Source organism: Manis javanica, chromosome 10 (assembly GCF_040802235.1).
Source record: "Manis javanica isolate MJ-LG chromosome 10, MJ_LKY, whole genome shotgun sequence".
NCBI lineage: Eukaryota > Metazoa > Chordata > Mammalia > Pholidota > Manidae > Manis > Manis javanica.
Genome location: NC_133165.1, coordinates 64,859,562 through 65,003,740, shown reverse-complemented (window position 1 = coordinate 65,003,740; position 144,179 = coordinate 64,859,562). Strand labels below are relative to the sequence as shown.

The following is a 144,179-nucleotide window of genomic DNA, read 5'->3' as shown; positions in this document are numbered from 1 at the left end:
CTGTGCATCCATTTTATCAACTAGAAGATGAGAGAAATGAATAGTAAATACCTATCAAGTTGTGAGGGTTAAATTATTTAATATAGGTAAAACATAGAATTATATTTGACACAGAGTGTCAGAGGATGACAACAATGGTGATGATGGGTTACTTTTTAGGTGATATGGAAAGTCTTTTCCTATATCTATGTTGAAAAAAAAAACCTCGTATTTTCTTCTAGGATTTTTATAGAAATTGCTTTTACTATTAATTACAGAGCAAAGAGTCTACTTTTTTCCTCACTGGTTAGCCAGATTTTTCCAACACCATTTAATGATCAATACTCCCTTTATAATATGCTATCACTTTCTTCTTCTGGATTTTTCTCTTCTGCTCAGCCTATTCTGATACCAAGACCCCTCCTTCATATTCCTTTTCAGAAAAGTTACAGCTGTGTTTGCCTGAATCGAGAGCATGTGTTGGATTTGCCCCAAGAGACACATGGTCAGGGTGAGAGACCTTGAAAATGGGAATTGGTTTCCTACAATGCAGATGGGAAATATAGATCCCACAGACTTTCGAATTTGACTGTTACTGTGCCTGTTGGTACTCACATGCTGCTGAGGCCTACTTGGGGTTACAGCCTGGGGATTCCTTCAGGAATGTTTGAACTCTAATATTGTTCAATTTACGAAGAAAAATGAATACTCCCAAATGCCATCTGATCCTTCTCCTTTCTGTTGCAGCAGCCAAATGACCTCAAAATCACTAGAAAAGAAGCAAGGGGGAAGGGATATCCACCTGACCCAGCCCAGGCCGTGGGAGGAGATCCAAGCAGTTGCAGTTGAGAGGAAGCTGTGGTACTTCAAAGAGGCTTCACAGAGGTGGAACCAGAGCAGCTTTGAAGATATTTCACTCAAAGCTGAGGGAAAGCCAGAGTTCTCAGAATTGCCTATAGGGCCCAACACAACCTTCATCTTCTCTGTACCCCATCAGCTCTTATTCACCCTGTTCCTAACAGCCTCTTTGCTGTTCCTCACACATGCTCCCATCTCAGGGCATTTTCATATGTTGATTCCCCTAGAATGTTCTCCTAGTACTCAAATTGTTTCCAAGTCAGTTGAAGGACTTTGCTCACATGTCAACTTATAGGCAAGGCCATTCCTGACCATTCTACTTAAGGCTGTGCCAGCCCTCCTTACCCCTCCCTAGCTTCACATGTCTCTGGAACATGGATCACTGCCTGACAAGCTATTTTACATACTTTTTGTTTAGTGTGTCTCTTGTCACCCTGAAGTATGAACTACTTATGAGTTTGTACTCTATTTTGCACTGATATTTCTCAACACCTGGAACAGAGCCTGGCATACATAGGACTCTACAGTTGTTTGTAGATGAGCAAATGAGTGTAGCAGACATTGTCATTTGTATTCTGCTTTGGGATGTTTCTAGGCCTGTGAACAATAAAATATTTCCTCAGAACAGAGCTGCCTGATCGACTCTGGATTTTTAAGCCAGCCTCTGCAAACCAGGTATTTCTAAAGTAAGGGGAAAACCTGCATCCCCTGAAAGTGAGAGCAGGCATTGTCTTGCAGTGACTTCCCTCATTAGATGTCCTAACTTTATACCTAAAGCTGCCACAAAGCCAGGCTAATGAAATGCAAGCTAAAACCAGAGTAAGATACCACCGTACACCCACCAGGATGGCTAAAATGAAAACATGGAAAGTCGTGAGTGTGGTGAGGATGGAGAGGATGAAATCCTCATATAGGTTGAAAAATCGGCAGCATATAGCAAAAGCACATCCCACGGCCCAGCGTTTCTACACCTATGTGGAACCAACAGGAATGCCAAAACACAGGTAATACAGTGTTTATAGTCTGTTTGTAATGGCCAAATCTGAAGCAAGAACTGAAGCAAAACAGTAAAATGGATTTTTCATAAATATGGTATGTTCACAGGGTAGAATACTCCACAGTACATGAAAGTCATAATCTACAACCCCAAGCATGATATGGATAAGCTGCACAAACATAATGCTGAGCAAAAGTCAGACACAAAGAGTATATAGTGTGTAGTTCTATCTATATAAGATTATAACGAGGTAACATGAATGCTACAACACTGAAAAAGGACAGGGAGCAGATGTAGAGAGAAGAAGGCTGGTAGAAAGCCTCAGGCAGTTGGTGTCTGAGATCACTCGTGGCTTCATGGCAAACACTGACTGCTGTCAGGGGCAGGAAGGTGAAGATTTCTCAGCCAGCCTCAGAGGGTGTCAGCAGCCATAGGACTGTGCAGGTCAAATTTCTAACCAGATATCCAGGGAAGGAGAATGACCTTTGCTTATAAACTGAATCTGGAAACCTTATTATAGAAAGCAGTAGGGAAAAAAAGACACAGAAAGATAAGAAAGATAGATAGGGCAGGTCTTAAGATATTTCTAAGGAGCAAGCTGCAGCAGGAGCTCTTGGCTGACATGCCAGAGGCAGAACCCCTTATTTCCTTCAATTAACAAAACTAAACAGGAAATGAAGGACAAGAACATACAGGAACTACAAGGCCCCACGAGGGTGCCGGAGCCCATGTGGAGGGGGACTCCTCCCACACCAGACCTGCAGGTTTTGGTGTTTACAGTGTGGAAGGCTCCGGCAAGGTTTTAAGGGTCCTGCTTCCAGCATTGGGGTATAGGGGTGGAAGGCAGTACCTAAAGAAAGAGAAAGAGCAGCCACCCCCGTATGCGGAGGAGGGGGGTGAAGCTGCTGGGAGGATAGAAAACGAGGCTGGGGAACCCAGTGGGAACCAGGCGGCCGCAGCTTCCCCAGACTCTTCAGCAGAGGGAGGCAGGAGGCTGGAAAGAGGTTCCTAAAGAAAGAGAAAGACCATCCCATAATATGCTATTGCTCTGGAAAGGAAGGAAACAGACAAAAGTCTATAGTTGAGAGAGAACCCCTCTTTAGTTCTCCAAGGACTGGGGCCACTTGAAGAAGGTTGGAAACAGTGAATCGGCCAAGGATTTGCATTGTTTCCAGTCTTCCGGGAGCAGGCTCTTGCTCTGAAATGCCACCTGAGAGCTGGCACCTGTGCCACCATCCTGGCTTTGGGTTCTGCAGCCTCTCTGTGGAAGCCCCCCCATCAATCCTTTGTGTAAGAGTCAGGGAAGAAGTGGGAGTGAGCAGTGGGAGTTTAAGAAGAGAGCACAGCAAACTCAGGAGACTTGCAGGCAGTGGCTGGATGCATCAGGCCAGCTCTAGCATGCTCGCTGTACGTGTCCAGATGTGTAGGCAGCATATGGGGTGGTTAGTATGGCGATCCTTATGTAAGAACTGTGGGCAGAAAGCTGCACTAACACAAAGAGAAAATATTCAAGCGCTGGCTTGTACCTTTTTCTCTCTTGAGAGTGTCCCAAACAGGTCCTTCAGAGGATGGAAAGTGTTGGTTTTGTCTCTGAGGAGATGCAGATGAGACTCAAGAGGACTAGCCAAGCCAGCAGTCTAGTGTGTGCCCTCCGTGAGTGTGATGTGCACTGTTCATGGGCTGAGAGCAACCTAGAATAGAGATGCAAACCCTGACCAGTTAGGAAAAGTCCAGATGAATCACACTTTCTGAGGCTAATAATTTAAGAGATCATAGTTATAATCTCTGAGCCTCACAGCATTGTGAAGGATAAAAAGAGATAGAACTTAGATTCAGATGGACTATTTGCCTTCTGAATAGACACTGAAGGAGACCCTAACCCATTCAAAATGCCCAGCATTGCTTTCCAGAAACAGTGACTTTCAATTCGTTTTTTAGAAGACAACAGCATCAGATCCAGATGCTAAACAAGGACAAGAAGACAATTTTGCTGCCTGGTGGGCAATGTCACCTGTTGGCAATGTTCATAGGGACCCTGGGGGCTCCTGCTTCTATCCAGTAGTTGATGGAAAGGATGCTTGTTGATATGAAATGTCTGAAGGTCCTAATTTCCTTGGATAAAATTGTATTTTACAAAATTTTGGAGGCACATGAATTCTGATTCTCAAAGTTCAGAACAGCCTGGAAAAATCAGGGTTGACCTTGTTGTTTTTCAAATACAGATTCCATTAGATACATAGCAGCATAATAGGATAAGGGCAGATCCTGAATAGGTATTTCCTAGCATCTGTTGGCCATTTCCCACAAATCTTAGAGAATCAAAGGCTTAGTGGATATTACAGGAGATTTGAGGATAACCATACTATTAGAGATATAAGGCCAGAAGAGGTATTCTTTGACAAAATAGAAGGAAGGGTCCTTCTTTTTTTTTTTTTGACCACTTTGGAAACTGGTAAATAAAGACCTGTAAGCAGAGCCCAAGGCCTTAGTGTCTTGTTTCAGCCAGCTTTTTGCACTAAGACTAGCTGATTGCACTTGGTTTAAATCCTTTAGTTTGAACACAACACACTAACTCCTGTATGGGGTGCTTGAGAGCTGTGCTATGTCAGGGGGATGCCAGGAACATATCTCAGGCTTCTGCCAGCAGAGTTTAGCTATGCGAGATCCAATATCCTATTTGCAGATCAGAACTTTTGGGCCTAAGCTAGGCAGTGAGATACAGTTCTAGGAGGGGTACATGTGAAATACCCGGGTGATCACAAAACCCTCTCACCCGTGGGCTTCTTGGTGCCAAAACAGATATGACAGTAGGAGCAGGGGGTAGTCTAGATTGATTCTATTTTCAGGAGTGATGTCTCTCTTGGAGCTTCTCCCACAGGATGCCACCTCTCTTAAGGGAATCAGAGTCATATAAGATTCCCAGGGTCTAGAGAAAATCTGTAGCTTTTATGCCAGAAAGCACAGCTTTCCAAGATGGAGCCGATAGTGGTTCTCACCTTTGTGGCTCTGGTAAATTTAACTCCTCCAGCAGATAGAGACCAAAGGAAGCTCAGAATAGGGGATGGTCAAGGTAAGAAACCCAGGATCTCCTGTTGGACCAGACTAGAGTTTTCTAAGTGGATCTGAATTTTTCATTGAGATTGGCACAAATCAGAACTAAACAGTGCCTTATGAAAATGCACAAGGCACTCTTCCCCAAGCTATTGTTGTATGGATGTGAGAGCCTTATAAAGCTTTGGATGGAATATATGAATGTCAGAGAGCTTTATACTGTCTGGAACTCTATAATTAGAGGGCAGTATGCTGGTAGACTGTCCACTTACAAGTCCCACCCCAACAGTTTTGGTGGTACTTAAAATAATAAATTAAAAAATTCAGTTCTTAAAACCAAAATCTTAAAAATTTATGTGGTCCATACCTATTAGCATTATTCCCAGATCTCTTCCTTTTTTTTCTCCCGGGAGTCACTGAGGGGTCTCCACTGTTTTTCAGGTAAACGTTACAGCCATTTATTTCTTGATATCTAGTTTCATGCTCTCCACCCTTGAGCACTTATCTTCCATCCCCATCAACTTTCGCTTTACAGATCCCTTCATCTGATCAGTGAGTTTCTTGTCAAATGTCTTTCAAAAACTCCTAGGATGAAGTCCTAAGGTTGGTGTTTTCCAAAACTCTGGAAATGATTCCAATGTGGACCCACAGTTGAGAAGACCCGTGCTGAACCATGGCGAGCCGTGAGCCCTTGCTGAGCATCTATTTATAGCCAGGTCGGCCCACGCAATCGTGGCGCAGGAGTAGCACAAGGACGCGCCAGTTGAGTCATTCACCCTTTCTCACTCACTGCTTCTGGCCTCCTTTGCTGCCTCCCACTCTCTTTGAGGCAGAGCTCCTGTCACGAAAGTGACTTCTGAGCGCACAGATGCTCTCTGCTTCCTTTAAGAACTCCTCTGCAAATTTCTTGGGAGTTAGCACTCCAATCACTATCATTCATTCAGAAAATGTAAATCACCTTTTTTGCTTTGACTTAATCATTTCCCATTCTCCCAAGGTTATTCAGAAATTCAGAGCTCCATGACAATAAGTGAGCCAGTGCGTGGGCCTGTGGACACACGTCACTGTACCATTAAAGGCAAACACATGCCTTGAAAGGTAAGTGACAATGGCAACACCAGGAAAAAGCAGCGTTTGTCCCATTTTGAAAAAATAAAGAGGCCTGTCTCTTGGAAGTGCATTTTGATTTCTCTAGATTTCAAGCAGTGTTAAAATACACATCAGTTCTAACCTTTTTTGCATTAATCTTCTTTTCAGAAATTGCACATTTGTTTTCAAAGCATTTGTTTGGAACATTCTGTTGCCTCGTGGAAACCATGACAATTATGCCCAGGACATGAAGTACACCTGTACATAGAGCCCCTGCAAGTTTAATGTCTGCTAACCCATTGGTAAGTACCCAGAAAGTGTACAGGAGCTAGGATAGAAAGCCATTGAGCCAGGAAATGTTCACTTCCTAAGAATTGTCATCTTTGTGGTTATTCAGTGCCCTCAGCAGCCATCTCAGCAGAGGTTAAGTCATTTTTTTCATTGTAGTATAGTTGACTTACAGTATTAATTTCAGGTATGCAACAATTATTTCAGTGATTCAATAATTGTATACATTATGAAATGCTCAACATGATAAATGTAGTTACATCTGTCACTACATTATTGACTATATTGTCTAGGCTACACTTCTCATTCCTGTGACTCATTTATTTCATAACCGGAAGCTTGTACCTCTTTACTCCCTTCACCTATTTCACCCATCCCTCCACCCCACCGTGGCAACCACCAGTTTGTTGTGTATTCATAAGTCTGCTGTCTGGGTTTTTGGTTTGTTGGTTCATTTGTTTTAGTTTTCTAGATTCCACATGTAAGGAATATCATGTGGCATTTGTCTTAATCTATCTTATTTCACTTAGTGTAATACTCTTTAGGTCCACCTGTGTTGTTGAAAATAGCAAGATTTCATTCCTTTTTTGGCTGAGTAATGTTGTATATGTATACCACATCTTCTTTATCCATTCATGTGTCAGTAGACACTTAGGTTGCATCCATATCTTAGCTATCGTAAATAATGCTGCAATGAACATAGGATGCATATATCTTTTCAAATTAGTGTTTTGGATTTTTTTTGGATAAATACCCAGAAGAGGAATTACTGAGTTGTATGGTATTACTCTTCAATTTTGAGGAACCTCCGTACTGTTTTCCATAGTGACTGCACCATTTCACATTACCAGTAACAGTGCATGAAGGTTTCCTTTTCTCCATAGTCTCACCAGAACTTACTATTTCTTATCTTTTTGATACTAGCCATTGTGACTGATGTGAAGTGATATCTCATTGTGATTTTGATTTGCGTTTCCCTGATCAATGTTGATAAGCATCTCTTCATGTGCCTGTGGGCCATTTGTAGGTCATCTTTGGAAAAATATCTATTTTTAAATCAGATTTTGTTTCGATGTTGAGTTGTATGAGTTCTTTATGTATTTTGGATATCAATCCCATGTCAGATATATCATTTACAAATATATTCTCCCATTCAGTAGGTTGCCTTTTTCATTTTGCTGATGGTTTCCTTTGCTGTGCAGAAGCTTTTTAGTTTGTTGTAGTCCACTTGTTTTTTTTCTCTTGTTTCCCTTGTCTGTGGAGACAAAACCTGAAGAAAAAAATTATTATTGTCAATGTTCAAGAGTTTACTGCTTATGTTTTCTTTTAGTTTCAGTTCTTACATTTATATTTTTAATCCATTGGAAGTTTATTTTTTGAATGATATAAGACAGTAGTCTAGTTTCATTCTTTTGCATGTAGCTGTCCAGTTTTCCCAGCACCATTTATTGAAGAGATTATCCTTTCCCCATTGTATATTCTTGGCTCTTTGTCACAGATTAATTGACCACATGAAAATGGGTTTATTTCTACACTCTATTCTGTTTCATTGATCTATGTGTCTATTTTTAAATCACTTATTCATTCATTTATTCAGTAAACATTTCATTGGATGTCTACTGTGTACCAGGTATTGTGCTTTGAGTTGGGGCTAGACAACTAGATCAATGAATAAAACATACCCTCAGCCCCCAAAATCTATGATCTAAAGTCAATCATATAAACAGATAATGGGCTTTGCAAATCCATTTCCTCTCCCTGATGTGCTTTTCTCCCACCTCTTTGCCTGGCTAAATGCTTTTCAATCCTTTAGATCCTGAGTAGGATATATTTACTCTAGAAACCCAACCTCCTGACACTTCATATTGGGGTTAGGAGTTCTTTCTACGTACTACCATAGCACCCAGGGCTTACTGCTATCTTAGGACTTTGCACTTTGTATTACAGCTACTTGTTTACACATCTGTGCCCCTTCACTAGGTAATGAGCTAGTTAGGGACAAGAGCCATGTCCCATCCATCTTTGTATCTTCAATGACTAGCACATGACAGGAACTCAATAGATAATTGTTGAGTGAATAAGTGAATGAGTGATTGAGGTATTCACAGGGTACTATGAGAACACAGAGGAAATACACCAAATGAAACTTCCTGAAAGAGGTGGCTGCTAAGTGCAGTCCTATGTGAGAAGTCTACATCATCCAGACTTGGGCTCATTGGAGGGTAGAAGCAGAAGGGCAGTATGCTCTATGCTAGAAAACCTCCATCACAATGGTGTTTAGATAGAGTGCAAAATGCGAGGTAGGATATGAGGAGAGGACAAGTTGGGGAAGCTAGAGTAAGGTCTTGGGGGGATGGAAGGTTCTGACCAAACCAGTCTCAAACTCCATTTACCCCTTTGCTCCCATCTAAATGGACAGACACACAGATATGAGGAGTCCTGGGAGCTGATCTTCAGGGTTTACACACTTGTTCCCAGCATGTGCAACAGCCCCTAAGAATACGAACCATGCTGAAAACCCTTCTCTGACGTAAGAACCATTTCCTACCTTCCATGAGATTCAGTGCATAGGAGGAGGGGAGCTCCAGAGGGGAGCTGCCAGGTCACCTGATTGGTATTTGTGAAAACTTTCTGTCCCTTACTGCAAGTTATGGGTAAAACACCTTGTCAAATGTGATGGACCCAGGTTTCCTCTGCCCAGCCTCCTCCTAAAACCCAGCTCTTCTTGTTCAACCTGGGCAGTCCTGGGAAAAACATATGGCCCAGTTTTTCCTTACTCCATGTGGCCTTAATATTAATTTTGGTGACTTAATCATTTACATTCAATGGGTCCAATATCCCATTTAAGGTTAATCCAAGCTTTCAGGAAACCTTCTGTTTTAAGATCAGCTGATAGGATTCAGTCATTAATTAATTCAACAATGATTTGAGTACTTTTTCTGTGTCAGACACTGTGCTGGAGTCTGTAAACTCAAAGATGAATGAGAGACATGGTCCCTACCCTTAAACTGCTCACAGTTGAGTGGAAGAAGCTCTAGGACATGGAAATCACCTCTGTGGGGCAGTGTTTGAGGCCACTGTTGACTTGCCTAAGCCCGGGCTCCTTGAGATGTGGTCACCTGGGAATTGCTTAGAAATGCACAGTATCGGGCCTCTCTTCAAGATGTACTGAGCCAGAGCTCAGGAGCCCAGCAATCTGGGTTTTTACAGGCCCTGCAAAAGATGATGAAATTTATTTTCATTTGGGAATTTCTGATCTGAGCTCTACACTGAATCACTCCCAGCATGTGTGGAAGACCTACCAGCCATCCTCAGTCTTCCTTTCACAATTCCCCTTCTCAGGGAGCTACTTGGAGTTACAGGAAACACCAACCCAGGGAGATACTGTCCAAAATGAAGTAAAATGCTCTTTTGTCACTAATGGCAATAGCAGACATTTCTCCCTAGAATCGCAGAGATGGATGGCTTCATGAGGATCAGGGTGGTGGGGAATAGTATCTGGCCAGAGCTATTTCAGTGTCAACATATAAGGAAGCAAAGAAGGTAATGTTATCCTTGTCTCCGTTCTGCCCCTTGCTGCTTCAGTGGAGAGAGAGAGAAAAAATTATCAGCTGGACTGTTCAGAAAGGAAGCAGGGACCCAGGCATTACTTCAGGGCATGGGAATGGAAATGGGATAAGCTGAAACCATAAACAACTTGAATGCTTAGGAAAATAAAGGCAGGGGGAGCCAGTTCACCATTTGGGCATGTGAGTTCTGCAACTCTGTGGTGGTTATCAACAAACACAAGCAGGTTGCTTTCTTTCTGGAGTTCTAGTAAAATGGATCCTGCTACTAGCAAATGGTTCAGAGCTCTTGGCCACAGTTTTTTGGCTTATCGCCAGGTGTCATTAGTGACCTATTTTCACTGCAGTGAGATCAGCCATGTCTGCAGGCCCCTAAATCAGCGATTTCTCCTCCCCTCACTAGCTCCAGGCTGGCAAAGCTGACACCAGTGTCACAAAGTGCTACCCGTGCCCCCTCTCTGGAGGTGGGGAGAGCACCATTTTGTTCTAAAGATGTTGGCTTTGACCCGAGGCTGTCCTGAGAGCCCAGCTGTCAAGTCTCCTCCAAATAAGCTGCTGAACTTGGAATTATCTTGGCCTAATAATTAATCAGGACCAAAAATAGCCCCAAACTGCTTGGGCTTTGCTTAAATCCTACCCAGGTGGGAAAGGTAGTTTTTAAATACTCTAATTGCAACACTGTTTGGTAAGGCTTTGCATCAAAATATGAAAATAATTACCCAACATGCCAATTTGAGAGATAATTCACAGTTAATCTGGCTCTCTCAAAACAATTAATGCAAACTTTTGAATTGCTCATTGATTTAAAATGACCAAATCTTGGTAGATATTAAAAGCAGGCAGAAATTGTATTTAGAATCTTCTAAGAAAACCCTCAAACTCGAATTCACAGCAAGAAAAAAACATTGGTTTAAAGAGCTGCACAAGCAAGCCTGTTGCCAGGCAGACTAGACAATGAGCTGCCTTCCACAAGAGGGCGTCTGCCCAGCACGCAGCCCTGCGTTTCCCGGGAACCTGGCCGCTCACTGCTTTGCCCTCCACACAGCGTGCTCTTAGGGGCAAACGCTTCGCGTCCTGAGGAATGCTGCTTCTGTGATAGCCTTCTGGCTGAGATCAGCAGGAAAATGTTATCTCTGCGATATCACAGAAGCATCTTCAGATCGAGGGACATCAAGCAACATATTAAAAATAAAAGGGAAGCAGCAAACACATCTCAACTGACTTCTCTCCATAGCAATCTTTGTTGTGCTGATGCTCTAATGGTAAGAATATAGTACAATGAAGTGAGAGCATGTTTGATCGCAGTGATCTGTGTCTGGCCCAAAGTTAGAAGCAGGTATGGCACCAGCCAACGAGGCCATTGGCAGGGCCAGGTATCCCCTGGGAGGCCCTTCACCCTCACTGCCACTTCCCCCTTCCTGGGAGCACAACGCCACGTCCCACTCAGGCACCCTCCAGGCTCCACACCCAGGGCCGCTTCCTCAGGCGCTAGACCCACAGCCTCCATTCCTACACCCCCTGCCCCAGCTCAAGACTTACCGTACTTCCTCAGCGACAGTCAGGGAGGACTTGCAGTGAACGAAAGAATAGATTTGCTCCATCTAGACAGAAGTGAAAAATTAGAACAGGGAGTGAGAATTAGTGCAAGATGCTTTGAGAAAAGACCTCTACTCCCACCCCAACACATAAACCCACACATCTTAATTGAGAGGCCAAGACTCCACCATGTCCCAGAAGCATAAATTAGAGGAGTCATTTATCCTCTCTGAGTTCAGCCTTCCCATCTATAAAAAACTTGGTCATAAAAATATCAATTCTACTCCACAGGTTCTTCTGGGGCTAAAATAAGATAATGTGTATGAAACCCTTGTGAATTATAAGGAACTATATAAACATAGTGAGCACCCATCCCTGGAGCTGCTCAAGCATTAATAGATTGGCAGGGTAGACAAAAAGAAAGAAAAGTTGAATTAGGTTTTATTAATATTATTCATATTTCAGCTAACAGAATCACTAATTTTCCTCTTGAAAAGAATCTGTGATTCTATGAATCTGTCTCCTGTCATAGGTTACCTAATATTATGGATGGAATGTTTGTGTCCCACCAAAATTCATATGTTGAAACCCTACTGCACAATGTGATGTTAGAAGGTGAGGCCTCTGGAAGGTAAGTAGCTGAGGTCGTGGGGACAGAGCCTCATGAATGGGGTTGGCGCCCTTAGAAGAGCCACAAGAGAGCTTACTGCTCCCTGCCACATGAGGAGGCAGTGACAGCCGGCAGTCTGCACCTCACAGAAGGCTCACCAGAGCCCAGCCGTGCCGGCACACCGACCTCAGACTCTGGCCACCAGGACTGCAAGGAATAAATTTCTGCTGTTTATAAGCCACCGAGACTATTGTAATTGTTAGAGCAGCCCAGCTGGACTAAGACACCCTAGTTGGCCTTGACCCAGACAAATGTTCCTAAAGATAAACACTGAGAAATTCCTTGCAAAAATTTTGCTGTGAGAAATGGTCTTTTTTTTTTTAAACTTGTGAAAAACTGGAAACTCTAAATATCCCACATGGAGTGGTTTAATCAAACCTCTCTACATAATAAATTATGCATCCATTATAATGATATAGAAGAACATGTGATGATATTAAAAAGTCTATAATAAGGAACTAAGAGAAAAAAATTAATTCTCAAACATGTACAGACTTTTAAAATGTGTGCACACATGCACACATACAATGTATGTAGAGTGCATACTGAAGAGTCCAGAAAATCAGCAAGATGTTAACAGTCTAAGGAGGTTGGATTTCTGGATTAACTTCATATTTTTTACTTTTATTTTCTATTCGACAAGGAACATATATTATTTGGGTAATATGAAAAAAAAACCAGGGTTGGTTATATATAAAATAAACAATTCCAAGCTCTGGAATTGAGAGACCAGTGGGGGAGTTTTGAGGCCAAGGATGCTTTGAGGACACTGTCAGCACAACTATGGAAGAAAAGCATGGGCCCAGAACTCTGCCCCACTGAGGCCCTTATCTAAGATGACTCAGGTCCTTGTCTGACATTGCTGTTCACCCAGCTCTATGGTGCTTGCTTATCGGATAAGGCCTCAGTCAGAGATGGAGAGGGTGTTTGCCTCTGATGTCTGTGTGGAGGAAGAAATAACACCAAAACCGTATAAATTCGCAGTCTCAATCCAATGGGTGCCCTAGCAAAGTAACAATTCTGTTAAAGGAAGAGGGTCCCTAGAACAGAACAGAGCATTTGATGTGGGCTGGGTAAGAATCACACAGTGAGATCTGTGGTCATGGGCACAGAAATATACACAGTTCATCTTGAAAAATCTCACCCCCTCCCTAGAAGTATCTAATAGACTTTATGAATGCATTTTTTCTACTCAGTATAGTCAGCCAATGTGTAATAAGTAAGTGCTGAAGGTCACACTTACTGGACTTGGAAATGATGCACATCTCCTCATTTGAATGGTTGATTTAATATTGTTATTTCTACCTGTATCATTGGGTTAGAGCTCAAGTCTAATGAAGCCTCAGGAGCTGGTTTTATTCCCATATATGGTTGTTATCTTAAGACAGAATTTTCTCCACTGCCACAAAACTCTTCTTCTTAAGCCCTTAATCTAGATACGTCACAAGGTGGCTATATAACACAAGGACATCATAACTCCTGGGAAGTTATGGGAGCAAACGCTTTGTGTCCTGAGGAATGCTGCTTCTGTGACAACCTTCTGACTGAGATCAGCAGGCAAACGTTATCTCTGCAACATCACGGAAGCATCTTCAAATTGAGGGACATCAAGCAACATATTAAAAATAAAAGGGAAACAACAAACAAATCGTTCTCCCACTGAGACAGTAGGCCTCCATTCCTATAAAAAGGAAACCATTGGCCATTTGTTTCAGGGGTAGCCAGAGGAGGCCAGGAGTGAAGCTTCATTTGGCAAAAACGATGCAGAACAGAGATTTGCCAGACAGAGCCAGAAGAAAGAGGACAGGCAATGGGCATACCCAGAAGATGACACCAGCAGGAAAGGAGAAATTTTTCTGCCCTTCCTTAGAATAGTACTGTTGTCAGGCAGCTGTGTCTGTGGAGGTCGCTCACTCTGCTCTAGGTGAAACCTCGACCTGGATGGTGGAAGGTTCTTGACTCTGAGAAAAAATTCTCAAACAGGTCTGATGAGTGTAGGCAAGGAAGGAATTCATTAAAGCAAGAGTAGTAGTGCATGGCTGCAACTATGCAGGCCGTACAGAGCCAGAAAGAGCAGAGGGAGGAAAGGAAAGCTGATTAAACTCCTCCTCGGCACAGGGCAGATCCCTTCCCAATTCCTGAAGCCACGGTCACCTGGCATCCGTGTCCGCTGGAATCTGCCCAGCATGAGAACTAAACCCCTACCTACCACCCCAGGATATGGAGGAGCCATAGAGCACTGGATGGAGTAAGTTTATATTTTGAGAATTTCCCAAAACAAAGATTTTGGGGGAGGCTACTAAAAAGCATGATCTTACAGCTGCCGTCCTGTCCAAGTCACCCAGGTGACAGAAACCTGAAGCCCAAATCAGAGACCTCAGTAGCCCTTCTCTACTTTTCTGAAGTAGGACAGCAAGTGAAGACTTCTGCTTAAATTCTAGAAAATGGAATGAAATAGCAAAGTTACAAAGATGCTTACCACCGGAAGAGCACAGAGACCAAACACAGTAAGTTGAGCAGTGAGAAGTCTTTGTTTAAGGCAAAGTACACACTTGAAGAAAGGGGAGTGCAGGCAACCTTAGAGAGGAGGTGTGTTTAAGGGCTTAGGATTCTGTCTTTTAAGGTTTTCAAGAATGGGGTAATGGGCTAGAAGGGCATAGGCTTGACGTGGTGTCTCATGATGTGTATCTCCAGTAAGAGACATTATGTCACTATCCACAGTCAGTCCTCTAGATATCCTGTAAGATAAACTTAATACAAGAAATGTGTTGATCCTGTTCTTCTCCAAGATAGTGGTTACCCTCAAGCAATGGGGATATATCATTTAGAACTGCTTACCCTGCCTTAACATAGGGTTGATTATTGGTTGATTACCATCAAATATGTTAGGAATCTTACCTCCTAACTCCCTGGTTTTTAAAATGGAATCTTAGCCTTAAGATGGAGTCCCTCCTGTTCTTACTATACTATTTATGTCTTGGCATTTTTATCATAGGCAGGAAAAATTAATCATGATGCTTGCCCCGTGTGCCTGCCCCACCTCAGTAGTATTCCTCTTTCTCTCCTCTGTGTTCCCCATACCTCTTGTTTTATTCTATCAAAGTAATTGTCACCCCGTGTCATTCTGGCCTGTTTTTCTACATCCCTTTGTAAACTTCAAGCTTCATGTGGGCTGGAGCCATTGTGTCCTTGTCCATAATGGTGAATAGGCTGCTGTCCCCAAGCCTGACATGCTGTAGGCTCCTAGTACATGCTTAATAAATGTGTCATCAGTATGAGAAAATGAATGATGTATGCAAAGATTTACCATGAAGAGGAAATGAGCAGTATATCCTAATGAAGATGGGCATAGCACACAACTTGGGGAAGATCAAAGTCAACCCCTTGGATGGACTCAGGGGCAGGTTTTAAACAAGGAGACAGGAAGGCCTGTGGCATTACTTGTCAAAGAGACAAAAGAGCCTCTTGAGTTGAGTTGGCCTAGAAATCTTGTATATTTGCAGCATTCACCTTGTTTGATGTGAGTCGCAGAGTATTTTCTTCTGTTCCTTATACTGTATAATGGGGAAAAATGATTGCTGTGTGTTTCAAATACTCCCAGGGCTGATGGGCATGTAAATGGCGAAAAGAATGGAGAGGGGCCCTGTAAGGCCCTGGGATAATTTACATAAAAATGCCCTCATGGGGTGTTCTATTGCCGGTCAACAGCTCTTAACATCTAGTAAATAATTTTCCTATCTGAAGCCTGCTTCTCTTTCTTATGTATCACCGGTTTGTAAAGAGAGTTTTCCCATTCTCCATTCTTGAGAAAGCCCATCAGGGCAAAACAAACCCATATACACCGGTATCCCTCCTTAAATGGACATTACATCAGGCCCATTGTAAATTCCCAGATTGAGGTCCATGTCCGAAGATAAATGGCCAAGATTTCTCCTAGTAGTAGTAGTAGTTAAGAGGAATAATTTAGGCTTCCATAAGCATTGTAAGCATAGATCTCAGCACAGGTTTCAGAGGCTTAGCCAGAAATAGGGGTGATGGAGGAAAGGCAGGGCCTTGAGACCAGCTATATAATCTGTGTTATTGTCTTTGAGGGAGAGAGGGGGACAATCAGCAGGCAAGTCCATTGTCCCCCTTTTGCATGTTCTTAAATCTGTGGGCACCCACTAGTGACATGGTGTAGAGAGAAGAAAACTGGCCTGGGAATCTGGACACTCAGCTGTTCTCAATTTCAGCAAAACAATTGGTTTCTGAGCAAGTGAGACGGGAGCTTTTCAGACCTGTCCTTGATGTTCCCCTAAAGTGGAATGTGCTGCCCCCACCCACCTGCAGCAGAGTCTTGTCCTCAGGTTTCAGCTGAAATGCATCTCCTCAGAGACCTCCCCATATATCCCCATCCTCTATCATGTCACTCCTTCTATTTTGCTAAGTATATGAAGCCATCTTTGTACTTGTTTTACTGTGTCCTTTCCATACAAAAGCTGCATAAAAGCAGGGACTCTGTCTCTTGTGTTCACTGCTTTAGTATGAGCACTTAGAACAGCATCTGGCACATATTGGCCCTCAACCACTGTGTACCAAACTTACGAAGGAATGAGTGAGTACCTGAATATGAGGTTAAAGATGGCAGTGGGAAAAATGCTTTCTGTTACTAATAGTGTAGGTCTCTTCCCTTGAAGAGGAAGTGTGTATTTCCTAAAGGCAGGGGAACAGGGGACAAAGTGGGTATTTCCATCACAGGAAAAGCCCTTTATTCCCAGCATTTCCTCCCCAGTGTGCATTTCTGCCTGTGGATAGACACACCAGAAGGCAGCAATGAGGCTGTAGGGGGAGGGTAGGCAATGCAGAATTAGTAAACTAAGTTATCACTGGGATTTAAAGCCAGTGTTTACATACAGCTCCCAGAAGGCAGAAGATGGCTTTGTCTTATCATTTGGGTGCAGTGAGAAATGTAATGAAAGTAACCGAGAAGAACAACTGCTATCCATGGGAAAGTGCTCAGGGAGAGGACACCAGCAAGCATGGACAGCTTGCATCTGGCTGTTTTCCATCTCTCCCTGCAGCTCAGGATTCCAAGCAGCAATGGACCCTCATTCACAGTGCACATCCCCCGGGTGTGTCCCCCCAGCGGCGGTAGGTGTCTGCCTCTGTCTGGCAGCAGCCAGCCCCAGCCTGGTTCTCTCTGGTACCTTTGTCCAGCAGAATGACTGAGGGTGTCGACCGTAGCTGTTGAACAGTATGAAGCTAAGGCCTTATTTACATAATGACCTTCATTTATATAGGATGCAATGTTCTAACGAGGCAGGAAAGACATGCCAGGGACAATAACCCTCCCAGACTTTTGTTTAGCACATTATGCAGTTAACAAAGCTTTCACATGAATCATCTCATTTTATTTTATCCCTCATCACTGTACTTTGTGTAAAAAAAGAGCAGGTGTTTTCCTTCATCATTTTATAGAGGTTATAAGAGTTAGTTTATAAAGTTATAAGAAGTCAGTGACTTGCTCCAGGTAAGACAGCTGAGAACACCCAGGTCTCCTCATCTCCAAAGGCAGTATTAAAACGCACATTTCTAGGGAAAGAACCCAGGAACGCAGCCTCTTTTGTTACAACCAGATTGTCTCTCTGTAAAGCTTAATGCAGATACAAGAGGAACCTATTTTATAATTTTGTTGAGTTTGATCAGGATCAGTGACTAGCCAGGCTCAGCACAGTCCCTGGCACCTGGCGATTATTGAATGGTGGAAGGAAAGAAGAAAAGAAGGAAGTTCTGTTTTAGGGGGTGAGATTGGCTACACAGTGCACCCAAATGCTCCTTAGGAGAATGATGTTATAGCCGAGACCCCCTGCGGTTGATCATCTGAACATATGAACATGGAATTTTGGAACTGACGGGCCTTGGCGATCACATAAGCTGTGCAGTTCTGTGTGCCAAGTTGTTTATGCCCCACTGCAGCCAGGTGTCTGCCCCCATCATCAGCTGATCTGAATTCACATTCCCATGCACGAACATTTAAAGCAAATAACTTCCTGGACTAAATGTACACATAAAAGTGTGTTTAAATGAATCAGACTTCTTTTGGAAGTTAAAAGGGGTGGGATGGGAACAGCTGACATGCTATGGGACCAGTGGCAAAGCAGACCATCTCTCTGATCTTCTGAGAATTTCCAAGTTGAAACACCATGGGGAGGTGATTCCTTCCCTTGGGATACAGGCTGCATCTGACCCTTACAGGTGTTAGTTTTGAATCTCTATCTCCCTCTCCTTCTCTTCCTCTTTCCCTCCCTTCCCCATCCCTCTCCCCCCACTCTTTCTCTCCTTTCCTCCTTCTGTCCCTCCTTTCCTCCCTCCCTTTCTGCCTGTAAATGACTTACTCAAAAATAAAATTGTGGCTGAGGAGATAGGAGAGGCTGGAAGGTTTCCCAGCCTGCATTTCAAAAGAGACATCTTATCATTTTAACATTAGGAGTTCACCATTAGGTCTATGGAATAGCCTTCTTCCTTTTATTTTGCCTTCCATTACATATTAATTCCTTCATTCATTTGTTAGGTGCAACTGTGAATATGAAATTGCCCTTGCTGTCAAGGAGCTCTAGCCAAGTAAGAAGGAGCAGGCACAGGGCAAAAGTGCAGGAATGAGGCTAAAGGGTGGAAAGATAAAACGCAAAGGGCCTCGTGTACTGGTCTAAGGAGTTTGCCCTCAGTCCTTGGATCATTATTTCCTGAACTTGGATATGAAAAACTATGGATCAACTGAAAGAAAGAATTTATTAAATGTTCTTGATATTGACAACAACTTTTTATTGCTACATTACTTAAATATATACCAACATAACCCAGATATAACTTCCCAATGTTTACAGCCATTATAAACAATAAAACCAAAACAAATTTACAAAGTAAAATCCAGTCTAATGTAATTTAATGAAATTCACTTAATGCAATGGATGTTCTTCTTCAGCTGAAACCAAATGTTTTCTGGCATGTGAACATGACACTTGCTAAAAGCATGTGCACTATTTTAAATTCAGCACGCCTATGACCATGTGCTAAGTAATGACTCAACTTTCCCACTCCTTTCTAGTCAGACTAGCATGGAACTGCCGTCAAAAGAAACTATGTGATGTCATATGGCCACCACACCCCTAATGTGTCAAGTTCATCTCTGTTCCTTTCTCCATAGCTTGGGACAATAAAATAGGGCTACTTGGCCCCAGGTTACAAGTGGTCATCAAATGACCTTGAAGATGCATATACTCAAATTATAAACTGTCCTTGAAGTTAAAAGTGGGTTTTTTAAAAATGCCTGAGAGGTCCCATCATCCCCGAGTGCACTGCTGAAGACCATAGCCTGAAGTTTAAGCAAGTATTACATAAGTCCTTGGGGCCCACTTCTGACAGCTTTTGAGCAAGGAAGTGACAGGATCAGATTTCCATCTTAAAGCAATTACCCGGGGGCAGCAATGATGGTACATTAGGGGTGAGAGAAAACTGGGGGTAAGGAGGTCACTTGGGAGACAACTCTGATAATTTAGGTGAATGATGATGAACGACCTAACAGAGAAGGGTGAGTGGTGAGGTACAGGAGAATGAGCCAGAATACCTGCGAAAGGCAGAACCTGCAGAACTCATAGGCTGATCAGACATGACAGGGGAAGGAGAAGAGGGGTTTCCAGCCCAGGGGATGCTCTTAAGCCTGGATGGGAACAGAAGGAAGGTGAGGTTAGTTTCACAAATGGCCACTTTGGGGAGGCTGTGAAACTGGGAGAAGACAGACAAATATACTGGGTTAGAAATGAGGAGAAAAAGCTTCTAGGTGAGGCTGGGAAGCAAGCATGGCCAAGTGCTCACTGGTCTGCAAACTACGATTTGGTGTCCACACACATCTCAGCATGAGCTCTGCCACTCCCAAATACAATGTTTCTCCAGCCTCCTGTTTGCTACCCAAAGTTCCACCTCAGATGATCATAGCTGCAATAGTCCAACTTAATACTCTGCTACTTTTTAAAGTACACGATCTGAAGAGAGACACTCTGTGATTGATGACCCAGATGGAATGATGTGGTGGACAGTGGAATCCGCAGTCACTCAGACCATGGCTTCAGTTTTGCTCTGCCACTTACTAGGTATAAAATGTCATCACGTCACTTTTCCTCTCTGTCTTACTTTTCGTAAGCTGGAGTTATAGAACCTTCTATCAGAAGCTGGTTAGCACTAAATAAAATAATGCACTGTGGTATCTAACACAATGCCTGCAGCATCTTGGTTAATAAATCATTCCCATTCTCATAATACAATGGACAAAACTAGATTTCCTGGGTTTAAACCATGCTCTACCACATTCTAATGATATAAGTAAACTAACCTCACTGTAACATGGAGGAATAATGATTCTAGTGCGAGGATTTATTGAAGTAACTCACTGAGTCATGCACACCAAACTCTGAGTACCACATGTCTTGCACAAAGGGTGCACTAACATTGGCTCCTATTGTCATAGTTACTCCTTCCTCTCTTCTGATGGTTAAGTTTGAGATTCCTTCTTGCTTGTCACTTTGATGAGAGAGGAGGGAGAAACTCTGTGGCACTGGGCACCTAAGCCAGGGGGTGTAAACCTCCACCGGCAGAGCTTTCTATAGGCAACTTGACAGCCTCATAGGCATTTGTTGCCTATTTCTCAATTTTGGTCCAAGATGAGCCAGGGTCTGTCATGCCCTGGGGAGGGAGACATAGAGTGGCTGCAGCGCAAAGCCCTGTGATGAAATGGAAAGCCTGCCCTCGGATGTTTGGCCAGGAAGGCAGCCATGTGGATATAGGTGCTGTGAGTTCTTAATGAGCTATGACAACGCTTATTGTTCTCAATGAACTTTATTTTTCACTTATCAGTGGTATGTGGCATTCACTTAAATGCTGCAGTTATGCTGGATTTTGCCCCAGATGGGAAGAGAGGCAAAGAAAAAAAAAAACCTTCAAACCAACATGTATTTCCTAAGGGCTAAGTGCAGCGAAGTTAAAGCAGGAGAAGCTGATCTGGAGGAGCACTGGCCAGTGAGCAAATTTTCCTGGTCTGTCCGGCATTATCATGACAAGTTCCTGCCCTGAATCAACCAAGGCCATGAGCAAACTGGTTCTTTTAAAAATTTCATGAAAGAAACCGCTGTGCATTTTTCTCTCTGGACTCTCTCACTTGGAATACAAATAGGACCTGGCTCATCCAAGCTTTTGCTCACAGCTACTTTAGGCCTGAGCACAGAGCCATGTTCCTGGTGATTTGCTGCCTCCATCAGGATCAGGGAAGAATAGTTTAAAATACATTTCAATTGAATCCTGAGAGGATCAAGTGGCTTCTGGGTCAAAATGGAGCAGAGGGGTCTATTAGAGATAGATACATGATTTATTTGGCTACAAATTTTAATCAAACTTTTCCCCAAGTAAAAGAAGAAAGAAAAAGTTGCAGAGGACTAATGTAGAAAGTGCTCCCTATTTGGGGGCAGGGCAGATATCTGCCACCTGTATGTGTGAGGCAGGGCAAGTCTCTTACCCCCCGAGCTCAAAGGCCTCTGCTATCAAGTCATGACAGCACTACCAACCTACAGACTGCTTACGAAACCCGTCATTATCTGTCCCCTACTCCTGCCTCAGTTCTAGTCACCTCCTGCTGGCATAGTCCTCTCAGGTCCTGTCAGGCCTCTCAGGGCTCCCTCTTGCCTCTGGCCCTTACTCAAGTTAAGACTCATCTGCCTGACACAGTCCCCTGACTCCATCCCCATTTCCAGGCTGAAGTGACTCATCCTACAGACCTCCCTGTAGAAGCCACTTCCTCCAGGAAGTCTTCTTTGACATTCACCTCCCGCAGTTAAAGCCCAGGTTGTGTGCCCTCCTGTGAATCCAGAGCACCTGTGCATGTCCTGTCAAAGCACTTACGCCACTGCCCTGGTGACTTGCCTGGCCATCCCCCTGGACTGTGAACTCCGTGTAAGCAGAGATCATGTCTTCTAGTGGCACAGTATCTTCAGGGCTTAGTACAAGGCTGCATACTTATGAAGCAACCATTATATCCTTGTAAAGTAAATGAAGACGGCTAAATGTCATTCTGTTGCTATTTGTATGGCCCTCAGATGAAAGCTCCTGGATGAGAAGTCAGGCGCATTAGAGCATTCCCCAGGATATTTTCCCAAGTTGCTGTGCCTGACACTTGCAGCTACCCTCACAACCAGGACATGCCCTTTAGCCTGGCCTCCACCTTTCCCTTGAAGCAGAGATTGCTTGCTTTTCTTCTGAACACCATCTGCTGCCCACCTATGACACTCCAGACCGGATGCCAAATAAAGTCTCATGTCTGACCTCCTGCCCTCCTTGACCTACAGGTCTCTCACCCCATTTCTGCCAAGTCCCATTTGATGGGTTATTCAAGATTCACTCTGACTTGCTCTCTTTGAAGCCACATGACCAAGTGACAGCCTTACTGGTCTTCAGTGAAGAAAGATCTAATCCAAGTAGCTCCCTTTCCTCTTCCTCTCCTCACACAGGTCAGATTTTCTAAGAACATATTGGAAATGGAGATTTATTTCATATCATTTCTTCTTAAAATGTACTTCCGAGCACCCTGTTCTCCTTCCCACTCTACCAAGGGCCCCCCCCTCCTCCACAGTCACCATCAGGACCTTTCAGACAACCCCTATCAGTGGGTGTTTCTCTCCTCTCGTGGGCTCAGACAAGGTTGACATGGTGCTGACCACACTTAAATCAACTGACAGATCTTTCATTCTCCATGAGTCAGCATAGAGGAGTAGCAGTCTTGTCTGAACAGCTAGGGTAATTCAAGGAACCAGCAACACATTTTCCCTTATAAAGCTTAAATCTGTACACTGTTCATGATTCTTCCTGTAGCCTAAGAAGAAATATCCAAAGATACAGGCTTTTCTCACGGGGATTCCATCATAAGCACAAGCCTATTCCCAGAGAGCCTCTTGCTTCTCCAAATGCCTTGTTCTTCCCATTCAGCAGAGCAAAGACATCAAGCTTTGCAAATCTAACTTACTACCTGAAGCCCTGGTCTTGACCCAGAAGCCATCACCATCCCAATGGTGCACTTGCCTGAGTCTGACACATTCAGTCTAAGGGAACTCAGAGGTGCTCCGTCAGGAAGTTAGTTATTGAGGCGGGAAGTGGAGTCTGGCTCCTGGAGTAGAAGGGTGCTGTGGTTACAAGCAGATGACCAGGGCTTGACTATGGCTCAGATATTTCCAGCTGTGTGACCTTGGTCATGTTCTTAACTTCTCTGCCCCTCAGCCTCCTATGTGTGATGCAGTGATAATAATAGTGAGGCTTTAAAGAGTTAAAACATTAAACAGAGCTTAACAAACAAGTGCTCGTTAAGTTTTGGTACAACTATAGATAGTTTCCCACCAATGTAGACATGCCTAGTACTTTTTCTGTTTATCTAACAAGTAATTATTGAAGCAGACATATACACAGTCACAGACATTGTCTGTGGACAAATGCGCATTCCCAGAGGGTAGAGTCTGGAAATATTTTTCTGAATGACTCATGAGGAAGCCTCAAAGTGTAGTCAACACAGAAAACTCACTCCTGAACTTTAAACCTACAGATTCCTCCTGGGTGCAAATAGAAGTTTTCCCGCTGTCTGCATTTTGGCTGATGTGAAAAATTTTTGCTAGCTAACACCTCCCTCCTCAATCCTGCAAGGACCTGCTGGATACCGAAACTCACCAAAAGGTGGCCAGACTGGTCTTTCACTTCCAAACTATATAAAAAGAGAGTGATCCATACTGCTGGAAGTCTGGAGTGCCTAGAAGGAAACATCTTGATCTGGGTGCTTCAGACTTGGAATTCCCAAAGGGAGCTTGTTGAAGGAAATGTCTAAGAACAGAGATCACCTGGCTCTTCTTGTTTCGCCAGTGGGAGCCGGACACATGTCCTTGAAGGCTTGAGGACATAACAGGCATATCCCAGAGATACAGCAGGTTCCAGACCACTGCAATAAAGTAAATATCACAATAGAGTGAGTCAAATGAACTTTTTTTTGGTTCCCAGTGCAGAAAAAGTTATGTTTGCGCTATAGTCTGTTAAGTATGCAATAGTATTATGTCAAAAGAGACAATATAAATACCTTAATTAAAAAATACTTTATTGCTAAAAAACACTAATCATCATCTCAGATTTGGGCAAGTCATAATCTTTCTGCTGGTGGAGGGTCTTGCCTAGATACTGATGTGGCACTTTCTTTAAACAAGACAATTTCTTAAAGTAAGCCACATCGACAGACTCTTCCTTTCATGAACACGTTCTCTGCAGCATGCGATGCTGTTTGAGACCATTTCACCCACATAGAACTTTCAAAATTGAAGGCAATCCTTTCAAACCCTGCTGCTCCTTTATCAAGTTAGTTTATGTAGCATTCTAAACTTTTGTTGTCATTTCAACAACTGTCATAGCATCATTACTAAGAGTCGATTCCATCTCAAGAAAGCACTTTCTTTGTTCATCCATAAGAAGCAGCTCCTCATCCATTTAAATTTTATTGTGAGTTGGCAGCAGTTCAGTTCAGTCCCATCTTCAGGCTCTACTTCTGATGCTAGTTCTCTTGCTATTTCCACCACATCTGCCTTACTTCCTCCACTGAAGTCCTGAACCCCTCAAAGTCATCCATGAGAATTGGAATCAGCTTCTTTCAAACTCCTATCAATGTGAATATTTTGACCTCTTCCCATGAATTTCAAATGTTCTTAATGGCATCTAGAATGGTGAGTCCCTTCCAGAAGGTTTTCAATTTACTATACATGGCAGCTATACCCTTATGAAATATATTTCTTAATAAGACTTGAAAGTCAAAATTACTCCTTGATCCATGGGCTACAGAATGGGTGTTGAGTTAACAGTAATGAAAATAACATCAGTCTCATTGTATACCTCCACCAGAGCTCTTGGGTGACCAGGTGCATTGTCAATGAGCAGTAATAGTTTGAAAGGAATCTTTCTTTCTCAGGAGTTGCTCTCAACAGTGGACTTAAGATATTCAGTAAACCATGTTGTAAACTGATATGCTGTCATCCAGGCTTTGTTCCATTCATAGAGCACAGGCAGAGTAGACTTAACATAATTAAGGGTGCTAGGATTTCCAGAATGGCCAATGAATATTGGCTTCAGCTTAAAGTCACCAGCTGCATTAAGTGCTAATGAGAACCAGCCTGTCCTTTGAAGCTTTGAAGCCAGGCATTGACTTCTCCTCTCTAGCTATGAAAGTACTATGTGACATCTTCTTCTATTTATAAGGAAGGCTTATATTTTCATCTACATTGAAAATCTGTTGCTTGGTGTAGCCTTCTTCATAATTATCTTAGCTAGATCTCCTAGGTAACTTGCTGCAGCTTCTCTATCAGCACTTCCTGCTTCACCTTGCACTTACATGTTTTGGGTATGGCTTCTTTCCCTAAACCTCATGAAGCAACCTCTGTGAGCTTCCAACTTTCTTCTAAAGCTTCCTCACATCACTCAGCCTTCATAGAATTGAAGAGAGTTAGAGCCTTGTGCAGGAGCAGGCTTCAGCTTACAGAGATGTTGTGCCTGATTTGCAGACCGCTCAAGCTTTCTTCAGATCAGCAATAAGGCTGCTTCACTTTCTTATCATTCATGTGTTCACTGGAGTAGTACTTTTAACTTCCTTCAAGAATTTTCCCTTTGTATCACAACTTAGCTATTTTGTGCAAGAGGCCTAGCTTTTGACTTAGCTTTTGACATGCCCTCCTACCTAAGCTCAGTCATTTCTAGGTTTTGATTTAAAGTGAGAGATATGTAACTCTTCCTCACTTGAACACTTAGAGGCCATTGTAGGGTTATTAATTGGCCTAATTTCAACATATATATATATATACACACACACACACACATATATGTTGTGTATATATATGTGTGTGTGTGTGTGCATATATATATATATATATATAGTCATGTCTTAGGGAGGTCGGGGAGAGGGGGAAAGATGGCCAGTCAGTAGAACAATCAGAACACACACAACATTTATCAATTAAGTTTACTGTCTTATGTGGGTGTGGTTTGTGGAACCCCAAAACAATTACAAGAATAACATCACAGATCACAACAAATGTAATAATAATGAGAAAATTTGCAATATCAGGAAAATTGCCAAAATGAGACACAGAAACATAAAGTAAGCAAATGCTTTTGGATCAATGGCACTAATAGACCTGCTCAGTGTGGGATTGCTACAAACTTTCAATTTGTAAAAAAGACCTATCTGTGAAGTGCAATAAAATGAAACAGAAATAAAACAAGTTATGCCCACAATTGAACGTGGACCACAGGCTGCCTCTTGCACAGACCATATCTGAAGTCAAGAGCTTGCCTGAGCTGCCCAAAAGGATGGGCAGAGACAGAGGCAGACGTTCTTGGCATAGTAGAGTGTGAATGTATGAGTCCTCATGGGCCCAGTGGACTTCATGCAGTGCATATTGAAACATCTTGAAAGGACCCCACTCTAGAAGGTTGCCTGTCAGAGTACAGGGATCCCAGCAGTAAGAGGCTGGAGGTACAATCACTGGGACAGTAGCTGGGGTAGAAGGAAGAAAGTGGGTCACAAGAGCTCGGCTGAAGAGTGTACCACCTAAATCAGGAACCAGCACAGTGCAAAAGCCCCAGTGCAGATGACCCAGAAATGCTCATCATGAAAAAGTATAACAAAGCACCCCACACCTTGGCAGTGCCTGCCAAGAGGGACTCCGAAGAGCACCAACTACACAAAAAACTTGTGTGCTCCTCTTCCTCTTTTGCCCCCAATCCCAACCCTGGAGAAACCGAAGGTCTCAATCCTGGGGGAGGAAGGGGACAACAGGAACTCAGAAGAAGAGTGAGCGATGAGACCCTAAGATCAGACCCTCCTTCCCCATCTCCCCTGACGAGAGTCAGGTCTATGCTGTGGAAACGGGAAATGTAAAATTGGATCTGAGATCAGAGTTTTGTTTTCTACTCTGCTGGGTCTTTTAATACTTAAGAAGACAAAAATATCAGAGTAAGACTTGTCTGTTTTTTTCCCTCTGAAGATAACCAGACTACCCAAGGGGACAGGGGAAGGAGATGGAGCAGCATTTGTTTTCAAGGTGGTCATGGTGGGGGAAATTCAGCAGGTCCCTGTGTAGAGCTGTTGGGCTCAATATAGTCACAATACATTGGTTACAAAGTGCATATATGCCAAAGCGGAATCTCATCAGCCCTGCCCCCTACCATCAAACGGTGCTGAGCTTCTGCCCCCATGTGCCTGGCGTAAACCAACCTGATCCTCAGCAGGAAGGTCTTTGTCCTTAAGATTGTTTTAAGGGACTACGATCATTCCTCTCTTTTACCCCCTTTTTCCTCCAGCCTGGTGGGCATAGGAGAGCTTGCTCGTCAGTCACTCCTTGGGTCCAGAGGACCATCCCAAAGATTGAGATCACTGCTCTTAGTGACATCATTAAATTCAAAGGTCCTCTGTCTGCCTCAGTTTCTCTCTAGGGAGAAAGAAGTGGCTTTTTCATTCTGCTGGTCACAATGACATTGGGTATTTAAGGTTGAGTAGAGAAGGAGAGGTACAATGTAGCTGGGGAGAAAGTAATCAGGGGACCTTTCCCAAGAAATAAAAACTTTCTCATAAAAAAGCAAATTTAGAGATTCAAATGACTCCAAAGAGAACTCAGGATTGGAATGCAATGGTCTTCCCTTTCTCAAAACGATCAAAACAATCAACAACAAAAAACATTACCATGTCAGTAAATTCCAAGAACTCAGCAAGGCCCCCGGAGATCCCCTTTTCCTCCCTCTTTCATCATCGACTCTCCGCTCTTGCTTCCAGGACAAGCTGGAGCCATTTCTCATCCTTTACCCCACCTGGTGGTTTGCACTGCCATTTTTTGAAAGCCTTCCCCTGGGTCAGCCAGTCTTCCTCTCACAAAGCCTTATGGGAAGCAAATACAAATTCCAGGTGGAAACCAGAAGAGCTGAGGGGAAGGGCTGAAAACTTATGGTCTGGTAGAAATTCGGAATCTCCTTGAAGTAAGTGGAAGATGCACAGCTGGAATAGCAATAGCTAAATAAAAGTGCTGCTGACCGAGATTAACCAGGCTAAAAATACCATGGCACATGTGGTTTTCATTCCAGCAACAAAGCAGCTAAAGCATGACAAGCAGCCCACCCTCCACGATTACCCCCATTTACATGGTATTATGTTCTGTGTGGAGCTGGACTCATGGGTTTAAAAAGAACTAAGGTTCCCCAGCAAGAGGTGAAATGAAGATTTAGGCACTCGGCCAAAGGCCTGAGACTACCCAGAAATGATGTGAGCTCACTGTCCCACCGCCCCACTCTGCTCAGCACTCCAGACACACGTCATTTATTCCACTCATCTGGGGCTTCTCCCACTTGGCTCTTATCACAAGTAATTGTGTTTAAAATCAGGTCAGAGACTGTTTCTTGATCAAAGCCAAATCCCACATAGCGTCATCCTGCGGTCTTCTGCCTTGACAGAGCCCACTGGCAGCAGTTCCCCAAAGCTGGGTACAGTGTGGGGGACAGGAGCACAGGGTTTGGCACCCCAGAGCTGAGTTTCAAGCCCACATTGTCTCTTTAACAGTGTTTAACCTTGGGCAAATTTTTCACCTCTCCAAGTCTCAGTTTGATGATCCATAATAAGGGTATTGGTATATAAAGGGGTTACTGCTCTTATATTCATTACCAGCCAAGGACTCTACTTTGTGTTGTTATGTGCACTGTTTTATTCAATATCCACAATAATCTGATAAGGACACTACCGATGTTATCCCCATTTTCAGATGAGGATACTGAATGTCAAAGAAGTTCAGTAACTTGCCAAAGTTACCCAATAAGTAAGTGGCAGAACTGGGATTTGAACCCAGGCCTGACTTGTGTCAAGGCCTGTGTTCTCACCTATAGAGTTCAAAGTCCAACACCTAACATGACTGCAGTGGGCAAGTAGCAAAGTGGCAAAATGCAAGGGCTCTGTGTTCTACCACTTTCACACTGGCTCTTCTCAGGACTTCGGTTTCCTTGTCCATAAAATGGGGATAATATGATCTGCCTCTCGGTATGGCTGTAAGGATTAGATGACAGTATGTGGATAGCTGTGGGCTATTCCCAGCACATAGTAGTGACTTCGCTGTGTTTACTATTTTTATTATGATAAGACAGCTGTCCTACAGATCATGACAGGAGCTGAAATAAGAGAAAGAGCATGGAGGCCACCAAATGATTGCTTGGTGACACTTAGAAAACCCTCATGGGAAGCTTGCAGAGATGATTAGGAACAATTACAAGATGCTGAATTCCTCCTTATGCAGAAGGAGGGATTTTGGAGACATTAAAATGTAACCATATTGATATGACTCTAGCTGGTAGAACTGGAAGACATCTAGTTAAGAAATATAATGCTAAGCAGATATAACCTTAGGTATGGCCCACGGCTGAGGGCCAGAGAGTCAGGTCAGAGAAGCCCACCAGTGGCCTGGGCAAGGGCTATGCATCCCTGGAGGTGCCCCTCCTGTGTGATGGTATCTCTGTGTGAAGTGATATGGTGATTCTGAGACTGACATGCTAGTTGTGTAGTGATGAAGCTGACATACCTTGTCATTAACTCAATAAAACCCTTTTCAGATATGCCCATGTATACCTACGGAAGGCCTCCAGACAGTAGGCCTTTATAGAAAAACCTGACCTGGGAACCTATTAGCAAACTTTGCAAACAAGAACAAAAATTATTTCTGAGATGTGATGTGAAGCAGAATTAAATGATCAGGTAGAAAATGCAAACAACTTTTGAATAATTCCTGTTGACATTAAAGCTATGGAGATTGACCAACTCTCATTGCCCATGGAGGAGCCAAAGGAAGAGCTTTCCAGTCCTGAGATATAACAGGGGGACCAAGGATAAACCTTTATGATGCAGAGCCAGAAACAACTTCGCTTTGGACTGTGTTGCTGCATTTTGTTTCCACATGTGAATTTCTGGCTGTAACAAAAATGATAAGCAGGCATGCAAGCATCTCACCTCTTTCAAATTCCTTACTTTATTGAATGTATTAGATGTTACCTCAGGTTTATTATTTAAGTTTTAATATCTATCACTAGCTAATAATGTCTTGGAAATAACGGCTTATTTAAAAAAACAAAACAAAACACTTAAAGAAGGGGATGATGAGGCTAGTTTATTGGAAAAGAGCTCTTCCTTCAGAGCCATGAAGAAATGACCAAAGAAAACACAGAAGGCATGAATGTAAAATCTGGCCATATTGAGTCTTACATCTCCTTACTCAGTGATTTTTTTAAATAGAGACTTATTTTGGCAATACTATAAAAGTAATACTGATATGCTAGTTACCAGAATCTGGATATGACATAGGCTTTAATATAGCAAGGAAATAACACAATTTTATTTTAATAGCTGCTGATGAAATTTCTCTTAAGAAGGAAGTGTCTTTTGCTTAGCAAACTGCATTGCAAGAGCCATCTGGTTATGAAAAAGTAGGCTCCAAGTGATTGTTCAGAAGGAAGAGCAGTAAGTCAAAGGAAAGTATGTTTCTCAATAATAATACAAGAAAAAATTAAGTTTCCAAATGCAGACAGTAGGGACAGGATAGGTTGGCAGAAGAAATAGGCAAAGACTGAAGGCAGGAGGGAGAGGGCCCAGGGATAGGGAAGCTGGAGGCCCAGGAGAAGAGAGCACAAGAGAAATTCCCCCACTGGGGGAAAGAACTGGGTATATCTCAATTTAGAAAGCAATGGCGACATCCTATATTTAGTTTAAAAGAATTTGTTCTGCTCTACAGCAATGTAATCCCTATTTTCTCAAACCCATTGTAAAAATAGGCTACACACAAATGCTTTCTATAAGTGGCATCAAAGGAAAAAGCAACCGTGTTTGAATTTAAGAGAAGAAAAACCAGGAGGCCAGACAGAAGTGAGATTTGGAATTTAGCAGAAGCAGAAAGCCTGGAAGAGGAACCCCACCCCACCCCATCCTGCCCTTGTCCCTGAGAAATTCCACAGAGAAGGGATGGAAAGGTATGTTGGGTTTCCCTTTATTTGTGTGTGATGGGGTTTCAAGTGACTTTTATTTGAATACTAATGGTTGGGATGATCCATAACGCTGGCAGAATTGAGAAACACCCAGAGAGAAAACATCTGCTTATGTTAAGAAAGCATCATCTCCCCTGATGCAGACATCTCCCTTATTAGAAAGAGATTAGGTGGCATCACTTACTTGCCTGCAGCTGGTGCCATTACCAGAATATTCTAATAATCATTAGGAAAGCAGCTGGTGAAATTCACATACAGCCTTCACAGCTAGAAAAATAGTTTCATCTCAAATGTGATTACTCAGTTTACAGCTGCCAGAGCACGATTTCACTTTATGTACCAAGAAGATTTTCCTAGGAGCTTTAGGGGTGGCAATGGAAAGAGGAAGCCATCTACAGGCCTGGAAGTCTGTGTGGTTTTGACAAAGACATGATGTTCAGGGTGGAACTGGTTCCTCCTCATGTCTGCCTTTCTACTATGTAAGTAATGCCTTTGAAGTCAGCGAATTTAAAAAGATTTGAGAACACCGTTGGGAGTACCTGGCTGCAGAGCTTAGTTTGCTGAGGGAGCATATTTGCTGCCAGGATTGCTGCATGTGTAATGGCAAAATGGTTACAGAACGTTCTGATGCTAACTGTCAGATTGTCCCCCACAGTCTCCATAGACAGCTGTAAGGAACTGCTTTTCAGTGTGTACCTCGCTGCTTTCCTCCCCAGTCCCTCCAGGAGTTTTTGTCCTTGAAACCTGCTTTTACTTCCTGCTCTTTCCTGAGCTGCTCTTCAGAAGTCCATGTGAACAGTTAAGTGTGAATTGAGTGACCTTTCCTAAGGCCCCTTCCTGCCTGGCCTGCTGTCACCTCTGTGAGTTTGCAGGTGAGACGCTGAGGAGGGGCTGAGCCCACCAGCAGGTGAAATGCTGGAGGACTGGGGGCTGTGAGGGCCCGTTTTTTGTTTACTATTGACCAATTCTCTCTTTTAGCCAGACTTGAGTCAGGCTCCTCTGAGTCTTTGCTGTGCTGTGTCAAATTGAGCAAAAATCCTCCACCCTTGGTATCTGATCAAATTCCTCATGCCCCACCTTCAGTGTCTGATCACACTAGGCACCTTTGGTAAGAATCCTGTCACCTCAGTTTAGGCGAACTCCCCCAGCCTTGATGTTTCCTCTCAGTAATTTTCTATCCACTGACCCCCACCCTGCTCCTTGGCTATAAATTCCTACTTTTCCTTGTCAGATTTGCAATGGAGCTCAATCTCTTTCCCCTCTTTCAGAACCCCCTTATGGTAACTTCTCTGGAATAAAGTCTTCCTTTTGGTCTTTAACAAGTTTCTGAATAACTTTTCAAGCCATTCCAAGAGGCTGATTCCACAGCAAACTTGGAAAAGCTGTTTTCACTCTCCTCAACCTCTCATGTGTCCCTCTACCTTCTCCATCTTCGTTGTCAGCCCCTTATGTCAGGCCCTGTGGCCTCTCCTCTGACCGTGTGACCACTCTCCTCTGGCCTTCTAATGGTTTCACTGCTTCTCCCAGCCCACTCCCCACACACACACACACACACACACACACACACACACACACAATGATCCTTCCTCCACACAGATGTCACCATAACCTTCTAAACACAGTTCCAGCCCTATTCCTTGATGTCAGTCCTTCAGCATCTCTCTATATGCTCCAAATACAATCTTATGTCTATTGCTGCAAACATTTTTTACTGTCCCCTTCCTCCAAAAGCCCACTGCTGTTCCACACTCCTGGGCCCAGTGCTTCCCAGCCAGGATCATCTTTTCTTCTCCCTCTGCCTTCCTAAATTTACTAAGTCAGTATAAGCATTGTTCCCTCCAGGAAGCCTTCCGTAACCCTGCCCAGGGAGAAGTGGCTGTCCCTCCTGTGCTTGTAACAATCCTGCACACAACTGGATAAGAGGCTTGGAGAAGTGGGACTCTCATACACCCATCTTATAAATTAGGACTGAATGTGATAACCTCAAGGGGTATGTTCTCAGAAAAACCAAACTGGAAATATCAGAAGAGGGAGAGATTTGGGGGGATGTGGCTTCTCAGTGTCCTCTGTAAGTCATGGGAGACCCACTCAGATTGGTGGTCTTGGTGTTTGCCTATCCAGGGTGAAGTCCCACAACGTTTTGGTGAGTCTCAAGGGGGACCCTACCAAGCCTCATATAATCTTGATCATATCACCCCCCAAATCTCACATAATTAAATGTGTGACTGGAAAAACAGCCTGTAACAAGCCATGCCTTCTGCATTAGCACCCTGGATCTCACACACACCAGCACCATCTTGCCACCCTCTCTGCAGGTCTGTTGAGCATACCTGTCATGTTGCAGCTGAGGAACGGTGATCACTGTGTAGGTATGTGGTGTCATTTTTAGCTCCATTGTCACCGGAGCTAGGAGGACCTGAAAACAGCAGGCTGGCTGGGGCCTATGGCATTGTGCCCATGGAATCATGGTTTATCTAATATGTAATATACATCTTAATCTATTACAGCATTTAGTGGCCTGAGGGTTTCATTACTTACATTTCTTATCAATTAAGCTTGAGAGCAGAGGCCACGTCTCCTTCAACTTTGTATCTCAAGAAACCCTGCTTGATGAGCGTCCATAAACTTTGGTAAGGGGATGAAGGCGCTGAACTATGAATTCCATGAGGCCAGGTCCATGGGATTGCATCTTCCGAGCACGTAACATAGTCCCAAAATGTAATAGGCCAGATGTTCCCAATTAGGAGTCTCCAAAGATAAAATTGTATATGTATGTGTGTATATATATATATATATATATACACACACACAGAGACACATACACACACGTTTCACATATGTTTATGATAGATTTGCAATATATATATACAATAGGACAAAATTCCTAACAGAAACTAATATCACACTGTAGGTTGCTGTTCACAGGAGGAATTTTATCAGTTAGGTGTAGAAATGCTGGTTTAGGCAAATGACAAGCTGTTTGGATTGATTGCTTTTTATGTATTAATTTATTCTGTATAGTAAAAACAAATCCATCATTATTTAGCATGATGTTTTGGTAAGCAAAATCTTTCACACAGAAAAATAATAAAAAGTATCTTGGAGCTGCATAGTTTGAGAGCCAGTGCTCAATTTTGAAGAACTACATATCATTAATACTTACTTTTATCAAAAACTGTGGTCAGAACAACTATCCCCTTAGTTGTACAGACATGGCCTATGCAGGTGGATGGGAAGAATCAGAAGTCTGAGTAACTGACCCCACTACTCCATGTGGATTTGGGGTTGGCAGCAAACCAGGAGCAAAGAGAAATCTTGATTCATCCCTCGCTGATAGCAGGAGACCATTGACTAGCCCTCATGAGGTCCTCCCTGGAATATACCCATATGGATGGTAAGTGAGTCCTGTTTCTTCACTTCCTGTTTGTTTGACCAGAAACTTTTACATACGCTGCTGTATTAGTCAGGCACTTCCAGTTTCAAGTGACAAACATACAACTCAAATTAGTTTGAACCAAGTGGGAATGTTTGATTCTCTTAGCTGGAAAGTCGAGGAGCAGATTTTGAGTTCAGCGTGACCAGGACGTAGATCAGGTCAGTAAGGCGCACCTGCTCCATCCCTGCCTTCATTCAGGCTCTGCTCCCTCCTCCTCATGCAAGTCTTCTCCACTTGAGGGAGCAGATTATCTTGGCAGCGCCAGACTTACCTGGTGCCTTAGCTCTTGCACTCCTCAGGAGGGGTGCCCTCTCCCCACCCGCCCCACATCAGCACCCCTGAAATGACTGTGAGTGGTCCTGCTTAAGGTAGACAGCCTACCGCCAGACACATCGCTATACTGGGAAGAGTCAGGTATGACTGTCCAGTTACACTCAGATGCCAATCCTTGCAGAGTCACCGTGTGAGTGATGGACCATCAGACCACCAGGCATGGGAGGGGAGTTTCCCAACCGAAAGGTGCCGAGCAGACAGAAGGGCTGCTCACACGCTAAAAGTGAAATATGTGCAGCATGTCTCTTCAATCAGTCTGTCTACCACCTCCCCACATATGACCTAACCATATGTATTTTCCTGAAAGCTCTGAAAATGTTTCTCCTAGGTCTAGCTACAAACCAAAGACAGAAACTATTTGTGGTTGGAGGAAACATGAGATTCCAGGCACTGTAATGAGATAAAAGGCTTTGAATGTTCAACTTCTAACAAGTGACTCACTCAACCTTGACACCTCAGTTTCAGCAAAAGGTACATGTTCTTTAAAACAGATTTACCTCTTCAGCTGAGGTGGAGATACTAAGACAGGAAAATTTAAGAGCTGGAAAAAGCCAAATAACAGTTTTCATCGGGAGAATAAAATAGCGTCAGCTCTCTGGATTGGATACCGCCCAAGAAAAGCCATTACCCAGCAGTGACATGAGAAAGATCTGCTCTGATTTCTCATGGCAGAGCAGTTAGCAGTGTCAACAAAACATGCCCATTCCCATGGGTTGTCAAAAAGGCCATTAGAAGCACAACTCTGAAAAAGCAAACCCACTCCCATTACAAATGTCAGCAGGCTTCTGATAGAAAGTGGAGACATCTGCAGCTTCGAAGAATAAAGGGAATGCTGGAAGGAGGCAAAGAAGAGAGGAAAGAAGGGAGAAAAAGAAGGGAAGGAGGAAGAACTGAAGGAAGGAAAGAAGGGAAAAAGAAAAAGGTGGCCCTTTAGCCTGTTTCAGATTTATGTGAAAAGTGAAATGTTTAAGAACACAAGCTTTGACCAGATACAGGAAGACAAACACTGCTGTGATCCCACTTATATGTAGAATATAAAATAGACTCCTAGTACAGAAGGGTTACTCACACACAAGAGTGAGATCTGTGTGGAGTGTCTCCTCAGCAACTAGTTCCAAATCGAAGAGTGTACAATGGTGGTTGCCGGTGGCTGTGGGAAAGGGAAATGCAGAGGTGTAGGTCAAAGTGTTCACAGTTGTAGTTTTGCAGGATAATAAATTCTGGAGGTCTGCCCAGCTTAATGCCCATAGCCAAAGACACTGTACTGTACACTTCAAATTTGCTAAGAAGGTAAATCTTATGTTAAGTGTTCTTACCACAATAATACCAATAACGGTAGTAACATTGGAGGCCAGAGCAAAGTTTGGTAGATAATGGATATGTTTATGGTAGGGATGGTTTAATGTGTGCATATTTATCCTCAAATGCAGCAAGTTGTATGCATTAAATATGTGCAGTGTTTTCATGTATCAACTGTACCTCAGTAAAGTGGTTTAAATAAAAATACAGACTGCCTTAGGGAATGATAGCCAAGGGGCACGGGATTTCTTTTTGGGGTCATGAAAATGTTCTGTGATTATAGTGATGGTTGCACAACTCTAAATATAATAAAAGTCATTGAATTGTATACTTCAAATGGGTGAATTATATGGTATGTGGATTATATCTTAATTAAGCTCCTAGAAAAAAGATTTAGGTTTAAAAAAAAAAAAGAATTTAGCCTTTGGATGAGACCAAGTTCAGCCCTGCCACGCCATAGTTACCTGAACCTGGGTACTGAACCTCCCTAAGTCTCCAGTTCTTCCTCTGAGAAACAAGGAGGAAAAGAATAGTGCAGTTAATGCTCACAAGAAGCTATGCGCGTGTTGTGTTGAGCCAGGTGCCAGTGCAGGGCATGCAGCAAGTGCTCAGTAAATGGGATCAGGGGTCATTCTAGGCTGATGGAAACAGTGTGTCCTGGTGCTGCATAGAAAGCATTTCCAGCACAAATGGGGCATTTAACTTCATTGGCTTAAAAGTATCTAGACAGAAATCTGAATAGGCTTTGCCTCTTCATTTCATAGATAGAACAGCAAACTGTGAATAAAAGTACACTCTTGTTTGACAAACAGAAAATAGGAAACAGCATCTCAAGAAACTTCTTCAGCATTATTGAGTTAAAATTTTTGCAGAACACTAGAGGTCTCTCTTGGCACTGAATCTGCAGTCCTCTTGATGCAGAATTCAGAGTGACAACTTTCTGCCTCAGCCCCACTGGATATCTCTTCAATAAAATTCTAAGACAGTCGGTACCCTGCAATCAATTGGTGCCTAGAAATCATTACAAAGACAGGGCACAGTTTCCATAAGCCAACAATTTGCCTGAGTGCAATAAATGGTAGAAGCCACCTTCTGTAGCCACACATACAATCTCAGTGGAAGACATATTTAGTTTTTCAGAACCACTGTCTGCTATGAAGAGGCAAAGGTGACAGTGATGGTATTTTCATTCATTAGGATTGGAAGCCATAGGGAAAATGCTCTCTAAGAAATTAAAAATCCAGTAGCTCTCTCAGAGTTAAATGGCAAAATCAATGGAGGTGTTAGAGCGAGGCAGTTACCTTCACAAGATAAAGCAGCTCACAGGACAGAGCAAGACTTGGCTCTGTGTTGGAAGGAATTGATGCATCCAAAGGAAAACAATGTTTCTTGGGGCAGCTGGTCATCTAAAGAGAGTTGGAGAGGTGAAAGAGGCATGGGTGTGTAGCAAAGCAGACAAAGAGGTTCCCTGGCCCTGGTCTGTGGCAGACAAATCCCCCGTGAGGGGCTGGGTGCTCTCACTGATGAAACCTGAAGTCCCTTGTTAGAAGTGGCATACAACTAAATGTGATTTATTCCCAGAGGAATTAATGTTTAAACAAAAGAGTATTAACAAGAAGCCTACATGTCAGAACATGTATCAGAGAGTTAGTCACTCCAGCTGGGAGGAGGAGGGAGATTGAGAAAGAGTGGGCTATGCATCACTTCAGAAAAATGCTGAAGTTTTGAACCAGCCAGTAAAATTAAGACAAATGTAAAGAAAGCCTAATATAGATATAACTGGCTTAGGCAATGTCCAGGAAAGAATGTGAACCCTGTAGTACTCGGCCAATGAGGAACCAGAGGAGGGACTCACGTGCTAGGAAATAAATTGCTTGTAACAGCCCTGAATGTGCCTGCTCACCAGACACCCGATGTTGCAAGACCTCCATTAAAGCCTCGCTCCACTGTTTCCATGTCCACTCTACTAAGTTTGGACCAGTGAGCCTATTTCTCACATCCCTGAGCAGTCACATGATCAGATCCCATCCTCAACAACAAGGCTTCTGAATTTCATTCGAGTCCCTGTGTCCATCTGCCAACAGGGAGAGGAGATGCTGCTCAAGCCACACAGAGGAGTGGTCTAGTCCCTGTAACAGGTCCATTTCCCATTCTGAGCTTAATGTCTCACATTCTGGAATGTTCTTGGAATCTCTTTCAAATTTGGTGTGTGAGTTGGCTTCCCCAAGACTCATGAACTCTTGGGCACTGGCTAGATTGCGGTTCCCACCCTGTGAGGCTAAGGGTCATATCCTAGGGTGAGGTATAATCACCAAAGCAGTTCTGTCTGTGAGCCATTTCCATGCTGGAAGCTAGCTTCTGGAAATACCCCCTGCAACGACCTGGCTTCCATACCTTGGCTTTCCATTTATATAGAACCCTGAAATCTTGTTTTGCTGTCAAAGTTTCATTGTTTTTCAGCATGAATAAGCCTTCTTCATTGCTGAGAGAAGGCTTTCCAGGACAGTGGTGACAGGGGGGCTTTTCCAGAAAAAAATGCTTGACGATTGTAAAATGTTTGCATTCTTTGGGACTTCTTTCTTATTAACAGAGGATAACAACTCTAATAAACTCTTGGCTAACACCAATAGTCAGAAGGCTATGACCAGGCTGACGATAGACACATACTCATTCATCAGCAAATACTGAGTAAGCCGGATGCTCAGCAAATACTGAGCCCAAAGCAGGGATATGGCAGTGAATTAGATCAAAACTCCTGACCCCGGGAGCTACTGGTTTTGGTTGCATACACATACCTAATAAACAAACAGCTCAAGTACAGAATGTGTCCCCTCATGATGAGTGAGGTGGGGAAAACAGCACAAGGAAGGTGCACAGAATCGCAGGGCATGGGAATAATCAGGGTAAGCGGCCCTGAGAAGGTGGCAGTGGGGTTAGAGCTTGAAGGAGGTGAGGGAGCCAGCACCTCCCTTGTGGGTACCTGGGAGAAGACTGTCCCAGCCTGTACAGAAGCCAGTGAAAGCACAGCTGGGGAGCCCAGCGGGGCTGGTGTGGAGTGAGCGAGAGGGAGAAGGGAAGGTGATGTCACAGACAGAAGGCGGAAGGCTGGAAGGCAAGGAGGGGGAATTTGGTCAAGCCAGGTATTTTGAAAATGCAAACATAACCCTAAAGAAAGATATGCTAATGTTTCCCTCACTTCACAGTCAGGCCTGGTTTTGTCTCCCCTCCACACACACGTGCATTAACAAAGTGTGTTGTGGCTTCTTTTTAGTGGAACAGTTAATATTATGAACAGCCCTGAGGGAAGGCTGTGTGTGCCCTGGGGTGACAGTCTCCTCTCTGGCTTCTCCCCTCTAAGCTCCTGGCTTCACATCCCTGTGTGGCTCTTCCCACACTGCCATAAAATTACTTGTGTCCTTGCCTGCCTGCCACCCAGTTATGAGTGCCCTAGGGTCCGAGCTTCACTCACTTCAGTAACTCCTTCAGTATAACACACAAAGTAGGGCTCAGTAATGACCCTCTCACTTACACGGGACTCCATTTGTAACTGGTTGTTTAACACTGGGCAATAGCTGCTCTCTTCTTTAGCAGTCCTCAGTATATCAAAACTTAAAAGAAAATCTTTAATCCACAACTACTCTTGAGAATAAAAGTGTAAATAACACAATGAATCACTTCCACAATCTACACACACATTATTTTAACGTGGTAATAATGTGTAATGGGGGTAACAGACTTCGGATCAATGAATTCACTGAAATGTTGCAAATTGAAGTAGGAACACAGAAGTAATCTGATTATATTTCATAATAGCCGATTATACTTCCAGACATTAGCTGATTCTCTCGATTAACTACAGACATAAGCACAGACAACAGAATAAATTGCATGCCAGCTTGGTGAGGGCACAGCGGCATCATGAATGTAGACCTGAGGCTCCCTGGGGTCAGACAGACCCCAGCTCCACTTCCAGCTCTGTTAGTTACTAGCAGGGTAACCTTGGGCAGGTTACTTATCCTCTCTGGTCCTCAGTTTCCTCAAAATTGCACCATCCTCACTGGGTTCTTAATTGTCATGATGTAATCAACGGAAAGCATCCAGCCTAATTCCTAATAGAGCTTCCACCTGATGTTATTTACTGTAATGGACAGAATAAGCCAGCATTACCTATTTTATCATGTCTCTCACTTTCACTTCACTGCCTTCATTTTCATAATTGCAACTCTTTTTTAAAAAATCTTTGTTATGGAGCACTACAGACTAAAGCCTACACTAACAGTTAAGTGAACAGGTCCATAATGCCTTATTTGCAACTCTAAAATACAGAAAGGCGTAAAAAGTTGGCAGTTTTTTCACAACTTTGGAAGTAAAATCTCAGCTGACCTAAATCATGTGGCATTTAACTCTCACCAGGACTCTTGAGAAAATCTAGTCTTTACTTATCGCATTTGACTGTGACTATTCAGTCTTGCTGCAGAAATATTAATGTTGCTTATGAGGTATGGTCCCAGATTCTTTTGGGGTGTTGCACAGTACCATGGTGCATGGTCTGTATTGCTTTCCTAAACTCCAAAAACGTCTGAATTCTGGAATACGTCTGGGCACTGGGGTAACAGATAAGGCCCTGTGCACCTGCAGACCATCATGCTCATGGGCAGACACTGTGTCCTGCTTATGGGTTAGGATTGACAAACGTCCTCATTTATGCTCACTGGCTTTGATGGCCCAGATTCCCATTTACAGGAAAGTCAGAAGTCTGACTTCTGAGCAGCCAACTTCCTCCAAACACGAGGTGGGGAAGAATGCTTTTCTGAAGGAAGGAGGTTTCTTTTAGACATGTCTAATCAGAACTATTATTGTCTTGACAGTGGCTGTTGTTTTCCCAGGAAGCATTGGACACGATAATGGAACCTGATTCTCACCAGCTACAGGAACCACACCTAGTTTTCCAGTCATGATCCTTGACAACCCGCATCACAACAGGAGTTAAAAAGGCATGGTTGTGTCTCACATTTAACAAGTGTAAAAGCTCACAAGCTCACCTGGCATTTATAACCAGTATTTACCCATTTGTCTGAATGGGTAATGGTTCACCTCAGTGGCATCATAACTGACTGTGGTTATGTTTCATGGGAAGGCAGAATAGTTAGTTCTCTTAGGGGAACTAAGAGCTGTGAATGAGGAGACTGCCCCCTTGGGAGGTCTAAAACTTCAAGGTCATGGCCCAGGGTATGCCTGAGGCAGAGAGGCTGAGGGTGGGGGTGGGAGAGTGTGTGAGTGACTGGCAGCTTCCACAGACACTGTGGTTTTTAGATGTTTTCATTGAAATGCTTTCAGGCAAGGGCCTCATCCCAGGTAGCCACAATTCCCACCATCTCCTAGTATTTCTTATTATCTTAGGTCTGAGCTAATTGGAGAATTTTAAACACCTACGCCCTTTACCCTGGGCCAATATTTTCTTTTGGGTGGTGGGGGTGGGTAATATGTGCTATAAAGGAATTTATTGGGACAGTTAGAAAGATCTGAATAATATCTGCAGAGTAAATAACACTATTATAATAAGGTTAATTTGCTGATTTTGATCACTGCACTGTGATTTTTTTTTTTTTAAGAAATGTACACTAAAGTATATGAGGGTAAAAAGATAAAGGTAAAACTCCAGACCTACAAAAAAGGAATCCCCAGAAGTAAGGTCCAAGATAGGCATTTTTAGGAAATGGTCCAGGGAGTCACAGGCACACTGAAATTTGAGACCTAACTACCTCTATGTCCCTGCTACTTGAAGTGTATTCTGTTCGCCAGAGCTCTGGCCTCACCTGGGAGGTGATTAGAAATGCAGATCTCTGGCCCCGCATAGACTGACTACATCCATACCTGCACTTTTAATATTATCTCCAAGGGGTTCTTTTGCACCTTAGTTTGAGAGGCTCTGCTCTGGATCACCCATGAACAGATGCAGGTGTAAAGGTGCATGAGACTTACTTACCAAAGAAAGAAAAAGGCTTTTCTTTGCTGTTCTCCCTGGTTGCCTACAAAGGCCAGGAAGAAGGGAGGATGAAAAGAAGGGTGGCCTCAGCACACAAAGCTATCATTTATAATTACTGCTACTCGCCATTCAGCTTGAATGCAAACTTCCTGCTCACACACAAATGGTACTGAAGTCCATCAGGGCAGGACTCCAGTTCCCCCTTCCAGATCCATTGCCTGGGTGGGACACATTGCCCCCAGACAGACACACCAGATGCTGCCCTAGATCAACACTTAGAGCTGCCACAGCAGTTTGTACCACAGAGCTGGACCCACAAGCTTAGACAGATAGACGGTGCCATTCCTGCTTTCAAAGACTGAGCATTTCAGTAAAAGCATCTTAAGAAGTGTAACTAGATTGTCCTCTCTTACACACACACACACACACACACACACACAGAGTCTCTTCTTACCTCAAAATGTGGGTAGCAAAACTGAACTTGCAGTACTGAGGATGAGGCATCTGTAGTCGCCGTGAAGCATCCTTTCCCAAAGAGCATCCCCAAGACACTAGCCTAGTAGATGCTCCTGGCAAAAGGGACTCCATAACTAAGTAAGTGTTGGAAATGCTCTATTTTCTGCTTCCCTTCTTGGAAACTGAAGATGCACTTTAGCATATTAAATGCTCTGAGAAGTCCTATGTCAAAGGGGAAAAAAAAGTTTGTCTAGCACATTTTCTCAAATATATCCTTAAGGACCCCTTTTTTATCCAGTACTTTTAATATTTTCTAAAACTAATGTTTTAAGGAAAAAACTGAGGAAACAGTGTAGTGGAGAATTTATACACAAAGAAAGAACTCAACTAGTTTCTTAAATGGACAGTGAAAAGAAGAAAGAATGGCAGTTGTAAAGCACATCTAAAAACACTGACAGGGCCTCTGGAGGACTTGGGAAATGGACTTCAGCTCCCTGCCAGGAAACCACTTTGGGACAGAGACTCCTTTAGTACCAAACTAAAAAGAAGCAATATTCCTGTGTGCGTTAGAGTGGGGCATCAGGATGATTAGGAAGCTACCAGAAGAGTCATCTTTGATCCTCCCCATTCCTTCAACCCCATATCCATTCTACCTCAAAATCCTACTTCACTCCCTCAATTTCCCACTTCTTACATACCCTCTGGCCCCACCCTGGCCCAAGTGACCTGGACTACTGTAATGGTCTGTTAATGAGTCTCCCTATTTTCACTATTACCCTGCTAATGTATTGTCTACACTGCTTAAAACCTTCTAAGAGCTGCCCACTGCCAGGAAGGAAGCAGGAAGATAACACAGGCCTGGCCTGGCCATTCCCAGCTAGCTCATCTTGATTGATCTCCCAGGCATGCTCATGCTCCAGCTATGCTGGTCATCTGTGATCTCCCTACCTGGAATTCTCCTTCCCATCTCAGTTTTTCCTATTCATCTTTCAGATCACTGCAAAAAAATTTATTTCCTCCAGAAGACTTCCTTGATTTGACAGTCCAAGTCAGGGCTGCTCAAAGTGCCAGCCACAGCCCAGGACCAGTCCACAAGTTGTCCACAGTGAGGTAAGTGCAGGAATTGAGAAATAAGCATTTAGAAATTTTCATAGTATTTTAATATTGCCATGACTGCCACACATATGATCAGTTAACTAATCTTGTTGAACAATATAAAGACCAGTCCAGGCATTATCAAACTCATGTGGTTAGTCACACGTGGCACCAGTTGTATACCAGTATCAGTACGCAGTAGACTGGAGAGAACAACCAGTCCTTGAGCACAGAGTTTGAGAAGCTCTGGTCTAGGTCACATTGCCAGGTGACACACTCACAGTGCCAGACCCCTCCTTCCTCTCAAAGCATTTATCACAGCTGGTCATTTGTGCATATTTTTGTGCTTTTTTTTTTTGGTCTGTCTCCTATACAGGCTCCTAGTTTTATAAGAATGGGTGGCAGGCTGGTGTGGCTCAGTGTTGTACCCCCTGGCCCAGCACAGTAGCTGGCACATAGCTGTGCCCAGTACATAAATAAGGGGAGAGAGTAAGCCTTGTTGGTTTTAACTGTGTCAGCTCAATGCCATTCTTTATACCAGCTGAGTCACCTGTGGCTTCTATATGAGGATGGGATAGTGGCAGGGGGAGGTATTGAGAGGAAGATAAGAGAATGATTATTCTGTTTCATGAACTCAACCAGAGCCTTTTGGATTGCATTCCAATGGCATAATGGATGTAACTGATAAGAGGACAGTGTTGTCTTAAAGAGTATAAAGGAACATTTTTGTCTTTGGTGACTCAGATCTATAACCTTCTACTGTCACACATCATGGGTGTTTTGTTTGATATTTGTATTTCAGTCTAATTAAATCACATCAGAAAATAGCATTGCCCGTACAGGAACAGAGCTGGGCACAGGCCAGCGGTCCGCGCCGTAGCTCCTCACACAGCTCTCCCCTCCATGCCTTTGTTCTCAGCTGCTGTGCTGATAAAATGGAGAGAAAGAGAGACTGTGCTGGTCTGACTCTGATGGCTCAACTTCTGGCAGCTGCTGGACCTCACAGCATAATTTCCTCCCTGGTGGGTTATCAGAATCAAACACCCCTAACTAATCAGGATTTCCAAGAATGCAGCTATCTAGTCTAATTTAAGAGGCTTATTCCCAAAGAGCTCTGAATAGGATATTTGGATTCTTGGCCCCTCAGTTGTTAGCTCAAACAGGCATCAGAGGCAGCTGGAATCTTGAACTTTTTCCAGGAAAGAGAAGAAATTTTAATGTAAAAGAGCCATGGATGGCATCAGACAGTTTTAGCCCCAAAACTAAGAAAGGTACCTAATCTCCCTGGGCTTTTCCTTCCTCATATGTTAAAAAAAGGATCTGACCAGATGACCTCTCCATTTCCTCCAGCTCTCAAATTCTCTGACTATAGTCTCTGAGGCTTCTTCTAGATCTAAAACTCTGAGACTGAATAATTCATTTTCCTCTAGGCCACAAGCTTCAAGAACTCTAAGGAGGTCTGTATCTGTTCTCTTGCCTCAACTTGGTATTGAAAAAGGTGGCAAAGGTTGTATTTAGATAAAGTACTTCCAATTTGCTACTTGTTGACCTTTAAACTTTTTCTGCCAAGTCTGTAATACAACTCATGCCTCATACCATGGAACATGGAACAAATCTGTTTACAAAAATCCCATGACTCAAAAAAAAGGAAGAAAAAATCAAAACCATGACTTGGAGGTCTAACTCTAGCTCCATAAATGGAAAGTAGATATATTTATATTATTCCCCAAAACAGCATGCCTGGGGAAAAAGTTTCAGGATCAAATGCATTTCCGGAATATTGTACTTGATACCCTCTCATTGATGCACCTTGTACAAGGGCATATTAGATCTTGCCAAGCCCTGCACTTAAGAAAGCCTACTGAACTTTGCCTGCCTTCGTATTTCTCAACATTCAAATTGAGAAATGAAGTCTTTTTATTTCTCTGAAACATTTATTGCCATTTACTAAAGTAGGGCTCCACCAAACCCATCTGGGAAATGCTGCCCTAGTCATCTTCCACTTGGGAGGGGCAGGGAGTTCCTTAAAAAGGCAAATTCTCCAGTCCCACCCAGACTTACTGAATAAGAATCTGTGGAGGTGGGATCCAGAAATATTAGTTTTTATAAGCCCTTCAGGCAGTGTCATACTGGAGCTGGTACATACCAACTTCTGAGAACAGAGCATAAAGATTCCAGGAATTTTAGGAATTTGTGAGCCAAATGAGTCCATGCTGGTGGACTGAAATTTGCCACAGTGAAAGTATTTACACCAGGAAAATTGGCAAATGCTACCATTGAGGGCTTTTTTGTTCTCTTCCAGATTGTTAGTAATTAGACCATTTATATGCAAATCACTGCCTCCAGGCAATCATTAGGTACAGTAGAAACTGAGAAACACTGATAATGTGTGTGATATTAACACAATGCATTATATTATGTGTCAAAACTATATTAAAATTTTAATCACTAGTATTACCTTGTTTTTAGACATTCCAAGAAAATGGTATGCACAAGAAAATCTTGCGTTTTCTCCTTAAAATTAAGTTGGAGTCATCTAGGAATAGAAATAATCGAGTAAGCAGAATCTCATTACAAAGAAGAAATTTTTTGCTATTACAGACTTTGTTAATTGAGACGTGAAGGCCTTGCCAACAGATATAGCCTTTGTGATGATCAACTCTTTCAGTGATCTGGAAACAAATATAAAGAGGTATAAAAATATTCTCAGAGGGAGCCAAGATGGCGGCGTGAGTAGAGCAGTGGAAATCTCCTCCCAAAAACACATAGAGCTATGAAAATATAACAAAGAAAAATCTTCCTAAAATAGAGACCACAGGACACAGGACAACATCCAGACCACATCCACACCTGCAAGAACCCAGCGCCTTGTGAAGGGGGTAAGATACAAGCCCCGGCCCGGCGGGACCCGAGCGCCCCTCCCCCCGGCTCCCGGCAGGTGGAGAGAAACCGGAGCAGTTTTTTTTTTTTGGCGAGCGCTTTTTGGAAGCCTTAGAGGGACGGGCCCCCGTTGCTGGGGAGGCAGGGTGGTGGGACCGGTGAGGAGGTGCCTGGGAACAGCGCCGGAGGACAAAGAATATCCCGCGTTTCTCCCTGCGAGACCTGGGGGCGGGTGCCTGAGACCGGTGCCTGAGGACGGAGGAGGTCGCGCGTTTTTCCCCTTTTTTTTTTTTTTCTCTTTATGGCAAGCGCTTTTTGGAAGCCTTGAAGGGACGGGGACCCCAGTGCTAGGGAGGCACGGTGGCGGGACTGGTGAGCGGGTGGCTGGGACCGGCGCCTGAGGACAAAGAATATCCCCCGTTTTTCCCTGCGGGACCGGTGGGCGGGTGCCTGAGACCGGCACTTGAGGACAGAGGAAATCGCGCGTTTTTCCCCTTTTTTTTTTCTCTTTTCTGCGAGTGCTTTTTGGAAGCCTAAAAGGGACAGGGACCCCGGTGCTAGGGAGGCAGGGCGGCGGGACTGGTGAGCGGGTGCCTGGGACCGGCACCTGAGGACAAAGAATATCCCGCATTTTTCCCTGTGGGACCGGTGGGTGGGTGCCTGAGACCGGCACTTGAGGACGGAAGAAATCGCGCGTTTTTCCCCTTTTTTTTCTCTCTTTTTGCCAAGTGCTTTTTGGAAGCCTTGAAGGGACAGGGACCCCGGTGCTAGGGAGGCAGGGCGGCAGGACTGGTGAGCGGGTGCGTGGGACCAGTGCCTGAGGACAAAGAATATTGAGCGTTCCTTCCCTGCGGGACCGGTGGGTGGGTGCTTTTTGGAAGCCTTGAAAGGACAGGGACCCTGGTGCTAGGGAGACAGGGCAGCAGGACCAGTGCGCGGGTGCCTGGGACCGGCACCTGAGGAAAAAAAAAAAAAAAATCGCGTGTTTTTTATTTTTTTTTTCCTTTCTGTTCCCTCTCTCATTGTTGCTGTTGTTGTTTTGGTTTGGAGAGTGCTTTTTGGAAATCTTAAAGGGGCAGGACAGGTCACTTAGACCAGAAGCAGGGAATCTGGGGATCTCTGGGCACTCTAACCCCCTGGGCAGCAGGGAGCACAGAGGCCCCTTACGGAGATAAATAGTCTCCTGGCTGCTCCCCCTCTAACGGGGCTCCACCATTTTGGAGGAACAGCCCCAGCCAGGCCAAGCCCACAGCAACAGTGGAGATAAACCCCAAAGCAACTGGGCAGGAAGCAGAAGCCCTGTCTGCGCACAGCTGCCCAGCACAAGCCACTAGAGGTCGCTATTCTCCCAGGAAAAGGCTACAAACCAACAAGAAGGGAAGCTCTTCCAGCGGTCACTTGTACCAGCTCTGCAGACTATCTCTATCACCATGAAAAGGCAAAACTACAGGCAGACAAAGATCACAGAGACAACACCTGAGAAGGAGACAGACCTAACTAGTCCTCCTGAAAAAGAATTCAAAATAAAAATCATGAACATGCTGACAGAGATGCAGAAAAAAATGCAAGAGCAATGGGATGAGATGCAGAGAAAAATGCAAGAGCAGTGGGATGAGATGCAGAGAAAAATGCAAGAGCAGTGGGATGAAGTCCGGAAGGAGATCACAGATGTCAGGAAAGAGATCACAGAAGTGAAACAATCCCTGGAAGGATTTATAAGCAGAATGGATAAGATGCAAGAGGCCATTGAAGGAATAGAAGCCAGAGAACAGGAACGTATAGAAGCTGACATAGAGAGAGATAAAAGGATCTCCAGGAATGAAACAACACTAAGAGAAATATGTGACCAATACAAAAGGAAAAACATTCGTATTATAGGGATACCAGAAGAGGAAGAAAGAGGAAAAGGGATAGAAAGGGTCTTTGAAGAAATAATTGCTGAAAACTTCCCCAAACTGGGGGAGGAAATAATCGAACAGACCATGGAATTATACAGAACCCCCAACAGAAAGGATCCAAGGAGGACAACACCAAGACACATAATAATTAAAATGGCAAGGATCAAGGACAAGGAAAGAGTTTTAAAGGCAGCTAGAGAGAAAAAGGTCACCTATAAAGGAAAACCAATCAGGCTAACATCAGACTTCTCAACAGAAACCCTACAGGCCAGAAGAGAATGGCATGATATACTTAATGCAATGAAACAGAAGGGCCTTGAACCAAGGATACTGTATCCAGCACGACTATCATTCAAATATGATGGTGGGATCAAACAATTCCCAGACAAGCAAAAGCTGAGGGAATTTGCTTCCCACAAACCACCTCTACAGGGCATCCTACAGGGACTGCTCTAGATGGGAGCACCCCTAAAAAGAGCACAGAACAAAACACACAACATATGAAGAAGGGAGGAGGAGGAATAAGAAGGGAGAGAAGAAAAGACTCTCCAGACAGTGTATATAACAGCTCAATAAGCGAGCTAAGTTAGGCAGTAAGATACTAAAGAAGCTAACCTTGAACCTTTGGTAACCACGAATCTAAAGCCTGCAATGGCAATAAGTACATATCTTTCAATAGTCACCCTAAATGTAAATGGACTTAATGCACCAATCAAAAGACATAGAGTAATAGAATGGATAAAAAAGCAAGACCCATCTATATGCTGCTTACAAGAAACTCACCTTAAACCCAAAGATAAGCATAGACTAAAAGTCAAGGGATGGAAAAACATATTTCAGGCAAACAACAGTGAGAAGAAAGCAGGGGTTGCAGTACTAATATCAGACAAAATAGACTTCAAAACAAAGAAAGTAACAAGAGATAAAGAAGGCCACTACATAATGATAAAGGGCTTAGTCCAACAAGAGGATATAACCATTCTAAATATATATGCACCCAATACAGGAGCACCAGCATATGTGAAGCAAATACTAACAGAACTAAAGAGGGAAATAGACTGCAATGCATTCATTGTAGGAGACTTCAACACACCACTCACCCCAAAGGATAGATCCACCGGGCAGAAAATAAGTAAAGACACACAGGCACTGAACAACACACTAGAACAGATGGACCTAATAGACATCTATAGAACTTTACATCCAAAAGCAACAGGATATACATTCTTCTCAAGTGCACATGGAACATTCTCTAGAATAGACCACATACTAGCTCACAAAAAGAGCCTCAGTAAATTCCACAATATTGAAATTCTACCAACCAATTTTTCAGACCACAAAGGTATGAAAGTAGAAATAAATTCTACAAAGAAAACAAAAAGGCTCACAAACACATGGAGGCTTAACAACATGCTACTAAATAATCAATGGATCAATGAACAAATCAAAATAGAGATCAAGGAATATATAGAAACAAATGACAACAACAACACTAAGCCCCAACTTCTGTGGGATGCAGCGAAAGCAGTCTTAAGAGGAAAGTATATAGCAATCCAGGCACACTTGAAGAAGGAAGAACAATCCCAAATGAATAGTCTAACATCACAATTATTAAAACTGGAAAAAGAAGAACAAATGAGGCCTAAAGTCAGCAGAAGGAGGGACATAATAAAGATCAGAGAAGAAATAAACAAAATTGAGAAGAATAAAACAATAGCAAAAATCAACGAAACCAAGAGCTGGTTCTTTGAGAAAATAAACAAAATAGATAAGCCTCTAGCCCAACTTATTAAGAGAAAAAGAGAGTCAACACAAATCAACATAATCAGAAATGAGAATGGAAAAATCACGACAGACTCCACAGAAATACAAAGAATTATTAAAGACTACTATGAAAACCTATATGCCAACAAGCTGGAAAACCTAGAAGAAATGGACAACTTCCTAGAAAAATACAACCTCCCAAGACTGACCAAGGAAGAAACACAAAAGTTAAACAAACCAATTACAAGCAAAGAAATTGAAACAGTAATCAAAAAACTACCCAAGAACAAAACCCCGGGGCCGGACGGATTTACCTCGGAATTTTATCAGACACACAGAGAAGACATAATACCCATTCTCCTTAAAGTGTTCCACAAAATAGAAGAAGAGGGAATACTCCCAAACTCATTCTATGAAGCCAACATCACCCTAATACCAAAACCAGGCAAAGACCCCACCAAAAAAGAAAATTACAGACCAATATCCCTGATGAACGTAGATGCAAAAATACTCAATAAAATATTAGCAAACAGAATTCAACAGTATATCAAAAGGATCATACACCATGACCAAGTGGGGTTCATCCCAGGGATGCAAGGATGGTACAACATTCGAAAATCCATCAACATCATCCACCACATCAACAAAAAGAAAGACAAAAACCACATGATCATCTCCATAGATGCTGAAAAAGCATTTGACAAAATTCAACATCCATTCATGATAAAAACTCTCAGCAAAATGGGAATAGAGGGCAAGTACCTCAACATAATAAAGGCCATATATGATAAACCCACAGCCAGCATTATACTGAACAGCGAGAAGCTGAAAGCATTTCCACTGAGATCGGGAACCAGACAGGGATGCCCACTCTCCCCACTGTTATTTAACATAGTACTGGAGGTCCTAGCCACGGCAATCAGACAAAACAAAGAAATACAAGGAATCCAGATTGGTAAAGAAGAAGTTAAACTGTCACTATTTGCAGATGATATGATACTGTACATAAAAAACCCTAAAGACTCCACTCCAAAACTACTAGAACTGATATCGGAATACAGCAAAGTTGCAGGATACAAAATCAACACACAGAAATCTGTAGCTTTCCTATACACTAACAACGAATCAATAGAAAGAGAAATCAGGAAAACAATTCCATTCACCATTGCATCAAAAAGAATAAAATACCTAGGAATAAACCTAACCAAGGAAGTGAAAGACTTATACTCTGAAAACTACAAGTCACTCTTAAGAGAAATTAAAGGGGACACTAACAAATGGAAACTCATCCCCTGCTCATGGCTAGGAAGAATTAATATCGTCAAAATGGCCATCCTGCCAAAAGCAATATACAAATTTGATGCAATCCCTCTCAAATTACCAGCAACATTCTTCAATGAATTGGAACAAATAATTCAAAAATTCATATGGAAACACCAAAGACCCCGAATAGCCAAAGCAATCCTGAAAAAGAAGAATAAAGTAGGGGGGATCTCACTCCCCAACTTCAAGCTCTACTACAAAGCCATAGTAATCAAGACAATTTGGTACTGGCACAAGAACAGAGCCACAGACCAGTGGAACAGATTAGAGACCCCAGAAATTAACCCAAACATATATGGTCAATTAATATTTGATAAAGGAGCCATGGACATACAATGGCAAAATGACAGTCTCTTCAACAGATGGTGCTGGCAAAACTGGACAGCTACATGTAGGAGAATGAAACTGGACCATTGTCTAACCCCATATACAAAGGTAAACTCAAAATGGATCAAAGACCTGAATGTAAGTCACGAAACCATTAAACTCTTGGAAAAAAACATAGGCAAAAACCTCTTAGACATAAACATGAGTGATCTCTTCTTGAACATATCTCCCCGGGCAAGGAAAACAACAGCAAAAATGAGCAAGTGGGACTACATTAAGCTGAAAAGCTTCTGTACAGCGAAAGACACCATCAATAGAACAAAAAGGAACCCTACAGTATGGGAGAATATATTTGAAAATGACAGATCTGATAAAGGCTTGACGTCCAGAATATATAAAGAGCTCACACGCCTCAACAAACAAAAAACAAATAACCCAATTAAAAAATGGGCAGAGGAACTGAACAGACAGTTCTCCAAAAAAGAAATACAGATGGCCAAGAGACACATGAAAAGATGCTCCACATCGCTAATTATCAGAGAAATGCAAATTAAAACTACAATGAGGTATCACCTCACACCAGTAAGGATAGCTGCCATCCAAAAGACAAACAACAACAAATGTTGGCGAGGCTGTGGAGAAAGGGGAACCCTCCTACACTGCTGGTGGGAATGTAAATTAGTTCAACCATTGTGGAAAGCAGTATGGAGGTGCATCAAAATGCTCAAAACAGACCTACCATTTGACCCAGGAATTCCACTCCTAGGAATTTACCCTAAGAACGCAGCAATCAAGTTTGAGAAAGACAGATGCACTCCTATGTTTATCGCAGCACTATTTACAATAGCCAAGAATTGGAAGCAACCTAAATGTCCATCTGTAGATGAATGGATAAAGAAGATGTGGTACATATACACAATGGAATACTACTCAGCCATAAGAAGTGGAAAAATCCAACCATTTGCAGCAACATGGATGGAGCTGGAGAGTATTATGCTCAGTGAAATAAGCCAAGTGGAGAAAGAGAAATACCAAATGATTTCACTCATCTGAGGAGTATAGGAACAAAGGAAAAACTGAAGGAACAAAACAGCAGCAGAATTACAGAACCCAAAAATGGACTAACAGGTACCAAAGGGAAAGGAACTGGGGAGGATGGGTGGGCAGGGAGGGATAAGGGGGGGGAAGAAGAAGGGGGGTATTAAGATTAGCATGCATGGGGGGGAGGGAGAAAGGGGAGGGTGGGCTGCACAACACAGAGAGGACAAGTAGTGACTCTACAACATTTTGCTAAGCTGATGGACAGTAACCGTAATGTGGTTGTTAGGGGGGACCTGATATAGGGGAGAGCATAGTAAACATAGTATTCTTCAGGTAAGTGTAGATTAAAAATTTAAAAAAAAAAAAAAAAGAAAGAAAGAAAGAAAAGGGGGATTACTCCTTAACAGGATAAAACTATTGGTAAATCAAAGATCAACGCATGCTTTAAATATCCTTAATGTTGATCACTTAAAGGGTGTCAGATGATCAGCTATGGAGGTACTCTTTTCTGATAATATTCCTTTCTCTTAATTAAAAAAAAAAAAAAAAAGCAGTTACTGTGTGCTGACCTCCAATGAGTTCTGCACAGTGGTATAGAGGGCATGTCAAAGTGTGGGCAAAGGGTCTGTTTGTTTCTACGCAGAAGATCAAGGCCTAGCTTGGATACCCAGAAAATGAACTAAGATACGATATGAGGAGGAGCTTCCGGCATCAGCACTCTCTGGAGGACTCGTGCCGGGGGATGATCATCAAAAAGCCTCCACAGGGATCCGGACGATGCTGCGGTTGTGGCTGCATCCAGCCCACCATCTCCTGGACTTGCCATGAGAAGGAGGAGGGAGATGTCTAGGCTGGCATGTGCATACAGTGAGACAACGAATTTGACTGGATCTGTACTGTTGGAACTCAACCAGGAGTTGGGAGGGGTGCAAGTTGTAGCACCCCAAAATCTCATGACTATAGACTATCTATGGTTAAAAGAACATATGGGATGTGAACAGATCCCAGAAATGGGCTGCTTTAATTTGTCTGATGGTTCAAGTACAGTTGGAAAATATCCATCATATCATAGATAAATTTTCACAAATGCCTAGGGTGCCTAAATGGTTTTCTTGGCTTCACTGGAGATGGCTGGTAATTATAGATTTGCTTTGTTTATGTCACCGTATTCCTATTATGTCAATATGTGTGTGCAAATTAGTTAGTAGTTTAAAACCTATACATACTTAAGGTACTATACAAGAAGATATGTCAAAGAAATAATCAATCCTCCCAAGTTTCCTTCATATGCTACATCTATAGCTTTTCTTCTTCCTTCCTAATTACAAACTTTAAATAGAATTCGTGCCTCATATCGAATTTACCGAGTATCATAATTCCTCCAGGTGGTAAAGATACCTCGAGACAAGTGCTGGGCATAGAAGCCACAGGGCATAAATCTGCAAAGAAGTAAAAAGCTAACCTTTGCAAACAATATGGCTTCTCTCTCACTTACCAACTTTACATTTCCCTGTATGGCCCCGGAAGATGACTGGTTAGCCAGAGACGGGTAAGATTCCTCAAGGGAGGAACAACCTAAGACAGGCACAGTCGCAGGGGGGCCATCAGGTGAGAATTTGGGGATCAACAGAGGTGAGGCTCAGAACCTCACCCCCCCTGCTTTGAGAGAAATCTTCTGCATCCGTGGATGTTTTGCTGCCCTTGTCTAGCCTGGATTAATACTTAGTCCATAGGCACACACCTGATCATCTGATCATCTACATTTGCCTTCTTACAGCACTAAACTATGTTTTCTACCTTTATCTTGCATCTACCTACCACTTCAGCATTTTATTAAAAATAAAAATAATAATAATAATAGGAGAAATGTGGGATCAACATATAAATCAAGTACAAAAATCAAATGAATATTCATATTTGACCTGATGGTTTATAGGTCATATTGCATGATCAAAACCGAAAGTTTCTGTGATGACTGCCCTTGTACTGTTCACCATGTAAGAATTTATTCACTCTGTAAGAATTCGTTCACCATGTAAGAACTTGTTCGTTATGCTTCAGAAGATTGGAGACTGACGAGAATTAGGCTTGAGATGGATTAATGATTGTACATTGAGCATTGACCCCCCTATACTGAATTTTATTGTTGTTAACAACCATTTGATCAATAAATATGAGAGATGCCCTCTCAAAAAAAAAAAAAAAAAAAAAAAAAAATATTCTCAGACTATTGAATGTCCTGTTTTCTTCTCAGTTTTATAAAGCCCTCTTTACCACCACATTTCAGACTGAAAAACACACTGAACCCCTATTGAGATTCTCGCCGAGTTCCTTTCTCCCTCGGGTGCCATTGTGGGGGTTGACATGGTACATTATTTCTTTTATAAGTGAGACTCTACAGACAGATCCAATTATGCTCTGATTTCATGTTTGATAGCAAACCCAGAGCCCAGGGTGATCTTCTCTTCATGTCTCTGGTTCAAGCAAAGTGCAAAATCCAGTGACAGAGTCAGACAGTAGATTGTGAGACTGAAAAGTTTTGCATTGCCACTTAACATGTGTCCTTCTCTTCCCTCTAAAGGTGGCCAATCCCTAGGTGACTGCTGAACTAATTATAGTCTTGCTTGCACAGCTTATCTAGCATAAACACACTCTGCTGAGTGTCATATTCCAGGTCACTGGGACCCAGACCTACCACCAGGAAGTATTTAATCATTATGAATCCAGCAGTTCATTTTGACAGCCAAACACGACACTGCCTGTCTCTCCTGTAAAGTGACAAGTGGCATGTGCTTGCAGACAGAAACTCTCTCCCCTCTCATGCACACCTAAGACTTCCTGACAGCCTTGAAATACACCTGAGGCAAAATGGCAACTAGGAAGGACATAGGAGGGGATCGCATGTTGACTGAACACCTACCACTTTCTAAACTCTGCCCAGGCACTTGGTGTATAATCTTAAGCAATCTTTATAGCAAACCTAAGAGATTATTTGCCATGTTCATTCTTTTCCTGTCCTTTTAAACTAAGAGTCAAAACTTAAATGCCTTTGGGGCCAGACTGGTAAATAAGGTAAAGAAGTGAAATGAGCCAGGTGAAACAGTAAGAACACAACTAAAACTGGTGAGGAGACCAAAGGGAACAGCAGAGACTGTAACAAAATCTGATTTTCATGGCAATGCTTTACATTTAATATAGCCAAGTGATTCAGTTAAAAAACAAAGCAAACAAAACTCTCTGTGCAAAACATAAAACATCTAGGGGCTGGATCTGGCCTCTGGGCCACCATTTTGCATCATCTGCTGGAGCCACAGTCCACCCAGTTACCTCCTGCTTCTCAGAGACCTAGAAGAACAGCTGCAGGATGGGTTGGTTCTAGGCAACACACCCAACCACTCCCAGTTATGGGCAGTGCTGTAGTTTTGCATTTTCATGTATTTCTGGTTCTGAGCCTTAGGAGCAGTGCTCTGGCCTAGGGACCCTTCTACTGAGGTGCCTTTCCTTCTTCCTTTTTACCTTCTTGAGCAAAGTGTTCTCACTCAGTTCTTAGCTCAGCTCACTCTCTGGCACCATCCTGATCCCACAATCATGTGGAAACTCCCTAAGCCATCCCTGGCCTTAAAGATTCCACCTAATAACAGGTTGTGTGCTACTAATTTCATTATCATATCCCATTTCTCCAGCTATCCATAACAGATATTTGATTATAGAAGATAACTGGGGATTCCTTTGTCCTTCAGTACATGTCATGATCAATTTATGTCCTCCTTCCAAGTAATGTGCACACATCTGCTCATTTGCATTTATTTCTCCAACAGGGGCATGTTTCTAAGGGACCTTCTGCCTTCTCAAGGGTTCTGTCATCTGGGAGAAAAGTGAGGCCTGACACCACCAGAAAGCCTGTTTATGGCCTGCAATTCAGAGCAAATGCCTAATTACAGGGGGTGCTGATCAGTTCATTAGTGGCTCTGGGACCGCTGCCTGCTGAACGCTGTCCAAACCAGCAGTTCCTCTTCCTCTCTGCAGAACGGGGCCTAGGGAGCATTTGCAGCTATAGCAAATAGCTTGAGTGCAAAGCTCTATTCATTCTTGTTTCAGACCAGCAAAGCCAATAATATGAGAATCTATCTGACTTTTGTTAAAGATAGAGAATAAGGTTTTGTTTTCCATTTTCTAAGCTAAAAATGTTCCTAAAAGAAACTGTCCTCTTCTACTGATCTTAGTAACTGTGCTGTGGATGTTACAATATAAAGTCATCTAACTCACATTTCATCCCCTTTCCAAAATGTGTAACTCTTCAAAGGAGCTCTCATCTTAGCCTATTAGCTGCTACCAGAAAGAATGGACCTGTGTCTTTCTCCTAATTTGTACAGTTCTTAGTGTGGTGTAAAGCATGTCATATTGACTTGGATAATTTTTCTCCTTTTAAAATTCCATCATATGTACCCAAAGATAGTGATGGGAAGAAAAAGAGGTTGATGAGTATATGAATCTTGGTTGGTGGCCAATTCCAATAATCATTTATTTTTGAGAATTTTATGTTTGTGCAATACCAGTTATTCGTCTAAAGTTAGTAGTAAAGTTACTTAAGATCTACACCTCCTCCTTTTCTTTCTTTTTTCAGCAGTCATTGTCATAAAGATACTCTCAGTCAAGGTTGTACTTTGGTCCTCCAAAGGCTGGATTATGTGTAAGATTGCCAGAGTGCTATTTTCAGATTTGGGTCATGAAGAATTTTTAATGAAAGAAAAATTAGGGAAGTATTCAGCCTTTCACACTATTCACTCAACATTTCTTTTCTCATTTTCACTCAGCAAATACTTATGCAGAGCCACCATGTTCGAGAAAATATCATAAGCAGTGGGATATAACAGTGAAACAGACAAGGCCAAGAACATTATCAGAGGGTGATAAAAGTCACAAAGGGGTGAAAAGTAGGATGATGTAAGAGTGACTCCTTAGTAAATTTAGATTGGGTGGTCTAGAAAAGACCTCTCTGAGAAGGTGAATTAAAGTTGACTGGGATAATGAGAAACTGTCATGCAAAGATGAAGGAAGCTCAACAAACAAAAAGCAAATATCCAATTAAAAAATGGGCAGAGGAGCTGAACAGACACTTCTCCAAAGAAGAAATTCAGATGGCCAATAGATACATGAAAAGATGCTCCACATTGATAGTCATCAGATAAATGAAAATTAAAACCACAATGAGATATCACCTCACCTCACACCAGTAAGGATCGCCACCATCCAAAAACCAAACAACAAAAAATCTTGGTGAGGTTGTAGAGAAAGGGGAACCCTCCTACGCTGCTGGTGGGAATGTAAATTAGTTCAACCATTGTGGAAAACAGTATGGAGGTTCCTCAAAAAACTAAAAATAGAAATACCATTTGACCCAGGAATTTCACTCCTAGGAATTTACCCTAAGAATGCAGCAGCCCAGTTTGAAAAAGACATATGCACCCCTATGTTTATCGCAGCACTATTTACAATAGCCAAGAATTGGAAGCAACCTAAGTATCCATCAGTAGATGAATGGATAAAGAAGATGTGGTACATATACACAATGGAATATTATTCAGCCGTAAGAAGAAAACAAATCCCACAATTTGCAACAACATGGACGGAGCTAGAGGGTATTATGCTCAGTGAAATAAGCCAGGCTGAGAAAGACAAGTATCAAATGATTCCACTCATCTGTGAAGTATAAAAACAAAGAAAAAAGCTGAAGGAGCAAAACAGCAGCAGACTCACAGAACCCAAGAATGAACTAACAGTTACCAAAGGCAAAGGGACTGGGGAGGATGTGTGGGAAGAGAGGGATAAGGGGGAAAAGGGAGCATTACTATTAGCAGGCATAATGTAGCAGTGGGGGGGCACAGGGAGGGCTGTACAAGACAGAGAAGACAAGTAGTGATTTCATAACATCTTACTATGCTGATGGACAGTGACTGTAATGGGGGGGTACTGTAATGGGGGACTTGGTGATGGGGGAAGTCTAGTAAACATGTTCCTCATGTAATTGTAGACTAATGATAACAAAATAAAAAAAATAAAAAGATCAAGGAAGAACAAACACATTCCAGACAGAATGCTCATGCAAAAGATTTAGAGTAGGAATGAATTTCAGGAAGCAGAAAGAAATTTAGTGGGGCTGAGGCCTGTGGATAATATGTTGCTGCTATGAAATGGAACCAGAGAAGGAGGTAAGGGTCATGTGATGAGGACTTCCCAAGAAGGGAGAAAGACTTTGTATTTTTTTTAAGTTTTACAGCACATCGAACAGGAGGCTGAGGGTATTTAAATCCAAAGACTAACATAGCCATGATCTGCTCCACATTTTTTTTCTATATCTTATTTATTTATTTTTTATTTTTTGTATTACTATTATATTTTATTGAAACACAGTTGTAGTATAATGTTATATTGGTTTCAAGTATATACCATAGTGATTCAACTGTTAAGTACATTATTAAATGATCATCCCAAACTAGTGTAGTTACTATCTGTCAACACAGAAAGTTATAACAGAACTATTGACTATATTCTGCATGCGGTACTTTCCCCCCCATGACTAATTTGTGTTTTGACTGAGATTTTGTGCCCCGTTATCCCCTTTACCTGTTTCACCTACCTGCCCTCACTCCTCCCCCATGGTAGCCACCAGTCCCTTCTCAGTGTCTGTGTATCTCTTTCTGTTTGGTTTATTTGTTTTGTTTTGCTTTCTTAGATTCCATATATAAGTGAAATCATATGGTATTTGTCCTTCTCTTCCTGGCTTATTTCACTTAGCATAATAACCTCTCTGTCTATCCATGTTGCCAAAAGAAAGATTTCATTTTTTATGTCTGAATAATACTCCACTGTATATATGCACAACATCTTCTTTAACCATTCATCTATATTTTTTTTAATTTTGGTATCATTAATATACAATTACATTAGCAACATTGTGGATTTAGACTGAACAACATTCTTCTACCTTTTCATGGCAATGGGAGTGGTCGCCGGCAAGTGGCATGTGTGTCAGCTGGGAGAAAAAAGTCACTTCATGTTTTCTGGCCACCTTGCCTGTCTCTGCTTTCTTTGCCAGTTAACCACACACAGGGAGCAATCTCTGGGTTAATCCCCTGAGCTACTGTGGTGGGGTGGCCTACAGGATGGCCTAGGGTGCTGGCTGTGGTTGCAGGCAAGTGGTGCTGTTCTGCCACGAGAACAAAGTCCCTTCATGCCTTCCAGACTCTGCGCCCGTGTTCACTGTGACAGTCAACTGTGCGCAGGGAGCAGCCTCCATCTGGGCTGGTTAGCCGTGTGCAGCGAGAAGCCTCTGTGTTAAGCATTGTGGTTGCTGTAGGTGAGGCTGTTCCCTGGCTTTTCTGCAGCAATGGCGGGTCAGCCAGTTTGCTATCAAGTGCCAGCAGAGTGGAAGTAACAGCAAGCAGCTTATCACAGTGAGGGGTTGCCAACCAAGGGATTAGGGTACCTGAAGTTCCTTAAAATTCCCAGCCTGCTGTACTGAGTGTGCTGGGACGATTTTGTCCACCTGTTAAATCCTTTTCCTTTTAAGACTTTTAAAGTGCCTGTTTTTCTTTTGTCCCAGGGCAGCTGGTTGTGGGAACCTGTTTGCAGTCGTAGTCTTGGATTTTGCTTTTCCACTTCTCTAATATCCAGAGCACCATGCAATGCGTGTCTCTGCAGATTACTAGGGCTGGTTATTCAGCAGCCTGTGCTTCCACTCCCTCCCCACTCATGCTTTTCCTCCTGCTGATGAGCTGGGGAAGGGGAGAGCTCAGGTTCCTCTGGGTCACATTGCATGGTGCTCTGCACCTTACCCTTTTCCATGAGATGTTCGGTTCTCTCAGATGTAGCCTGGCTGGTGTACTGTATCTTCTGGTCACTCATTTAGGAATAGTTGTATTTGCTATATTTTCAAAATATGTATGGTTTTGGGAGGAGATTTCCACCATCTTTTCCTCTCCTATCCCATTCACCTATTGATGGACACTTTGGTTGTTTCTATATCTTGGCTATTGTAAATAGTGCTGACCCACATATTTATACTGTGTTCTGGCTGGCTGCTAGTGAGAAGAATTGATTGTAAGAAGACAAGAATGGAAAATCAACATGGAAACTGCTACAATCTTCCAGGCAAGAGATTGTGGTGTCTTGAATTAGGGTGGTAGCAATGATGAAGGAAGTGGCAGAATTCAGAATAGACTTTGAAGTAGACTTGGTAGTCCTTGCTGGGGTATTAATACAGGAGTAAGGGAAATAAAGAAAACAAAAATAATGCCAGATTTTTGTCTTAAGCAAAATGTGGTGGTGCCACTAACTGAAATGGAGCCTAAGGAATAAAAGCAGAGTGGAGAGGTCAGCAAAGAATAAAAAATAAAAGTTGTTCTCATCATGTTAGAATTAAGATACCATTTGGACACTCAATTAAGATGTCAGATAGGCAAATAGATTTGGGGAAGTCCATGCTGGGAATAACATTTTGGGGTTATCAATATAGAAATGGTATTTGATGCCAGGAGGATAGATGAAGTCACTGAGAGAGAAGGACAGAAAGAAAAATGAAGAAGAAATCCAAGGTCCAAAGCCCTGGGAGAGTCCATTGTTTATGAGAAGAAGGAAGATTCATCAAAGGAGCCAACAGAGAAGCAGCTGCAAAGAGAAAAACTCAAGTGTGGTGCACCCAAAATCCAGCAGAAGAAAGCAATCTCTGCAGAAGGAGTAGCCAACTGCACCTAAAGCTGTGCAGATGCCAAATAAGGGAAAGGAAGAGGCGTGACCACCGCAGTCAGCACAGAGAGTGCTGGTGAACAATTCAAGGACAGTCTCAATGGAGAGGTGGGGACAGAAGGTCAGTGCAATGGGGATGAAGTTCAGCACTACAGAAAAGCCACTGAGGACATTTCACCAAGGCACAGAGCAGAGTAATAGAAAAGTAGCAGCTACAGGGTAATTGTTTTTCCCCACAAATATTTATCATCCAAGTGCTAAATGCAAGTCACTGTGCTAAGTACTGGTGGGCAAAAGAAAAATAAATACTGTATAATGTATGCTTTAAAAAGTCTCAATGTATGGTAGAGCATTGGAACAGTAAAGACACCTATATTTGTTATCTATTGCCATAATAATGCTACATAACAAACCACCCCCAAACTCAAACACAATAAGTATTTATTATTGTCTGTAAGCTACCTGGAAGGTTCTGCCACTCTGAGTCTGGCTCAGCTAGTCTGGGCTGGGCTTGCTCACATGTCTGTGCTCAGGGTCCTTCTAGCGCCGGGAACTTCAAGAGCTCAGGAGTTGGGAATCCATGAAGCCAGCCCTGTCACCAGATTGGAAGAAGACCGACATATAAAGAGGATATGAAGTGAATATGAATAATGTATGTATGATAGAACTCCACTGATTACAGTTCCAGAATAATTATTGAAGAGGCTTAATAATACCATTGACTGATGGACAGTGACTGTAATGGGGTCTGTGGTGGGGACTTGATAATGGGGAGAGTCTAGTAACCATAATGTTGCTCATGTAATTGTACATTAATGATACCAAAATAAAAATTGTTTTAAATAATAATAATACCATTGAACAAATACAAATATCCCTGAAGTCTTCCATGTCGGACTTCCTAGTTCTGTAAACCCAAAACTTCCCTTTATGTTGATTATGGTCTGAACTGGGTCTGTCATTTGCAACCCAAAGAGTGATACCAAGGCATCCAAGTTGGAATTTTTAAAAAAATTCTTTAAATTCTTTTTTAAAATATATAATCCATTGATGATTTAATCAAAGTTTATTTTTAAAGGGGCATTTCAGGAAGTTTGGTTCTCCTGGACTGGTTGAGAGAGATAAGAATTGGCTGAAAAGAAGTTCAGCTGGTAAGAATTTCACAATTTAGTTCCTGGGGATAAAAAGGAGAAAGAATCTCAGTTCCCTGTCCCCTAGCTGATATTCAATTGCTTTACACTAATGCAGCCACCCCAGTTTTTTAATGCCAGCATCCATTCTGATGTGACATCCACATTTTCTGATTATTGAGTATCTTGATTATCTCCCCTGAACATCCCTATGCTGCAATGTATTTCCAATAAACTGAAATTACTCCAAAATAGTTCAGAATTCTATTCTCTGTCTGCCTGTGATGTGCGACCTCAATTATTTCCACCTTAGATATCAAGATGCAACAGAAATAAATTTGCCTGCAGCCTGGATGAACTGGCTCCACACGAGAGGAACTGACTTCACGTGCTCTTCTCCTGTAACCAAGTCATGCTGAAATAATCAGAACAGAACTGACTAGAATGCAAATCATAATAGCATCCAGACTACCAGAGACACTGACAGAAAACTGACCTCTGGCCACAAGATGCCAGAAGCAGACAGGCAGGGAAGGAGCCAGGGAGTAACTGAGATATGATTAAGTGTAGTGATTATGTTGACAATGCACAATGTACCACTGAGTCAACTCATATTAGCAACAAAATCCAAGAGGTCAGGGCCTGTGGCATACAAAAGCCAAAGAGATGGCTGCTTCCCACCCTAAAGTACCACCCATACCCCTGGCTACTGCTCAAAATTCCATCACATAAACTCAGTTCTTTTGTCTAAAGAAATAACCAAGCAAATGGACAGTGATCGAAGCTTTATTTATAATGTCACTCATTCAAAAACAACCTCTATACCCAATTATGACGTGCCCATATAATGGGACATTGTGATTCCATTAAGCCAAGTACCCCTGACTACAAAAGAGTCTGGAGACAGTAGTAGTTTTAGTTGAGAATATTGCTGTCTTGAACAAAACTGGAGTTGTTGTTAACAGAAAGAAGTGGGAACGGATACTAATAAGCAACTTACAACCATCTACTATACAACTTAAATATCCTGAAATATGGGCTTGTTCGAGTAATGAATGGGACAGCCACAGGGTAGAATACTCTACAGCTGTCTATAGCCCTCAGGAAGGATGAAGTTGGAAAGTCTGTGGTAAATGAGCTATACATTTTCAATGGAAAAAAGCTGAAGAAATGTAAATAGTATGATCATGTGTGGCATGTTCCCATTCATGTGCATGCAAAATTTACAGAATGATAAATAAGAAAACATTATCAGTTATTTCTGGAAGACGAGACTGAGAAGGAGTGTGACATTTACTTTTCACTTAAATATATAGTATTTCTTTTGTAATTGGAATCAGATATGGTGGTATGAAAATACTCAGGAGTCCTAGTCTGGTAATTTGCTTCCAGGTAGGTCCAAATGTAACAACATTCTGGATGAATTTGCCTCCATGCTGTCCTCTGAGAACCTCAGCAAGACATCTGTTAACCATGATTCAGCAAATAAGGCTTAAAAGAAAGATGTGTACCCCCCACCTACCCCAGGACTCTATCTCTGAAGTAAGCCCCCCCCAGAGGTCTTAGAGGGCAATATATGAGCAACTCTGCAGCATAGTCCAGAACACCCTCCAAAGCCCAGCCTGCAACTATCCAGCAAGACTGAAGTTACTGCTTGGATGGCCCCAGTCTCTGAAGACAAGAACTGGACAATGGTTGGTCAGAATTTCTGGGATCTTTTAAAAGAAAGTGTTTTTGTCTAGGTGAATTTGAATAATGCATTTATGATAGGACTCCACTGATTACAGTTCTGGAATTAGAAATGTATAAAGGTCTAGAAAAATTCACATGGAAGCTGAGAAAGAATAAACAGAATAAATACAAGGTGGAACATTCCTTATATGTTTCAGTTGTGGATGGAAATTTTTATTTGGTTGTGAATAAAAAGTTTCTGATCTTCAGGTCAAAAAATAAGGAGAAGGAAGAATTCAAATTATGAGTGTCTTTCCCTAAGAAAACCTTTGAACAAGATTTCTTTGCAATCCAGAAGCAGGGTATGTGGTAGACCAGTGGTCCCCAAATCTGCTTGATTACCAGAATCAATAGAAAAAAATTTTAAATGCAGATTTCAGACTTAATGATCCAGACTCTCAAGCAAGAACCAGGTAATCTATTTTTAAAGCACTAAACCAGTTTCTGGTGACTGGGCAGGTTTAGAAGCCATTATAGAGGATGGTATCTTATTGTACCTTCTAGAGCTAAGATTGAACTTTTTGTTCTCTGCAGCTGTTCAGTAGTTACAGGTTTCTCTCTTGCTACACTGAACTTATAATAATCTGTTTTTTTTTTTAACAATCCTAATGTCATACATTTTGGTGTATATTAGCCCAGCTTATAACTACTCTTCCTTCTCCAAGAATTTCCCAATCAATAGGGAAGGCACCCAGCAGACCTTTTATACAATACTGGCCTCAGTTTAGTGAAATGGGAATGTTCCCAGCTGAGCAAGTGGGGGTAAAATTGTAATATTTCCAGAATATCTCGCCTGGCTTTAGTACGTCTGCATATCAACAGACACTCAAGGGTGAAGAGAAGTATGGCTATAGGGCATTTGCATCATTCCTCAGGAGTGGAGAGAAGTTCATCTCCTTATCAATGGGTAATTAACTAGGCAACCAAGGGCATGTCTGAACCTGAGAGGTTAAGGACTTTCTGTATTCCCAACAGGTTTCCAGATATGCAAGGTCTGGCTTGCTTGCTGGCTTGCTTCTTCTGGAGCAGGGGAGAGAGATGACACCAGACTGAAGTTTGTAGATGAAGGGGAGGGCCGGTTTTGCTTCTGCTGGAGCAGGAAAGAGAGAAGGCCCCAGACTGCAGTTTGTAAGCATTAAACAGATTTTAAACTTTATTTCTCCCTGTGACTGATTTCGGTTTTTAGAAGTATTTTGCCCTGGAATTTCCTCTCCCCGGATGTACAGCAACTCAGAAGCCTGGCCCCCAGAAATATAGAATTGGGAGCACAAAACAAGGTTAGACCCTCAGTGTGGCTAGACCTTGTGAACTTGGAAATTGTTGGCTCTCATCTTCCTCTGGACTGAGTAGCAGAAAAATCTGTTGCCCAAGAAAGAATGCAGCTATGCAGACAGAAGCAGATCAAGACATCAGAGGGCGCTTTCTGTATCCCCAACAGGTTTCCAGATACGCATGGCAACCTTCCCAAGGCCCACCTATTTCTAGCCTTTGGTTTCTATAAGCCACTCCTTTTCCTTATACTTATTTTTGTTATTTTTAAGCTAGCTCAAGATGTAAGGTACAGCAAGTGATCAACCTCATGTGTCTCATTACCCTCGGTAATGACATATAATTGAGACAAGAGGTTCAGCTGACCCCAGTGGTGACCACAGTCATTCTTTTTCTAATTGCCTCAGTTCAGGGGACATGTGACAGATTCCTTTATATTTTAAGATTTATATATGTGTCTGTTAATACTGATTTCATTGAAAAATTTTTCTTTTTTAATTTATAGGGAAAAGAATGCCCAAATATGGTTGGGAACAAAATCATTTTCTAAGATTATCTATAGCCTTCTTCTGGGAGAAAAATTATGATTCCTGAATAAAAATGCTTAAGCAAGTTTCTGAAAAGCTTTAAGGAGCTTAAGATCTCTTATGGGAACTTGCTACCCTCCCTCTCGGCTCTCTGTTAGGAATCAAATGGTACTAAACCAGACGTTGTTTTTGTTATATCCAGTTGAACAAAGATTATCTGGCCATTCCCTTTTCCTATTCTTACCAAAAGTAAATCTTTGAATTGACCTGCAAGATCTCTTCACTTGCAGAAAGTATGTAATACATTTGACACCAGTTCACAACAAAATTGCCTTAAAATCTTAAAAATCATTTTGTTGGGTCTTTATAAAGGCTGTTTCTTGGGGTTGTTGGTGAAGTTTACACTAGCCAGTTGACCATGACTTTGCTCTATACCTGTTCTTTGTTGCTTTGTTCAAACACATCAGATTCAGTTGATGGATTAGATGTACCTGCTGTCCCTTCAGAGCTCTTCAAGATCCTGCCACTAGAGTATTTGGAATGCTTCACACTATGCTTCAAAATCTCACCTGTCTACACATCTCAGGCCTGTGCTTTGCTCATCTAGAGTGTGGTCTGGCATCTGTTATAACTTATTTGTTCCTCCCAGAAAATCCTTTCAGGTGTTTTGGGGTTTTTTTTCTTCCTTTCTGGCATTACTTAGATCCCGATTGCTGCGCATATCCAAAACAACATCACTGTCCTTTTCTTTTGTGCGTTTTCATTCACTACTTCAAATCTGTGTCACTATCCACCATGTGCAAAGTATCCTTTCCACTTCCTGTCCTCCAGAAGCTAATGGAATAGGTAAGAGAAAAACAAAGCTCAGTAATGCAACAAATCTGGATGGTCTAATGTTTCTGAATTCTGTTGTACTTACACATACCAGATGACACTGAAGAACATTTTAAAAAAATATATGAATATACTGAAATATTTCAAAGAAGTATGCAACAAACATTATATTGTACAACCCAAAACAACTGTAATAGGGGTCCTCTTCTCATAGTCTCACTCTTCATAGCATCTGCTGCCTTCTGGGCCCTTTACCTCCTGTCCCAAGTGCAGCCAGGGTTGACTTTTGCCAAATCTCTCTCCACCCCCTTACCTTAGTCTTGAAGGTTGAAAGGTGTCTAGAAGTGTGCAAGCCCATTTCTATTTCCAAGGATTAGCCAAGTCTCATGGACCCATGGTTGGAAATCAACTCAGAGCTGACATGTCAATCATTTAGACGACATCCTGCCTGACTACTGCACACATGAAAGATGGGAATTTACCCAGGCTTCCTTGCTGACATACTGCAGACTGGCCAGAGCCTCTCTACCTGCACATATCTGCAGATATGCTGGTCCATCTGCTGGGAGAAGAGGCCAGAGCTTTCCTGGGCCAGAGACAGTGGGACTGCATGGGGCACGGAGAGCTGGCGCTGGTACCCTTGCTGTGGAGCCAGCCCACCTGTGCAGAAAAGAGTTAATATGGCAGGTCTGAGACTGCCACCCTCAGAAAGGCCTGGCAGGGTTGTCCCCTGATGACACATGGGAACTTGGATGTCAGGGCAAATCCCACCATTCCCAGAATTGAAAACGCTCAGTGTGCTAAACTGTTTATATGCTGAATATCTGCTTTTTTGCTGGGAGTTTGGAATTCTAGTGTATGCTAGGGAAAGTGTGCCTACATGACCAATCTCCAAAACCCTGACATTGTGTATCTCATGAGCGTCCCTGGCCACAGCTCACTGCTGTAGAAATAAGGCACATTCTATGCAGTTCTACCAGGAAAGAACCTCTGGGAATTTGTGCCTGGTCCCCACAGACTTCACCCTTTGTGCCATATCTCTTCACCAGTTTTGTTTTTGAATCCTTGTGCTGTAATAAACCATAGGCATGAGGACTGCCAGCTATACCTTGAGTTCTGTGAGTCCTCCTAACAGGTCTCTGAAACTGGGCATGTTCTTGGGACTCCTGACCCATGCATGACCTTTCCTGCTTATACAGTCTCATCTCACCCACTCCTGCCCTTGTTCATTCTGCTGCTTTCCACCCCTCAAATAATCCAGCTTCTTTCCTGCTTCCAGCCTTTGCACATACTACCCCAATCTGCCCCGAGTCTTCCTCTCTGCTTCTCCTTATGGCTCACCCTTCAGGTCTCAGCTGATACACACACCCCTCAGGCGTCCCTGACACCACCACTGGGTTATCACCTCTCGCATCACCTGTCTATTTACTGTCTACCAAGCTTTAGCCTGTAATTGTCTTGTTTATTTACTTCAACACAATTAGACTGCAGTTCCCTAGGGTATGGTACCTATTTATCTTATTTACACAATATTCCTAACACTTAAGTCAGAAAGAAATCCAATCTGTATCTGTTGATAGAGTACATGAACACATCCTTGCATTTAGATCAAAATATCTAAGCAAGAAGAGGGGATTCTTAGAAATCCATTCCAGCATCTTCCATCCTCTTGAAAGTTCATTTTAAGTACAACAGAATTCCTTTCTGAAAAAAGAAAAGGAAAAGCTGTTGTTCTTTGGATGTATGTGTCCTTTCAGTGCTAATTTTATCAATTCTCCTGAGACTGCAAAGGTTTTAGTGCCTGTTCAAACAGCTGGCTGTAATTGACCAGAACTCCTGTTTCACTGTGAGACCCGGGAATTAGTCACGATCCTGCTCACACTGGTGAGAACTCCGGTCCGGCAAGGTAGGGCTCCTGCAGCCTCTCTCAGATTGCTTACTGCCTAATCACCTCCTCCTCTGCATTTATTGATAAGAGTTGTAAAACAAATGCATAATGCTAGCAGTAATTTTTTTTTCAGTTTATGTTTTAAAACATTGCTCTACAATAAAAAAATATGTTGCCAAAATATGAAACAAACTACAAATATCCTCTCTAATGACTGCCTTTCTTCTAGAAGGTCTTAGATCATTTATCTGATCCCTATATTCCAGGAAACTCATTCTTAACTTCTGTCTAATGAGAAAAACAGAGGTCAAAGGCAAGGGCTCCCTCTAAAATGCACTGCCATGTGAGGAATCCTTCATGATCCAAGTTCAAAGCCAGAAGACTTTGATGAAGTACTGAAGCTCAACTGGCTACCTAGGACAAGATTTTATTTTGCAAAGATAAGAGGTGTGCCATAGGGATAGAAAGAAGCCTGAGCTTGCCTGGTACTTGGCTATAAGGGACAAGAAGAAATCTGCCAGACCAACTATATTATTTTGTCTTTGGCATGCATGTCTTTGAACTTGATGACAGCTATGCTAACCTTTCAGGTTGCATCTCTTACCACTTCCCAACATATACCTTAAGCTCTCACTGTACTGAAATCTCCAGTTATTCATATATGCCATACCATTGTACATCTCTGCTTCTTTGTGTGCAGACTTTCCTCTGTACACATTTCCCCTTCCTTTCTGCCTAGAGGAAAACTATTCTTTCTCCAAAAATCTGATCAGTTACCATTTCCTTGGTGAAACCTTTCTAAATCCCTCAGACAGCTAATGGGTCTCTCCTACTTGTTTCTACTGCCCTCTGGGGAAACCTTAGTTATTAGCACTGAGGATATTATATTTTAATCATTTGTGTGTCTTTCTGCTCTGCAGCCAGGCCATGAGTTCTCTGGGGCAGCCAACTTCATCCATCTTTGCATCTGTACAGCTTGATAGCTTCCTAAGTGCTGATTGACTGGCTAAAGAATCAGAATTGAGTCTCTGTTTGACTCCAAGCACTAACCTCTGGACTTTTAACACAAGGAAAGTTGGATATGATACATTGTAACATGTGGGAGATTATTCCCTTTACAGCATTCTAAAAGGTTACTAAAACTTTAAGGAATTTTATATACCAAAGGAAGTATCAACTCTGTCCTATCTTCCTTTAAATACAGATAGCCTGTAAATCACAATTTCGTTCCCTGCAAGGGGATTAGAACTTATACTCTATAAATTTTGTTTATGGTTTATAGAGTATAGAACCTCTAGCATCCAACCTCCACCCCATTTCATCTAGGCTGTGTGTTCTTTACACACCAAGGGGATGTTAATGCCCAAGTTTAATGGAAGATTGGCTCTAGAAAAATTAACTAATGAAGCCCAAGACTTCATTAGTTAGGAAGAGAATTATGGTGTGTGTACCTGCTTATCTGCATGAAGATTTACCATGTCACCTGAAGAGACATGCTGCTGTGTGACAGGAATTTATTTACAGTGCAAGCCTGACCTTTCTCCATGCTGAGGGAGATTGCATTACTAGGTGGCTTGGGATTTATTGTCCCTGTTTAGCAGCAGTGACATTTCCTGAGTATTGACTACAGAGGCCCTTCTGCCCTTCTAAGCTCAAGCCCAGAAAATCCTGACACTGATGTTCCTCCTTTACATAGGGGCAGATTTCTTGGGGCAAAGTATTACTAGGTTTAAAGGGCAAGGTTTATCGGAAGAGAGGTAGAGCCCAGGGGGCAGCATGGTAACAAAAACACACAGGCTGCCTTGCCACTTCCCATAGAAATCAAGACACATATTTCCAGTAGGCTTGGGGCCCCGGGAGCCCTGTAGTGTGAAACGGCAGGTGGCAGATACAAATGATGCCAGAAACCACAGGGAAGACATAAGGGTCCCTCATCTGCTCTCCCACCTCCTTTGGCCTCCCTCTGCTCCATATCTAAGTCACAGCACCACAGTTTTCCAAACCAGAGAAGTGATTCTCAAACTGGCTTCTGCTCTAATTTCAGACCTTTATACACTCACTGAATAAACTGCCATGCCTCTAATGTGTTCCCTAGGCATATTTTAAATTTCCTTTTGCTAAGTCTTCATTTTAATTTTTTCTCTACCCTCATCATTTCTATAAACTTTTAAAAAATATATTGTTTTAAAACACCTTCACGGAAATTTAACATTTAAAAAATCAGACTATGAAAACACTATATTGGAAATTGTGATTAACAAAACCAACTGTTTCCAATTAAATTAGTGAAATTGATTCAAGATAGGGACATCTTCAACTGAGAGAACTGTTTATATGCACCACATTCAATCTGCATCACTTTAAGGGTAGCCTGTTTGGCTTCATTAGATTCACAGAAATAAATATCATATGCAGCAATTAGCCAAGAGAATGTTAATTTAACCACCAAATTGCCTTCTCTCATCTACAGTGTGCACCATTAATGACAGTCATATATAAAATTCCAAGACTCCAATGGAAAAGAATATGTGTTGCTCTAAAGGCATTTCTTTTTTAAATTATACACATTTTTAATACATTTTGCAAGTTATTTCTATTACTTCAAAGTGTGGAATGAAAAGACTGGAAGGAGACCTAGTTATCATCTTGGGTAGAAGTTTTTCCAACTCTTTTTTTAAGCAAAGAAATTTTTTCCCCAAAAAAGAAGCCCAACAAATAAGAGCAGTGTTTCTCAGAGGTCTTGGAGACCCATTTCTTTGGGCCTCCTCCCCTCCTTGCTCTTGACTTTGGGGTATCCGTTGTAGGATGTGGAAGTACTGAATCTTTACTCAAGACAGCCTCAAAGCCAGTAATCAGGAAAACCCTCTCATTTTATAGTCAAGAAAGCTGAATCCAGGAGAGTTTAAATTACTTTTTGATAACTGACACAGTCAACTAGTTGCTAAACTGCAACTAGAACCCAGGTGTCCAACACAACAAACTGACCCTGGTCAGTGTCCACGTCTCTCCTGGAGCAGGCTGCTGGAAGCCAGCCTTCTAAATCTGGGTGAAAGGTTATAATCCACTGCCACATTTATTGCCCAAAATATTTTTTTTGCCCAATAAATTTTTATTATATAATTTGTTATAGCAGTTAATGAATGTCTATCAAACCACAACCATGGGATTTCTTCTGTTAAAAACAAAACTTCTGATTATTCACTATCGCCAGGATATGTAAACAACCTAAGTGTCCAACAGACAAATGGAGAAAGCACATATCACATACACACACACATACACACACAGTGGAATATTACTTAGCCACGAAAAATAAGGAAATCCTGCCATTTGTAAGAACATGAATGACACTTAAGGACATTTATGCTGAGAGAAATAAGCAAGCAGAGGAAAACAAACACTTCATAGTATCACTTATATGTGGAATCTAAAAATAAATGTCAAACTCATAGAAACATAGTTCAAAAGTGGCCAGGGGCTAGGAGGTGGGGGAACAGGGAGAGGCTGATATAAAGAAAGAAAGTTTCAGCAATAAGATGAATAAGGTGAGGATCTAATGCAAAAACATGGTTATTATGGTATAAAAAAACATGGCACTGTATTATATAAGTGAAATTTGGTAAGGGTAGAACTTAAATGTTCTCACCATATAAAAAATAAATAAATATGGGAGGTGATATATGTGTTCATTAACTAGTTGGGGGGAATTCTTTCACCATGCATACATGTATCAATTCACCACAATATACATTTTAAACATCTTCCCATCTTATATGTCAGTTATACCTCCCTGAAGGTGAAATTTAAAAATTAAAAGAAATCAACAGAATTGATATTCCACATAACCTATCGCTGTGGAGCTCCAATCAAGGAAACAGTCTAGTTGTCAAATTTGTGTTATAAACAACTAATAGTGATTTTATATTTTTTTCAATGCTGCATAATTTAGACATATGAATATGTAGTATTTCCTGAAAATAAGAATGTGAATCTATGAGTCTTGCTCCTAAGCCCTGTATACCTCTCTCTGTAACAGTTGCCTACTCAGAATATCATTGATGTAATGTCACAGATGAAATAGGATAGCAATGATGGAAGGAAGCAAGCATGGCCCAAAACTGACATGGTCTGTACAGGCAGTCAGAGCTCAGAGTGGCTGCTGGCTGTAGGTGCACCTGGTTTGTTTTCTACAGTAACTTTATTTTTCTCTCCATTTACATCAACCCTGAATTTAAGATAACCATTTCCTGTTACTATTCATTTTACTTTGTCCTCAGAAAAAGAAAAGGAGGTAAGGTATTTCCCATACAGTATTCAGTGACTCCGACTGATTAAATGCAGAAAGGGCCAAGTGATGGATTAGTCATTCATCCCATTATCCCATGTGCATAAACCAAAGTCATAAACATTTAGTAAGTTTTCTGTCATTTATTTTAATGCTTTTCAAATGAGCTAAGGAGAAAAAATTTACGATGTGTTTCTACAGCATTCTGTTTATGAAGGTTCTCTTCATCAATAACTAATTTATTTCTATAATGGGATACCAGTTTACAAAGGATGCTTCACATAATAAATGTGAGGAAGTAAGGTACAAGTCCGCAATTGCCAAATAATATAGGCAAGAATATAAGCAGTTACAGAAAAAAATTGTATGTACTGCATCTGCAAAGAGGAATATAAGGAGGAGAAAAGTGCTAGGTATTTAGGGGAAACAAAGATTTTTAAAAATCACATAGGGCAAATACCATATGACCTCACTTCCATGTGGAATCTCAAAAAGTCAAAAAAAAAAGAGCCCACAGATAAAGAGACTAGATTGGTGGTTGCCAGATGTGGGGGGCAAAATGGGTGAAGGGAGTGAAAAGGTTCAAACTTTCAGTTATAAAATAAATAAGTCATGGGATGAAATGTACATCATGGCAACTGTAATTAGTAATACTGTATTGTATATTAGAAAATTTCTAAGAAAGGACATCTTAAAGGTATTCAAAATAAAAATAATCCTATAGCTACATTTGGTGATGAATGTTAACTAGACTGATTGTGGTCATTTCACAATCTATACAAATATCCAATCATTATGTTATAACCTGAAACTAATATAATGTGATATGTCAATTATGCCTCAATAAAAAAAATGAATAAATTTAATTTAAATTTTTTTAAAAATCACATAGGTTCAAAATTGTACTGTAAAGCAAAAAGCTCCAAAGTTCAGTTTACCACCCACTCGTTAAAAACCCAAATTCCAGTCCAAAGAATTTAGCATCAGCCCCAGGAAGATTACTGTAATAAGATTTAAAGGGTTACTAACATATGACTATTACATAAAAATAAATGACTCTATGGCACACTTGCTTGAAGGTTTACTGTAGTAAACCTATTAAATCAAACATTTATTTATTTATGCTTAATACTTATTATTTATACTCCCAATACAAGTGAATTTTCAGTTATCGCCAGCAATTTGCTGAAATTGGTAAATTGACCTGGCATTCAGTCACTAACAATACTTTAATAGAAATAAAATTGTAAGTAAATTTAAATAGTCCACCTGTTTTCCATATTTTATTGCTTCAGCTTTGTCCCAGCTAAGCTTCACTGGATCTCATGTTACACAGCCCGGTTTCTATTCATAAGGTGGCTGGAACTGATGGACAGTTTTCTTCTTGGTCACAAACAGCGATCTTACAACTGGCCACACAATTCCTTAGCTGTGACCACCGAATTCAGGTTTATTTCAGTCATTATGTGGCCAATGCATAATGACCGAAGGAAAAAATGTAGAAATGGAAAATACTTGACATGTGTTGGGGAACATTAAACATATATATTAGTGCAATTCACAGTATTTCTTTATGTTGCAAGGCCCACCCACCACCGGCACTGTAGAAGATCCTAGGAATGTCCACAAGAGAAGGTGCTCCTTTATCAGCCTTTTCGAAAGTGAATAAACTGAAAATGGCTCACAAAAAAGATATTAATAACCTCAATCCCCAGGCTTAATACTCAAAGGCCCTCTTTGGTGTGCCCTCCTTTAAAACAATGCAGTTCAAGTCTTCAAGTATGCCTTGATGCCTGTTATGTGTGCTAAACATCGCAGGAAGAAGACTAGGTGGTATGGGGTATAGTCTTCAAACTAAAAAAACTCAGAATTCTGTTGAAGAGATGAGATGCATACATGAGCTGCTTCAGCAGGCAGTGATGTGTTGAATAGACACAGCAAGGTCCACAGGCCATGGTGGAGCTGGTCAGTACTAAGAAATCTCAAGGAGATTGGATAGTCTGAGAAGGCCTTCTGAGGAAAGAGGGTTTGGCTGGCCCTTGAAGAAGGGAGCCATCGGGAAAGGTAGAAAAAAATAGGAGAGCACGTTCCAGGCTGGGGAACCAGTAACAGCAAATTTACAGAGAGGGTAGCACCCAGATCTCATGAAGGAGAAAACAGGGAACTTTTCTAGAAGGCAGAGCACCTGTCAAGGTGTTGATGTGAGGGTAGAAAGTAAGCAGATAGTAAAGGGTCTTCACTGCCACAGTGATGAGTCTGAGCTTCATTTAGTAGGACAGCCATTAAAATAAAAATATTAAATTATGTTAATTGTCCCATTTATGATTGAAAAATAGACATGGGTTTGTATCTACATATAAAAATGCTCAAAACAAACTAGAATGATACCCAAAAAACTATTATCAGTAATACTGTCTCCAGAATAGGAGGGAGAGTTGGAAAAGATAAAGAGGAACTTTAGCATTTTATTGTAGACAGTTCTGTGTTTCATGGGGCTTTTTGTACAGCAGTTTGTATTACTGTATCACCTGCACACTTTTTTATTGAAGTATAATTGACATAATGTTATAATAGTTTCAGAAGCACAACACAGTGGCCACGATAAGTGTGCCTGCCTTCTGTCACCACACAAAGTTGCTGCAATATTTTTGACCATATTCCTCATGCTGTATCTTTCATCCCTGTGACTTGTTTATTTTATAACTAGAGCCCCTTCACCTGTTTCACAAATCTTCCCAGCCACCCTTCCCTCTGGCAACCACCAGCTTTATGAGTCTCTTTCTGGGCTTTTGTTGATTTGTTTTATTTTTTTAGGCTCCACATATAAGTGAGATCACATGATATATGTCTTTCTCTGACTTATTTCACTTAGCATAATGTCATAATTAGTGCTTTCATTTTCTTTGGAAAAATATTGAGAGGTGAAATTGCTGAATCATATGGTATATGTTTTTAATTTTTTGAAGAACCTCCATACTTCTTTCCGTAGTGGCTGCACCAGTTTACATTTCCACCCATAGTGTACAGGGTTCCCTTTTCCCCACATCCTTGCCAACACGTGTTATGTCTTCTCTTTTTGATACTTGCCATTCTGACCCATGTGAGATGATATCTCACTGTGGTTTTGATTTTCGTTTCCCTGATGATTAGTGGTGCTGAGCATCTTTTCACCTGTTGGCCATCTGCATGTGTTCTTCAGAAAAATGTCCTTACAAGTGATCTATCCTGGAGAACATTCCATGTGTTTGAAAAGAATGTGCATTATGCTGATTTTAGATGGATATTCTATAGATAATCTGTTAAATCCATATAGCCTAATGTGTCATTCAAAGTCCCTGTTTCCTTATTGATTTTCTGTCTGGCTGATCTACCCATTGATGCAAGTGGGGTGTTAAAGACCCCTACTGTTATTGTATTAATGCCAATTTCTCTCTTTATATCTATATACATTTGCTTTATATATTTAGGTGCTCCTATGTTGGGTTCATATTTATAACGGTTATATCCTCTTGTATTGATCCCTTTATCGTTATGTAATGTTCTTTTTTGTCTCGTTTTATTCTTCATTTTGAAGTCTATTTTGTCTGATATCCCCAACTTTTTTTTTACTTCCATTTGCATGGAATATCTTTTCCCATCCCTTCATTTTCAGTCTATATGTGTCTTTAGGTCTGAAGTAAGTTTTGCAGAAAGCCTACAGGTGGGTCTTGTTTTCAGGCATTCAGTCACCCTGTCTTTTGACTGGAGCATTAGACCATTTACATCTCGAGTAATTATTGCTAGGTATGAACTTACTGCCATTTTGTTAATTGGTTTCTGGTTGTTTCCTAGTTCTCTGCTCCTTTCTTCTCTTGCTCCCTTCCCTGTGATTTGATGGCTCCCTTCAGTGTTGCGCTTGGATCCCTTTCTCTCTACTTTCTGTGTGTGTACCAGAGGGTTTTGGTTTGTGGTTACCATGAGGTTCGCATTATACCAATTGACTTTTATTAAAGACTTCAATGCTTTTCTTTTCCTTTCCCTGTTTCTTTTTCGCCGTCTAGCCAACGGGTCTCTTGCTATCTGGTGCCCGCGGCGGCCGCGCTGGTCGAGCTGGCTGGGGGGCCGCAGCAGCCTGGGGGGGGGGGGGGGAACCTGAGCCGCGAGCCCCGAGCTGCCTGCCATTCGCGCGCTGTCTCCCATTCGCGCGCTGTCTCCCGGCAACTTGGGAGCGCGCGCCGCCAGCGCACAATGCACGCCCGCCTTTAGCCCCGGCGCGCCAGCGAAGACAGGCATTCTGGAGGAGAGAGCCGCGGAAGCCGCTCGCCCGCCGGACAGAGCTCGCTGTCGCTTCAAATGGGAGGAGTTCTGAGCAAGCTCCGCCCCCCGCAGCCCGCCCCCGATCCGGAAGCCAGGAGCCGGCGCCCACCCCCCCGCGCCCTTCCTTCCTCGGAAGCCCCGCCCTCCCCGCAAGCCCTGCCCCGCCGGCTCCCTCGGCCCGCCGCAATGGCATTCCCCTTCAGTCCCCACCCCACTCGTTTCCTCGGGTCCACTGGGAGGCCTCATCGCCGGTAAGACACGCTGACCCTCCCCAGACCGAGGTGGACTTGACTTTGAAAGTTTTTTTTTCTTAAGTCCTAAGTGGGTTCTGTTCCCTTTTCACCTCTTCAAACACCTTGGTGCACGTCCACCGTGTCCTGCCTCCCTTTGGCCTTTGCTATGAGATGTGCTGACAGAACTGTTCCCTTCTTTCAGTTCTTTCTTTGGGTCATTTTTCTATTCCTTTTATTTTTACTTTTTAATTTTTTTTTGGTATCGTTAGTGTACAGTTACATGAGCAACATTGTGGTTACTAGACTCCTCCCATTATCAAGTCCCCCCTCATACCCCATTACAGTCACTGTCCATCAGCATAGTGAGATGCTATAGAGTCACTACTTGTCTTCTCTGTGTGCTATACTGCCCTCCCCGTGCACACGCCCCTACACCATGATGTGTGCTGATCCTAATACCCCTTATTCCCCTTCTCCCTCCCTTCCCACCCACCATCCCGTCCCTTTCCCTTTGGTATCTGTTAGTCCATTCTTGGGTTCTGTGAGTCTGCTGCTGTTTTGTGCCTTCAGTTTTTTCTTTGTTCTTATGCTCCACAAATGAGTGAAATCATTTGATATTTGTCTTTCTCCGCCTGGTTTATTTCACTGAGCATAATACCCTCTAGCCCCCATCCACGTTGTTGCGAATCCTTCTTTCAGTTCTTAAAGCTCTGAACTTTAATACAGTATGGGTTTAGCAGAACACTTGGTAAATCACTTAAAATATCCGGCTTCAGGTAAGAATACCTTCTGTCTGTAAAGTATAGTACTCCAATAGATTTTGTTACTTTTCTATCTTTGGACCAATAAATTGTATCAGCCAAGCTCAAAGAGGTGTACCCAGGAAACCTCCTGGATGGATATAACTTGGCTGATAAAGATGATTAGATTAAAAAGACTTGTCTTTTCATTTAGTCCCAGTTGAGTGATAACAACAAAATTCAAACCTTCAGTGACAACACTAGATCCTTGATAAGTACATTTATTTGAAAAGGTGAACATTCAGGTTTTTAAAATGTTTGACTTTGGGTGTATATTTCTGATGACTTAGCATAAGAGATTGAAGGATTCTTGTAAAATTTGTCCCTGCACGTCCTTACACACACTTTTCTTCCACTGTAGTTTTACTTGTGTGGACAGTTTTTCAATTTCCCCCTCAGAGTTGTTGAATCCTTTGCAGGGACATCTGTTAAGTACCTGCCACTTTCTGCCCTTAGGTGGAATGGGGAAAGTTGCCATAAAAATGCTGTGTTTTGTGTTGCTTAGAGGCTTAAGCTCTCTGGAAAATAACTGAACCCACATGGTTCTTAAGGAATTTAAATTTTCTGTCATTCTTAAGCTGCTTTGATTCCATGATGTGTCTCCCATTCTCCACAGGGTCTGTGGGACTTCACCACACCACTTTGGCATAACACGTCCAAGACGATACCCAATCCAGCAGGGTGGGTATTCCCATGTGCTTCCCACGCTGTGCCGGAATGGCAGTCACAGGAAGCGTGTGCTGTCTCGTGGTATTTCCAGAGTGGTGTGCAGGCCTTCAACAGTGAGGATCGCTCCTCCCGGGAGCAACCTGGCTCATTTTCCAATGTAAGCATTGCTGGAGGAAAACACTCTCAGTGTGTCCACTTTATTCTCCTGCAGTTGTTCATCTGACAGAACAACTGTAACTCAAAGGAAAGGAAGAAGCTCCTTATGTGAGGGAGAAATCTCAAGTTCTAGTTATTGAGCAGTTTTTTATTTTTTGGGTTTTTCCCAAGACTAGCTTTAACAGCTAAGGGCAATTTGTGTGAGTGTATAAAGTACCCTTTTGCTTGTTGGATAGCTTCTGATTTCCAGTGCCTGAAGTTCATGCTATGTAGCATGATAATCAGAATATCTTAATGCTAGAATCCTGTTTTCTGTTACAGAGCAGTGCAGACCCATAATGCCCCAGACCTGTGGTCAAAGGAGGCTGTTCTGCTTGCCCTCGACCGTTAGAAGAGGAAGAAAAGGACAGTGGAGGAGGAGGAAGACCAAACATCTGCTGCTGGTCAGGAGGAGAAAAGAAGGTAACATGCCCTGCAGAGTACTCAACGTGCCTCCCACACGTCTCCTGGGATTTTTTGAAGGAGAGATCACTCCCCAAAAGAATCAGAGGCCACCTCCTGGGTGTGAATGGCAGGTCCCCTTCTTCGGCTTTCATGGAAGAGCTTGGTAACAAGAGCTTTAATGCTATATCTTTCATTAGGCACAGGTTACATACATTTTGTAATATACCTTTTCCATAAGTACTAGAGAAAAACCGACAGTTACTGGTCACATCAGCTTCCTACTTCTGATATAAATGTGTTAAATTTTATTTTGAGAGAATGCTGAAAGTCTTCCCTTTGTGGTGGTCAGTTATTTGGGTGACCATCAGCTTAGGTGTCATGTTTGTGCTGAAGGAAATATTTAGCAAAGAACAGTGAAGACTGGAGTATGGTAGCTTTATGAGTAATGAGAGTAAAACCAGTTTCATTATTTGGTTTTTGAAAATATAATGAAAAATAGAGGAAGCAGTCTGTTTCCTCGATGGAAAGAGAGGAAGTTGAAGGTGCTGAGTAAGCTGCAGAACTGCTTGTTGCTTTCCAAGGAGTCAGTTAAGGATTTTCTTGTAATTCAACAAATTCCAAGACCCACCATGTTCCAGAGCCTACTCCAGGGACTGTGGATAGAGCACTGAGCAGGACAAAGGTCTCCTGGGACTTGGGTAATCAATGAAACAGGGAATTATAGATTGTAAGTATACAAAGATTTTTAAAAAGCAGTGCTATAAAAGGGTCATGAGAAAGGGGGAGCTCTGTATATAAGGTGGTCAAGGAAACATTCTCTGAGGAGACAGTGGGCCCTACATTTGAGAAATAGAACCATTGTCCTCATCAGTTACACCAGGTTAGCCATAACCTGCAGGTTCACAGCTGGCCATCTTTGATACTGTAGATGGCAACATTAGGTAAGGAAATACTAATAAATGCAAATGTGTTCATTGGAAGATTGATTGGAAGTAACGTTGGAAGATCAGGTAATGAATACAGGGATATGCTTTACAAGTGAGCAGTCTGAGCTCATGTCAGCCAACTAAGCAGGAGTGGCAGAGGGAGATGGTGTGTTGGAGGCCAGAGAGAAAATAACTATTCTTATGGTCAAAACAGGTTTCTCATGTTCTCCAAGTTGGTAATTTGTCTAGACCCCAGTGAGCCTATAACTGAAGGCTCTGTGTTGTCTTTCCCATAATTGGAATAAGCAGTGATTATGTGCACCATGCACAAGCCCTTATCTGTGACCCTTGAAGTTCTTCTCTTACAGACTGAACTAAGTGAGAGCACTGGGGGATGTGTGTAGGTGGGTCGCCAAAGGGGTTGTTTGTCTTTAGTTTACAGATGATAGGATATTAAATTTGTGATTACAGTGCTTTGGTGAGAAGTTAGCAAATAATCAGTACACCTGAATAGTTCAAAAGGTCTTGATGCATTTTTATACTTTTCTTATTAGATTAGGACAGTCCTAGAATAAATTGACCTTCCTGAATCTTTGAGATCTGAGGCAACCTTTTCTTGTCTACATGAACCTATTTTCTGTAGAACGAGTATAAGATCCCAGGAATATGAGAGTATGCTTTAAAGGAGAAGTCGTATCATCTAACTGAGGGTTTGCGATTTGTCACAGGTGCCATGACAGCAGTGGGAGTGGCCATTCAGCTTTTAAGCCCGAGGTGGCCAACGGAGTCCCTGCTGCTTTTGTGCCTGTGTAAGTGAGAATCCATCTGGGTGAGGTTTCCTGTTTGGGAAAGGGTCATTATCAGACTTATTGACCTGTAAGTTTTCCTCTTTGAAATCAGAGAGGAACATTTTGAGTAACTTGCCACAATAACTATTTTGTCTAATTCCTTTTACTGTTTTTCTTTAATATGCATAAAATATGCTAAGGCTAAGAGGGTTTGTAGATACACTGAATAACCAAGTATGTAACAAAAAGATCACAAGGTTTGTGCAATGGGCAGAATGCAGCAGTATGAAATTTAAGAAAAATGTGAGATTTCTGCCTTTGAGCTTAATTATATTTGAGGAAGAATTGACTGGGAGAGAAAGAGGCTGGAAATGTGTGTGAAAAGGCTTGGGGTAACTTAGATTTTTAAATTGAGTCAGCACAATGACATGGCTGCCAAAAAAGCTTAACATGCTCCTCCTCTGGGCTGATAGCAGAACAAAGACCAGGAGGAGGCAGGTCAGCGGTGGTCCTGAATGCCTTAGTCCTGCTGTCTGTGGAGGGCTGCTGGTTGGCTGTGCTGCCCTGCAAGAGGAGGCAGACACAGACCGAAATTCACTGCGAGAGAGTGAAGCAACTCAAGATGTCACGGGGTGGTGGTGGGTGAGGGGGTTCTAAAGGTACATAAGCACTAGCCCAGAGGAGAAAAACCTCAGGGGTGTATGGAAATGAGGGAGGGAAGGATAATGGCCTGCAAAAACCTGAAGGACTATCACATGAGAGGAGGACAATTGGCTTGGCTTGGCTCCAGATGGGATCCATAGGTGAAGTAAGTGAAAAAGAAAGTATGCTTGCATCTAGTGCAGGGATAAACTGCTCTGTGGTTGACATTCATCAGCCAGGAGACAGTGAGCTGTCTGTGCTGTCACAAAGGTTGGATGACTATTTCACAGGAAAGATGTTTAGGGAATTTCTGTTTCAGTTTGAACTTAGAAAAAGTGGTTGGTTCCTCCTAAACTTTTTTTAACACCTTTATTGAGTTCTAATTGACATAAATAAACTGTGTCTCTTTGAAGTGTACCATTTGATCAATTTTGACATGTATCCTTATCAGAATTATTGTCCTATAAATTTTTCTCCTTGAAATCAGAGAGGAACATTTTGAGTAACTTGCCACAAAAACTATTTTGTCTAAATTTCACACCCACGAAACCATCACCACAGTCAAGATAATGAACATCACCATCACTGCCAGAAGTTTCCCCATGCCCCTTGGTGAAGCCTTGAAATCTCCCTCTAATCCTGTCCACGTTGCCAGGCATCCACTGGTCCCCATTCTGTCACTATAGATTTGTGTGCGTTTCCTAGAGTATATATAAGTAGAATCATACTTTTAATTTTTTAAATACTGAGCTTTCCCTTTCTGACTTTGTGAGACATGTTTAGCTGAATTAACAGTAAAATTAACAACATTATCCTTTTCCATTGCATTAGAATGATTTTGTGACTGTGGATGAAGCCTTAAAACAATGTTGGTGCCTTTCAGTAGCACATCTATGTTTTCCCCTTTTATTTCCCTGTTAGGCCTGGACCTCTGAAGAGAGGCCTCAGTTCCCAGAGCTCAGATGGCGAGCTGTGTAAGAGACCCTGCACCTCTGCTGTGAGCTGCTCGAAGGGCACGTGTGCATGTGGTATCCGTATGTCCAGCCGCAATGCCATTACCAGTTCCTATACTTCTACTGGAGGCATCTCTCAGGTACATGCACCTGGTGGTGTGGCAGAAGTGGGTTCTTTGCATTTATTAGTTGATTATGCAGTGTTTACTAGCCACCTGTCAGATGCTGAGATCACCTCTAAGTTAACAGCAGGTACCAACCCTTGAATGATCGCTATGGACCAGTGGAACAAACTAGAAAGCCCAGAATGCCTGTGTGGAAACCTGATACAAGACAGAGCCATTATTAAAGATAAATAGACAGAAGATGAATAATTCAAAAAATGGTACTAATTTGATTAAAAGGTAGATTGAGTCTGAATTGCATTGGGTCGTAAATTCATCCTCTAGGCACTGGGAATTTAATGAAAATTTTAAAAATAAGTGGTTATAATTATTTTTAGAAAGGATGTAGTGTAGACTGGAAAATAGATCTAGTTTTGCTGCCAGAATGACTTGGGTTCAAATCTTGGCTTTGGCACTTAGTAGCTATAGACTCTTGGGCAGGTAAAGGACTTAAACTCTGTTTTTCTCATTTCTAAAGGATTGTTGTAAAGATTGAAGGTAATGTTTGAAAAGCACTCATTACAGTGCTTGTCAGTAAGCAGGCACCCAATATATAGGACCTGGAAAAAAAGTAACACATGCGTGAAGGAGGTGTTTGAGAGGAGAAAGAATTTGACATGAGTTTTCATCCATACAGAAGGCTCTTAGAGTAATATAAATGACACATTAATGATAAATGACAAATATAGGAGATGAAGGCCCCCGCCAAGCAGTTATGACAATGCAGAGCATAATAGTACCAAGCTTTACCTGGATCTATTCTGCACTAGACCCTCTTCTGAGCACTGTACACACATTTCCTCAATCAGTGATCACAACAGACCTGACATACATAGTCTTTGCCCCTTCTTACAATTTTATATCAAATGTTATACATACACAAAAGGGAGGAAAAATATCGTAATGAACCTCCATGTGGCTCCAGCAGTTAACAGTGTTTTGTCAGTCCTGATCCATCAACACCCCCACCCCAGATTGGTTTTCCTCTTGTGTTTTAAAGTACAAACACGTTGTTTCACCTGTAGGTACTTCAGTATATTTTTAAAACTTTTTGAACATTAATAACCACAGTGCCTCTATTCCTCTGAATAATAATGACTTAATGTTAGTTATTATTGCTCCAATTTGCCCTTCTTACCCTCCCTGTCTTATTACAGTTACTTTGAATCAGGGACCAAAAATCAACCCATTGCGTTTGATTCACATGTCTCTTAGACTCTTTTTTTTTGAGCATTAAAGGTATTTAATTAATAATTGTAACAAAAAGTCTGAAGGTAAGGTTGTATACTTATGGAAATAATGATTTTTACCTACTTCAGAAGATAGTTGTGAGGCAGTACATATAAAGTGTTCATGCATCAACACTATCCATAGTAAGCATTCAAGAAGTGCCACCAAAATAAGTACCAAAATTTACATTTCAGGGGACTTAATTCACACTCAGAGCTTCAGACTTAGCATTATACAAGGTTGTACCTGATGGCCTAACAAGCAGGCAGGGTAAAAATAATCAACTTTTTAACAGGTCTGGGTGGAGCGTGGATGCTCGGGGCGCCGCCTGGTGAGCTCCCCGCAGTGGCAGAACACCTCCATGGTCCTGGGGTGCGCCAGACACAGCCCCGGGGTGCGCGGGCCCCGCCAGGATGCTGGCTATCCCGGGTGTCGGGCCCTGGCTTCCAGCGCCATGGCCCACCCAAGGAACCGCAGGCGGCAGGTCGCCGGCTTCACAGCGCTGCCTCCCTGGGGCGCTCCGGGCCCTGCATGGCCGGCGCCCCCTGGCGGCCTCCAGCTGTCAGGCTTCCCCCGCGGGCTTTCCCTGCGGCCGCTGCGGCCGCCGCCACAGGCACGGGGCGCATGGGCTGGGGCGGCGGCAGTGCGCGCCCTCCCCCGCAGCGGGGACGTCAGGCCTCTAGTAGACTCAATCTACGGTACTACTACTACGCTTTTTCTTACCTTTGAAAAGTCTGAGTCATTATGTTCTATAGAATTTACTACATTCTGGATTTTGTTTTCGTCATGGTGCCATTTTGACAGGTACTCTATCCCTGTTTTCCCTGTAATGGGCAGTTGGCTCCTGAGGCTTGATGAGTTTCAAGTTCAGTGATTTGGGCAGAGGTGCTGCTGTGCACTTCTGATCGCATCACATCGGGAGCACGTGCTGTGTGGTTGCCTCCCCCTGGGCTCAGGTGTCAGTCTGATCCTTCCCTTTATTGTTCCTATGAGCTTTTCACCTGCTGATTTTAGCTGTCATTTATCACCTTTGTCTATGGCCATTGTGGCAAAATGGTGATGTTCTAATTCTGTCCTTCCCTCTGCATTTGTTAACTGAAGGTCTGTGTAATTCTAGATAGAAGAACAAACCCTATATATAGGAGTGACAGGATAATAAGCAGGCACTGATGCCGTAGTTAACTCCAAAGGTGACCAGTATGATTCTAGCTGTGTTATCTTTATGAACTGATGATATTTTATAAACATTTCATGATCCTCAGTATAGTGTAGCTGCTCTTTCTGATGCAACTTTGCCAACTTTGGCCAATGACAGCCCTTTCAAATACTGACAATGGACTCACTTTTCAGAAGCCCCACTTCACAAAGAAATGTTTTTTTAGTCACTTGAAAAGGAGACTTTATATACAGTGATGGATTAGAGCCACAGAATTATGTCGAAAGTCAGATCCTATGTTATTCCCAAGGGTGAGTCACGTGACTTGTGTTTGGCTTTTAGCTTTGGAAGAGGCGTCCCAGTGCCTCACCCTTCTCCAGCCCAGCCTCGTCCCGCTCACAGACACCAGAGAGGCCAGAAAAGAAAATAAGGTAATCGGTAATTTGCTGTGTGGATTAATGAGAGGATGGGGAAGGAGGGAAATTTACTTGGCTCTTAGGCTTTCTGAGACTCCGATTTGGAGAATCAAAACGGTTCACATCTAAAGGGCAGAGACAGTGCCACCCTGAATCGCTCTTGTCTCTTGCAGTCATCACACAGTGTGACCACTCCGGCCTCTGCTTCCCCTCATGCTGCAGCGTGAGGGGCTGGGGTGTAAGGGGAAGGGCTTGCATGGGACAGAGTGAACAGAGTGACTGATGTGGGTGCACAGCAGGCTTCACAATCTAGAGCCCAGCTGACCCCCTAGGTGCCCAACTAGAATGCTGCTTTCTTAGAGATAGAGGTGTGACTAGGACTCTCAGAAACTTGGCAGGTTGTATGTAAGGTTCTGAAGATTGTTTTCTGCTTGTTTTAAGACAAAGGTGTTTCTATGGCTTCTGTGAACTGCCTCCCTTCATTTCTTTAGGAATTTTCTTTACTTCTTTTTGTTGTCTTGACACACTGAGATCTTAGTCATGGTTGTTCTAGACTTTGGTCAATTGGTAGTTAGGAGGGTGTAAGAAGTTATCCAGTGCTTTTCTAAACTTAATTGTGCCTCTTCCTCCTACAGAGACGAAGACGGTCATCACGGATCTGGCTCTTCTGCTCCGCCGGTAGACAAGGAGACCCAGGGAGAACAGGGTAAGTTGATGAACACGTGGCATATGTTGGTGGTAGTGTATGGAGGGTGCATGGACCACAACCCACTGGAAACACGTACTGAGCCTTGATTTGTGTGGGGCTTGGTAGTTACAGAGAGAGATGTTCCTGTCCTTCGCGGTTTATGGTCTGGTAAGGGAGAAAGGTTGCCCAGACTCGTATAGCATAGTCCAGGCCACCTGGGGGGTTTGGGGTAAGGTAAGCCTAGGTGGGGGAATCTGAGCAGACCAGGCAATTTCTGTCCAGTAAGCAACCATGTGCAAGCATTTGGAGCAATGACCACTTCACGTCGTCTTGACTGTTAGAAATAATATTGCCAACACCATCCAAGTGCCCAAACCATAGAAGATAGAATCTCAGAGACACCTAGTGAAAGTTCAGTATTAAAAATTAGGCTAGATAGACAGACCTCTCCATTTCTGGAAGAGAGCAGGAAGAAAGTAAGTCCGATACTTTATTTGCAGATACAACCACATGTAGGGAGCAGAACTCCTGGGATTCTCCAGCGACACCCAGCAGCTCCCAGCCACGCAGACGCAAGTTTCCCCTGGTGCCCTCCAGGCGAGAGATCCCGCTGATCTTGGTATGGTCTGTCCACCCACCCCTGCCCACCCCAGTCTGGCTCCCCTGCGTCTCAGGAATGGAAGGGTCAGTACAAGTTTCTTTCACTTCCTTCTGACTGGCTTGGCTTCTCCTTTTTCTCTTGGTAGCCTCCAGCTCCCTGGATCGGCCACTCGATCACGGTCGAAGAGCATTACCAGGAGAAGCAAGCTCAGTCACAGTGGCTGAAGAGGATCTTCGAGGATAAGACTGGTAAGAATATGGGTTAATTTCACACTCCAGAGACGGTTCCCAGAGTCATATTTGTTGACTCCTGAATCCCTGGCCCAGCAAAGCTTCTAGAGCACCAAATACCATCACGTTTGAGATATCATAGTTGACATTTCCTGTTCTTCTTCCTAGAATCTGCTGCAGTGGCAATGTTGGGTGGGAGGCATTGTGTGTTTTACTCCATTCTTGTCCCTGCCATGACAAAGCATTGAAGGGCAGAGACATAGTAGTGAAGCAGAGTAAAAGTTTTATTTAAAGTTACTTAGCCAGAAAGAAGTGCAGGTGACCTCAGAGAGGGAGGAGTGCCCTGAAAGGTTGGAGAGAAAGAGTTTAAGATTAAAAGGTCACACACTTAGAAAGTGTGGGTGACTTAAAAGAGAGGAGTGCCCTGAAAAGTTGGGAAGAGTTGAAGTTATGCACTTAGGAAGTGCAGGTGACCTCAGAGAGAGGCGTGCAGCACCCTGAAAGGTTGAAAAGAGGGAGTTTAAAGTTAAAAGGTTACGCACTTAAAAAGTGCAGGTGACCTCATATAGGAGCACAGTGAAAGGTTGGGGGTTCCCCCTTTTAAGGATTTTTCAGGAATGTGACAGAGGGCTATGGTGTGGGCTTGTTAAGTGGTCTCAAGTATCTTTGATGAGACCTTAAGTTACTCATCAGTCCTCTAGGTAATTCTGCAAAATTAGCTTATCAAAACTGTCTGCCTTTCCTCCAAGGTGGGCAGAGTTATTTGTTTGCTAAAGAGCATGTTAAGAATCTTTCTTCTGAAACTTCCTAGTTTTTTTTTTAATACAGTTTTGGCTTTAAGGTGGGATCTCCCTGTCTTTACTTTGCTGTTTATAGGTGGGCCTTTTAGCAGGCTAGAGTAAATCATACAATGATATAATTGACACAATGAAGACATGGGCTGTGCTCAGATACTTTTATCTGGGGAATATTCAAACCTTCAAGGCCAAGTTTCTCTTGACCTTTTGAGCTTTAACTGATTAACTCACTAACTGAATCTTTTCTGGATTTCTAGATTTAACTGGTTAACCGAGTCCTTTCTAGGGGGCTTTGCTGACACTGTACTCTTTCCACACCACTCATATGTATTTCCCTGCCTAACAGCCATGCCCATGGCCCGTTCGCCCCTGCAGACACCTGGCCTTCTGGGCTCTCTTGGCTCTTCACAGCCAGGGCCCCTCCCCGACCCCTCCCCAGACTCCAGATGCACAGCCCCTTTCTCAGGGCTGACCCCTGCCTCTCCTGCAATACCAGCCAGTGACGCCACCAAGTCACCTCCGGCCTCTCAGGCTGAGACATCTGCCAAACCCCAGGCCCCACCCTGAAGCCCAGTGTTCTCTTTGGAACACTCAGCAGACCACCTGCTAACCCTTCTGCCTCAGCAGCTCCTGCTGTGTCTTCAGCACCTTCCATGTTCAAGCCCATCTTTGTGGCTCCATCTAAAAGTGGGAAGGAGGGTCCTGTGCCATCCAGCCATTCCCAACTCACAACGGAGGCATCTTCCAGCTCTGCACACACCCTGACTACCAGCAGACTGCCTCTCACTTTCAGTCCTGTTTTTAGCAGCACAGGGCTACCTACATCTTTGCCCTTGTCAACTCCTTCCTACTTCAGTCAGGCAACTACTTCAGGCACTAGCATGAATACCTCTCTGTTCCCTGGCCTAGCCAGTGTCAGTGTCCCCTCAGCAGCGGCTTGGGTGACAACCACTGGCACAGCCGCAGACTCTGCCCAGAAGCCTGTCTTTGGCTTTGATGTGAGCAGTGTGACCAGCACCGTGAGCAGCATGACCAGCCCCACCACTTCCACTGCCCAGCCTGTCCTCTTTGGGTCCCCCCTTGCCTCTGCTGCCAGCTCTGCCCAACCATGGGATCCATACTCCAGTTTGGCCAGGCTCTGGCCACTCCTGCTCCAACAACAGCCATCACCTTCAGCCAGTCCCTGCCTGGTGCCATCCAGACAGCTGCTGGCAGCAGCACTGCCAGTTTTGGTGGCTTCAGTGGCACCCTCATGACCTCTGCCCCCATCGCCCGAGCCAGCCTGCACTGACATTTAGCAGCACTACCACCCCAGCCTTCAACATTCCCTTTAGTTCTGACACCAGGCCCCCCGTCCCATCCTATCCCGGAGTCACCCACAGCACACGTTTGGAGCCACTGACAGACAGCAGATGTGGACTGCCAGCCAGCACTGGCCCCCAGCTTTGGCAGCTCCTTTCCTTTTGGAAGCTCAGCAGCCCTGGCCCCACCCCAGCCAGCCTTTGGCAGCACTGTGTGGTCAGGTTTTCATGGGTTGAAACCTGCAGCCTCCCTTTTTGGCACCATCTCCAGCACCCAGCCAGCCTTTGGCAGCACCACAGCTGTTTCCTCCAATTTTTAAATTTTGTGGTATCATTAATCTACAGTTACTTGAGGAACATTATGTTTACTAGACTCCCCCCTTCACCTAGTCCCCCCCACATAACCCATTAGTCACTGTTCATCAGCATAGTAAGATGCTGCAAAATCACTACTTGTCTACTATGTGTTGCACAGCACTCCCCATGCCCCCCCTAAATTATACATGTTAATCATAAGGCCCCCTTTCTTCTTCCACCCCCTTCTCCCTCCCTTTCCACCTATCTTCCCCAGTCCCTTTCTATTTGGTAACTGTTAGTCCTTTCTTGGGTTCTGTGATTCTGCTGCTGTTTTGTTCCTTCTGTTTTTCCTTTATTCTTATACTCCAGAGATGAGTGAAATCATTTGGTACTTGTCTTTCTACACCTGACTTATTTCACTGACCATAATACCCTATAGCTCTATCCATGTTGTTGCAAATGGTAGGATTTGTTTTCTTCTTATGGCTGATTAATATTCCATTGTGTATATGTACCACATCTTCTTTATCCACTCATCTACTGATGGACACTTAGGTTCCTTCCATTTCTTGGCTATTGTAAATAGTGCTGCGATAAACATAGGGGTGCATCTGTCTTTTTAAAATTGGGCTGCTGCATTCTTAGGGTAAATTCCTAGAGGTGGTATTCCTGGGTCAAATGGTATTTCTATTTTGAATTTTTTGAGGAACCTCCATACTGCTTTCCACAGTGATTGAACTAAATTACATTCCCACCATCAGGGGAGGAGGGTTCCCCTTTCTCTGCATCCTCACCAGCATTTGTTGTTGTTTGTCTTTTCGGTGGTGGCAATCCTTACTGGTGTGAGGTGATATCTCATTGTGGTTTTAATTTGCATTTCTCTGATGACTAGCAATGTGGAGCATCTTTTCATGCATCTGTTGGCCATCTGAATTTCTTCTTTGGAGAACTGTCTGTTCAGATCCTCTGTCCATTTTTAAATTGGATTATTTGCTTTTTGTTTGTTGAGGTGTGTGAGCTCTTTATACATTGTTGATGTCAACCCTTTATTAGATCTGTCATTTATGAATATATTCTCCCATACTATAGGTTGCCTCTTTGTTCTATTGATGGTGTCCTTCCCTGTACAGAAGCTTTTCAGCTTGATATAGTCCTATTTGTTCATTTTTGCTTTTGTTTCCTTTGCCCGGGGAGATATGTTCATGAAGAAGTCACTCATGTTTATGTTCAAGAGATTTTTGCTTATGTATTTTCTAAGAGTTTTATGGTTTCATGGCTTACACTCAGGTCTTTGATCCATTTCAAATATACTTTTGTGTATAGGGTTAGACAATGATCCTCATTTCCTCCTCCTTTGCAGCCACCACCTCGGACTTTGAAGCTACGACCCAGACCACCAGCAGCGGTGGCAGCAGAACCTCATCATACTTCACATCCGGGGTGTCAGCAGGCCCTGCTGGCAGTGGGGACTTTGGGATGAGCGTGTCAGCCCCCCACAGCAGCTCCACCACTGGGGCATTCGACTTTGTGGCAGGACAGAGTGGGAGAACTGGTGGCATGGCCCCTTTCTGGGGATGCCTGAGTCAGAACTCCCTTGGTACAGCTGGCCAGAGCACACTGTTTGCCATCTACGTGGCCAGCACACCTCAGAACATGTCTGTGCTTGCAGGTGAGATTTGGAATGGCCTCAGTCTGCAGAGCCAGGTGCTGTTTTAAGTGCCAACATAGTCTACACTCTTGGAGCTCTATGCTGTGGTGAAGAGACAGACATTATCTGTAGACAGCGTCAGGTAGCAGTGTAATTCATGACCAGAGGAGCTATTTAGGTAGGCAGTGGGAGCCTTTCTGAGACAATAGCAAACTGAGGCTATGGCTGTAGTTTCAGAGTTGGGAGCAGGGACAGCGGCTGGGGGTGAGGACGTTGCAGGCACAGGAGCAAAGGCCCAAAGGCAGAGACGAGCTTATGTTTTCATGAGCAGAGAAGAGCCAGGTGTGGCTAGAGGTTTAAAAAGGAAAGTGGGATAAAATGACGTTAAGAGACAGGCAGAAAGGAAGATCATTCACAGCCTTTTAAAATGTTTTTTATTTTTTGGTATTAATCTACAATTACATGAAGAACATTATGTTTACTAGGCTTCCCCCTTCAACAAGCCCCCCCCATGAACCCTATTATAGTCACTGTCCATCAGTGTAGTAAGATGCTGTAGAATCACCACTTGTCTTCTCTGTGTTACCCAGCTCTCCCTTTGCCCCCCGCCCACATTATATATGCAATTTGTAATGCCCCCTTTCTTTTTCCTGCCCTTATCCCTCCCTTTTCACCCATCCTGCTCAGTCCCTTGCCCTTTAGTCCATTTCAATAGGTAGTCCATTCTTGGGTTTTGTGATTCTGCTGTTGTTTTGTTCCTTCAGTTTTTCATTGTTCTTATACACCATATATGAGTGAAATCATTTGGTACTTGTCTTTCTCTGTCTGGCTTATTTCACTGAGCATAATACCCTCCAGCTCCAACCCTGTTGTTGCAAATGGTAGGATTTGATTTCTTCTTATGGCTGAATAATATTCCATTGTGTATATGTACCACATCTTCTTTATCCATTCATCTACTGATGGACATTTAGGTTGCTTCCATTTCTTGGCTATTGTAAATAGTGCTGAGATAAACATAGGGGTGCATCTGTCTTTTTCAAACTGGGCTGCTACATCCCTTAGGGTAAATTCCTAGAAGTGGGATTCCTGGGTCAAATGGGATTTCTATTTTGACCTTTTTAAGGAAGCTCCATACTGTTTTCCACAACGGTTGAACTAATTTACATTCCCACCAACAGTGTAGGAGGGTTCCATTTTCTCCACAACCTGGCCAACATTGGTTGTTGTTTGTCTTTTGGATGGTGGCAATACTTACTGGTGAAGGGTTTCTCATTGTGGTTTTAATTTGTATTTCTCTAATGACTAGCAATGTGGAGCATCTTTTCTTGTGTCTGTTAGCCATCTGAATTTCTTCTTTGGAGAACTGTTCAACTACTGTGCCCATTTTTTTTTTTTAGGTATTAACAATTTCTATTTTATTTAACAAAATGAAGAACTGTATGTTTCTTTTTTATATTTTTAAAATTTTGTTATCATTAATTTACAATTACATGAAGAACATTATGTTTACTAGGCTCCCCCTTTCACCAAGTCCATGCCACACACCCGATTACACTCACTGTCCATCAGCATAGTAAGATGTTGTAGAATCACTACTTGTCTTCTCTGTGTTGCACAGACCTCCCCATGGCCCCCCCTACATTATATGTGCTAATCTTTTTTTTTCCCCTTTCTTTTTTCCCACCCTTATCCTTCCCTTCCCTCCCATCTTCCCCAGTCCGTTTCCCTTTGGTAACTGTTAGTCCATTCTTCGGTTCTGTGATTCCGGCGCTGTTTTGTTCCTTCAGTTTTACTTTGTTCTTACCCTACATATATGAATAAAATTAATTTGTTTTTTTATTTCTCTGCCTGGCTATGTCAATGAGCATAATACCCTCTAGCCCATACATGTTGTTGCTAATGGTAGGATTTGTTTTCTTCTTATGGCTGAATAATATTCCATTGTGTATATGTACCACATCTTCTTTATCCATTCATCTACTTATAGACACTTAGGTTGCTTCAATTTCTTAGCTGTTGTAAATAGTGCTGCGATAAACATAGGGGTGCATCTGTCTTTTTCAACTGGGTTGCTCCCATTTGTTTATTTTTCCTTTTCATTCCTTGCCCTGGAGAGTTATGTTCATGAAGAAGTTGCTCATGTTTATGTCCAATATTTTTATGCCTCTCATTCTCTAAGAGTTTTATAGTTTCATGGCTTACATTCAGGGTTTCGATCAATTTTGAATTGACTTTTGTGTATGGGGCTAGACAATGATCCATCTTTCCTCCTTTTTTGCAGCCATCACCTCCGGCATTGGAGCTGTGTCCCAGAGCAACAGCTGCGGGACCAGTACTTCAGGGTTTGGCAGCACCATTTCAGTGTCCTGCAGATCCAGGGTTTCAGCAGGTCCCACTGGCAGTGGGGGCTGTGGGACAAGCGTGACTGCCCACCACAGCAGCTCCACCACTGGGACATTTAGCGTTGGGTCAGGATGGAGTGGGAGAACTGGTATCAAGAACCATTTCGGGGGAGCCTTGAATCCGAACTCCCTGGGGACAGCTGGCCAAAGCACACCCTCTGCTTTCCATGTGGCCAGCACGCAACAGAACATGCCTGGGTTTCCAGGTGAGATTTGGAATGGGCTCAGTCTGCAGTGCCAGGTGTTGTCTTAAGTGCTGACACTGTCTCTGCTTTCGGAGCTGTATGCTGTGGTGAAGATTTAGATGTTATCGCAGAAGTTATCTGTAGACAGCGTCAGGTAACAGTGTAACTCATAACCGGAGGAGCTATTTAGGTACTCAGCAGCAGCCTTTCTGAGACAACAGCAAACTGAGGCCATGGCTGCAGTTCCAGAGTTGGGAGCAGGGACAGTGGCTGGGGGTGAGGACGTTGCAGGCACAGGAGCAAAGGCCCAAAGGCAGAGATGAGCTTATGTTTTCATGAGCAGAGAAGAGCGGTTATAAAGGAAAGCTGGATAAAATGACGTTAAGAGACAGGCAGAAAGGAAGATCATTCACGGTCTTTTAAAATGTTTTTTTTTGGTATCTATATACAATTACCTTAAGTACATTATGTTTATTTGGCTCCCCTCTTCACCACGTACCCCACACAAACCCCTATTAGAGTCACTGTCCACCAGCGTAGTAACATGCTGTAGAATCACTACTTGTCTTCTCTGTGCAGCCTAGCCCTCCCTGTGCCACACCACATTATACATGCTAATCATAATGCCCCCTTTCTTTTTCCCTACCCTATCCCTCCCTTCTCACCCATCCTCCTCAGTCCCTTTCTCTTTGGTAACTGTTAGTCCATTCTTGGGTTCTGCGATTCTGCTGCTGTTTTGTTCCCTCAGTTTTTCCTTTGCTCTTATACTCCAGAGATGAGTGAAATCATTTGGTACTTGTCTTTCTCTGCCTCACTTATTTCACTGAGCATAATACCCTCTAGCTCCAACCATGTTGTTGCAAATGGTAGGATTTGTTTTCTTCTTATGGCTGAATAATATTCCGTTGTGCATACATTCATCTACTGATGGACACGTAGGTTGTTTCCATTTGTTGGCTGTTGTAAATAGTGCTGCGATAAACATGGGGGTACATCTGTCTTTTTCAGAATGGGCTTCTGTATTCTTAGGGTAAATTCGTAGGAGTGGTATTCCTGGGTCAAATGGTATTCCTATTTTGAGCTTTTTGAGGAACCTCTGTGTTGCTTTCCACAATGGTTGAATGAATTTACATTCCCACCAACAGTGTAGAAGGGTTCCCCTCTCTCCACAACCTTGCCAACGTTTGTTGTGGTTTGTCTTTTGGATGGTGGTGATCCTTACTGGTGTGAGGTGATATCTCATTGTGGTTTTAATTTGCATTTCTCTAATGACAGGCGATGTGGTGCATCTTTTCATGTGTCTATTGGCCACCTGAATTTCTTCTTTGGAGAACTGCCTGTTCAGCTCCCCTGCCCACATTTTTTTGGAATATTTGCTTTTTGTTTGTTGAGGTGTGTTAGCTCTTTATATATTTTGGATGTCAACCCTTTATCAGATCTGTCATTTATGAATATATTCTCCCATACTGTAGGATGCCCTTTTGTTCTGTTGATGGTGCCCTTTACTGCACAGAAGCTTTTAAGCTTGATATAGTCCCATTTGTTCATTTTTGCTTTTCCTTCCCTGGAGAGATATGTTCACAAAAAGTCACTCATGTTTATGTTCAAGATATTTTTGCCTGTCTTTCTCTAAGAGATTTATAGTTTCATGGCTTACATTCAGGGTTTCGATCAATTTTGAATTGACTTTTGTGTATGGGGTTAGACAATGATCCATGTTTCCTCCTTTTTTGCAGCCATCACCTCCGGCATTGGAGCTGTGTGCCAGACCAACAGCTGCAGGACTAGTACATCAGGGTTTTGCAGCACCATCTCAACACCCTTCACGTCCAGGGTTTCAGCAGGTCCCACTGGCCATGGGGGCTTTGGCAGAATCGTGTCTGACCCCTACAGCAGCCCCACCACTGTGGCGTTTGCCTTTGTGTCAGGACAGAGTGGGAGAACTGGTCTCAAGAACCCTTTCTAGGGAGCCTTGAATCTGAACTCCCTGTGTGCAGCTGGCCAGAGCACACCCTCTCCCTTCCACCTGGCCAGCATGCCTCAGGACACATCTGGGATTGCAGGTGAGAATTGGAATGGGCTCAGTCTGCAGTGCAATTTGCTCTTTTAAGTGGTGACACCATCTCTGCTCTTGGAGCTGTGTGCTGTCATGAATATTTAGATGTTATCACAGAAGTTATCAGGTAGAAGTGTAACTCATGACCAGAGGAGCTATTTAGGTAGAGAGGGGCAGCCTTTCAGAGACAGTAGAAAACTGAGACCATGGCTCCAGTTCCAGAGTTATGTGCAGGGATGGCAGCTAGGGGTCCAAACCTTGTTGGCACTGGAGCAAAGGCCCAAAGGCAGGGATGAATTTATGTTTTCATGAGCAGGGAAGAGCCAGTTGTGGCTAGAGGTTTAAAAAGGAAAGTGAGATAAAATGATATTAAAAGATAGGTATAAAGGAAGATCATTCATGGCCTTTTAAAACTTTTTTTTTTTGGTGTTAATCTACCATTACCTTAAGAACATTATGTTTATTTGGCTCCCCCATTCACCAAGTACCCCGCACAAACCCAATTAGAGTTACTGTCCATCAGCGTAGTAATATACTGTAGAATCACTACTTGTCTTCTCTGTGTAGCCTAGCCCTCCTCCCCCCACATTATTCATGTGAATCATAATGCCCCCTTTCTTTTTCCCTGCCCTTGTCCCTCCCTTCCCACCCATCCTCCTCAGTCCCTTTCCCTTTGTAACTGTTAGTCCATTCTTGGGTTCTGTGATTCTGCTGCTGTTTTTTTCTTCAGTTTTCACTTTGTTCTTATACTCCAGAGATGAGTGAAATCATTTGGTACAGAGAAGAGCCGTATTTCTCCACGTGGCTTATTTCCCTCACCATAATACCCTTTAGCTCCATCCATGTTGTTGCAAATGGTAGGATTTGTTTTCTTCTTATGGCTGAATTATATTCTATTTTGCATATATATCACATCTTTTTTATCCATTCATCTCGTGATGGACATGTAGGTTGTTTCCATTTCTTGGCCGTTGTAGATAGTGCTGCGATAAACATAGGGGTGCATATGTCTTTTTCAAATGGGGCTGCTGTATTCTTAGAGTAAATTCCTAGGAGTGGAATTCCTGTGTCAAATGGTATTTCTATTTTGAACTTTTTGTGGAACTTCCATATTGCTTTCCACAATGGTTGAACGATTTTACATTCCCACGAACATTGTAGGAGGGTTCCCCTTTCTCCACAACCTCACCAACATTTGTTATTGTTTGTGTTTTGGATGGCAGCAATCCTTACTGGTGTGAGGTGATATCTCATTGTGGTTTTAATTTGCATTTCTCTGATGACAAGTGATGTGGAGCATCTTTTCATGTGTGTACTGGCCATCTGAATTTCTTCTTTGGAGAACTGTCTGTTCAGCTCTGCTGCCCATTTTTTAATTGGATTATTTGCTTTTTGCTTTTTGTTTGTTGAACTGTGTTTGCTCTTCATATATTTTGATGTCAACCCTTTTTCAGATCTGTCATTTCTGAATATATTCTCCCATACTGTAGGGTGTGCTTTTGTTCTGTTGATGGTGTTCTTTATTGTACAGAAGCTTTTAAGCTTGATATAGTCCCATTGTTCATTTTTGCTTTTGTTTCCCTTGCCTGAGGAGATAAGTTCATGAAGATGTTGCTCATGTTTATGTCCAAGAGATTTTTGCCTGTTTTTGTCTAAGAGTTTTATGGTTTCATGACTTACATTCCAGTCTTTGATCCATTTCAAATTTACTTTTGTGTATGGGGTTAGACAATGATCCATGTTTCCTCCTTTTTTGCAGCCATCACCTCGGCCTTTGAAGCTATGACCCTGACCACCAGCAGCGGGCCCAGGAGCGTGGCTTTTGGTGGCACCACCTCATCGCCCTTCACGTCCTAGTTGCTAGCAGGCCCTGCTGGCAGTGGGGGCTTTAGGATGAGCAGGTTGCCCCCACAGCTGCTCCACCACCAGGACATTCCGCTTTGCAGTGAGACGGAGTGGGAGAACTGCTGGCACAGTCCCTTCTGGGGGGATGCTTGCATCAGTATTCCCTGGGTGCAGCTGGCCAGAGCAAACCCTCTGTCTGCCATGTGGCCAGCACGCCTCAGATATTATTAATTAAATCCTATCCTACACATGTGGGTTGAGGCTTACATCTAAAATCTAGGGACGGTACTCCTATCACCCATTCCTATGAATACAATAAAAACACCTTATTATAATATTCATTCCACAATTTCAGATGTTTACTCCTTTCCTCCTCCATCTACAGGCTCTAGGGCCTTGTAGTCCTCTTTATCCTTTATATAATAACACTAAATCTACTCTTACTACCTTACTATTAGTATAGTAATATTTTATAAATTTATCATAAACTTTTATATATGGGATATTTGTAAATATAAATTTAATTTTGCTCATAAATTCTTTTCATGAGGGGGTTACCGGAGGTGTCTTCTATTATTATAAGTAACATAAGGGGAGCCCTGGGCAGTGGGGCTATTAATCTTTATTACTTTGCTGTGGGGAGAATGGGTTTTTCCATGGCCTAGGTTCCCATAACTCCTTCTCTGCCAATATTCTAAAGAAATCCCGGTTAGTCATTTTTGAATTGTTACAAAGGGGAGGACAAACTACATCTAGTTTTAAGAGAGGTCTGGGTTGTTCTGCCTCACTTATTTTCGACAGTATGCCTGGAACAGTTGTTGGTCCCATAACACTGCTTTCATTTCTGGAATTGCTGCTTTGGTCAATATTTTGGATTATGCTATTTACTAAAGATGAATAAATCTTAAGTACATAAGATTTCCCATATATGAGCCCAATCACCAACATCATAACTGCAAACATAAGTGCGGGAATTAGCAGGGGCCAGCTATGAGGTTTCCTGTTTTCAGGATTCCTCCTTGTGCCTGGACCTTGTCAAACAGCATGAGCAGCATGGCCTGTGCCATCTACCCCTTTTTTATTTTTTGCAGGTAATTAAAGCATCTTCAATTTCAAATGGGTTGTTTGTATTCTTTTGCTCAGCAGTTGGATGAAGACTGGGAAAAGGAGTAGAAGGGAGAGTATAATTAATGCTGACATTTTGAAATTTATATAAAAGGGAAACCAAGAAGTATGGGTAGTATACGGTCGCAGGGTAGCCAGGAAAGAATTAGCAACTTAAGGAGCTGTGGCTGAGGATACATGAGCTTCACTAATAGCTCTTATCTTTTTGTGTAAATTGGTCATAGTTAAAGAAATATTAGAATTATCTCAAATGCATAATAAATGATTTTTCACACTGTCCCAAGAAGTTTCAGTGGAATTATATAAGTAGGGAGTCATGCAAATTTATTATACTGACTGTAACATGCAGTAGCTCCGAACTTGAAACAACCTAAATGTCCATCAACAGGGAAATGATTAGCTAAGTAATAGTATATCAATATTATGGAATAATATGCAGCTATTAAAGGACTGATAGAGACAAGGTGCCAGCACAGAAATACATTTATAATATATGGTAAATCAGGGAAAGAACAATGAAGTAGTGGTGGAATAAACAGTAAATCAATCTCTTTCAGACAATCCTATTTCTTTAAAAGTATCTAGTTTTTCCCTCTCTCTGGAATGCTCTTTCCCTAGATCTACATCTCTCTAGCTCATTCACATTCAACTCAGATACTGTGTCCTCAGCTCAGAGGCCTCTCCTAGCCACCCTGGCCCTCCACCAACCCACGTCACTCTCTACCTTCTTACCTAGTTTTATTTTTTCACAGCACTTACACATTCTGAAATTCCTACTGGTTCCCATGCTTACTGCCCTTCTCCCAGAAAATTAATCCTATCAGACTGTGCTCCAGTCACCTGCATCATTGCCTGGCATGGATAAAGTGCTCAGTAAACATTTGGGAGAGAAAGAGACACATGCATCTTTTTGTACATCATATAACTTTTAGAAATGTGGGCAGTTAAATATTAAACAGTTAATGGAAGGTGTATTTTTGTAGTGGGATTGGATGTGGAGAGGAGAGCAGCTGGGAGAAGAAGAAAAGTGCAACTTCGTATTTATACTATTATGTTTGGGTTTTCCTACAATAAGCAAATTGCTTTTTTCAAAAATTTTTTAATGAAGTGAAATTTATGTAACATAAAATTAACCACTTTAAAGTGAACAAGTCAGGGTATTTAGTGTAATCACAATGTTTGTGCAGCTACCACCTTCATCTAGTTCCCAAACATTTTTACTGTGGCACAAGGGCACCCGTAATCATTATATGAATGCTTCCCATTCCCATGGGAACATGTTCCCCTTTCTCCTGTCCTCCCTGTCCCCATAGCCACCAATCTCATTTCTATCTCTAGGATTCACCCATTCTAGTAATTTCATACTAATGGAATCATACACTAGATAATCTTTTGTGTCTGGCTGCCTTCACCATCATCATATATTCTCATGGTTCATCCATGCTGTAGCAGTAGTCAGAGCTTCATTCCTTTTTATGGCCAAATAATATTCCAGTGTATGAATGTACCACTTCTTATTTATCCATTCTTCTGTTGATGAGCAACTTGCTTTTGTAACTTAAAGACATTAAAAATAAAAGAAAGGATAACATGTGAATCACAGTAAGGTATACAGTCTACTTAATTGTATCAGGGCAGTGTCAATTTCTTGGTATTGATAGTGCATTATAGTTACATAAGATGTTACTATTGGGGAAGGTGGGGTGATGGGGAACCTCTTGTAATATTTTCACAGTTTTTTGGGAGTCTATAATTATTTCCAAATAAAAAGTTAGAAGGTTAAAATGCTCATACCAACAAAAAAGGCAAGTTTTCTGAGCAAGTAAAGCCCACTTGTAATTAAACAGACTTTAGCCTTGATGCCTATGTCTTTATTGAAGGTTTTTTCTTCCTTAATTAAATTTGTTTGGGCCATGGGTAGCCCTGGGGAAAGGATCTTCTTTTCACTTTGAGAATTTTATAAATGTAGAACAGTATCAAGAATCACAAACACATACCTATGTAGAATTCCCAGATTGTCAATTGTTAACATCTGATCACCTTTTTTTATGTTTTAAAAACAAATAAAACAATTCTAATATATGTGTTGCCTCTTTTACTCCCATCCCAGTCAAATTCTACCCTCCCCAAAAGGCTATCATGTGTGAAATGTGATGCATCTAATCTATTTAAAAACATTCACATATACAGCATATAAATGAATATCACCATATTGTTTTAAAATTGATGTATAGTACATAAAACCTGCTTTTCACGCCATGTGTTTGTCTCTTAACTGTGATAGAGTAACTCCATCAATGTTTATACCTGTTCTTTATTCACCCATTTCCCTTTTAGGCTTTTAGGTTATTTCCAAATTTCTGTTATACCCACAGTACTTGTACAAGTGTCTGGATACTGTCAGAAGCAAGTTACAGAAATTTAATTCTGGGTTTAACCAGAGGAAATGTATTATCTTACATAACCATGTTAAACAAAATTCAAGTGAACAAATTTTAAAGACTTACTTGGCACTATTCAACAATTCATGAACCGGGCAGCATCCAATGGAGCAGATAGAAAGGAGCTCTGGGGAGTTAAACCAAATGAATAACTTTTATGGGCAGAAGGGGGCAAGAACAAAGCAGTTACAATAACAACAGGTGGGTTGGTGTGGCAAGGTTTTGCCTTCAGGGGATGGCAGGGGTCTATCAGGCAGGTATATCACTAGTGTTGGCCAGGTGAGTCCTGAATGACTGGTTTCAGATTGCATTTCTGGGGGAGCTGAAACTGTAACTAAGTCTCAGTTTGGTTATGTGGGGCTTAGCATAAATGACTCCATTTTGGACCTGTTATCCTGTTTCTAACAACTATAAGCCTTCAGATAAGACTGACTTGAGTCCATTGCAACAGGAGCTTAATGACCTCAAGGACTTATATCTTTCCATCTGTCTGCTGCCCTGCATGTTGACTTCATCCTCAGGCTGGTTCCCAGGTGGCTACAGAGTCCTAGATGCTAGGTCCGGAGAAGCAAGGGAGTGCATCTCATCCTGCCGCTGTCTTCTAGGATCAGGAAACTTCTCTCTGAAGCCCACCAGGAGCTATCTCCCCCATGTTATTGGCCTGAAATGGGTCACATACCCAATCTTGAAAAGGAGATCTCTCTCTCCTTATTGTGGTAAAATATACAAAACATATTGTTTCCTCATTGGCTGTACCATTATACATCCTCACCAGCAACATTATTAGCTATTTCACACAAGTGTTTCGATTTCTCCACATCCTCTCCAGCACTTGTTATTTCCTGTTTTCTTTGTTTTTAGTAATAGCCATCCTAATGGATGTGAAGTGGTATCTCCCTGTGCAAATGGGATCTCTTAAACCAGTGGTTTACACTGGTGGTTGTACATTAAAATCACCCTGAGAAATTTTACACCTAACCCACCTCTAGACTCTGATTTAACAGGCATTGGTTAGGACCTAGGCATTGATACATTTGAAATATACCCCACTATAGGGCCTCTGATTGAGGCCAAGCTTGAGAAACAGAGACAAATCTTCCAGCAAAAAATGGATGTTGGGGAATCAATTGCAGCATTCAATACTACTCAGAAGTAAAATTCCTGAGTCCTCAGTTGGGTTTCTGTACTTACTTTGTAGAGCCAAGTTCAAATTATTCCTAGAAATTTAGAACCAGAAGTAAGTAGCCTGCTAACCCACGTAACTATCAGGGACAGAAAATACACTGCTTGCTGCTTCATTTCCTCACCCAGCAAACTTTTTTTTTGTCCGAATTGGCAACAAACACTGTCCTAAGCTGACTGGTTCTGCACTTTGGCCAGACTTTATTGTTTCATGTGGTTTATTTGTTTTTAACAGCTTTGTTGAAATTTAATTCACATGTCCCACAATTCACCTACTTAAACCATCCAACTCAATGGATTTTAGTATAGTTGTGGAACTGTCACCAAATTCCACAGCATTTCTTTCTTTCTGTCTTCCTTGTTTTTTTAAGTCTTCACTAACAGAAATGCAATTTGGAACAAAAGGAGCCAAAAGCTGACATCAAGTGAAAAAGAAGCAGGAACAAGGAGCCTTGATGAGCCACAAAATACACACATAATTCCTCACAAAGAAGAATGCACTGTGCAAGACAAAATAAAAGCAATGGAAGACTGAATCTACATCTGATGATGGTGATGACATTGCTACAACTCAGTGATGCCAACCTGAACACAACATTGAGGCTGAGAGCTCTCCTGATGAGTCAGTCACCCAGTCCTTCTGCCGAAATTGGCTTCCTCCCCAGCTCCCTGTGTGTTTAACTGCCTTTTCAATGGACTGCTGCGAAAACCAGTTGTTCTGTTTTCCCCAGGAATGAGATGCTTCTGTGAGTAAATCTTCTGCGTCACTTTGCACCCTCATTTTCCAAGACCATCTATCCACCAGGAGGAAATGCTCATATTCAGAGCAAAAAAAAAAACACAATTGTTTGTTCAGATTAACTGGTTTGCAGGAATTTCCCAAATTAAACAATGAAAGTTATCAGTTTATAACCTTATCCTCCTGAGCAAGAATTTACTAAATCGAGTAGAAAAGTCATGTTACTGCAGTTAGCCTGAGTTCTCCATTGTGATAATTAGGCTATGTGGATATAGGCAGTCTCAGTGCTCAGTAGATCTACCCAGCTCAGAAATATATAAGCATTCACATAAAGTTGTTTTGGGTACTGACAAGAAGTCAACAAGAAAATATTTCCTGAGCATCAAAAAATTCCAGATTCCATGCTAGGGACCAGAAACACTCTAAGAACTGAATGTGTAGAGCCATCAAAGGCTGGGGATGCATGATCATCCACAACACATATGAAATGTCTGTTGTGTTTGAAGTGATGCACTAAAAATTAGGGACTGAAGATAATGTACTTTAGGCTCCCCTAATCTCATCTGATCCCTCATATAAACATTTCATCTTTTGCCTAAATTTCTGAGTTTCCTTTAAAATTTACAGGACAAAAAAGACAGGAAGGTAGATCACCCTCCTCTAAAAAATGGCTCTCCATCTCATCTTTTCCTTCTATATTAATAGTATCACCATCCTTCCAGCTAGAAAACCATGGAGTTTTCTTTGACTTCTTGCTGTTGCACCAAGTTGGTAATTCCTCTGCACAGTGCCTTGCCTGCTTCTAAACAGTGACTTTCTCAAATACATGAGTTTATTTCCATTTTAAATATTTTGTTTTCTTTGTAAAATATCACTCTAAACATTTTTAACAACAAAAGCCAAATATGAAATACTTTGGGCATAGGAAGTGAGTAGGAGCAGGAGAAGAAATTAATTTCTTCAAATAACAAAACCCAAAACTGCAAGATAGGCATTACTGTTAACCCCACCTTACAGGAAACAGAGGAGAAAAGACATCAAGTAACTTGACTTTAGGCTATACAGCTAAATACGCTAAAGCTACAGCAGGCTAAAAAGAATAGCCACAGAGGAGATTTTTTAAGAAGACATATTTTCCTAGGAGAAAAGACTAAAAGTAAGAATCTGTAGGCAAAAGAACTTTCTACCCTTCAGATGGTAAAAGTTTTGAATAAGAAAGTCTTGCCTGGATATATAAATATTCCATCATTTGTGCTCAAAATACTTTTTAATGTTTTGGAACTGCCTTCAGAAATTGTACTACCTTTACTACCTTGCCTTTATATCCTCAACTGCTGCCCAGTTTCATCCTTTGATAATGGATTTAATTTGGAGGAATAACCAAACATTATTCAGAGTCAACTTGGAAACTGGATAATTAAAATGTATGGTTAAACTCAAGCTGTTTGCTATTAGTATCTGATATTGCTAAGCAAAATACAAAACAAACATAGATGAGATGAGATATACAGCCACTATGATGGCAAGAACACAGAAGTGAGAACAGAGATTATAATCTAGCTCAGCCACTAAGAAAGTACGTGATTTTGGCAGTCAACTCATCTCTCTGGACCGAAATTTCCTTACAGTCATAATATTTTCCTTATCAAATTATCTAGATGTCACGGTGGAAAACAGAGATCTGACCCCCAAGAGCATAAAATTCCAAAAGGGTAAATTTCTACTAGTGGAGGGGATGTAAACTTTTCCCAGCAACATTAAGATGACCTTGCATCAGGGTAAAAAGTTGAACCAGTCAGGACACAACAGTTGGAGGCGCTAAAAGCCCGCTCCACACTTGTCTCCTACAAGCTCTCTGGCTACCAAGACTGCCCAACAAGTTGAACAGTAAAACTGGACACAACTGACAAGAGATTGTAGCCCAACTTCGCAAGGCCTGACATAGCAAGTTAATGGAGACTATTCATTTTTACAGCCTCTATTAGACAAAAGACTACATGCCTGTGAGCATTCAAGTCACATTATAGTGATAAAACTTAGTTTTTAAATATTTTTATTGCGATAAGATATATGTAACAAAGTTTGCCATTCTAAGTGTACCATTTAGTGGCATTAGTCAATCTTGTGACACTACCACCACTTAACTTTGTTAACAGGCATTTGTATTCATTCATCTGTCATTGTAGCAGGCCCTATGCTAAGGGTTGGGGATTACGTTTTGAACAAAATTGGTGTGGTCGGTTCCTTCACCTGGCCTTCGTGGACCGGGATGGATGCTGTTTTTTGGCTTTTGGCTTTTTTTCTTTGCGGTCAAATAACGGCGAAGTCTTTATGTACATGGTAGGGAAGGCACTATTGAAAAGGACCGTGGGTACACTGCAGAGGTAAGGGAGCCACGCGAGGAAGGTTGCAGCCGTCCTACGCCCAATTTCAGAGTGGGGGACTAGCGGGATCTCAGCTATACCTACGGGGGCGGGGCCTGTGGCGGAGAGAGACGGGGTGGGAGGCGGAGCCTGAGCTGAGTGAGCGTGGGCGGGGCCGGGAAGTAGAGATGCTCAGGCGGGGAGGCGGAGGAGACGCCCGGGAGCGGTGGAGGGCGGGGCCTGGCGGGGCTTTGCGCACGGCTGGGCGGGGTCTGGCGACTCCCTCCGTAAGGCCCTGGGCCTGCACCGAACACCGCCTTCGCCCGCAGGCGGAGCGGCGGCTCTGCCTTCGGCCCTGCTCCCTGGCGGCGGCGGCCTGACGGGAAGCATGAGTGGAATGCGGCTGACTCGGAAGCGGCTCTGCTCGTTTCTCGAGTGGAATGCGGCTGACTCGGAAGCGGCTCTGCTCGTTTCTCATCGCCCTGTACTGCCTATTCTCCCTCTACGCCGCCTACCACGTCTTCTTCGGGCGCCGCTGCCTGGCGCCGGCCGGGTCTTTGCGGGGCCTCAGGAAGGGGGTGGCCCCGGCGCGGGAGAGATGCGGCCGAGGTAGGACCCCGCGCGGGGACGGCCGAGCCACGAAGCCGCCGACCCTGCCCTCCGGTCCGGGCTCGGGGTGGCCTTTCGCCCTCTAGCTCTCCACGGCCAGCCCTGGGCGCGGGGTTGGAGCGGGTACGAATGCCTCAGCCTTCGCCCGAATCTCTCACGCGTGCTCACGCCCCACCCCGAGGCTGACAGGCGCGCGCATCTCCGAAACACTGCCCTAAACATCGAAGGCGGTGTCGCAAAATGCCAGGGATTCCAGGGACTGCAGCTCGGAGTTCAGACAGCTGTGTCCGTATTGAAACAAAGAGCCTTCTCTAAACATGCAGTGCCTTCAGAAGGCCAGGGGGCTTTCCCTCCAAGTTCTGATGCCCTGTCCTATATTTTGACCTTTGTCAGGATCCGACTCGGGTTTATATCTCCCTCTTCGGAATTTGGCACTATAGTATATGAAACTGTCGAACACTTTACATTCTGAAGTCCAGCTTTTACGTATAGTTTACAGATATACAATGTATAAAGAATTGCAAAAGTTAAACTTGTCACTTGATACATACTCTCCAGCTGTTTTAGAAGGTTTCTTTGGGGAGAGATCATTTCATGTCTCATGTTAACATTTAATAACAATTTCTGATTCGTTTTTTTATGTCTGTGTTTAACCAGTTCAAATTAAGTTGCTTTGCCTCTCTGAAATACTAGTTAGGATGAAACCAGAACTCCCTAACATCTAATTTAAATGGCTTGAATTCATCTTCGACTGCAGCTCTACCTGACTAATAAACACTGTTCCTCTCTGTTTAAAACAGAGCAGTTTACTTTGGAAAGTGAAGAATGGAATCCTTGGGAAGGAGATGAAAAATATGAGCAACAACACAGACTTAAAACTAGCCTTCAAATATTAAATAAATCCACAAAAGGGAAAACAGACTTCCATGTACAAATCTGGGGCAAAGACTGTCATTGGTAAGTTAATGTTTAGAGCTAAGACATGTCAAAGTATCATGAAATGTACTTTGTTAATATTCAATTCACCTTATTTTAATACATTTATAGTTTATTTCATCATTTGTTAACTTATGATGTACTTTTTCACTTTTTCTCTTTCATTTCTCCTTTTCCTTAGAAAACATGTATGTAAATAGACTGTATGTCTGGGGAAAGGAAATCCTGGGGCAAAATACCTGTGAAACTGAAATCAGTTAAAAGGAGAAATAAAGTTAAAATCCATTTATTTAAGCTTACAAACTGCATCCCGGGATCTTCTCTTTCCTGCTCCAGCAGAAGCAAAACCGTACCCCCTCCTGCCCCCCCACCCGCCTCTCAGGTACAGATAAGCCCTCAGCTGCCCAGGTAATTACCCATTATATGGAGATGAACTTCTCTCTGCCCCTGAGGAATGATGCAAATGCACTAAAGCCATACTTCTCTCCACCCTTGAGTGCCTGTTGATATGCAGATATACTAAAGCCAGGTGAGATATTCTGGAAATATTACAATTTTACCTACATAGACACACAGGCACAAACATATTCCATTGTTGGTTTTACCAGAGCACAGTTTTATTGGATGCTTGATATACAAGTATAAGATATGGCCCCTGCCCTTGATGGCCAAGTAAGTTTGGGAAACATTGAACTTAAAGTAAAACAAGGCTCTTTATGTCAGGCCTCTCTCAGAGCCTTTAATATGCCAGAGTTCATTGTGAATGTCCAAGAAGGATATATTATATGTCGCTGATTAAACTTGATTGCCCACAAAAGCATTTTTTCTGTGAAAGTTTAGTGTTCCAAGTTATATATTATGCTCAATGAAAGAATGGGGCCCTCAGAGAGGGTTAGAAGAGTCAAAGAATTTAGTGAAGCAGAAAGATCTTTATTTGGCCTGTAAACATGAGTTGGATGTATGTATGACAAGAGATATGGATAGAAAGTACCAGATGAGAGGAAAATAAACGGAGAATAATGCCCAGCCCATGGAGTTTAATAAGTTCATTCAAACTTGACTACAAATATACATCCTTAAAAATTACTACTGACTTCTAAATTTCAAGTACCCAGACTCAGGCCTCTAATTGTCAAGTTGTAGCAATTTTTTTCTTTATAATGTCTATATTAATTTTTTCCTTTAATTCCTACTTCCTATTCTTGTTTTTAATTAAATCTATGTCTTAACAGGTTTTCATGTTTTCAGACTTTTCTCAGTCTATCTGAGTGGCCAGATGAGTTTTGTCAGACATTACCTTCATCAACCTAGTCTCCAGGCACAATCATTGGATACCAGTTGCAGACATTACCATCAAAAAGGAAGAAAATGGAAGGAAAATGGAGTCACTGGTCAAGTAAATTTGAAATCTAACCAGGCAAAACTCCATGAGGTTTCAAGGCCAGGAAATAATTTGTGGCTCAAAGCATTACTTCCAGCCATTCAGCTCCCCCGCCCTTGGAGTACATTTCCTTTGTTGTGAAGGGTAGCATATATTTGCAACTCAGTAGTTTTATCAGCCTGCTTCCTGCTGGTAGGACTTTTGGAGTCCAACAGCCTTCTTTCATTTCAACATCTCTCCATTCTTTTTAGTCCAAGCTGGCAGTGTTTCTGCTGATACAACATTCTCAAAACACTTGTGGGTCTCCTATGTATGCCACAAGGGTTCACTCCATTATACCAGCGTTTTTCCATAGGTCTTCCCTGGAAATCCCATCTCTATTTCTGCTTTCTGCTGAGATGGCTGAGGAGATCTGTAAATTACATCAAATATCTTCAAAAGCACTCTGTGTAATTGAATATTCTGACCTTTTTATCCTTCTGAGGCATTAGTAAAAGGATATGCAATTACAGCCTCAGCCACCTTTTTAAAGCATGTTTTCCTGAAAGCATATCTCCCAGTTTTTCACCTCTTTTGCAATCTGAATAAGCTGAGAATTTCCTAAATTATCAAGTCCTGGTTCCTTTTTGCTTAACAGTTCTTCTGTCAGTCTTCTCTTTCCTCTCACGTTTTGCTGTAATCAGCAGGAAGAAACCAAGCCACAGCTTCAGCACTTTGCTTGGAAATCTCTTCAACTAAATAGCCAAGCCTATCATTTTAACTACAGGACACAATTCAGCTAAGCCTTCTACTGTATAACCAGTATTCCCTTTTCTCCAGTCTCATAACATGTTCCTCATTTCCTTCTGAGCCCTCACCAGCAGCACTTTTAATGTGCATATTTCTACCAAAAATCTGCTTATGATGATTTAGTTATTCTCCAAGATGATACAGGCTTTTTTTACTGTGCTCCTTCTGAGTTCTCACCAGTTGGGCCATCAGCATCCATATTTCTACCTATAATCTGTCCAAGGCAATCTAATCTAGGCTTTTTTTATCAAGCACCTCAAAATTCAGCCTTTCACCATTACCCACTTCCAAAGCCACTTACAGATTTTTAAGTATGTTATAGTAGCACCCCATTTCCAGGTGCCATAATTTATATTTGCCTATACCTACCATAACCATTTGCCAAAAATATACTGGCTTAAACAATTCAAATTTATTATCTTTTTTTAATTGAGATATAATTGACGTATAACATTAATTTCAGATGTACAACATAACGATTCAATATATATATATATAGTAAGAGATGATCACAGTAAGCATAGTTAACATCCATCACCTCACATAAACAGTATTTTTTGTTGTGATGAGGACTTTTAAGAAAGATCCACTCTCTTCTTCATAAGAGCAGGGGATACAAATAAACTGAACAAACTTATGGCTAAGTACCTGCCACTACAATATTGATGCCTTTCACTCAAATCATGCTTGTTGTCTCACTGGAATTTCCTTATGTCCAGGCAAAAGAAAAAAAAAACAGAGAGATAAGCCTGGAACATTAGTGCTGACTGAAGGTGGACTGCTACTGTATTGCAGCATCGCTAGGTTTGCCTTGAAATATGTTAGTGATGGAAAATCCTCCCAATGAGCAGAGCTTTTGGCAAAAAAATGAGCATCTGCTCATTCACTTTATGTGGAGAGAGAAGTGGCCCAATAAGGAGTGGGTGCCCGTGGACTTATAAGTCCCACCAAGTGGCTGAGCTGGTTCATCGGTAGCCCAGAAGGAGCAAAGGTGGAAGATTGAAGATGTGGATGGACTTACGCATATCCACATGCAGAAGAACAAATTTGCACCCTTACCTCACACCATATACAAAAACCAACTCAAAGACTTCAATATAAGATCTTAAACCATAAGACTCCTAGAGGAAATCATAGGGGGAGGCTTGACATTGATCTTGGCAGTGATTTTTTGGATATAACACCAAATGTACTGGCAACAAAAAGCAAAAGTGAACAGGGTTCCCAGGTTATCTACAGAGGACCTCGTGTGTGGCACTGCTCTCTTCTATTCTCAGAGCTTTCATTGAGGTGAAATCAAAACATCAGGGGCTCCCCTAAGAAAACAGATGGAATGACATTTGTCTACAGAAGGCATCATACAGTGAGGGATATGTGTTTAAGAGAGGAGGAGTTACTGTCTCCTTGAAATATTGAATGTATATGTATATACATGAACTCTTCTGGTTGTGTTTGGCACAGAATGGTGAATCCCCTCTGTTGTAATATAGACACAGTTCTAATATAATAACTTACATTATAATATTAACACATTTCAGAATGAAATACTAGTAAAGGTCCAATGATAATTAGAGGTTTTACAAATTTTGAGTAAGAGACATTATTGTCTTTAAAATACCCACACTTTGCTACATTTTACACTGACAACCTCTGAGTTCTGTCACTCATACATTAGCTGCCATATTGATGATTTTGAGCTATTGCTTGGTAGAACTGTCTGCCAAAGGACCAAAGAGGAATAAAGTATGGTTTCCTAATTTCAAATATATAAAAGAACAGAACAGAACTACATCTCACATACCAGAAAAAATCAGTTAGTAAATGTTTTTTGTCTTTGTTTTTAATACCAGGTTTTATCTCTGGGAGCACATTTTTGAAGGCTTACTTGATCCCACTGATGTGACGGTTCGGTGGAGAGAAGGAAATTCAGTTGTAGGAAGAACACATTACAGGTAATAATTATGCAACTTGTGAACTTCTACTTCAGCTTGTGAAGAAGAGGAGTAAATCCCATGAATATGTATTTGTAGTTAAAAGCTTATCCTGAACATTTTCTTATGAAGTTGGATGTTATAAAATATTCCTTTTTATTAGAACCATGTTTGTTTCATTTTTATCAAAATATTTCTGATTATATAGAAAAGTTCATGCTTTAACATTTTGATTGTTGATAAGCATTTAGCATTCCATTTCTTAGAGAAATACTATGTAAACTTAAGAGTAATTTCATTTTTCTCTCTCATATAATAGTCATGTTCACATATTTTTATAATATTCAAGTAGTATCAAAGCTGTTCTTAGGAGTTTTGAATATTGTATTTACTAAAATGTATTTCATATGTGAGTTCTACCATGATATGATGATATAGATTACCATTATACTGCAGTACTCCAGAAATCTCTTCCTAAATTGTTTTCTACTGAAGAATAGTTGACATACAGTATTAGGTATACAAGGTAGTGATTCACAAATTATGTACATTATGAAATGCTCACAATAAGTGTGGTTACCATCTGTCACCATATAAAGTTATTATAATATTATTGACCATATTCCCCGTCCTACACAGAAATCTTATTTTTTAGATTCAATAAAACTTGCATATTCTTAAGACTTTGAGCTTTTATTTTTATAAAACTCATATCTGTGATTACATATTTTCTAAAGTTTTTAAATAGAATTAAGGTCTTTATTTAGACAAATTGTGATAATTTTGGTATATGAAAGAATGCTTTTTTCTACTGGATTTTGCTTTCTTACTGAAATAAAAAAAATTATTATTTTAAATTGCTTTCTTCTTGTAACAATTGCATTAGGGGAAAAAATGTGCACCAAAGATTCTGGTTTCTGTTAGGATTCCATGTCTTTCCCACAAAAGTCAAGAGAAAAATCGCACTATCATTGGAATTTTCACTCCTTTAATTCTTTCTTCATATAGTTTTTTGAAAGTAAATTCACTTTATGTATCTTTTCACAGTAATCATTCTCCAAAAGTTATAGGCTTTTAAATTATTATTGGTAATCATTATTTTTCTTTTCACCCCCAGGCTTCTATTGATATAATGCTATTCAAAATTTTATGTGTAGTCCTAAACTTACAGTAGTTGGATTTGAGTATTTGAAAATAAATGGGTATTATCATATAAATCAAATATTTTAGTTTTGGGAAAGTATGTGTTATAGGCATAGTCTAATAGTTCTTCCATGATACATAGATTTTTCAGAAAAATTCTTAAAATTTCAGAGAAATTAGTATACAGTGTTACTTTAATGATAGGAAAGGATTTGAGCAAACAGCATTAACTCCCAAAAGAAAGCCAAATTTACCCACACCTTCTAAAGTTTTTACCTGAGATTTTATCTTATGCTCAAATATCAATGCTATTTTTTCTTAGGACTTAGTAGAACTGTGTATTCAAGGAAGTCGACAGTTGTGTTAAAATGACATATTAAAGTTTTAGCCTCATGAAGAGTAATGTACATAACATCTTTTTCCAAAATTAATAAATATGTATGAAATTGCAAGTTTTGAATTGAGTGGGATATTGGGTACTAACTTAATGTTTCACCACGATCAGCTTTATTTGACCAAAAGTGAATCAGAAGTAATTGGTCACCTTGAAGATACTGGAAGATTCTAACTAAGTACTGTCAGAATTCTTTGTTGTAAATATGTAGAACTACATTTTGTTTAAGAAATCTTTGTTTACAAAGAGCTTATATCATTTAATTTTAGCCCCACAAATAGGTCTGAAGCAGAAGTAAAAGGATACCATCAGTGTCCCAGGGTTGATCAGGCTCATGAATGCTGATTCTTATCAAATCATAGGTTCAAAGAATGTAACCCAGAATACCAAGTAAATAACCCAGAATGGAAATAGACCTGACAGTCAGTGCATGTGCTTGTATTGGTGTGACCAGCACATTCTTTCCATATAGGCAGGCTACAAGTGATGCCTAGTTATTTGAAGGTTTTTTGATTAAACATGGAATCAAAATATATATGTAGTACTTCCAGATTCTGTGTTTCAGAAGGGAAGAAATTATTCCATGTTCGCCATTGAATCAATGACGTCCATGGCCTGTGCTCAGGATATGAATACATGAATTACATGTGGGACAAACTGAACTTTTGAATCAGTTTGCCCTGTCACCTCTGGGCAGTGTAGCAGTATGATTGAGTTGTTAAGAGCCTGAACTTTGCAGCCACAATATCTCAGTTCAGATTATAATTTTACCTCTTATTATCTCTCTGACCTCTATGTGCCTAGATTTCCGTAAGTTTTAAATAAGGCAAGTAATAGTCTGTATCACAGGATTGTTTTAAAGATAAATGCATTGATAGATGTACAGTGCTTAGATCAGTATCTGGCCCATAGTAGTCACTATAGAAGTCTTGTTATTATTTTTACTGTTACTTAAATAGGTACTACAACATCTTCCTACCTTTCAGTTCTCCTTTTTCTGTTTTCTGTGTTTCCATTATTGTTGTTATCCTTTATTTCTTAGGAGGACTCTTGCTCATCATGGCCTTTGCACATCTCCATAAGATTGCCTTCAGAATCCTGTAATGTCCATGTGCAGGCATTATCAGAAGATACATGAATGTCTACCCATTTGATAAAAGCTAGATGTCAAATTACTTAATTCATTGTTACCCAAGTCTGCTTAAGTTATTTTAGTGAGCATCTGCTACTTATGGAAAACTTGAACTAATTTCTAAATCATGATAGAATAAAATATCCTATTTTTAGAATTTCTCTATATTACTGCTATAAGAAGTTTGTGAGCTCACTACTCATCACAGTGAGTGAAAGCTTTTACAGATAATATTAATGGTTACTGACACTACATTAAGTCAAATACTGGACCATAGATAAGTGCAGCCTTCAAATAAAATTTTCATTGGTATACAAAGGCAATATAGTTAAATTTTTCTTAAGACCCATTCTCCCATTCCAGCCAAGCCCGTCTGAGAATGGGAGTGTTCCATCACAAGCACTGGATTAGGAAGGTGTGGATTCATGGCAGGAATACCACAAAAGCACGGTGAATTGCAGCAACTATTAAAATGCAAAGGTCATTCATGAGTTTGGTATACCTATTTTATAAAACCATGTATTAACCAAAAGGTATATAGAATTCAACGACAGAGCCATATGCATGGTTTGGCATGTGCACTTACTCTTTATCAAGGCATTTGCCAGACTCTTAAGTGGGAAATTAGTAATTTTATCTATAACTTACTGTAATAATGGTATATATGTTTGTGTGTATAGTGTTTGTTCAGCAGTGCTTCTAGAATTTAGAAAAAAATGAAACAATTTAATTGAATTCTAAAAAAGATATTCTGTTTACACTCAGCTTGGACCTCAATATTTGAATATTTTCTCCAGACTTTTTAGGTATTGAAAGTACTGACTGGGAGGAAAAATTTTAATGGGACCAAAGAGGAAAAGGGAAAAAAATATTGAGAACTAGAAGTTCTGACTATTAAATATATGCTAAGAAATCTAGAAGAGTAAATCACTGTTTTAAAATTTTGTATATGAGCTCTTTAAATATGTTTATTCTTCAGTTAATGGAATTTTTATGATTGATGGTTGACTAATAACCTTAGGAAATTAAGATGTACCTTTTATCATACAAAAATACATTGTAATATTTCACACAGAAGCCTTACTTTATGTAATATATAGCTGGAAAACATATTAAATTGAATTTTTGTAACTTGATTCATATTTTAAATGCAATAGAACTTAAATAAATTAGTAGAGTAATAACACCTTTAAAGAGAATTACTGTTTATTCATTCAACATTTACTGAGTGCCTCCTAGTTAACTCATAGTAAGCTCTGATAATTTCAAACTGAGTAAAATGCTTTTCAGGTAGTTCACAGACTAGTGGTTGAAACAAACATACAAATAATATCCATACTGTATATAAAGCATAATAATAAGGGTGTGCACACTCTATGACGTTGTTAGGGAAATACAGCAGAAAGGCAACTAACCCAGTCTGAGTAGAACTGGTGATATGGAGCCAATCAAGAAAGCTTCCTAGAAGAGATAATAGCTGAGCCAAGTCTTAAAAGATTAATGGGATTTAACAAGGCAGTGAGAGATTATATTCCCACAGAGGCACTGCCAGGGGCTAAGAACTGATAAGCAGCTGGTTTGTGCGTGGAACTGAAAGCCATTCAGAATCCCTAGAGCATGTGAATGGTGTAGGATAGCTGACACTGGGCGTGCAGGATAAGGGCTAGATCATGGTGGACCTTATTTGTACAACATTAAGGCCCTTGAATTTTATTCTTGGACAGTGAAAAGCAGCTGAAGATGATTAAGCAAGATACGTATGTTTTTTGTATAGATTTCTCTAGTGGCCAAGTGGAAAAATGGTTTTGAAGGAAACTGTGCAGGCAGACCAACACGCACAAACTGTTTGAAACCTATAGGAATTTTTTTTTTTTGACTTCAAAGCATTTTTTATAGTGTGGCAAATTCCATTACCAGGCAACAAAAAACAGCTAATTGTTAAGAATTAATAATGAGAAGTAAGTATAGATAATGGTTCAGCTGACACTGTCATATTTTAGTGAAATATGTTCTGAAATATTTGCTCCTTTGGATGGTGAGTGTGCTATTTTTTTTTTTTTGAGAGGGCATCTCTCATATTTATTGATCAAATGGCTGTTAACAACCTATAGGAATTTTTTTAACCCTACATTTCTTTACCCAAATCTGTGCTTCCTAGACTAGGTACCAAAGCACCCAGGGGCACACAAAATCTTTTAAATATTTGTGGGAAACAGTTATGCCATCATACCTGTCAGATACCATGCAAACTTCTAACTCAGGGTAGTTCACAGTCTCAGCAGTAGACCATCCTACATTCATTTCAGTGATGGCCTTTGTGGAGCTGGGTTTTCCTCGGTTGCTTTGCTAAAATCCAAGTACCATCCAAAACCCAGTGCTGGACCAGTAATGACAGCAGTAGCGTCCACTATGATTTCAGGGTGTGAGAAGTTGTGTAGTGCTCAACAGGTACACACATCCATCCCATTGTGAAGTATTTGTGGTTAGCAAAGAATGAAATTGGAATTTTTTTTGTTTCGGTGTGTGCGTATTGCTTTTTTAAGTGGCTTTTATGCTATTAGGACATAAATACTAAGTTGTTTGGATGCATCAACTTAAAAAACTGAACCATTAGTCATTTCTTTTGGCATGGAAGATACTTTGAAAATTGTTGAGACACTGAAGGCACTGGGAACCAAGAAAGTTTGGGAACCTCTGATTTATAACTAGCTCCACAGTATTGACCCTGTGGCTTTCAACATAACCTAAGCTTGGCCTTGAGGTCCAGAAAGCCAATTATCATTAAGGGCTGACATTCCTTCTGTAAGAACCAAAGTGCTAAAGGGAACTGTGGAAATTCCCAGGCAATCAAATGTGCCCTGAATGAATCATACTTCATTTTGTTAATTTATGTATATCAATGCAATTAGAAGCATTCCTTTCACATAAAAATGATAATTTGAGAACAGAGTTTACTGTACTTTTTCATTATAATAAATGACTAAAATCAGGTATTAAAACACACAGCTCCCAATTTCATGGTATGTGAACAGAAGTCTTGCAATGTCCAGCTAAGATAATACTGCATAAAAATGGTCCTGCTTTTGGTTTTTTCCTATTCAAATGTAGCATATTTTTAGTCATTGGGGGCCTTTGTGATAGAAAGGTCCAAGACATTCTGAGTTTTTGAAGTTTTTAAAGGGAAAAGTGTAGTTTGGCTTTTCTGACTAAATTATAAAATGTCTTCTTCCATCTTAATCTGTTTCTGATTGACTTTAGATTTTTAATTCACCTTAAATATTCAGGACTCAAAAAATTTGTTTTTTAATATTTAGTACTCAGATTTATAAGTTCATTTACCTTTTTTAATGTGAAGAAATTACTTTTTATCAAATATCTAGTATTTAAAAATTTAAGACAAATTTTATTCCCTTGCAGTCTAACTGTTGAAGAAGTTGCATTGTTTGCTCTGCATTTGGTTTTGCTTTGGAGCTGCTGATTGCATCTCTATTAACATATTTTGATTCCTGTATTTCCTGTAAATTGGTAGTGTGATCTAGACTCTGGAGTCTAGAGGTTTGATTGGATGCTTGATTGGAAGGTTTTTATCTCCTTACCAGTGGGTATTTGTTTCCACCTTTAGTTGTTATACATAATGCTGGAGTGATTAGGCTTGTTCATACTTATGTCTTTTCATGTTTTTGCCAGTGTATCTCTGGGATGGAGCCCCAGAAATATGATTTCTGGGCCAAAAGATAAATGTGGTTAATTTTGCTAGATTTTGGCAAAATCCTGATAAATCTGTGAGTGTGCTTGCCTCCCCACAGTATCACCAACAGACTATATTGCCAACTTTGCAGGTTTTTGCCAACTTGACAGGTGAGAAATAGTATCTCAGTGCCATTTCTCATTACAAGCAAGGCTACAACTTCATATGGTTGGTTAAGTGGCTCCAACAGATGATGAGTTTTTAATCACTCATAATTCTACTTTTCCCATAATTCTAAAAATAAGGTAACAACACTTTGTCACGTCTACTTCCAGTGTTTTTTCTATGTGTGATTAAAATTATAGTACAGTTAGAATATTGTTTCCTGCTTTTTCACCTACTAATATCTAACATTTATTAACTGAAAGCTCTGTGACCAGTATTAAGTGCTTTACAACTATTTCCACTTTTTATCCTTACAAGCCCACTGCGTCTCTCCAACTTAGTTCTGTTGCCCATATGTAATCTCATTCTGCTTATATTTCCTTGAATCACTAGCTTATCTGCATCTCTGCCTTTGTTCATAATACTTATATTTCCTAGAAAGATTTCAACTTTACCTTCCTCTCCTGATTCCCCTTTCATTTAAACTACTTTAGCAATTTTATTCTGTATTATTTCATTTGCCATTTTATATATACTCTCATATTAGTGTTTATCATCTATTATATGCTTATATAAAGCAATACCTCAACAAATCATTTGAAAATGCTTTATATCTCAGAGCCTTACTCTATGAACAATACTTTAAAACAATTACATCAAAGATAAACAATAACAGATAAAGATATATCTGTCAGGATATAGTTAAAGACTCATGGTATTATTAGATTCTCTTATGATAAATTATGTTGACAGAAACATTTTCAGGAAAAACCTATCTTAACCTAATTAGAAATTGAAATATTATTAGATAATTGTTGATTTTATCCTTGGTAAAATGTTTTATGTCCTTAAAAAAAAAAACAGTAGTTTATATGCCACTCTTTAAAATGTTTGGGCACACAAATGTCCAATAGCTACGTTTGAGTCCCATCTGTCTATCATTGCCTGTCTGATGCCTACTAGCTTTCTGCAAGTCATGGAACCTCTCTCAGTGTTTCCTTTTCTTTCTTCATAAAATTGACCTAGGGTGGGGAGGAGGACTGGAAGGCTTATGCTGTAAGGATTATGCCTGCCTGTAATTCTAAGAGAGAAAGAAAGTATTCATATACAGCCAATAATAAATATTTTAGATCAATCAGTACCATCATCATTATTGCAAAAGTGTTTTCTAGCCCCTCAGATTCCTCAGGTTGTCCTAAATTGCTAAATATATAATCACTGAATCATTGGCCATCTCAGTGCCACTTTCTGTCCAAGGCAAACTCAGAACATGGTTCTGATCCCTGAGGTTATTATCATCTTAGATAATGTCATAGGAGTCACATGGTACATACACATAGGAACAAAATATGTATTTGGATTTTGTGTCTTAAATAACACCTACTAACTCTAGTATTTGTTAACCAATGTGTCATGAGAACAACTTAAGCTCTGAAGTTAGACAAATCTTGATTCCAAACTTGGTGTTGCCATTCTAGCTTGTGCAACTGAAGCCAGATTTCCCAGGTACAAAAAGGGGACTAATTTACTCTGCACAGTTGTTATGGAGGTTGAGTGATGACCTGTGCAAAATGCCTATGTATCTTGACTATAAAATGCATTCTTAAAATGTTATTCTTTATCCCTAACAATAATAAGCAGTAAAAGAAAGATTTCAGCATCTTTGTAATAAAGATTAAAAGATTATAACACATTACAAAGAAATGGTTGAACAGGTTGTAAAGAATCCAGAACCATTGTGACTGATTTTAAGATAGATTAAACAGTATTTTTAAAAGTATTTAGTACAGTACATGGGCACAAGAACAGACCCATAGATCAGTGGAACAGAATAGAAAGCCCAGGTATAAACCCACACATACATGGCCAATTAATATATGATAAAGGAGCCATGGATATACAGTGGGGAAATGACAGCCTCTTCAACAACTGGTGTTGGCAAAACTGGACAGCTACATGTAAGAGAATGAAACTGGATTACTGTGTAACTCCATACACAAAAGTAAACTCAAAATGTATCTTAAGACCTGAATGTATATCATGAAACCATAAAACTCTTAGAAGAAAACATAGGCAAAAATCTCTTGAATATAATCATGAGCAACTTTTTCCTGAACACATCTCCTCAAGCAAGGGGAAAAAAAGCAAAAATGAGGAAATGGGACTACATCATGCTAAAAAGTTTCTGTACAGCAAAGAACACCATCAGTAGAACAAAAAGGCATCCTACATAATGAGAAAATATATTCATAAATGACATATCCAGTAAGGGGTTAACATCTAAAATATATAAAGAACTTACATGCCCCAACACCTAAAAAAGCAAATAACCCAATTAAAAAATAAGTGGAGGATCTCAACAGACACTTTTCAAAAGAAGAAATTCAGGTGGCCAACAGGCACATTAAAAGATGCTCCACATCGCTAATTATCAGGGAAATGCAAATTAAAACCACCATGAGATATCACCTCCCACCAGTTAGGATGGCCAACATCCAAAAGACAAACAACTACAAATGCTGGCAAGGATGCAGAGAAAGGCGAACCCTCCCACACTGTTGGTGGGAATGTAAATTGGTGCAACCATTGTGGAAAGCAATATGGAGGTTCCTCAAAAAAACTAAAAATAGAAGTACCATTTGACCCAGAAATTCCACTCTTAGAAATTTACCCAAAGAAAACAAGATCCCAGATTCAAAAAGACATGTGTACCCCTATGTTTATCACAGCACTATTTACAATAGCCAAGATATGGAAGCAATGTATCAGTAGATGAATGGGAAAAGAAGATGTGGTACATATACACAATGGAATATTATTCATCCATAATAAGTAAACATATCCTACCATTTGCAACAACATGGATGGAGCTAGAGGGTATTATGCTCAGTGAAACAAGCCAGGTGGAGAAAGACAAGTACCAAATGATTTCACTCTTATGTGGAGTATAAGAACAAAGAAAAACTGAAGGAACAAAACAACAGCAGAATCACAGAACCCAAGAATGGACTAACAGTTACCAAAGGGAAAGGGACTGGGGAGGATGGGTGGGAAGGGGGGATAAAGGTGGGGAAAAAGAAAGGGGGCCTTACGATTAGCATGTATAATGTGGGGTGGAGGGCATAGGGAGGGATGTGCAACACAGAGAAGACACGTAGTGATTTTACAGCATCTTACTATGCTGATGGACAGTGACTGTAATGGGGTTAGTTGGGGGGGACTTGGTGAAGGGGGAAGTCTAGTAAACATAATGTTCTTCATTTAATTGTAGATTAATGATAATAAAATGAATTTAAAATATCCTACCATTTGCAACAACATGGATGGAGCTAGAGGGTATTATGCTCAGTGAAATAAGCCATGCCAAAAAAGACATGTACTAAATGATTTCACTCATCTGTGCAGTATAAAAACAAAGAAAAAAACTGAAGGAACAAAACAGCAGCAGACTCACAGACTCCTAAGAATGGACTACAAAGGGGAGGGGTGGGGGAGAGCGGGTTGGGAGGGAGGGAGAAGCAGATTGAGGGACATGATTGGCACACGTGTGTGGGGAAGTCACAGGGAAGACAAGTAGTGACTACGGCATCTTACTACACTGATGGACAGTGACTGCACTGGGGGTGGGGACTTGATAATAAACCTTCAATGATAGCTTCATAAAAAAATATTTAGTACATATTAAACTTCAGTCATATTGGTTATTCTAAGCAGCATATAGTATGTGAGTTATGAAACATGTCTTGTTCCTTTTATGACAATGTTTTTTACTACAGTAAAGAAGAGAGAGTAATACAAGTTTCCCATTTACCTATCACCTAAAACTAATGAATTCCAGCTCTTTGTCCTATTTGCTTCCGAGATTTAAGTTTCCTCTTAGAGGAATTAAGTATTTCCAACAAATGTGAAGCTTTCTTTATACTGTTCTCCAGTCCCTTTCCTCTTCCTTCCTCCTCAGGCAACAGCTGTAATGAATTAGGTGTGTATCCTCCCATTCAAATTTTGTTTATGCTGCTGCATGCCCAACTCCATCCTTGAGTGTATGCCTTGCTTTATTAAACTACTCCTTATACCTGCTCAAACTGCTTGTGAGTTAAAAAAATTAGAGAAGCATATTCTTTCGGTTTACAGTTTCAAATTACATAGTTATATTTTGAGTGTTTTGCAGCTTGCTTTTTTAACATTTTTAAGTGTAATTTTTTATTGAAGTATAGTTGATGTACAATATTATATTGGTTTCAAATATACAACACAGTGGTTCAACAGTTACACATATTATTAAATCCTCACCCCAACTAGTGCAATTACTATCTGTCAACATAAGAAGATGTTACAGAATCATTGGCTATATTCTCTATGCTGTACCGCCATTCCTGTGACCAACTTATACTATGATTGCAATTTTTGTGCCCCTTTATCCCCCTCACACACTCCAGCTACACACCCCAGTCACTTCTCAGTGTCTGTGAGTCTACCGCTATTTTATTCATTCTATTTGGCTTTGTTTTTATATTCTGAAAATCAGTGAAACATATGGTATCTGTCATTCTCTGCATGAGTTGTTTCACTGAGCATAATATCCTGTAGGTCCATCTATGTTTTCACAAATGGCAGATTTCTTTCTTTTTTATGGATGAATAATATTCTGTTGTGTATATGTACATCTTTATCCATTCATCTGTTGACAGTTTGGTTGCTTCCATATCTTGGCTATTGTATATAATGTGGCAATAAACATAGGGTGCATATTATCTTTTTTTAATTAAAGTATCATTGATATACACTTATGTTGGTTTCAAATATACAACACATATAACTGTGGTTCCATAGTTACATATTATTAAATCCTCACCCCCTCTAGTGCATTATTATCTGTCAATGTAGTAAGATGATACAGAATCATTATCTGTATTCTCTGTGCTATAGTACCATCCCCATGACCAACTTATATTGTAATTATGAATTATTGTACCCCAACCCCTACCCCTTGGTAACCACTAATCCCTTCCTAGTGTCTTATGAGTCTAATGCTATTTTGTTCCTTCTCTTTTGCTTTGTTTTTATACTCCATGAATTAGTGAAATCTTATCGTACTTGTCTTTTTCCACCTGGCTTATTTCACTGTGCCTAATACCCTCTAGTTCCATCCATGTTGTTGCAAATGGTAAGATTTGTTTTCTTCTTATGGCTGAATAATATTCTGTTGTATATGTGTACCCATCTTCTTTATCCATTCATCTACTGATGGACACTTAGGTTGCTTCCATATCTTTGCTATTGCAAATAGAGCAGCCATAAACATAGGGGTGCATAAGTCTTTTCGAATCAGGGAGCTTGTTTTCTTCAGGTAAATTCCTAGTTGTGGAATTACTGGGTCAAGTAGTATTTCTATTTTTACTTTTCTGAGGAATCTCCATATTGCTTTCCACAATGGTTGCACCAATTTACATTCCCACCAACAGTGTAGGAGGGTTCCCATTTCTCCGCATCCTCGCCGGCATTTGTTATTTCTTGTCTTTTGGATAGTGGCCATCCTAATTGGTGTGAGGTGATATCTCATTGTGGTTTTTATTTGCATTTCCCTGATAATTAGCGATGTGGAGCATCTTTTCATGAGCCTGTTGGCCATTTGTATTTCTTCTTTGGAGAAGTGTCTGTTCAGGTCCTCCAACCATTCTTTGATTGGGTTATTTGGTTTTTGGGTGTTGAGGCATATGAGTTCTTTATATATTTTGGATGTTAACCTATTATCAATAAATCATTTATGAATATATTATCCCATACTGTAGATTGCCTTTTTGTTCTACTGATGTGTTCTTTGCTGTACAGAAGCTTTTTAGTTTGATATAGTCCACTTGTTTATTTTTATTTTTGTTTCTCTTGCCTGGGGAGACATATCCAGAAAAAAGTTGCTCTTGCTTATGTTCAAGAGATATTTTGCCTATGTTTTCATCTAAGAGTTTCATGGTTTCATCTTTTATATTTAGGTCTTTAATCCATTTCAAGTTTACTTTTATGTCTAGAGTTAATAATTGTTTCATTCTATTACATTTGGCTTCTTTAACATATTTTTGAGACTTAAACTTCATGAATATTTATAATGCCATTCTCCATTTCTCAATTCATCAACCCTTTCTCATCCATGGATTCAGACACTTATTCAAAGAGCATAATAGCTCACACCATAAAAGGTGTAGAAACTACTGACCTTAACCTCTCCAGTAGGTATTACACAGATTTGCACACTATTCAACTGTGTTTCTTTGCTTAACAACTCAAATTCTAGCCAGCACTTGTTTTGAAAAAAAAAAAAGTTACCCATCACATTTCTGATTATCATATACAAGTTGATCTGCCTACAACCAAAATTTCTCATTAATCTACAGCCATGCCCCATAATCCAAAGTTGTTTAAAAAACTTGTATTACAGAAATTGTTTCCAGGAATAATATAGATTAAATCTTATTGTAGATTTTATATAAAATAATTAAAAATTTCTCTGGTAACAAATACTTTTGTTTTTGTTTTTTTGGGTTTTTTTTTTACAGTTTTGTCACTGGTCCTGCTGTAGTCCCAGGGTACTTCTCCATTGATGTGAACAATGTGGTACTTGTTTTAAATGGAAGAGGAAAAAACTAAGATCTTTTATGCTACCCAGTGGTTACTTTATGCACAAAATTTAGTGCAAACTCAAAAACTTCAGCATCTTGCTGTTGTTTTGCTTGGAAATGAACATTGTAATAATGAATGGATAAACTGATTCCTCAAAAGAAATGGAGGCTTGGTGGAGCTGCTCTTCATAATATATGACAGCCCTTGGATTAATGATGTGGATGTTTTTCAGTGGCCTTTAGGAGTAGCAACGTAAGTGCAAAATATTATTACACATTATCTAAATGTCTAATCAGGAAGATTGTGTTTTTAATGTGTAATAAATTTAATTCTTCTGGGATCATCTGGGAGGCTAGGTACAATCTTTTCTGAGGGCAAAAATATGGTTTAGTCTCATGCTTCAGTAACAATAATAAGGTTTTTAGTGTTTTTTAGCCTTTTATGACAAGAGCAGATGAGTTACTTTTTTGTGTTTTAGAACTCCAAAGAATAGGATGAATTTTCAAGTTTATCAGCAGTACCCCAAAGCGATGTGTAACAGCGTGTGCCAGACAGATAGAACTTCCTTAAATTTAATCTCTGTAATTTACAGTAAAAACAGAAGAACCTTACTTTAAAGGCATATTAAATCAGGAGCACACAGTACCCTTGGATTTGCTAGGATTATAATATGCTCACATCTGCCACTAAGATTGGTTGAATTTGCACAAATCTCTTCTATAATAAAAGAGGTTAATTAAATAATGGCAAAGGCTTCTCAATATAAAGTCTACAAAGTGGAATGCTTATTTTTTATCTTCCTATTAATAGAGGGTTTTTAAATGAGTTGCCAGAGGACAGGGATTTGTGTTTTTGTTCACAGCTTTATCTGCAAAGCCTAAAACAGTGTCTGCACTGAGTACGTACTCAATAAATAGGTGTTAAATGGATGAATTGTGAGAAACCTCACTAAATGCTTTTTGAATGCAGAATTTATTATTCATTATTCTATTATTGGTTACCAGATATGATCTTAGACTGCTGCTAAGTTGGCTACACAAATACCACCACAGGAGCGCTTTAATAAGACATATTCCCTGACCTGCCACTATAATATTCAAGTAGGTTGAGGATAGGGCCAAACAAAAGGTTTTATATTGAGTATAGCCAGACTTAAGACACTCTGAGGAATCTCTTCCTTGAGTAGAGCTGATACTGTAAAATGTTTTGAAACAAAATAATTACTTTTCCCAGTAGCAGTATATAACCTGTTCATACTGATTGAATGGAAACTCCTTGTAATTCTGGAACTGTTCGACTATGCCAGTATCTTTCTTACAGATCATTAGTTCTCAACCAGAGGCAATACTGCGCCCCTGGGAGACATTTGGCAATGTCTGGGAGTATTTTTGGTTGTTACAGATGGGAGGAGGACATAATACTGGCATCTGGTAGGTAAGGGCCAGGGCTGTTGCTGAATACCCTCCAGTGTAGAGGACAGCCTCCGCAACAAGAAATGTCTGGCCCAAAATGGCAGTAACGCCAAGACTGAGAGAGACTGTTATATAAAGCTTTCCTCCCATGTGAAGTTTGTATCTCAGGCACACAGTGTGATCTCCGTTATTTCCAAATGCCCATTAGAATGGGCCGATTGCAGCCAGCCTCTCCTGTGTGGCATACAGGCTCTATTTAAAAATCTGCTTGAAAAGCCTTTGGAATTAGAGTTCTTTTTCATTGCAATATGTATTCTGTAATCTTTGCATCACCTAACTAAAACATTCATTAAATCATGATCGTTATGAATAGAGAAGGCTATTTATACTTTGAAGGTTGAATTCAGTGTGCCTTATACCTAGCAGCATGTAATAGAAGTTGAAGAATGTAAGAAACAAAGCACTTTGGGTGCATAATCTCTGTAGAAATTTTATAAAGATGTCAATGTGAGATTCTTTTTTAAGTCTGCAGAGTCAGGGACTTTTCCAAATTAAACATGGAAAATTACAATTTGGGGTTTAGAAATCATATTTTAAATCTCTCCATATGATCATGCTCCTCAGATGTTGGGTTATGGCAATTTGCCAATCCTATTGTGTATATTGTTAACTCATATGTACCTATTTTTATAGATACAGGAATTTTCCAGTGGTGGAAGCAAGTTGGTCAATGTTGCATAATGAAAGGCCTTACTTATGCAATTTCTTAGGAACCGTTTATGAAAATTCCTCCAGACGAGCACTAATGAACATTTTGAAACAAGATAAGAATAATAAGCTTTGTTGGATTTCAGCAAGAGAACAGTAAGTTCTGTGTTTACTTGATCCATCCATTTTGTTCTGCAGTCTGAGAGTCACTTGTGAGGCAGTACAGGTTTCCAAAGAGACATTGTTAACACCATTACTACCGCTCTTTCCTCCGAAGATATACTGGTAATTAAAGAAACTGGACTGTATAAACTTTAAATAGGAAGAATCTCCTATAGCTATAGTCTATCTTGAAGAGAAACAATAGCAACTATCATATGCAAATATCAAGTGCTCAGTCTTCCTCAGTAATGTTCGTTATTCAGACTTGATAAACAGGATGTTTTGAATGCCAGTAGGGTCTTAGGTTCCTCCCTGAGATGGTCAGCAGACCAGTTGAGTATTCCAAGACTGGCACAAAGTATTCCTCACACCTTCAGGAACCCGATGCCCCCAGAGGACAGGGGCCATGAATTATATTCTTTGCCCAGATCTAGCATAAGACCTTGCACAAGTAGGCCTTGGATAAATGGGGAGTAGATGGTTGGATGGGTGGGGAGATGGATGGACTTAATAGGGTTAAGTTTCTTCCATCTTTAACAAAATAATCATGAAGCAAGTGCTCATGAGTGAAAGAAGAAAGTTTGGAATCATTTATTTTGTTCTTAAATAAACAGTTTCGTGTATATAAAGCAATCATCAGAGAAATAATGTCTAAAAAATGTCCTTCCAGATCTAAAACTGTATTAATTGTAGCAGAAACTCTTTTGGAAAGCACAACTCACAACTCTATTGTTAGTGTAATCTTATAGTATCTATTTAATCGACAACTACTTATCAAACAACTGCTATATGCCAGAAATTACTTTAGCCATGAGGGATACAGCAGTGAACAAAACAGTCAGAAGTCCATGCCCTCTTAAAACTTAAATGTTTGCTGGAGGGGACAAAGCAGTAACATATATTGTGTTTTAGAAGATGGTAAATGCCATGTAAAACAGTATGGAGCAGAGGAGGGATATAGAGAGAGGAAGGTACTGGAAGTTGTGCATTTGCTGTGGTGGATCGGTGAAGGAAAGCTCTAGTACGAAGGTCATATTTGGGCACCAGCCTGAAATAAGTGCAGGGGTGAGCCTTGTGTGTGTTTGAATATAGAGTCATCCAGGTAGAGGGCAGAGCAAACGTAAAGGACCTAAAGCAGGAGTGTGCCCATCACGCTTGAGGAACCCTGCACAGTGTGCCTGGAACAGAGTGAGCGAGGCAGTGTAAATGGCAAAGTTCATGTAATGGGGATAGAATTATTCCTATAACTCTCTCATACCTTTGCACCTGGAGGTGGGGTAGGTGTCCTTGCTTCTCAGTGCTGCTTCCAGAACATTTGCCTTTTTTCCTCCCTAAAACCTCCCATTTTGAATCTTACATGATAAGATAAAACCACCCATTACTCTTCCTCTTTCAAGTCTTCTACTGACCCTTGCGTTTATCCCCTTTGTCCTTGGAAGAGTTAAGTTCCTAATATACTTTCACTCTCTCCAATGTCTCCAGCCTGATTCTTGGTGATTCCCAACTCTACGTACGTGGTCTTTCCGTGGCCCTGGTCTGGCAGTTCCCTTGCCTCTGGCTGTGATCTGGGTCTTCATGTGACCTCGGCCATTCACTATCCTGGTCATTGCCTAGACCTTATCATTACTCATACTGCATCTTCTCCATGACCTCAAGTTCCAGCATCGCTCTCTGTAACACCATTTCCTGACGTTCTAGCTCATTCCCTGTAATAATCTGACTCCTTAGTTGCCTAGTCTAGCAAACCCCAACTGGTTAAATCCAGCTCTTTTATACTTGCTCCATACCTGCAGTCATGCAGCCACACAGCTTAGAGAAAGGTGCCCATCGATCTCACTAGGAAGCTGAATGTACTTGCAGTCATGATTGACTATGAAATTTAAGTGGGGTAAAGAAGAAAGTAAAGGTGAGGAGAGTGAAGGACCGTGAAAGGGCAGTGACAACAATGGATCATAAATCCCAGCTAAATGCTGGTGTCAGATTATTACAGCAGGTGCCCAGCAGTCACACCTCCCTGGTCACTGTACACTCCCCTCTCCTGGAAAACTGTTTTCTGCTTTCTTCTCTCTTTCCAACCACTCTTACCTTGTGACCTTACTGCTTACTTCACTGAGAAAATAGGAGTGGTCAGGAGAGAGTGTCTTGCTACTGTTCCCTCAGCTCCTAGTCTTGCCCCTGGACAATCTATTCTCAACACAGCAGCCAGATTAGTTCTGATAAAAGAGATCAGGTCCATCACCTGATCGAAATCCTGCATGATGGGATGCTATGACTTCACTGTCTGCATCTCTCCCTCACAGTTACTCTGCTTCAACTACCCTAGCTTCCTTGCTGTTCCATGAACATGCCAGGCACACGCTGTCCCCTGGCCTCTGTGCATGTTGTACACTCTGTTCTCCCCCCAGATATGTGCATGGTTTTCTCCCTCCCTCCATCTCCTTGCTCAGAAGTCCCTGCATGAGACATTCCCTGATTACCCATTTACAGTTACAACACTGTCCACTCAGAAACTCCCTCCTACTTCTCTGCTTAATTTTTACTCACAGCACTTAACTCCTAAATAGTTTACCGACTGGAATTGCTTACTATCCATCTCTACCACTAGAACTAGAATACGAGCTCCATAAGGGCAGGAATTTGGGGGCTGAGGTAGAGAAAGAAGACCTGGCACTTAGAGAATATTACCTGAATTAACAGTCATGCAGAAATTTTATGGTGGTCACTAGATGTAAAAAATGTGTAGCTGTAAACTTTTCAAATTCTTAAATATTTTCAAGAAATCTATTTACAAGATTTTACACCTCTTCTACCTGTTGTTTCTATAACGTGTTGGCCATTTCCTATAACTAACATTAGAAGATAAAATCTTTTCTTACACAAAAGATATGCTTAGTAAAGTGAAAACTACAGTTGTTTTTTTTAATTTTCTAGGTGGCAGCCTCAGGAAACAAATGAAAGCCTTAAGAATGATCAAGATGCTTTGCTACAGAGTGATCCCACATTGTGCCCAGTGGGAGTAAACACGGGATGTTATAGGATATACGAGGCCTGCTCCCACGTCTCAGTTCCTGTGGTAGAAGGTATAATGCCAGCTGGCAGCTGTGGAAATGCATCTGCTTACCATAATGCTCCTCTGCAGTTACTCAAGTCCATGGACGCGCCCTTTGTCTTTATTAAGAACTGGAAGGAACTTCCTGCTGTTCTAGAAAGAGAAAACTATAATTTTACAAGAAAAGATTCAAGGAAGAAAAATGTTACTTCACTGGTACCAACAATTCAAAACAGAGCTAAAAATGAGATTTACTAATATTTTAGAAAGTTCATTTTTAATCAACAATAAAGGTTAAATATTAGTCATCTTTTCAAGCTAAGCTCTCATTTTTATAAATCATTTCAAATACTGGGTGTGTATATGTGTTGTTAGGTAATTATTAAACTTAAATTCTTTAAGTTACCCTTGGGGGCCCTGTTATATCTGTAGCGTTAATAACCAAGTGCTTCCTTATTGGGCCACTCCTAAAAATGAAGTTAAAATGTTACTCAAATTCACTTTTACAAAGTTGAAGGATTCAACATTTATCAACTCTTCTCACCCATTTAATCCCACTCTAGGGAAGCAACATTATGTAGTAGAAAACACTGGGATTTGGAGTCAGACAAAACCGGGTTAAAGCCGCGCCTCTGCACCTATTATCTGAGGACCTTGAGAAGCCACCTAATTGTGTTGAGTCTTGATTTCTTTCCATGTAAAATGGAGATAATGGTACCTCATATGGCAGGTAAGTTGTAAATACGAAATGAAAGAATATATAAAGCAGCTAGTATGCATAGTAAACTCCTAAGTAAATTCCTGTTTATTTAGGAATGTATAAAATATATATGAATTTCTAGTTTGTTTTTCATTCCTTACTACTTAATAGTAGAGCTAAGTTTAAATATTTTAACCCATGTCATTTACATAATTTGGGGAGATCATGTGCCATGTTGGGAATGTATGTGAACAAATCCTACAGCATTAGACTTTCAGGTTACTCAAGTTTTGTTGGATGACGTTGAGCTAGATGCCAGGATTCAGAATTTGGTCATAATCCATACAAAAACATGGATTGGGGTAGTCCGAGCCAGAAAATTAGTGCCTGAACTCGACATAAGTTGTCATGGAAGTACCAAGTAAAACTAGAAGAGAGAGCCTCAGGCAAAGACTGGCTGATACCCTTGGAGGGCAGTGGCTTTAAGGCCTGAGAAGAGGCCTCGTACCTGCAGAGCCTTGGACTCCCGAAAGGACGTAGGGGACCTTGCACTCAGTTGTTGCTTTGGCTGGCTCTTCATCATCTCAGGAATCCTCTGGCTTAACTCCTGTGAAACCAGGGGGTTAACGTCAGTCATCATTCCCTTCCAGGAGCTGTTGTCTCCTCATTATGTGAATGGCTGTAGATGCTCAGTAAACGTAAATTCCCCCCTGCTTTCTGAGACCTGGAGCTCCCACACAGGTGTCCACTTCATCAGAAGTTACCAAAAATAATGGTAAGTGAGGCGAACAGCTAGTTGAAGGCCATTTGGAACTAGAAAGTACTGAGAACCTGGGAGTCAACTGCAGGAGCAGAAACTGGAAGGATGCAGTGAAATAGGAGCTGTAAGTTAGTGCTGGGGTCACAAGAGAAGCAAAGAACAAGTTCAAGGTGAGAGAAATCCAACCCGAGATTTTGCAGTGGTTCCTGGTGGGTTTCCAGCTCCAGCTCCCATGGATTTTGAGGTTACATTTTTATTTCCTATTGGGTATCCTCAACATTAACCTCCTTTCTTCACCCTTCATCCCACCCTGCCTGTCTGTCCAGGGGTAAATCTTCCAGACTTGTCCTGAGTGGACTTTAGAGAATAAATAGATTTGGTGGCATCTTTCTGGACCAGCAAAGGGACACTGGGGGGCAGCATTTTTTTTTCTCCTCTAAAATCAGCTGGGACTGAGACCTTCCAGGTGCACTGTTGAGGAGGGCACTGCAGATCCTGGGGTGGTTGTAGGCTACTCAAGTTAACTGCCCCTAGGTCTACAGCAGCACTGATCTGTGCAAGCAAAGGATTTCAGTCATCTCCATCCATCAGACTGAATTCATCGCAAAGGAGATCACTGAAAACTGGGCCACTAGAATAGTAGTTCTTAAGTATTCTCGGGAGGAAGTAGAGTCCCCTTGCCACTAGTTGTCTGCCATGTGCTATAGTGTCTTCTGTAAGTCACTGATACTAAAGTGACTTAGCTCTGTGTAGATGTCTTCCATGCATCGTAAACTCTATAACTAAAACTGTGTTTATTATCTTTCTCTTCCAAAACATGCACGCACACACCTGTTTCCTCTCCTGCCTTAACCTCGGTAAAGGGTGTCACCAGCTATGCTGCTTCTCCAGCTAGAGTCTGTACATTCCTGTTTATTCCTCCCTAACCTCCAATTAATTAGCAAGTTCTGCACTTTCACTGCTCTTAGAATTTATATTTGGGTCAGGCAAAATCTTTAAATAAAATAATCGTTTTTTCAGATAACAAATTTCTACTGCAGAAATAATACAATGTTACAGAGATTAATTCCAAATTTAGAAAACTATATGTAGAAAACCTTGCCTATGTTATTTGTTCTATATTATCTGATCTGTAAACTAATTTGAGAGTGAAAGCTATATCTGTCAAGTAGAACTTCTGAAATTAAAGATTAATATGGTATGAATAATTTCTAATATAGTCCTTATCACAAGAAAAAAAATTTGTAACTCTGAGGACCAAGGGCAGGCCACCCCAAGATGTGCTGTTATGACATGCAAATTACTGTGAGCTGAAAACCATCAAGACCTAAAAAACTCAGAAAGAAACTCTGACCTCCTGCCCTCCAACAGCAAATAAAGAATTTAGCTGGGAGGAGAGCCATCACCATAGATGGCTGTATTATAATGTGACTTAGGGGTGCTACACAGGAATGAATGTGACAAAGTCTATTAAAAATTTCCCTCTGTGCCCTATTGCTTCTGTGTGGCCCATCAAGTATTTTGTTTACCCTCTTCATATTCCTGTGAATTTCTTCCCTTTTCCTTTGAAATCTTAGACCCCTAACTGCTGCTTGGTTCAGGATGACAAATATACCTCATTCTCCCTGACTGTCTTTGGAAACCATGTCTGTGACTTCCCCATATGTACATAATTAAACTTTCATTTTTTTTCTCCTGTTAATCTTTCTCATGTCAGTTTGATTCTTAGACCAGCTAGAAGAACCTCCAGGGGTAGAGGAAATTCCTCCCTCCCCAATACCCACAATGAACAAGGAGAACAAGATAGACAAACTTTTATTTTAGGCCGTGGAAAGAAGTTCGTTGTGGCATCATAACCAGGCCCATCCTGTCCGGCTTTCAGCGATGGATTGCCTAATAGGCTGGCAGATGCAGTTCTAGTAAACAGAAATAATCACTCTTCTCTGATAAGTTAGACCAGTGGTTCTAAAATTAGTGGGTAAAAGTCTGATTAAGAAATAGGAGATTTACATAGTCTCAAAGTATCTCCTCACAAAATATGAATTAATTATGAAGAAAATAGATTTACAATGAGAAACCTGATAGATACCAACTGAACCAAGTGACCAAATACGTTATCAGTAATGGGATAAATACATCATTCTCCTGGAAGAATGAATTCTGAAGGACATGTCACTTCTGTGGCATTCCTGGTAAAATGTATACTCTGAATTTAATCCTGAAGAAATACCAGAAAGAACCATACTGAGAGATATTCTTCAGAATAGCAAAGGATCAAGAGTAGTCATGGAAACAATGTACTTTCTAATTTATGGTTCTGGGGCAACTGTCTACATGGGAGAAAATGAAATTAAACAGTTCCTCACAGCATGCACAAAATTCAAGGGAGGTAAAAGACAGAAGGATGAAAAGCAAAATCATAAACTATGAACACCTTAGAAAAAAAATAGAGGGAAAAAATAACTTGATAACTTTGGGATAGGGAAGGATTTCTTTTAAAAAATACAATGAGCAGAAGCCATAAGGAAAAGCTGATAAACTTAAAAATACCAAGAGGCACCATAAGGGAAGGGGAAAAGGTCACCGACAAATAGAAGATACATGTAGTAAATGGAACTGACAAAGGCTTAGAATTCAGAATATATGAGTAACTGATTCAACAAGAAAAAAAATAACATAATAGGAAATAGGCAAAAGAAATCAATGGTGGTAGCCCAGAAGAAAAAGATAAATGGCTCATAAATCTCATTAGTAATCAGATCTTGCAATTCGTGACAGATTTACGTAATCCTGCCCAAGAGTCACCACCATCACCTAAAAGAGCCTGGATTCAAACCTAAAAGTTAGCATCCAGAGATTGCTCTCAACCATAATATCCTGCTGATGTCCCACAAATCAACAATCTTGAAATCTAATTATTTTTTACTTAAGTGAAATAAGGGATGTAGATTCCAAAAAAAAGATTTTGAACTAGACTAGAAAGAAAACTCTTAAGTTAAATGTCTGCCATCCTTATGGAGTAAAAGTGTAATTTTTATAATTGTACACTTGCTTTGTGGTAAGGACAACTTTCTGAGAGTTGCATCGCCCTTTCTGCTGATGTATTGGAATGCTCGTTCAGAGTAGTTTTCATTCATGACAAATCTGTGTTTTTGAGGCAGATGGAAACAGGACTGGTTGTTCTCTTTCATAGATATAAACCAGAAGCAATTGGCAGTAAGACCTAGTGCGGGCATAATTAAAATTGACAACACCTACAGTTAACAAAGAATCTTTTAGAACCACCATAGTGTTAGAGATTAAAGTCCATTCATAAAGTGCTCAAAACTGGATACTTGGATCTTAAGACCGTTAACACTCTTTTCTGGATTCTTGGTAGCCTTGGTTTTCCATTTAGCTGCTTAGCAATTGCCATACAGTGTGATCAGCATTTCACTGTTATTACAGCTTCTCCATTTGTGACAAAATGGTTGAACTCTTACCCAGCTGAGGCACCAGAGCGCCTATATTCATTCACACTACACTGAGACTTCATCTACTAACTGACATTTATAAATCACTTAAATGCTTAGAGCCTCTTAGAAAACATGTACACAAATAACTTGGGATGGCAACTTTACAAAACAGGAAATGCACCAACAAGGGATTCCAAGGACAGTTTGGAAACCTCTCTCTGCCACTATCCCATTACTTTTCTGGAACCAGTAACTAAATCTCTTTGAATCTCAGCTTTCTTCTCTGTAAAATGGGAGTGGAGGTTGGGCACCCAAGGCAGATTAAACAGTATGAAAAGGAAAAGAATCAGAAAAGCGTGGGTGGTTGTGGGGGTGGGGGTGAAATTGGGCTTGTATTTCAGTTAGGCCAGCCCAGGTTCTTAATGCTAGCTGCCCATTAGGATTGCCTAGGAAAATTTTTATCTACTCCACCTTTGAGATTCTTCTGTTCATTAGTTTGGAGTGGAGTTCAGGCATTAACTGGTATTAAACTGCCATGGTCCTCAAACTTTAGCAAACATCAGAATCACCTGAATAGCTTGTGAAACCACAAATTGTTAGGTCCACCCTGAGTTTCTGATTCAGTAGGTCTGGGGCAGAGCTGAGACTTTGCGTTGCTAACAGGTTCCCAGGAGATGATGATCCTGGGAAACTTCCCGTTTGGAGAACTACTACAAGTTGTATAAAAAGGATTCGTAGAAAATTCCAGAAGGGTATTTGAGGGAATATGATTTTTTTTTCTGTTAAGTCAGGAATGAATCTCATCACCCTGAAATTTCCACTCCATTTTGTTAGCCATGTGCAGAGGATTTAGCTTTTAAAATACTTGTGTTAAGGAATTGATAAGAGATTGCCACCAGGAGGGGAGCTTTTGAGTGAAAGGGACTTTCCCTATATACACTTTGATACTGCATGAATTGTGCATCATATGCATGTATTTCCAAACAAAGTAAAGCTAACAAAGCCTTGGCTTAAATTAATGAGTAACAAAAGAACTAGACAAACCCTCTGGTTATATTATGTATGACTATCATCTTCCCTGTACTTGGTTCCCCAGTATTCCCTGCATTGTAGTAAAATTCATTAAACAATTACAAAAAAAAAAATCAAAACAGGAAAGGAGGAAGGTAAGAAGGAGGGGAGGAAGGAATGGAAAGGAAAAGAAAGAAACATGGGCTGCTATAAGAAAGTTTGTGATTTAATGGAATATTATTCAGCCATAAAAAGAAAAGAAATCCTACCATTTGCAACAGCATGGATGGAGCTAGAGGGTATTATGCTCAGTGAAATAAGCCAGGCAGAGAAAGACAAGTACCAAATGATTTCCTTCATTTGTGGAGTATAACAATGAAGCAAAACTGAAGGAACAAAACAGCAGCAGACTCACAGACTCATAGAAGGGACCAATGGTTACCAAAGGGAAAGGGGTTGAGGAGGTGGGTGGGGAAGGAGGTAGAAGGGGATTAAGGAGCATTATAATTAGCACCCACAATATAGGTGGGTCACAGGGAGAGCAGTCGGCACAGAGAAGACAAATAATGACTATAGCATCTTACTACGCTGATGGGCAGTGACTGCAGTGGGCGGGGTGGTGGGGACTTGATAAATATGGTTGAATGTGAAAATCATAATGTTGCTCATATGAAACCTTCAGAAGATTGTAAATCAATGATACTTTAATAATAAATGAAAAATAAAATGATTTATACTGACACAACTTTACTTGGGGGGAATCACATCAGAGAATTAGATAAGTATTAGGATTAAAAAGCACAGAATAGATAGAATATGAGGAATGACATCAGATGAAGGGTAAATTATCAACTGATAACATTTTTAAATACTTTGTTGAGGGGATTTCCATATCACAAAGACTTAGAAAGGAAAGCCAAGTTGTCTATGTAATAGATGATAGATAAAATATATTCATTTTGAATCATTACATATTATAGCTCGGTATAGATAATTTACAAAGAATTATCTTGTTACAAAGAAATACAGAAACAAATGTTTAATTGCAATAAGCAGTGTAAAGTGGGTAACTTTGTCCAGCAGAGGGAGATGTGAAACTACAAATAGCGTCATGGTTTTCCTGCCTGCTTTTCTTAACTTCTCTACTGAGAAGCCAGAGGAGAGCAGGGTTAGAGAAAGGACGGCTATGGGCATTTGAACAGATGAACCTCTGGAGTGAGTGACTGTCTCCCACGGTGCAGCTTTGGAACCGTTGAGCAGAACAGCCAGCCACCACTGCCCGGACATGATTTTCTGTCAAGTATCTTTCCTTTAATCCTAAGAATCAAGGCAATATCCTTCTTGTTACAAGTTTTTCATTCTTTTTACATAAACCAGATGTGTTCATTGAATGAAAAATGGTGTGGGGCCTGGAACTTTGCACAATCAGAAGTACAAAAAGTAGGAAACTTCTCAAAAAAGCAATGTTCAAATTTCTTAGAACTGAAACAGTTTTTAATTCTTAATGTGAAAAGATAAATATGATTACTTAAATTTTATTAAAGGTAATACATTTATCAGTTCCTCATGTAAATTTCACTTAAAGTTACTTAAATGAATAAACCCTAAATAACCATCAAGGCATAGAAGATCCAATTCCATTTTCACATGTGGCATGTCTTATGCGAGTGTTGTCTGTCTCCTGTGTTTCACATCCAGACAATTCATGGAAGAGGGAAAAACAAATGGCCAATGAACATATATAAACAATATGTTCATCCCTGCTGGGATTCAGGGAAATGCAAATTGGAATAAAAAGGAGAAACCATTTTAGATTCATCATATTGGCAAAAGGCAAAATGGTAAGAGTCAAATTTGAGTTTGTAGGAAAATGGGCACCTTAATGCACTGCTGAAGGAGTTGAAATTGGTACAACCACACTGAAGAGCAATTTAGCACATATAATAAGGCTAATGATGCATGTACCCTGCAGCCCAACAATTCCACTCCCCTTAAAGTTGAAAAGCTGGCTACACATGAGACTCATCCCAGTGGGTTATCAACCCACCACCCTATGAGAAACTCTTGCTCATGTGCATAAGGAACCAAATTCAAGAATATTCTCAGCAATATTGTTTACAACAGCAGAAAATTAGAAACCACATAAATGTCCATTAAGAGAAGAAATAAAGTGTGGTATGGCCATCCAACAGAAAACTAATGAAACTACAAACTATAAGTACATGATGCAACATGATTGAATCTCAAATATAATTTTGAGAAATAGACAATGAACACATGCAGTGGAAATTCTTCATCACAATTAAAATGAATAAATTAAGCCTATGTATAGATCTTGTTTCGTATGTGTTGGGGGTGGGGACAATTTTCCTCTACCCTTCAAAATTCTTCTAGCTGGTTTAAGAATCAAATTGACATGAGACAGATTTAGGAGGAAAAAAACAAAGTTTATTTATGCACTTGTAGGGAATCCAAAGACAAGATTCCAAAAGGCGATCAGGAACAAAGGAATATACTTGTCATCCTGAACCTAGGAGGAGACGGTTGGGGGCCTAGGACTTCAAAGGCACAGCAAAGCAATTCATAGGAATATGAAAGAGTAAATGTCTAGTAAACAATTGATGGGCCTCACAGAACCAATGGGGGTCACAGAGAGGAATTTTATAAGACTTAGCCACACCTAGTGAGTGACATTATAATGTAGTTATCTATAATGATAGCTCTCCTGGAGCAGTTTCTCCATCTAAGTCCCTTTTATGCATTTAAGTTGGGGGGAGGTCAAAATTTCTGAGTCTCTCAGACCTTGTTTTCAGCTCTGAAATAATCTGCATGCCATAAGGCCACATCTAGGGATAGCCTGTGCATGACCCCTACATATGGCTACTATTATTATCATACATTTCTGAGGATCAGAAATCCAAAATGGGGCTCACCATTCTAAAACCAAGGTGTCAGCAGGGCTGTGTTCCCTTTTGAAGGCTCTATGAGAGAACTGTTTTCCAGTCTGTAGGAGCCTCTGGCTTTGCTTGGCTTCTGGCACCCTTCCTCCATCTTCAAAGCCAGCAACATGAGGCTGAGTCTTATCTCACACTGCCACCTCTGTGGTTCCCCCTCTTCTACCTCTCTAAAAATTAATAAAAATGTTTATGATTACATTGTGTTCATCCAGATAATCCCAGACAATCTCCCTACTTCAGGTTAGTTGATCAGTAACTTCAAGTCAATCTGCAACTTTAATTCCTGTTTGCCATGGAAGGTAACTGTAGGGAAAACCCATGGCCAGGATCCTCACGTGATCCTAATCTAGTTGCCCGCTGTGCACAGGCAATGACATAATACTTGACCTATGGTGCAGGTGTGTGCTTGCACACATGTTAGCAATAAGCTATTATTGCCTGTGTTGCTGTATAAAGGGCTCTGCCAGTGCTTGGAGCAGAGCCTGGAGCAGACGCAGAGATGGAGAGGGGCTTGCTGCATGCAGATCTGGAGGCGGATGGGATTCTAGCACCTGACCTGCCACCATGAGAATAAAGCTTGGTATAAACCCTTTTGCCCCCAACATTCTGTTGTCATTTTTCAGTCTCAGCAAATCAGGGTGAACTTGCCTGGAGCTGGGAACCCCCTCTGACCAGAGCTGCAGTAACATTCATAGGTTCCACAGATAAGAATCTGGACATCTTGGGGGATGGAAGGGGGACTTTCCTATCAAATCTCAACAATAAAATGAATAAAAGACAGCAAATTAAAGAGTGATGTCTATTACATGATACTGTGCATGCAAAGTTCAAAACAGTCACAGCACTATCTATTAACACTATGTTGTTTAAATCAGTACTCTTGCTACATATTGCTATGGATTCACATGTGTATTTAAAGTATAAAACATGTATATGAATGGTAAGTGCAAATTTGGGGATAAAAAAAATGACTGGAGAGGGACAGATTAGAAGAGGAATATGCAGATACTTTATATAGCCAATATTTGTTTATTTTGAAAAAAATGAGAAAATGAGATATAAAGCAAAACAGCAAAATTAGATTTGATAAAGCTTATTGTTGAGTATTTGTTATTCTGTATGCCTTCTGTAGCTTGTAATTGTTCATTATGTAAAACACAGTGTTGCAACACCATGGTACTGTCTCAGAAAGATGTCTATGTGAATTAACCAATCCTAAAGAAATTTTATATAGTGAACTTGATTCCTTTACTCCCCGTGGTCTAACAGAAAACACAAGGCTTAGAGTCCGTACTCTGTCCCAGGGACCCCTATTAGCTGTACAGCCATACGCTGGCCCCTTCACCTCTCACTTTTCTGTTGCAAGTCAGTTTTAAAAGTCAAAAGAGATGATGTATATGAAAGCTCTGTGAAAATGTTTATAAACTAGCTGTCACATTAGGAAGTGAACTGACACACACATCCCCTCTGAGTCACTGATGCCACCAGGTGGCAACAGGGCTTGACGATTTGCTCTCTAGGGCTCTGTCCACTGGCACTTGGGTGGCAAATGCCAGGAAAATCCATCTCAAATCTGCTTAAATGTAACCACCAGCACAGGGGAATTTGCCGACTGAAACAAAAATCCTGCAACATGGGGAAGTTAGATACAGACTAATCTAGAGACTTAGCCCTCGGCACTAGGTGTGGTCGCATCTCTCAATTCTACTTTTATCACTGACTTCATCTTCACAGTGGGTCTCCTGGTAGAGGCAAACCTCAGAGCCTCCAACCACTGAATTCTGCAGAAGAAAATTTCTCTTCCTCTCTCTTTTCACTAAAATATAAGCTTCCAGGAACCTTGTCTGTTTCCTCTCATCCCTGAGTCTCTGGCTTCTAAAAGCAATGCCTGTACAAAGAATTTACTCAAGATACCTTATTAAATACTTATCATAAAGAATTCAAAGGATCAAAACCCATTCTTTCCCCATCTGCTTATTTAAGTGAAAAAAATTCCTTATTACATTTACATTTATCACAAACAAAAGAAAAATGGAAACAAATCCATGCTATACCCTGTCTTATTTTAAAAATAAGTAAAAATCATCCAAAGAAATATGAACTTATTAGGAAATAAAAGCACCATCCATTTCACGGAGAGATTTTACTTTTTATATTTAATAATCACTTGATAAAAATTCCTAATATACTGTTTGTGTAGCACTAACAATTTTAATGATAATTCAAGACAGTATTTAACACTTAAATCCTGTGGTCATAAGAAACTTAAAATATATGTATTTTTATCACAGATTTATTACAAGAGACCATTTGTCACAAGAAAACATTTTTTACCATAAAATATGGTAAGATAAAATTCTGTGGAGGAAGTAGAATGGAAATATGAATTCAAAAAGATAAAAAAACAATGTAAAATTCCTGTCTGTTAAAAAACAGCTTCTTGACAATCTTTTTCATAAAGGTGAGTGCCAAATTACTTTCATAGACTCCAGTAGACACATTTTGAAATGTGAAATAACTGTTGTATTTTAATATATGAGTACTTACGGTATGATATAATTTATCTTTGAACATGTGATAAAACATTTTGGATATCAATCCAAAAACCCTCAGAGGGGTAGAGAGTTTTATAAAATTACAAATTATCTTGGTAGAAATAGCAAAAATTCTGAAGACTGCTGCCCTAGGATAGAATTGCTGAGTCTTATGGTACTTGAAGAGTTAGTCACTACAAGATAAAGCTGAGTTATTTTACAAGATGATCATACTGTTGTGAGACAGTTCCCTCTGGGGAGGTCTCTCCCTGTGCACTATGTTAAACCTCAATCCAGGAGAGGGTTTCTTGACTCTGATTGGGAAAGAATTAGCAAGCAGGTTGAACAAGTGCAAGCAAGAAAGGAATTCATTAAAGCAAAAGTAATAGTGTCAAAGTTGAATAGTGTCAGGAAGAATGGCCCTTTTATCTGTGCAGCTAGGTAGGCAGGGGACAGCAAGAAAGAACAGAGGAAGAAAAGGAAATTTCATTGGACTCCTGCTCAGCTTAAGGCAAATCCCTTGTCAACTCCTAAAGCCAGGGTCACCTGGTATCCAATGTTTGCCTGGATCTGCACAGTGCAAGAGTTAATATCCCTACCACCCCTGAACTGGCAAAGCTGCAGAGCCCTGGACAGAGTGAGTTTATGTTCCTGGAACTTCCCAAAGAAAGGAAGGAAGACGTTTGGGCAGGCTGCTAATGAACAAAATATTAAGGCAAATTCCTGTCCAGGTCATCACTCAGGTGATGGGAGCTTGCAAGCCCCTCATAATCAGAGGTCCTACTTTTCCCTACTTCTCTGAAATGAAACAGGGAGGTAAAGAAGGTCTGCACTTAAGACTAGAAGGTTGAATGGAATAGCAAAGTGATAAAGACACTGTTGAGGGAGAAGAAACTTCCTTTAACCTTTAAGGTTCTTCTAGCTGATCTAGAAATCAAATTGGCATGAAACAGATTAACAGAAGAAAAAAAGCAAAGTTTAATTACATATCTATGGGGAAGCCATAGACACAAGTTCTCAATACAGTCAGGGAGAATGAGGTATATATGTCATTCTGAGCCAAGGAGAAGCAGGTAGGGGTCTGGAGCAGAGGCAGCATCTGGGGCAGAGGCTGAGACAGAGGCAGACAAGATTCTAGCTCTAGACCTGCCACAGTGAAAATAAAGCTTGGTATAGGCCCCTTTTTATCCCAAAATGTTCCATTGTCATTTTTGTGTCTCATCAAATCCAGAGTGAACTTGCCCAGGGCTGAAACCCTCAGGCGAGATAGGGGTCAGAGTACCTTCCTGAGTCTTTTGGGTCTTGATGGTTTTCAGCTCAAAACAATCAGCTTGTTTAAGTGGCACATCTTGGGGCAGCCTGCCCTTGCTCCCCACAACACTTACCACCCACCAATGGGGGATGTTAGAGGGGTTCCCTGGAGGCTGATTAAGGTCTGGGTTCTTTGTTATTAGAAAGAATTCAAAGTGCAATAGGCTACTCAGCAAGAAAGTTTTATTTAAAACAAAGTGCACACTTGAAGATGGGGGGAGTGTGGGCAACCTCAGAGAAAAGGCACCAAGCAGGTGTTATTTAAAGGGACAGTACACACTCAGGAGGGCAGGTGACCTCAGGAGGCACACTTAGATTTAGGGTTTGGGGTTTTATAGGACCTTTAGTGTAGGGGTTGGTATGAAGCATTATGTATACAAGTGATTAATATTTCCTTTGAAACTTTCTCTTAAGAATAGGGTTATCTAGGTAACTGCACTGATTATTATCTCAGCATTCTTTATCTACTAGGTTTGTTTACACCTGGAGGTCTGTTTTCTGTCTGGTTATAATGTTACTTAATTGATTAAGGTGACTGGAATAAGGAATAGCACAAAGGTTAAGTTAAAGAATAAACTAGGCCTTTATTCGCAGGCTAAGTAGATTTTATAATGGCATGCCCCTCCCCCCCCATCCAACATCCCTTTCTACCGTAATGCCAATTTACAGACTCTCCAGAAATCCATTTCTTTGCTAATTGGTTGCTTGAATTTGCTAATGAGTTAGTTGAATTTCCCAGGAATAAGAAAACATTTCTTTTTGCCAAGACTTTAGCATTCATGGAGCCCTGCTCCTTGGTTAATGCCAAAGGCAAGATCTCTGTAAGTTGTAGATCTTTGTCTAATTCATCAAATATTTTCAACCCCATGAGTACTGTTTACACCACTCCCTGTGCCTGGGACGCTCCCCTCCACCACCACCCTCCAACAGTTTATCACTCCGTGCTTCTGGTCTGAGATCAAATGTCATTTCTTCACAAAGGCCTTCCACAACCGTCATACCTAAGGTTCCCTAATTCTCCATCACAAAACCCTGAAAAGCTTATTAGAGCTAAGTCCTATATTATATTTGTTTCTTGTGCACATAATGTCTATCTCCTGTGCTATTGTAAACTCCTTGATGGCAAGGACTGTATCTGTTTTATTCACTTACATTTGCCCCAGCATTTAATATAATTACTGA

General features: G+C 41.2%; 2 protein-coding genes and 2 pseudogenes across 2 annotated transcripts; all 4 read left to right on the top strand.

The window, feature by feature from the left end:
• Window positions 1–77,714: 77,714 nt before the first annotated feature.
• LOC140843855 (nuclear envelope pore membrane protein POM 121-like) lies at window positions 77,715–81,712 on the top strand. The gene is made up of 4 exons (XM_073214275.1): window positions 77,715–77,929; window positions 79,328–79,537; window positions 79,858–79,998; window positions 81,635–81,712. The coding sequence occupies exons 1-3, from the start codon at window positions 77,715–77,717 to the stop codon at window positions 79,925–79,927; spliced, it is 495 nt and encodes a 164-aa protein (XP_073070376.1). The 3' UTR covers window positions 79,928–79,998; window positions 81,635–81,712.
• LOC140843854 (uncharacterized) lies at window positions 80,004–101,464 on the top strand. The gene is made up of 10 exons (XM_073214274.1): window positions 80,004–80,143; window positions 81,635–81,715; window positions 83,258–83,429; window positions 86,182–86,270; window positions 86,891–86,961; window positions 87,444–87,562; window positions 87,690–87,792; window positions 91,530–91,838; window positions 94,102–94,428; window positions 98,223–101,464. The coding sequence occupies exons 1-10, from the start codon at window positions 80,004–80,006 to the stop codon at window positions 98,318–98,320; spliced, it is 1,509 nt and encodes a 502-aa protein (XP_073070375.1). The 3' UTR covers window positions 98,321–101,464.
• LOC140843689 (putative nuclear envelope pore membrane protein POM 121B) lies at window positions 88,920–90,192 on the top strand (annotated as a pseudogene).
• A 4,464-nt stretch (window positions 101,465–105,928) lies between the features above and the next one.
• LOC118970319 (ribitol-5-phosphate xylosyltransferase 1-like) lies at window positions 105,929–130,580 on the top strand (annotated as a pseudogene).
• Window positions 130,581–144,179: the final 13,599 nt, after the last annotated feature.

Bases quoted from the DNA above. Each gene is read 5' to 3' on its own strand.
- LOC140843854 (XM_073214274.1), top strand. From the start codon at position 80,004: ATGCCCTGCAGAGTACTCAACGTGCCTCCCACACGTCTCCTGGGATTT. The intron at 80,144-81,634 runs GTAACAAGAGCT...GATTTGTCACAG, and splicing joins GGCTTTCATGGAAGAGCTTG to GTGCCATGACAGCAGTGGGA. The intron at 83,430-86,181 runs GTACATGCACCT...TTTGGCTTTTAG, and splicing joins CTACTGGAGGCATCTCTCAG to CTTTGGAAGAGGCGTCCCAG.
- LOC140843855 (XM_073214275.1), top strand. From the start codon at position 77,715: ATGGGAGGAGTTCTGAGCAAGCTCCGCCCCCCGCAGCCCGCCCCCGAT. The intron at 77,930-79,327 runs GTAAGACACGCT...CATTCTCCACAG, and splicing joins ACTGGGAGGCCTCATCGCCG to GGTCTGTGGGACTTCACCAC. The intron at 79,538-79,857 runs GTAAGCATTGCT...TTTCTGTTACAG, and splicing joins AACCTGGCTCATTTTCCAAT to AGCAGTGCAGACCCATAATG.